Below are 144,179 nucleotides of genomic sequence, written 5' to 3'. Positions count from 1 at the left end.
GGATAGATGAATACATTGCAGTTCACAATACTATTAGTTTGTGCCAGCATGGTTTTATGATCTTGCCAGACTAATTTAGTCGCCTTTTATGAGGAGGTGAGCAGGAACCTTGATGCTGGAATGGCAGTTGATGTCATCTACTTAGATTTTGCTAAAGCGTTTGATACAGTACCTCACAGAAGGTTAATGATCAAATTGAGGAATATTGGCCTAGAACATAATATTTGTAATTGGATAGAAAACTGGCTGAAGGATAGAGTACAAAGAGTGGTGGTAAATGGAACATTTTCTAATTGGGCCAGTGTGGTTAGTGGAGTACCGCAGGGGTCAGTCCTTGGTCCTTTGCTTTTTAACTTGTTTATTAATGACCTGGAGGTGGGCATAGAGAATACTGTTTCTATTTTTGCTGATGACACTAAATTGTGCAAAACTATAAGTTCCATGCAGGATGCTGCCGCTTTGCAGAGCAATTTGACAAAATTGGAAAACTGGGCAGCAAACTGGAAAATGAGGTTCAATGTTGACAAGTGCAAAGTTATGCACTTTGGTAGGTATAATATAAACGCGAACTATCTACTGAATGGTAGTGTGTTGGGGGTTTCCTTAATGGAGAAGGATCTAGGGGTTTTTGTAGATCACAAGTTGTCCAATTCCAGGCAGTGTCATTCTGTGGCTACTACAGCAAATAAAGTGCTGTCTTGTATAAAAAAGGGCATTGACTCAAGGGATGAGAACATATTTTTGCCGCTTTATAGGTCCCTGGTAAGGCCTCACCTTGAGTATGCAGTGCAGTTTTGGGCTCCAGTCCTTAAGAAGGATATTAATGAGCTGGAGAGAGTGCAGAGACGTGCAACTAAACGGGTAAAGGGGATGGAAGATTTAAGCTATGAGGTTAGACTGTCGAGGTTGGGGTTGTTTTCTCTGGAAAAGAGGCGCTTGCGAGGGGACATGATTACTCTGTACAAGTACATTAGAGGGGATTATAGGCAGTTGGGGGATGTTCTTTTTTCCCATAAAAACAATCAGCGCACCAGAGGTCACCCCTATAGATTAGAGGAACAGAGCTTCCATTTGAAGCAGCGTAGGTGGTTTTTCACGGTGAGGGCAGTGAGGCTGTGGAATGCCCTTCCTAGTGATGTGGTAATGGCAGACTCTGTTAATGCCTTTAAGAGGGGCCTGGATGAGTTTTTGAACAAGCAGAATATCCAAGGCTATTGTGATACTAATATCTACAGTTAGTATTACTGGTTGTATATATATATAGTTTATGTATGTGAGTGTATAGATTGGTTAGTATAGGTTGTGTGCTGGGTTTACTCGGATGGGTTGAACTTGATGGACAATGGTCTTTTTTCAACCCTATGTAACTATGTAACTATAGCAGTATGATCACATTTTTTTCCAATTTACTGCCTGACCCATGTGAACCTCTTATCTTATGTTGACTATTCTTATGTTGACTATTCATTAAGGCAATTCAGCATGCCCATACAGAAAATCCAGTTTGCTTAAGCTTTCCATGGGTGCATGAGGAGGAACTGTCAGAAGGCTACGAGTTCTTTTATTTTGAGTTGGTATACACTAGGCATACCCAGACTTTGTCCCCTGTTTTATACTCTTGGCACCTGGCCTCAGTCATGAGATCTACCTTAATAAAAACAGTGTAACGTCTTTCATTTGGTGCAAGCCACAAGAAAAAGTATCACTCTTGATGTTTAATGCCCAAATACAAATAGCAATATATAAATACTGTGCCAAATTCACATTTAATGCCCACATTGCATTATACAAGTGCCTGCATAGAAGTATAGATGATTTCAAAAGCCCTGGTATGTTGGAGAAAAAATAAAAGTGGCGGGATGGCAATCCGCTGCATCCCACCTCATGGTATACCAGAAAATTTGAAGTGATCTACTGGTAGACTGCTATCTACCCCTTGGGCACCCCTGGAATACTCCATACACTATAATCATTCATTCCATAAGCTAAACAAAAAGAGCAATATTTTGCCCACTACGTGTGTAGCCAACTCAAGTGAGATCCAAGTGACTGGCCTGAGGACCTATGTGTTATAATATTCTGAAGACTGGCACATATTAGTCTTTGCAATATTAGTATTTTGTTCACTTTTTTAATGTTATTCTGATCATCATTATTTATTATTACTGTGTGGTCTAAAGAGAAAAATGCTCTACACTTTTTTATTTATACATATACAGGTATGGGAACCATATATCCAGAATACTGGGGACCTGGGGTTTTCCAGATAAGGGTTTTTTTTTGTAATTCGGATCTCCATTCTCTGTTTGCTTCATATATCTGAATTCTCAGTAAGGTAATGGAATGCACTGCAAGAACAAGAGTCAAAATCAAACTGCAATTCAGCTATTTCTTTTTTTAATGTTAATTTAAGAAATCATGCTTTATAAACCAAATTCAGATTTTTTATTTCTTTAAGACCACTGACATTCTAGTCACCAATGTTAAAAGTTTTGAGGAAAATACATGTGTGAGTAGGTTGAAGAACCAGTACATTCTAAAAGGAGTTTTCTGTACTTCCCTGAATTCCCTCATTGGGTGCCAGGCATCTTCACAGCCATTTCCTTTATACAATGCTTCAGCTGGTTTATAATATAGGCACACACACTGTTACTAATTTACTCTGTGCCTGCTATACAGTACTTTTCTAAATTGCTTGGCAGTCATGAGAACCTTCCCACCATGCTTTTGTTATAACTATTACAGCATTTTGCTCATTATTTGAAATTACTTCCAGTTCATCAATTTTGTCAGCTATCAGCATTTGTAAAACAAAAACGTCCGGTCTCTGCCCTTTGTTTTAATTCTGAAATTTTCGCTACAGTTCAGGTCTATGTCCATGTTTTACTGTGAATTAATTTCTGATTTTGTGTTTTATCTAAACGGCTCCCAAATTTTTTTTTCTGTTTCTTAAAACTGGATTATAGAAACTCCAAAGTATTTAAATAATAGAAATGTTTTAAAGTAATAGATGCAGCCATACAGGGCTGCAGCTTTCACCTTACATAGCACATAAGCTCTTTAGAAGGAGAACTAAGCTCAACAAAGAAGTAGTCTATAAATGTTGTACTATATGTTATGGGTTTCTTTTTAAGCCTAAGGCAACTACAGCGCTTTTGCAATGAAGATCCATCCGTGCCCTCAAAGATGCCCTCAGTAGCTCCCCATCTTCTTTTCTGCTGATTCACTGCACATGCTCTGTGCTGCTGTCAGTTACCTAAGCTTACTTATAATGTATATATAGATATAATAGTTAAGACTGATTAGTAATTAGTTTAGATTCTCATTACATGGCAGCTTAGAAACAAGTACACTTAGTACCAGAGTTCTATAATTATCCTTTTAGTATCAAACCTCTTTTTCTGCTTGATAATTTGCGACTACCCCTAAGCTTAGCTTCTTTACAGATGCCAGAGGCACTAGGGGTAGGCAGAAGAGGCAGCTACTAGGACGCAATGCTGGAAGAGTGCCAGGCTGCTACCTCTTCTGCTGAGCTCCCTTGCCTCTGCTGCTTCTGTCATTGCGTGGCATATTCCCCCCAACTGCAGGGGCAAGGAGGCCGGCCAGGTTGCATAGGGCACCCAGTCAGCTTGGCCCACCCCTGTGTAAGTGTCACTGATACTCCTAATTAAAATCCAAGATGGGGAGCTCCTGTGCCTGAAGGCCAGGATCATTCCTGTTATAGAGATGCTGAACCTTTAGGCTGGTGTAGTAATGACCACATCAACGAGCCATTATGGTCACTGATCCGACAGAAAATCAAACCTGCCTGATCGAGATCTGCCCAATTTTAGGCCAGAGATTGGTAAGGTAGGCACATCGGGGGTGCCCATACATAGGCAAATAGGCCTGTGTATGGCCACCTTAAGCTCACAATATAATGCAACCCCTCCCTCTCCTTGTTCCATTTGGGAAGTGATTAATTCTACAACTTGCAGTCCTTTTGTGTTTAATAATGGGTTGTGCACAGATTCTCTGGAAAGTTCCAGAATACATTGCTTTACAATGGAACAAAGTAGAACTACACAGTGTACAATTTTATTGAACAGAAAGTGCTCCAAATCTGTGGAAATGTGCATGTTTGTGTATAGAAGGGGTATATTTACTTGGAAGTTCAGATAGTTTTAAAGCTTTAAAGTTTTTTACATAAGCACAACTGAATGAGGAAGTGTAATTTCTTATTAAGTATTAACAATGGCATTAAGAACCTTGTTTCAGTACCACTTACTACTAAAGCTGGTGATACACATAACGTTAAAATTGTACGAAATCTAGTTTCATGCGATTTTCGGCCTTGTTTGGGCTCAGAATTATCGTCCCGATAATTTTCGTACTATGACTTGTGTATCTGATGATATACTTGGGGGACTTGCAATGGAAGTCACTTTCGTATGATTGGCGCTTGCCAACAATTTCATTATTGAGAACATCTTCAGAACATATTTATTTGGCTTTATCCTAAATTTCAGTCTGAATGTTAGTGTTAGATCGTTGCATTTAAACGTACAACCAATATTCGAACATTCTTCAAAAGTAGAAACCCTATGTCCCCAGTTTCATATTTTGACTGAAGTCTATATTTTTGCTAACATTAAGCTGAAATTTTACACTTTACCCAGGACAGATGCAGGTATTCATCTACCACTCATCAAAATTTTGAACCCTGTTATTATTATTATTTTTTTCTGCCACCATTCCCATATTATAAGATTAGTGGTCAAAGGAACCCCAAGGTAGGGGAGATTTGCAAGGGACCCCAGTAAACTGTTCTTTTCCTACTAATAAAATCTGTAATACCAGGACCTTATGAGTGGCTGCATCATGTAGCTAGCCACAAGAAGGAGTTAGCTAAAACAGAAGTGCCGCAATTGGTAACTGGGGGGAGGGTTGACAAGTCAATCAATAAAGTTTCTTTTATTATTATTGGCAACACAATTATTGTTGAGTTATTTATTTAACACCAAGTTATTTGGCAGAGCTTTACAGATATTATAGATCATTCACATCAGTCCCTGCCCCAGTGGAGCTTACAGCTGAAGGTCCTTAATACATTTACACGGTAGGGTCAAAGTTATGAGGAGTGTGGGAGGATATTGGAAACCCACACAATCACAGGAAGAACATACAAACTCCATGCTTAACTTGATGGTGCCAGGCCCCCCCCCATGAAAAAGTCTTCTGAAAGGCCCGGCACATATTGATTCCTACCAACAGCTCCCCTAACACCATCCCCCTGCCCTCTGCCAGTGTACTCCTGCCTGTCTGCTTTCCCCGGTCCCTGGCCACAGATGGAAGAGTGGCTAAAGAGGGACTATTTCTATTGCCGTACACAGGTATAGAAGAACCAAACCCCACGGACCCCTGTCCCTAGCCCCCCTCCCCATAATTCTGCTTCCTCTATAGTTATGCCAATGGTTCCTGGTAGCTCACGGTGATTGGCTGAACAGCAAAAAAGTAACAGTGCCTTCTCCTATTTGTCAGTATGTGCAACACTAGCAATAGACCATTTTTTACTGTACTTTTTGCTACACACTGTGAGAACTTGTCTGGCTCTAGCCTTAGGTGCCCATATACGCACCAATATTATTGCACAAAAGTTTTGATTAGGTGACCCATATTGGCAAAAGCCTTGGATATTAGTCATCTTGCCGGGTCAGGGTGAAAAATGTTATCGGCAGCAGGTTAATGCTGCATTGCCAGATACGGGTAGAATTCTATTGTTTCTACCTGCATATCTGACAATACATCAACGTTAGCGGAGTGGACAAATGATCTTTCCTGCAACCAATGGTCACAGGAAAGTTAGTTATTGTAACACATATGGCCACCTTAAGCATGTTCTCTTTCACTTTAATTCCAATACTGTCTGCATGAAAAAGGCGTACAAAACAAAAGATGCTAGCCACTTTTTAAATGACAATTCAAGTAACAAGGGCTAAACAGTAGGGTGGGACTTTGTCTACATATCAAAGAGAGCACATTGCTTTTCTATTGTGAGTTGATGATCATTGGAATGCATCTCTAAGATAGTTAGATATTGCAACTGCTTTTAAAGTGGACCTGTCACCCAGACATAAAAAGCTGTATAATAAAAGCCCTTTTCAAATGAAACATGTAACCCAAAGTCATTTGTTTATTAACACATCTATACCCATTATATAAGAATTTAAAATTCCCAGCTGTCAATCATATATTGCCTGCCCTGCCTCTATGCCTTAGGCTTAGGGGTGGGGCAGTCACGTACTTTCACTTTCAATTCAGGACTTCTTAGATGTCACTGCCCTCCTCTCATTCCCCCTCCCTCCTTGCCATCTAATTGTGTAGCCAGTGCATGGACATGGGTATCAGGTCCCCCCATACTGGCACAGAAACAAGATTTTGGCAGGATGCACAGCTTGCCTTAATAACAGTGTCCACAAAATGGAGCCTGCCTGTTTTCTGCAATGGTGAATTCCAGTGCTGAAGGAAATAAGTTTAAAAAAAATGTATATAGTGTAAGTGAAGTTTATTTTGCTTGACAAACACAATAGAAAACAATTTGTAATTATTTCTTAGGGTGACAGGTCCCCTTTAAGCTTTCTAAACCTTGTCATTGAGTGTTACTGAACTATTGAAAGCAAAGACACATTTCAGTGGTTCAATAATGGCTGCAGTTCTAGCAGCAACAAATGTAGCTTTCTTAATACTTTAGGTTACAGATTGGAGTGCAGATTCAACTGTAAGATCTATGGGACCAGGACCTCCTTCCTCCTGTGTCACTTAGCACTAGAATAGAAGAATTGCTAAAGTTATACATATATTTTTTTTCTCTATTATTGTATTTTTTCCCATCTGTTCTATAAATTTATTAGTGCTAAGGTCAATACAAATCTACATACAAAGAGGAACTGGTTAGAATATATGAATCCAGCAATATAATTACTTTCGTTTACAAAAAGTGCTATAAAAGCAGATTATATTTCATTACATATAAACTGATTGTTAAGTTTATTTTATTTTGTTTGTATATGGCATAGGACTGTTGAACTGCTTCACATGAAAAGTAGCCCTATACAGCTTATCTCATTATACTCCACTTACTAAATATGTTCCTCCACACTGCAGTATAGGTAGAGTAGCTGTACTATACTTGTGTGATATTTGGAGGGAAATGATAGGCTTGGAAGTGACAAGCAAGCTATATACATGAGAGATAAATATCACTTATTGCAATACCATTGTAACAGTAATCATATTCTAGGGTCACTACATCATATACTAGGGTCACTACATTATACCACAGCATATATTATATAATATATAATGTTCCATGATATATCAGGGTCCCTGTGCCAGAGCATACTGTCAATATTTATAAAATGATATACTGGAACTACTTTGGCTTGAGTGCTGGGGTCCTTCCAGTTTGCTGTGGGCTGATTTTATATATGCATGCACATAAATATATGAGCTCTGTGCCTCTCATAGCCTTAGGCCAGGCCCTTATGAACATAACTCACCAAGTGGCAGCTGATTGAGTCTAAGTTAGAAGACAGAAGACCCCTACTGACAATGTATTAGATCTAATTTATGTTGCGCTGATGATCTAATTAATTTAGGCAGATTTGTTGAGTACTCTAATAAAATTAATTTAAATATAAAGCTTAGAAGTGAAACAGGTGATAGTATTAACTTGTTGAATATTTCATTTGAGGGGAACTTACAGGGTTGTCCTAAAATGGTTAAAATAGAGGAAAAGTAAAAATAGAACAAACAAAAACACACCTGTATAGAAGTAGAATGCACTTCAATGCAAGTTCCAGATGCTAGCAAAGCACATTACACAAACTGCCAAAAATGAAAGCCTTTGCAGGACAAAAGATTACAAAAAAGCTACACAAAATAGTTCAAAATACAGTTCAAAATACATAATTAAAAAAAACTCTTGATCCGATATGAACTTTCAACAGCCCCAGTTAATTGTTATTAAACATCTCTGTCTATCTCTCTTATTTAGACAAGGCTATCTTTTAGGAGGCCTGATGATGAGGGGAGATATCATTAAGTTGGCCATAAGCAGCACTGGAGAACCAAAAACGGGGGTTAATGTCCCGGAAGTTGAAGAAAACCTGCTAAATCAAAAATAACAGGACACATCAAACGAAGATTTCATATACCATAGACCTTAAAACAGTTGAGGTCACCTTGGATGCATAAAAATATATATATTTTCAAAATCATAGATATGCTCCAAAATACTTTATTCTAGTTTACAAGATGTCTGTCCAACATGTTGCATATTACATTCAGTAAATGTAATTGTCTAAAAGTATGAAAGCCAGGTAGGTATTCCTGATTGCTGACTGGTGACCATCCTTGTAGAAGTATTGTTTCTCAGAGGAGTTGTTCACTTTTAAATTAACTTTTAGTTTTAGACAATTTGCAATTGGTCTTCATTTTTTATGGTTTTTCAGTTATTTAGCATTTTGTTCAACAGGTCTCCTGTATGCAGTATTCAGCAAATATCTTGTTACTAGGGTCTAATTTTCCCCAGCAACCAGGCAGTGGTTTTAATAAGAGACAAAAAGTATTGGAGAGACTAAATAGTTATATAACTCACAGACCACTGTCAGTGACCCCCCGTTTAAAAGCTGGAGAGAGGTAGAACAGGAAGGCAAATTACTCAAAAACTATACAAAATAAATAATAAATACTAATTGCAAAATTCTGAGGAAAAGGCCATTCTATAACATGCTAGATGTTAACTTGAAGATGAACCACATATTTAAGGTATGATATTTTTCTAGCTACAAACTTACAGCCTGATCTCAAGATAGTGTCAAGTTTGTGTTCTGTATACAGTATAGACCTGATGAAACTGGGGGTATAGATTGTATAAGCTCTCTATCTCCCCAAGTAAGTTCAAAACTGCAATGTCACAATTGATTAGGAGTGAGTTAGATAAAAACCTTTCTTAAAACTGATAAAACCCATACCACTTAGAACAACAAACCATGATCTCGCCAACCCAGTTGCCTGGCAACTAACATATTATATACTTTTGCATTTAAGTAAGCTGGTGGAACCTGCAACTGATGAAGCTTGCTTTGCTCAAACCAGCAATTCAGTGAAAAAGCAAAAGAAAGACATTAGGGCAGATGTGAGCAGCTTTGCTTACCTGGTGTGACCTTTCTTTTGTATCCAACAGTGTAACTGATACATGCATGTTTTACTATAGAAAAGAAGGTGGAAAACTAATTATAAGAGTACAAAGCTTTTCTGTCATTATAAGAATTGCATCAGATGACTCAGATAACGCCCCAATCATTTAACCAGCATGGAACCGAATGTCATTTCTTAGTTGTAGGAAGGCACACGCTGTGTGTTTTACTGCAGTGATTCACCTGCTCTTACAAAACATAGTAATTAATAAAAACATATTTGTTGTGTGAAAGTGCTATTCTGACAGGCTTTCTGATATATTGAAGGTAATGTCACTTTGCCCAAAAAATTAATTAAAGGACAGTATACACCATAAACACATTTGCTAAAGATTAACTCAGCAAATAGGACTTGCATTGAAATTACACTATACCTATTGGTTTTAATTAAAAACAATATATTTTCTTATTTTTTGCCACTATAAAGCAAAAATTTGAAGGTTGGGCTATTTTTACTGAACTTAACCATCTTCCTTTGTAAACAGACCAATTTGTTCAGAACTCCCTTACTACCTTTGAACAAACAAACCCCTCCCTTTTCTAAGCAACAGCTTTCAGAAGGAGCCAGCGCTACACATTAGAACTGCTTTCAAGTAACCTATTGTTTCTCCTACTCCCATGTAACTGGAGGAGTCCCAAGCCGGACTTGGATTTCTTACTATTGAGTGCTATTCTGATATCTACTAGGAGCTGCTATCTTGCTCCCTTCCCATTGTTCTGCTGATCGGCTGCTGGGAGGGTTTATATCACTCCAATTTGCATTGCTACAGTAAAATGTAACTATAAGATGGTAAAGTTTATCAGAGCATAAGTCACATGGCGGGTTCCCTGGGAAATGAAGAATATGGCTAGTCCCATGTGACATTTCAACATTAAATATAAAAAATCTGTTTGTGTTTTTGAAAACGGATTTCAATGCAGGATTCTGCATTCTGCGAGAAGCTCTATTAATTGATGTGTTTTGATAAAAAACATGTTTTTGCATGACAGTATTCCTTTAAGGTGGTCATGCACTGGCTGATAAAAGATGCCAACTTTGCCTTTCAGAACGAGTTGGCTAGTTATTGGCATATGTAGGGGCCTTCCCGACATCCTGCCTGATCCATATTTGGATAATATCCCTACATTATGTATGCATTTATACCAAAGCATACAGATCTTACAGCACAAAGGCCTTGTTATACTATAGAAAAACTCCTGGCGCATAAAGTGCATCTATTAAGGGGAACTCTACCCAAAAAATGTATTCTGTAAGCTGTAACTACAGGATTTATCAATTCTTATGCAGACTGCACTGGTTTCTGGTCATGTGCTGTGAATTTGAATTCACTGCTAAGCTGCCTTGTATCTTACATTTTAATTTGTATTCATACCATATATTGTCGGTCCCTATGATCTGGTAACTGACAGCAGCACAGAGGATTTGCTGTGAATCAACAGAAAAGAAGATGGGGTGCTACTGAGGGCATCTTTAGAGGCACAGTGCAAAAGCACAACCCTCAGTGTTCATTCAGAAAGAATGTCTGCCCCTGGTCTACCTGTGCTCTACACCTAAAGATTATTACTTACAGGGCAAGCAGTAAGTACAGGTCACTGTGGCAGTCTGTATCTGCTGGAGCTCACTAACTTGCATGCCTGAACAATGTGCAAGTTAGGGGATAGTATAATATGTCTAGACTAATTCTTTGTTGAATTTTAGATCTCTTTTAATAACACTAAATATTTAATGTATATTGGAAAATTGCTTAAATATAAATATATTTTCATTATGAAGAAAACAATGACAATGCTTGTGCCATTAGTAGGATTTTCCTTTGTGCTCTAGTTTAATATTCGGGGCTTCTGTGTATTACCTGCTCCACTATGGTAAAGCCTCTGTATAATAGACTTTCACTGCATGAGATCTTAGCGGATAGTGGAAAGTTTACCTGAAAGGTACCTGAAATACTAAATGCATTTTCAAAATTTGAAATTAATTAATTTTTCCATTCTGCAATCAGTTTAAAGATTCTGATTCATTTTGCACAGAGGCAAATGTTGCAGTTCCAATTCAGGGAGCCCTGAGTAAAAAATTTACTGACTAGGAATCATGCCCTAAGTATGATGATTGGGGGCCTGTTGTAACTAACGTTATACTGCCATTTTTTTTTTTAAACTCTTTATTTGCATTTTTTAACAAAAGGAAATACATTGACATTTTACAATGAGCATTTTTAAAAAAAATTTCAGATTTCCTTTATAAAGTGATTTGCCTGATAAAAAGGGTAGATTATCATAGGGAAATTGGTGCATAACTGCCTATTAAAACCGGGGAACGTTTTTTCTTTTAGGATATTTTTAGGCTGCCATTAGATAGCTAAATTGTGAACATATTCACAATTCAGAGATCTAGTGGCCCATTCACGAAACCAAGATTTTTTTTTTCGCAGAAAAAAACATATTTTTCTAATTTTTAGAACTTTTCATTATGACCACGATAATATTGTTAATATTACACGCCTTTTCGTTGTTTGTGTTAATTTCTACGAAAAAGTTCTATTTTTCGCAATGACTATGAACATTTTGGAATTCATTCAAGCTTTGGTATCGTGACTATCTTTGGCCAGGTTGGAGCTGTAGAGTGCCATTGAGTCATTGAGTCCTATGGAAGTCAGAAAGGTTTTTGCGCCGTTTACGATCGCTTGGATCAGAAAATTTTGTGACTCTTGGATCGCAACCACAATATTTTTGTACGACCAAAAAAAGAATTTTCGCGCAAATTTTGTACATCAGAAATTATTGTGGAATTTTCTCCAGTCGTGCTTTTAAGTAGTGAAAATGCATGCTTTAATGAATGGGCAAACCTAACAGCTTTTAATTAAAGTGGACCTGTCACCCAGGCATAAAAAGCTGTATAATAAAAGTCCTTTTCAAATTAAATATGAAACCCATACTCATTTTTTTATTAACACATCCATACCCATTATAAAAGCATTTAAAAATCCCAGCTGTCAATCATATATTGCCTGCTCCGCCTCTATGCCTATTTGCTGCACTCCTCACATTCCCCCTCCCTCCTCACCATCTAATTTTGTAACCAGTGCATGGGCATGATCATCAGGTCCCCCCATACTGGTACAGAAACAAGATTTTGGCAAGGTACAAAGCTTGCCTTACTAACAGTGTCCACAAAATGACGACTGTCTTCTTGGTGCAATTGTGCATTCCAAGGCTAAAGAAAATAAGATTAAAATAATTTTTATAGTGTAAGTGAATGTTATTTTACTTGACAAACACAATAGAAAACAATTTGGAATTATTTCTTAGGGTGACAGGTCCCCTTTAAACTCTTCAAATAAATACCATGTTGGTAGCATTTTAATTAAAGCTTGGCTTTAATTAGATAACTTTTTTTTAGATAACTAATTTTTAATAACTCTATGGATGTGTATGTCTTTAACCTTTAACAACTACAAACTCCAGTTATATTACATATGGACTACAGTTAAGGTTCTCTAGAGATGATTAAGAAAGCATGCACTGTAATTGTAAATCTAATTATAGAATATTGTTAAAAAAATAGTCACTATTTACTGTTTTTTTAAGCAGCATAGCATATAGAACTTTATGTACTACGACTGCCACAGCTACTATGTAACCTAACTGGAATGTTAAACAGATTCCTTAGCCAAAACATACAGAGCATGCTTTATAAGTATTTATTAGTATTAAAGCTGGCCATACATTATAAGATCCTCGTGAAACGAGTGGGTCCCCAGTATGCCCTCTTATGGTGGGTGATATTGGGCTGATCCAATTGTGTGGAACAAATGGTTGTATCACTATGATGGGAATACAGGCCATTGGGGTGAGGGCTGCATCTGCGAGCCGATGTGGTCCTCAATCCAACAAACAAACCAAACCTGCCTGATTTTTGGACAGATATCGTCAGGTAGGCCTATCCAAGTACCCTTTACATGGGCAGATAAGCTGCCAAATTGCTGTGAAGGGGTTCAAATTGGCATCTTAAATTGGCCTGTGTATGAGCACTTTAACTCTGCCAAAATCCCTACAGAAGATGTTTAATGCACATATTATTACATTATTAAGGGAAACTGCAAATTCTGCATGAAAATTAAGAGAATGTATTTCTTTATGTTGCATACTCATTCATCCTAGAATGTTAATGTAACTCAAATGCTTTTAACTCAAAGCACTGATTCTACAACCCATTCTAGGTTTTCCCAACAACCCACACTTGGAGATCAAATGGAGATCATCAGTGCCCCAGATTTTCAATGTATGTATGTATGTATGTATGTAAGAACAAATAAATCTGCTATGAATACGGCAACAGACAGGATATGGTCCTAAAGAGTTTGTGCAAACCTTTCATATGAAATTAGCATTATTATGAAAGATATAACTCAGACAATAGAACACCATAGATAGGCACAATATAAACATACCTGTTCAGAGAAGAAAAAAATGTTATTTACAGCTTATACATGAAGAGCCTGTACACGCAATATATCTATATATCTCAGGTAAACAAGTATATTTATAAGCATAACAAGTATGCAAAGTCAGGACTGAATAAAGGGCATAGTCTGGATTTAAATTTATACACATAAAAAAATGTAAAATTTTGGGTGAAGGGATGGTGTTTAAACTGTTACTGAGCTACCCCTTTGCCATACATTTCATATGTAAATGCTCTGGTAGTGCTATTTATGAAAAAGGGCCTAAGAAAGCATTACACTGGAATTCAGTTGAAAAACACTTCAATACAAATTTTCTACTCTAGTGCTGATTTCTTCTCACTTTTCAGCTTGCAGCTTAGCAGCTGCTTCACAGCCTGCTTGAGATGGTGATGATATATGTATAAAACAGAAAAGTGTATGTGTTTATGAATATACCCAAAAGTGAGAATGGAAAAGGCATAATACTGTCCTGATATTTAAGGCTTCCTCTACAATTTTGTCCACTAGATGGAGCCAATTCTGGCACTGCAGTTTCATCATCCAGGAAAAGATTGTTTGACATAGTAAAACACTGGAATTACACATTTTGTACAGTTTACTAGACAACATTTTAAAATCTGAAATGTGAAGTAGCACTCCTCCAAGGAATAACAGTCCATGTGACACTAGACTAGACACATGAATAGTTATAACTAGAAGCTTTTTCCTTTGGAGTCTCATCTCCCTTGTTAATTAAAGTACCCTTTCCCTGATCTCACTGGATATAAAAAGGATTCTCAAAAATGTGTGCACTGTTCCAGTGAGGAACTGAAATAATTACACACCACATAGCTTGCTATCTCTTGGTTTGATTAATAAACTGTTCCTAGACTTTCCACATTAGGGCAAAGGCATACAGTGCAATTAATCTTTTAAAAATTCATGGTGACTAATTGGCCACCCACAAATAGCACGTGAATAGTTGTGGCAGCACGTATATTAATATGGGACAGCTATTTTAAACAATTTTAAAGTTGCGGAGACTAATCGCCCTGTGTGTCTTCGCCCTTAGAAATGTTGCCTTAAAAAATGCCAACACACATGACAAATCAAAGAATAGTATTGATCTGCAGGACTTACAATGTGATACTCTGACAAAAAGGAGTCTGTGAAGAGCCCAGTCTGGTTCTCTCACTGACCAAAAACATGAGCCTCTACTGGTGCACCACAGCATCTGTCAGCCTGGTGATATACTGGCAGCCTGCCTGACAATTGCCTTCTGCTCTGACCTCTGAAATGGATGCCAACTACACTACCCCTTGGCCATATGCAACCTTGAACTGAATGGATCTTGCAAATAACACTTGAGGTATGACCATGTTTACACAGTTACTGAGAAGAAGAAGCTGTTACCCACTGACTGAGCCAGGATTGCACACAAGAATGCAGCTATATACCCAGGCCACCCCCAGCCATACTCACCTTGCCTTGTGGCAAGAGTGGCCAGGTACTAGGTGCCTCTGGTAACTTTAAAGGAAATGTAACACTAAATTGTTGCACTATCTGCAGTAGCACAGACAAATTTTCATTAAAAAAAAAAAAATTGGAAACTTGGCTCTTAAAGAAAAAGTAACACTAAATTTTTTTAAGTAAAAAAGCTATTCTATCCTGCACCAATAACTGCCCTATCCTGAAAACCACTTAGTATTTTAAATGCTTTAATAGAAAATACCTGCTAAAACTTGGCTTTCTGTCAATTGAAGTACGGCGATACAGTGAAGGAAGGAGCTGCATCCACTATGCGACAATCGATTGATCGAGCCTAGCCTGACTCCTTCCTATACAGAAAGAAGGCTAGGCTCGATCAATCGATCATCGCATAGTGGATGCAGCTCCTTCCTTCGCCTTATCGCCATAGTTTAATTGACAGGAAGCCAAGTTTTAGCAGGTATTTTCTATTAAAGCATTTAAAATACTAAGTGGTTTGCAGGATAGGGCAGTTATTGGTGCAGGGTAGAATAGCTTTTTTACTTAAAAACATTTAGTGTTACTTTTTCTTTAAGAGCCAAGTTTCCATTTTTTTTTTAAATGAAAATTTGTCTGTGCTACTGCAGATAGTGCAACAGTGTTTACTGCAGTAGCGATGCTGCCTCCTCTGTACCCGCTCTGACACTAAAGTTGCTCAGACAGCAGCAGCCCCAGAATCGGTGCTGTATATACCTCAACACTTAAAGGCTCGTTTATGTCCGCTAGTGCAGTGAGCAAACTGCAATATAGGGGCACATTTACTTACCCACGAATGGGCCGAATGCGTCTGATTGCGTTTTTTTCATAATGATCGGTATTTGGCGATTTTTCGGAAAATTATCGCGACTTTTTCGTTGCCATTCCGAATGTTGTGCAAAATCTGGCAATTTTTTCATAGCGTTAAAACTTGCGCGAAAAGTCGCGCCTTTTTCGTAGCCATTCCGAAAGTTGCGCAAAATGTTGCGATTTTTTCGTAGCGTTCGGATTCATTCAAGCTTCAGTATGGTGACGTTTCTTGGGCCAGGTTGAAGCTGCAGGGTGCCAGAGTCCTATGGGAGGCTTCCAAAATCATGCTAAGTCTGAAAGTTTCGCCCACCGCTTACGAGCGCTCAATACGAAAAAGTCGCGACAAGATACGAGCGAATCGTAATGGCTACGAAAAACTCGCGTTTTTTCGCGAAAATCGTATTGGTAACGAAAAAGTCGCGACAATTTCCGAAAAGTCGTAAAGGCGCGGAAAAAATCGCAAAAAAATAATTTCCAATCGGAATTTTTCCAATTCGGATTCGAATTCGTGTCTTAGTAAATCAGCCCCTTAGAGTGCAATTAACATTTTTTTCCAACAATGCACCTTTTATCCACACAATTCTGGAGCCATTGCAGATGCCTACCTCAGCTGCATTTGTTGTGCATTAAAAATTCACTTTAATGTTTTCAAAAACTGTCAGACATAATTTTTGGTGTTTGCTGGGACCATTTCCAGGGATCTGCATGCAAGTGATGTGTGCGCCTTTTTGTTTTAGTGCAAGTGTGCTGTACCTATTGACATAGGGCCCTTAGGGAACCCTAAATCTACTGCCTGGTCCAGCAGTGACTGTAGTGCCAGGGTTCCCATGTGTCATTAGGTGCAGCAACACCTATGCAACTATAGGAAGGAGCAGGGAGTGCATTCTGATACAAGTACCTAAATGAAAGTGCTTTTTACACACAACTCATTGCAGGAAAAGCGTATGTTGGCCACTGCACTGTGGATGTAAATGAGCCTTGTATTCCTTATGTTATCCTGAAGATCTAGTGAACAGATAATTTCACTGTAAGCCCCAATCAAAATATTTTTGCCCTTACAATTTAAGCTCATATGATACAAAACAAAATACTGTTTAAAAATAATTCTACAAAATACACATAACAGCAGCCTCCCATTGAAGAGTTATACCTGAATCCAGTTGCTTTAACATTCACAAAGAGTACATAGGCAATAATTTCTTTGGAACAAACAGTAAAAATAGCTTGTAAAATTACAGAAGACAAATATGTCTTGTTATTTATCTCTGCTTGGGTGTATGTATGCCTTATGTTACACAAAGCAGAGAATAACATTGCAGAGAAGGACTCATTTATAAGTGATAAAGGGAAGGTCAGTACCCATCTGAAAATCCCAAGGAGATTGTTGCATCAACACTATTCTCTGTTCTAATACGGAACTGTAATTCTACCCTGACCTTGTGTTTTCAGTGCGTCTGTCAACTGCTGACTCATTACTGGTCTCATCTTCTACTTTAAACAATAAAGTCTGATCTAATTGCTAGTGTAGTTTTATTGGATGGCTACATTCCACCTGAAGCTTGTGAAACCCATTGTCAATGGACCTTGAGCTGCAAATTGCTAAAGCTTTCTTAGTCCTGGCAGGTCCTGACAAATGAATTTCAGGGAAAAATGGTAGAAAAATAAAGTAGAAACCATCCATATTAAAGCACGTGTAACCTCAAGCACCAAAATTGTCATTGGATACATTCACTGAACTTTTCCGGTATCAATAGAAACAGTAATAAGAACAAGACCTTATTACCACCAAACTGTCAAGAACACTTAAATTACTGATTAAAGCTTTACCCTTTTCAAGTAGTATTTAAACAAAATAAGAAACAAGGCTATTTCAGATAAGACATACAATTCACAAAGGCATAATGTGGCTTCCAAGGTTAAACGATTATTCAAATTAGGTTTTCATGTTTTTGTTTTTTTCAATTTTCAATAATGTCTTACAATTTGCTTTTTTTAATTTAAGATGGAATACAATGCACTGAATGATAAGCCCTACTTAGTAATGTATTCCCTTTAAAGGACAGAGTAAAAATGTACATTACCCTATGCAAAGGCTCCTTTAAAATACTTCCTGAGCACTTACTAGGAATCCTCATTTTTCTCTCTGCTGTGCTGAAACTTGCAAGAATTCCTTAAAGGAGAACTACACCCCCGGGCTATAAAAAGCCCCCTTAACTAGCACTGCCTTGACCCCCCTCACCTCTCCCTTATTGCATAGTTTCTGACTTTACAAACTGTCCTTATCACTAACCCCAAGCTAGAAGAGAAGAGTAGCACTGCTGCATACCATGCAGACATCTTCACTGCTAGTAAACAGTCTTCGGGTCTAACCACAGACAGACTTCATGCTGGACTTGTCATAGGAATGTGGTGAAAAGATGCCTGGAAAAAATTTCCTATGGTCTTCTGAAATGTCTGACTGCATTTTGTTTTTTGCGGGGGTGTGTGTGATTTGATTACCAAGACAAGAGTATATCTGATAGACTTTAAGTCTTCTTTAAGGCCACCTAAAACACATTTTTCTTTATTTGTTTCATGGACCTATGAAACATTGGCTAACTTGTCTCAGCACCTAATGCAGTGCTGTATATATAAATGCAGACCACATTTCATGCTCATTAATATTGCATTTTTAGAGAGATCCTCATCAGTATTGTTCATCCAGTACAACAGCAGAATTATTCATAACCTGAATAAATGGACACCTTCAAATCGAAATAACTTTTCCAGGGAAGGCTGGTTCCTTCGTCAGAGCCTTAAGAGCTAATAGTTGTTGCTGTGCATATTCCAAATACAGTAATGGACATCTGCAGGAAATTGTTCTAAGGGCATGTAAGGCCAACGTCATATTGAGTGAACAGAGGGCTTAATGGTTCTCCCTGTCCTATTTGTGCTATAGAGTTGAGCATTTTCTGCATTGGCCTCATTGCCACTATTCATATGCAGTTCACTCCTATACTCCTCTTAAAATGCCATCATCTTCTTTCCCCAATTTCATATTCTGTTTCAAATTTACGAGCTCGAAAAATTAGAGTTTGAGAATATGACTTGACTTTACCTATAATAACTCCCACCGGCTTCTATAGAAACTTGCAAGGTTTTAGATGGCAATTTTTTACATTCGAGTTTTGGGGTTTTTTTGCACTTAATTACCAGACATTTGTGTTTTTGAACCATAACTTAAATTTGAGTTTTCTAAGCGCAAAAAAAAAAACCTCAAATCAAGAAAAAAAATCAAACTTGACTGTTGATAAATCACCTCCTTAGTATACCATAGCTCGCAGTTAAAGGAGAACTAATGTTTAACAAAGGAGTAAGCTTTTGTGATAGCCTAAAGGTCCCCATACACGGGCTGATAGTAGCTGCCGATATCGGTCCCTTGAAACGATTCGGCAACTAATAGGCCCGTATAGGGCACTCCCGACGGGCCTGCCTTACCCCAGGGCCAAACGATCAAATTACCCTGGATTCTCCCGATATCGGCCACCTGTGTATGGGGAACTTAAGGCTAACAATTCACAGAGCAGTTCATCCCCAGCGACTAGCCACTCTGGCTTTCCACCAACAACATAAGGAGTCGCCAGTGGAAAGCACTTTGTATCGCTTCAGTATTTCGAAGTCGCGCAAACTTTCCTCCTGCAGGCAACTTCACGCATCTTCGGAAAACCCAAGCGATGCAAACAGGGGCGGGCCAAGCCGACCTGGCGCCCTAGGCAACCCGGTCGGCCTCCTCGCCCCTGCACCTTTCCCCCCCTTGCGTTTCAGCGCGCATGCGCAATTCCGGGGGGGGGGGGGGGTCGGCGGCGGCTACGCGATACTTCATTGCCCCCACCGCGTAATGACAAGCGGCGGGGGCAATGAAAAAGGAGCTAGGGGTAGGCAGGAGAGGCACCTGTCTGGCGCCCCCCAGTCGTTACGCCCTAGGCAGCTGCCTCTTCTGCCTACACCTAGTTCCAGCCCTGGATGCAAAGGGCTTTGGTGACTCGTACTGTTGCCGGTGGAAAGCCATTTTGGAGCGGTTAGTCACCTTCATTAAGAATTAATTCTTCTCTATAGTATGCTATTGTGATCATTCACACTTGCCTGTGACTTACTGTTTATCAGTGAAGAGCCGTTACTATCCGTTACTAAGATGCTCCCAGCAGCTCCCCATTTTCTTTTCTGCTGGCTGTTTTGCGCATGCTCTGTGCTACTGTCAGACACCTGAGCTTAGGGTCTGTCTCACAATATACTGTACAGTATATGTACATAATATAGAGTCCACAATATTTCCTGATATTAAAGTATTATCTAATGCCTTCCAGTCTTGTTTACACTAGAATAGTAGAATAACCAAACCCATAGTACTTTAAATATCAATTACTGCATGAAAACAGAATTATTTAGAACAAAGAAAACTATACACCTCTATATACAGTATAGAACCAGTAGAATGACCAAATTAAAAGATTTTTTGCACTTGACATACCAGTTATTTATATTAAGGACAAATTAAAGTATTTTCTTTGACATGCCCATCTTGTTTAGATGCTGTGAGTTTGCTTATCTGCTTTCAAGTTTGCAGGCAGTTATAACTTATTGGATAAATAAAAATCTCAGGTCCATCTTCTCAGATGAGCTTTAGGGCTTGTGACATGAGTAGTTATTTATGTTTTTGCCATGTAGTGCATGTGATTTCTAGTGTCATTCTTTTTGTATGTCTGCACCCAAATGCATGAAGATCAAAGAAGAGAAAAATACATTTATTCTGCATTCATTGTTGGTTTCCATCCATGTGGGCACAGACTAGAATAGAAAAATAAGCTCAATTTTTTGAAAAGAGCCTTTGTGCCATGGACTGTGGATAAGTCTGTAAATGTGTTAGGGAGTCATCTTTGAAAGATCAGAATAGGGATGATATGCATGTACGCTACTGGACATTGTTTTCAATTTTATTGGATTGTAGAATGTAATTGTACATTGGTCCTTATTATGTGTACATGCTTACAGGGTATCTTCATTTTTTTGTTATTAGTACAAAAGGAAAACTATATTTAGCTATTTATATCTTTTAAGCAATCTTTTAAACAGAAATCTCTGACCATGACTTAAGGGTAACATCACATGGTTATTCTGAGTGCTGTTTAGCATGGACAAGACAGAAATGTCTGCAAGGGCCTGATGCTGTCAAGTGATAGGTGCTTATCGCTTGCAAATGTGCACTGTCACATTTTCATTTATTGGACTATAAATAGACAGTAAAAGATGTTCACATAAGTTATCCTGCTAGGACGTAGTCAAAATGCATGTGAGCTACCATACTCTTGTCAGAGCAGCAATTTGAATGCCATCCATAGAATCAAGAAGGACATTAAACATATCTTACTTTTGAATGTAGCATTTCTTGTTTTACTGTCGGATATAAAAAAAAACCTACTAAAAATGACAATGCTTTGATGACACATTACTGTTACCCCCTTATTTTAAGCCATTTTAGACACCACTAAGAAGACTCCCATTTCGGAGCTTGCTGCACCGGTAATATTTATTCATGTTCAATGTTAAAATAAATTATTAATATTTATGATTATTTATCCCATGATGGATGTTGATTAGTTTAGGACTTCCAGTATCTGGTATTACAGAACATCCTTCTTCTGTAGAACATTATGTTCTCTGCAATATCCAGTGCAGGATCAGTAATGTAAAAAAGTGAAAATGTTGTTTTTTACATTACAAGTTTGTATTTTTTGATCCACAACCTTTTTTTTTTTAACAACAAAAATCATATTTTATGTTTAGGTTTTCATTTTATAGTCCTGCAGTGAGCCATGAAAAAAATTCCTCCCTTGTTTATCCTTCTGTGTAAGAACTAAATCCTTTGTATTTAAAGGAGAAGGATAGGCTAATAAAGAGTTAATCTGAAGCTGCAGGCATACCTTCAGTTGTCTCAATAGTGCCCTTAAAGTCTCCCCATACTTCACCTGTTCAGAAGATCAGAAGCCAAACAGGAAAAAAAAACGCTGAGCAGGGTAGAGAAGATTCCCATAATGCAACGCTCCTGCACTGACAATTTGGCCAGATCCATAGCGTGGAAGAGCATCTGGTTGCCATGGCGACAGCGCCGACAGGAGAGCGAGTGTAGGAGGATGAGTGACAGGTGGGCGGCGGCCGCGGCTATACAAGACTCTGCTAAAGTACAAAACTGGCCTGTGAGCGGTGAACGGGGGGGGGGGGGGGGGATGGCTATACAAGACTCTGCTAAACTCTAAAACTGGCCAGTGAGTGGTGAACGATGGGGGGGGGGGGGTGGCGCGGGCTATGCAAAACTGTGTGACATACTCTGGGGGGTAGCGGGGGGGGTTGTGGCCGGTTGAGCGGTGAACCGGGGGGCGGCTATGCAAAACTCGGGGGGGTTTGTGGCAGGTGAGCTGTGAATGGGGGGGTGGCGGAGGATGTGTAATGTGTCATGTGTATGTGTAAACTCTGTGGCATGCAGACCCGGCAAGTGCGAGGCAAACACGAAGGGAGGGGTTTGTGAACAGGTGCGGGGATCGGAGGGGGGGCTGGCTTGTGCTTTTCAGCAATAGCCCATACAGACATGCTGGACAAGATGGCGGTGCTGTTCACTGAAAAAAGTATGTAGTTTGTAGTAAGTGTGTCTCTGTTAATCTTTCATTAGGCAAGCCAGAAATATAGCATTTTTACACAGCAATAGTAGTACTATTTAATAGTGTGCTTAATAGATTTTGCCTTTCCTTGTCCTTTAACACAGTTTATCTGTTATCTGCTGTGTAACTTGTTTATATAAACTACAGTAATCATTCTAAAACAAACAGTTTTTACCAATGTATGACAAAAGTAAAGTATATTTTAATTACGTTAAACCACTTTAATTTTTGGTTTTGCTGTTTATTTAAAAAATGGATCACAGTGGATAGATGCTGTAAGGCTGATGCCACATGGGGCTGATTCTCAGCCTTTAGAAAAATGCAGGCAGAGAATCAGCCCCTCTGCCTGCACCAGCCACCTACCTTGCCTGCACCAGGAACCATTGTGAATAGAAGAATAATAGTTCTTGTGTAGGTCTGTCAAGGGTCGGACTGTCCAAGCTGGACTCCGGGAAAAAACACTGCCAGCAACTTATTCCTCCAGCCTCACGACACAGCTTATGACGCAATGTGACATGCACGCACGGGGGCCAGGGTGAAGGAGAGCCTGTGGCCTAGGCAGTGTGTGACTGGGTGCTCCAGTGGGTCCCGGACACCAACCCCAGTTATTGGACTAGCTCATCATGAACAATTTGTTTGTTAATTCCATGGGCTAGAAAATCAAATTGCAAGAGAATCTGCCAACATGAGGCCAGTTTACCTCTTGCTTGCCATACCTATGCCATTTAATGTGTTTCCCAAATATTATATATCTTTCAAAGCCGCCCTCAAACTGAAGCATGACTTTCCTTGGAGCCATGGTGTGGCATCATTTGATGCACAGGTTAGATGTCATTGGTAGTGTAACAAGCCAAAAGCAACTGAAAATGATATTGAGGGAAAAGAACAACCCCATTATATCTTTTAAAGTACTGACAAGATTAGCATATATATGCTCTTGTATCAAGCACAGCATAAGCAAGGATGCTATGTTTGGTCACCAATTTCATTTACCAAGACGGAATTCACCTAATTCTCATCTTTCCAGTTTTTGGACAGAAAGACACATCACAGACACAGGCCAGCTTTCAGGTAGGGCAGAAAAGGCAAATGACAAAGGTAATATAGGTTTGGGATCTTTTTTCTAGAATGCTCAGGACCTGTGGTTTTCCATATAAGGGATCTTTCTGTAATTTGGATCTCCATACTTCATTTAAACATAAAGTAAACCCAAAAGGATTGTTTTGCCTCCAATAAGGATTTATTATATCTTAGTTAGGATCAAGTACAGGGTATTGTTTTATTATTATAGAGAAAAGAAACACCATTTCAACAACGGTTTAATTATTTGATTACAATGGAGTCTATGGGAGATGGCCTTCCTGTTATTTGGAGCTTTCTGGATAATGGGTTTCCAGATAACAGATCCCATACCAGGGTATGTTTTATAACTGTAAGATATTGTAATCAGAGCTCCAATCTGGGGATACAGGGGTAAAAAAGTGCTATTCATAGATATGGGTAGGATTTGGGTGAATTATGGCTGGAGTGTGGCATAATGGGTTGTGGTTGAGCTGATCTGGCATAACTATGCATGCGAAAGCCTTTTTTCCCCCCCATTTTATTTACAGGTAGGACCCACTGCCCAGGGGCCCAAATGTGGCCAGTGAGCTAGTAACTTGACTCCACTAATTTAGTAGTATAGGGCCCCAATTGTAATAATGTTATTTAGGAATGCATATGCCACAGCCCTGTAGCTGTTGTTTAAAGGAATTCTATCATAATTTTTAAAGTGTACTATTTATTTCTAAATTACACTGTTTATATAGCAAATAACTCTACTCTCCACTCCAACATTTAAAATTTTATTCTTGAACCAACAAATGTATTTTATTTTAATTGTAATATTGGTGTGTAGGCAGTTGTACCTGAGTCTGAGCTTTCAGAAAAAGCCAGCGCTACTCAATAGAACTGCTTTCAGATAACCTATTGTTTCTCCTATTTCCATGTAACTGGAGGAGTCCCAAGCCAGACTTGGATTTCTTACTATTGAGTGCTATTCTGATATCTACTGGGAGCTGCTATCTTGCCACCTTCCCATTGTTCTGCCAATTGGCTGCTGGGGGGGAAATTTCACTCCAACTTGCAACTCAGCAGTAAAGTGTGACTGATGTTTATCAGGAAACAGGTCACATGGCTGTGACACCCTGGGAAATGAAGAATATGTATAGCCCCTTGTGAAATTTCAAAATGAAATATAAAAAGAGTTTGCGTTTTTAAAAATATATTTTTTATTGATGGTTTTTGCGCCACTTGCAGCTCAGCAAGTGGCACTTGCTGAACTTTAACAAAAAAGCCAGTCTTTCACTCTAATGCACATGTGCTGGCCCCTGGATTCCGGAGATACACGAGAGACAGAAGATTATTGCTTGCAGCTAACCTGAACTGGTTTGGTTTTTCTAATAGGGGCGCCAACTTGGGTATAAGGTAAGCTATTACAATCAATGGGGGTGCCTAACATTTTTCTCCTTTAATCACTTGCTATCACCTGACCACTTCACTGCCCTGTATGGGGATATTACCCAAAACATACCAGCCATATGTATCAGCAATGGTCATTTTTCAAGTAGTTGGAAAATATCCAGTTGTTGCTCAAAATAGCACTTTAAAGCACATGTATGAGGAGCAAGTTTGCCCCAGGAAACAGACTGACTGCTTGCTTTGTTCAAGTTGTCAAAGAGTGGCACATCCTGTACTAAGGAATAACTATTTGACCTTTGTAGGCTGCAGCACACTGAAATTTGCAAGTCTAAGATAACTGGCAGGATTTCTAAAGACTGAAGGTGGCCATACACGCACCGATAATATTGTACGAAACCTCGTTTCGTACGATATTCGGTGCGTGTTTGGTATGTCGACGAGTCGACCGATATCGCAGGAAGCTGCCGATATCGGCCGACTCGCCGATTGGACCAGTTTGAAAATTTTGATCGGGCGCCATAGAAGGCGCCTGACCAAAATCTCCCTTCAGCGCTGAATCGGCAGAAGGAGGTAGAAATCCTATTGTTTCTACCTCCTTACCTGCCGATTCAGCCCTGAATGGTGTGTGGTGGATCTGACGATGTTTCGTGCGACCAAACATCGTCAGATCGTCACGTGTATGGCCAGCTTGAGTGTGAGCTGAGAATGCCATATCCCCTGTTTACCCAGTCATGCTTTCACAATATGATACTGGTTATAGGAAAGCACTCTGTATGCCAGTGTTTGTTTTTTTTTCGTTATCACTTTTTAGGTGCGTGATTTTAAAATTAAAATAATTTCACTTAAAGAAGGCAAAGTCACTTGGGGGTGCCAAAACGTTAGGCACCCCCAAGTGACTTTAATCGCTTACCTTTTACCCCGGGCTGGTGCCCCTGCTCGGAGAGAACAGCACCAGCCGGGGTAGAAGCAATCGCTTCCTCCTTCCTGGTTCCCTGCGCGCGCATGCGCAGTAGAGTGAAAAGCCGAACTTTGACAGAGAAGTCGGCTTTTCACTCTACTGCGCATGCGCCAACCGCTGGCATTTTCGGAAAGGGAAGCCGGAAGGAGGAAGCGCTGCGCTACAGGTACCCCGGGCTGGTGCAGTTTTCTCCGAACAGGGGCACCAGCCTGGGGTACAAGGTAAGCGATTAAAGTCACTTGGGGGTGCCTAACATTTTGGCACCCCCAAGTGACTTTGCCTTTCCTTCTCCTTTGAGACTTTTAATATTTATTATATAACACCAACATATTTCACAGCACTTTACAGACAGCTTATACATCATTTACATTAGTCCCTGTCCCAGTAGAGCCAGTTTAACTTGCCTTTATGTTTTTGGAAGGAAACTGGAGCACCTGTAGGACACCCACAGATGGCTGGCATTATGGCTAGCAATCTAGAGTAGCAAGACAGCATTGCTAACTATTTCACCCAACATCTAGGAAGGATAAAACATATATTTTAATTTCTTTCATAGCAACCAGTAACAAATGAGAAACAAGTGTAGATCAGAAACTATTATGTTAGAGAAATGTAAATTGAAGGGGAACCTATTAAACAAGTTCAGGACATCAATAGTGACTTGGATGGTATATTTACAGTTAATGTGCAAATGCCAAGATCACTTAAAGGAATTTGCATGCAAAAAGTGGTTTCAGCAGCTAAAAGAAAGACAAAATTTGCATCAGTACAATACAATAGAAAAGTGCAGTGAGTTTCAGCTGACCAGCAAGAAAGACATAGTCAGACTGAAGAACTGCTGAGCACTAGTTATTAAATATGGAGCATCAATATATGAAAAATATAAATGTGTGCTTACTTACCAATTAATACTTATCTTGTTATACATTTGAAGCTAAAAGCTTAAATTTTGTGACAAAGCCCCCAGGGCTAAAGAAAGGAATTTTTCATTTAACAACAACAGACAGTCCTTGCCCTGTAGAGGTTGTAATCAAATGCAAGTCTAAAACTGCCACCATAGTTGCAGAGACATTTGGGGAAACACTATACATTCAAGGTATAGTGTAATTAAAAAAAAAAACATGCAAAATCCATATTTAATTTCATTAAAATCTGATTATACTCTTTTTCCATTGTAAATCGAGACCCTAAAATTTTGTATTCCAATAGTCCTGGCAATACATGAAATTTGTTACAAATTAATTAAGCCAAACACTTTGCTTCTAAAAGCATATAACATATAATTTTGACAGTTATTAATGGCATCTCAATGTTTAGATTATAGATACAACGGGTACTTGAGGAGTTAAAGGGATTCTGTCACAGGAAAATGTTTTGTTATTTTTAAACAAAAGAATCCGTTAATAGTGCTCCTCCAACACAATCCTGCATTGAAATCTATTTTTCAAAATAACAGATTTTTTTATATTTTATTTTGAGATTTGACATGGGGCTAGCCATATTTAGTTTCCCAGGTGCCCTCAGTCATGTGACATGCTCTGATAAACCTTAGTCACTCTTTATTTCCGCACTGCAAGTTATATCACCCCTCCCCCCCACCAGCCGAACATTGGAAAGCTAGCAACCTGACACCTGTATTGCTAAAAATGCTCCCATGTCTCACCTAGTGGTAGATATGAGAATGGCACTAAACAATTAATATCCAAGTCTGTCTCACCTAGTGGTAGATATGAGAATGGCACTAAACAGTTAATATCCAAGTCTGTCTCACCTAGTGGTAGATATGAGAATGGAACTCAACAGTAAATATCCAAGTCTGGCTCAACCAATTGAAGATTCAATAGCTTATCTGAAAGCAGTTCCATTGTAAAGTGCTGGATCTTTTAGAAAGCTCAGGATCAGGCAGAAAGACCCAAGATGGCTGCCTACACACCAATATTACATTACACCAATACTTCAAAGATAATAACATTTTAAAGGAGAAGGAAAGGCTAAGTCACTTGGGGGTGCTAAAATGTTAAGCACCCCCAAGTGACTTTAATCTCTTACCTCGTACCTGGTGCCCCTGTTAGGAGAAAACAGCACCAGCCCGGGGTACCTGGAGCGATGCGCTTCCTCCTTCCGCCTGCGTTTCGCTAAGACTAACACAATAGGCGCATGCGCAGTAGAGTGAAAAGCCGACTTCTCTGTTAAAGTTCGGCTTTTCACTCTTCATTCTCCTTTAAATGGTAGAATAATTTATTTGCAATGTACACAGTATAATTTAGCAATAAATAAAAACTATACCATGAACATCAGGACAGAATCCCTTTAAGATGGTTCTAAGTGTTCTGTGTTGCTGTGGAACAGACAGCTATCTACTGATGGACTGGGATGTCACACTGTTTGTAGAAAGACGAGGAGAGGCTTTAGCTGCTGTCACTAAAGTCACTTAAGTTATTGAGCAGCTCTTCCATCAAGACAGGAAGGTACAACATGTGCCTGGAGTCCAAGAACATACAGTTCAGTTTTGAGTCTGGCAAAGTGGTGTTTTTAGAAATTGTACTAGCATCTGTATAACAATTAATTTTCCTAATAAGTCCAAGTGCAATTAGTGCTGGGCGGTATACCGGTAAAAACCGATCACCGGTTTTTTTTTTGAAACCGATATGAATTTTCTACATACCGGTGTGCTGAATACTTCCGGGTGCGCGCGTGACGTCAGCGCGCACGTGACGTCAGCGCGCACGTGACGTCAGCGCGCACACTCTACAAAAGCGCCATCGCTAGGACGCATTCAGAGTCGGATACCAATGTGAGCTGTTGGGGGGTGCCTGGCCAGTAATTATATTTTATGTGAAGGGGATGGGGTTGTGTGTGGGGGGGGGGTTATATTTATGTGAAGGGGATGGGGGGGTGTTTGGGGTGGGGGTGGGTTATACTTATGTGAAGGGGATGGGGTTGTGTTTGGGGTGGGGTGGGGGGTTATATTTATGTGAAGGGGATGGGGGGGTGTTTGGGGTGGGGTGGGGGGTGTGTGGCGGATGGGGGGGTGTTTGGGGTGGGGGGGGTGTGCGGATGGGGGGGTGTTTGGGGTGGGGGGGTGCGTGCGGATGGGGGGGTGTTTGGGGTGGGGGGGTGCGTGCGGATGGGGGGGTGTTTGGGGTGGGGGGGTGCGTGCGGATGGGGGGGTTGCGTGCGGATGGGGGGTGCGTGCGGATGGGGGGGTGCGTGTGGCGGGTGTTTGGGGTGGTCACCTAATCATGCATGGGGAAAAAAAAATACCGTCAAATACCGTGATACCGATATAATTTTGAAAAATACCGTGATATAAATTTTTGGTCATACCGCCCAGCACTAAGTGCAATTACTTGCCCTTCACTGCAATATCTTTGCTTCAGTCTAACTTAACATACATAACTTGCGTGGCCCTCCACAGCAGTCTGCACTATTCCTAGCCAATAAGGATTAAGTAGCATGAACTCCTGCTGAAAAAGACTTAAAGGAACATTAACACCAAAAAAATTAAGTGTTTTAAAGTAATTAATATATTTTGTACTGTTGCCCTGCGCTGGTAAAAGTTGTGTGTTTTCTATAGAAATTAGGATAGTTTATATAAATAAGCTGCTGTGTAACCATGGGGGCAGCCATGCAAAAGAGAAAAGGCATAGGGTACATTGCAGATAACAGATAAGTTTTGTAGAATACAATAGGAATCTACATAACTTATATGTTATCTGCTAAGTAACTTGTGTCTTTTCTCTTTTGTATGGCTGCCCCCATGGCTACAGAGCAAGGTATTCATATAAACTATAGTAGGGTTTCTGTAGCAAACAGTACATTATATTTTATTTTCTTTGATACACTTTAATTTTTTGGTGTTACTGTTCCTTTAAGACCAGTCCTCACCAATACAATACAGTACTAGGTAACTTGTCACTAGTTTACTGGTGCTAAACCTAGTTAGCATTAATGGCTTACGGTGGCCATACACAGGCTGATTTCAGCTGCCCATACAGTCCTTTAAACCGATTAGGCAGCCCGTGTATGTGCACCAAAGATGAGCCTGCTTGACCAACATCTGGCCTGAAATTGGGCAGATCTTGATCGGGCAGGTTTGCTTTTTCTGTCGAATTGGGGACCACATCAACACATTGATGTGGTCCCCGATCCGATGGCGCCTATTGTAATTATCAGCCTTTATAAACCTGCTCCTGGCAACTCCCGGTGCTTGATCATCGTTGCTGCTGAGCCTGATCTAGCCTGCCATCCTGTAATTTGTGATTCCTGGTTCCCTAGCTCCCTCGCTTCCATTCTCCTGGTACACTCTTCTGTGGATTCCCTGGTTTGACCTTCGGCCTGTATACTCGACCCTGTTTGCCTGCTACTGACCTCGGCCTGCCTTATGGACCTTGCCAGTCTTCTGCCAGCTCTGACTATCTTGCCTGTTGACTCTTATTTTTTGTTCTACTTTTGATCCGTTTTGTTACTTCCGCTATTGGTCCATTAAATCGGTCTGCTTCATCTCACTTGGCCTTCGCTCACTATTCAGCCTTTAAAGTGTGTTTCTGGGGTTATTCGGCACATAGGCTCCAACCTGCTGGTTACTCACCAGTGGCCAGTCCTGACAAAACCACCATTGACAGGTGCAGGGTCAAACTGAATTTTCATCACAATGATCCAACATTTTGCATGACAATAGAGGCCAAGAGTGAGAATAGGATAATGAGTAAAAAATAGTTTTTTGGCTTTAGGAATCATGGCCACAGTGTTTGTTGATACCCATGTCTGAGGCATAAGATAGTAAAGGAAGCTTCACTTTGCATTGTTTGCAGAATACAATAGAAATAATGAAAGGTGATATATGGAGTACGGCACATAATAGGCCATAATTGAGCATTTTCCCATTCTTAAGTAAGGAAATAACAGTTTATCTGCAAATCAAAAGAAGCAGATTTCAAAGACGACAAGATATAAAGGGAAGGAATTAAAACTTTAGCATCAGGTATTCTGTTTAGTGGTTTCATTGTGAAGTTTACAAGCGAACAATCAGTAAGCAGTATAAAAATCAAGTCATGTTCTGGTATTGTGTCAACAATCAGATAGTTTAAATACCTAACTATTATGGTTTCAACTGACTAAACATTTTACCCTCTGTGGATTAGTCCCACCGCTGCTGGAAAGAAAAAAAAATACAATTTACCATAAAAAAGCTTTTCAAATGTATGTCCAAATTCCTTTTGCTGGTATTGCAGATGGAATGAAACAGACAAGGTAGGGACAAAAGGCATTCACTGTGCAATCTCTTGGTCCGTGCAAAAGGCTAGACGTAGCGCTTTATAAATAAAGATATACATACATACGTCTTGAGAGGAAATTTCTGTGATTTCGGGGAAATCGCGGCGCAGCGTATGGCATCCCACCGGCGGTTTACATACTCGCCGGTGGGAGCGGCATGCCGCTCTTATATTTGTGCCACCCTAGGCCCGGACCTTTGTGGCCTCTCCACAAATCTGGGCCTGGCTGCACTTTTCCTGCGACCATTGGCCACAGGAACGATCATTCGTTCCCTCCACTGACTGAAATGGGCCCTACATCAGGAGCACCATACTGTGCCTCAGGAGACTGCCTGTGCCAGAAACATGGTCCATGGGATGATAGCTCTAAAGTCAGGCTAAAAGCAAGACTTTTTCCAGTAGGTTAAGTGCAGTTGTATGGGAAAACACTGGATATTTAACACTTGCCCTACTGATATTTTATCTTAGGGACATTTGCCAAACTGCTACATTAGTTGATACATGGAGTGCAGCCATTGGTAGTTGTGAGGTTGGTGATGCACTGTTGAGACACAGTGACAGAAGAAATACAGCACTCATAAATGAAGCTCAGTTGTTCATTTTTCATTTCCTACTTTATATTAACATTTATAATTTTTAACTTAACAGAAAGCAAGCAATAATAATAGTGGATAGGCATTGGTATAAAGAAAATAGAAGTTATCCTGCTACTATAAAGGACCCCGGTAAGATCTAACGGCTCATTTTATAGAAATGCAGTCATTGCACAAAGAAATCCCATTAATTACTCACTTCAAAAGAAACTTGCATTTTTACATAGTTGCACTACATCAACTGTTCTGTCCCAACGCCTCTTAAGAACTGCAATACCTGCAACTGATCAATAGCAACACCTCCTTACAACTGCTACTACACTGGGGTTAAAAAAACAACCAAATAGCTGGTAAGAAAATGGCTAAATTTAATTTTTCACACTGCAGTGAGCCCTCTGTTCTTAAATACACTGTTTTGGAGAACCTGTTAGTTTCAAATAAAACATTGGCAGCTTAGAACAGAAAAGGGACAAATATAGTAAGAAATAAACATTTCAGTATAATAAGGAAATTAAAAGAGATAAGGAGGGAAGTGTTTTCTAGTGCAATAATGCTAGGATCAGGTGATGGAGGAAAATGTGCATTAAAGTAATTGTAACTATTATCTTCTGTCCTCTCATCATCCTCTTCCAGCGTGCCCACAATATCTCTTGTAGGAAAACTGACTGCTAACATAAAAAAGCACCCAGTGCCATTTTGGCCATGAGGCAATGTCAGAACCTTGTCAGGGGTGGAAAAAAAATGACCCTGATAAAGTTTTGCATTGCTAGCAATGTGCTAAAATAGCAGCCACCATGAAGCAACCCTGGAAGCAGTTGTTTACAAAAAGAGTGATGAATGCTTGCAATAGCCATCAAACAGCTAACCTGCAAAATGCTGAAGGTACCTTGCATGAAGAAAGAGCAGAAACACAAGTGGTAAGTGCATTGGGCACAGATATTAGTCTCTTAATGCTCCAGCTCTTAATGTCTCTGCTCATTATGTTGGTTTGAAAAAACAAACATACTGTTCTTCGACTTCAGCTTATTCTTCCACTTTTTCTTCTTCTTAATGTTGGCGCCCCCCATTTTCTAAACGCTACTCCTCCTGCAATATTAGGGGTACAAACTCTCCACACTTTTCTAATCAATCCCGCCCCCTCTCTTTTTGTGGCACCGCTCCAAACACACCAGGTAGGACATGCGCATAAATAATACTCGTGAGCTCGCTATGTACTTCGGGAGGAGCGCTCACAAGCACTGGCCCCTGCAAAGCCCTGCCTTCAGCAAGTGCACACCAATCGCAACACCCTGACAAGGTTGCCATGGTGATGTGCAAATCAACACAGGGGAAACGCGCACATGGGCAGATCTTTCAGCACGGCCATCTAAGTGATGTCAGTTGAAGGAACATGGCCGATGCGACAGGCGATTATTAGAAAATAGTATTGTAGGGTACAGCAGAAGAAAACCGCATTTAAACATATTACTTTAGCAATCTGGTACAACTTGAGGGACACTATTTCATACTGCAGACTTGGGGGTCCAGCCTTTCCTTGTTCTTTAAAGGAGAACGAAACCCTAAAAATGAATATGGCTAGACATGCCATATTTTATATAATTAACTTATTGAACCAGCCAGTTCAATATCTCTATAGTAGTAATATTTTGTCACAGGGGGTGACCATACTGGACACTTACTGCAGCTGTGATGGTAGTTTTCCAAAAAAAACTTTTTTTTTATACTTTCTCCCTAGCTTTTAGGATCTACTGCTTCTTCTATGTATGCATTTTTTATGAGCTGCCCTCTCTTAAAAAATGCATACATGTTGTAACACTAGTGATAGTATGGCAAGCGATTATACTTTCCTAGCTTGCATCTGCAAAATATGTGTCTGTAAAGGAAAAATGACTAATAATAGCTATCCTAAATAGGTCTGTGTCTGCCTGCACCGTGATTTCAGCAGCTATAAGGCAGTCTAATTGCAATTGCTGATGCCTTTTTTAGCGTGTTGAACACACATTGATTAATCTTGTGTTATGTAACTTTGGTGCCCAAGGGTAAGAATTATCTAACAAGGCAGTGGTTAGATTCACACAGAATCAGTTCTACAGAATGCGCTTTTCAGTTAAGCACTAAAGCAACAGGAATAGATCAAGATCCAGTATCTGAATAAGAATCTCTGATATATGAGTAGAACAAGCATACTGGTTCACAAACTTGCAAATAAAAGTTAAAAAAACGTACTCAATGTACTAACCATATCTCCACGTGAGGTTTGATGGAGCAATATAAATTCAATCCATAATGTCCACTGGCTACTGACCCAAGAACACTTAGTCCCAATCATTCAAAGCACATTACATTTTGTAAGAGAATACAATTTGAAGCATGTTACTAGTACTATATGATATGTATGTGTTACCTTTTAGTATGTTATAGAATGGCCAATTTGAAGCATCTTTTCAATTGGTCTTCATTGTCTATTTGTTATAGTTTTTGAATTATATGCCTTCTTCTTCCAGCTCTTTGCAGTTTTTAAATGGGAGTAATGACCCCAGCATAAAAAAAAAATATTGCTTTGTGAGAATACAGTTTTATTGTTATTCTTACTTTTTGTAACTTTCTTTTTTGTTTAGTCCCTCTCCTATTCATATACCAATCTCTCATCCAAACCACTCCCATGTTGCTAAAGTAACTTGGACCCTAGCAACCAAATAGCTGCTGAAACTCCAAACTGGAAAGCTCCTAAATTGAAAATGAAATACAGTAACCAAAAAATTACAAATAAAAAATGAGGACCAATTCTCTGAATATCACTCTTTAGATCATACTAAAAGCTAACTAAAAGGTAAACAACCCCTTTTTTTTTCACTATTTTTTTTTAAATAAAAATGTGGTAAAACATATTTGTGAAAAAGAAATACAAAATATTCACAATTTGGCTACATGTTTAAATCTATAACAGAACCCTTTAAATGCATACAATGCCCTTTTATTTTTGTTGCTAAAATTTGGGCTTGTGATTGCTACACTTGGATCACTACTGGATCCCTTCAGTTGGGTGTAACCATGTATAGTACAGCTTTTCCTTTGTGTATTCGCTAATGCAGCTGTAATCTATTAGTTTTCAGTCACACTGTGAAGATAAAATGTAAATGGCAAATTATGTTTTCTGGCATGAATAATATTGCTTTTAACTGAAGCTGCTCAGATGAGTAGAAAATTATATATTCAGGATGTTCCATCTAAAATGCTCATCAGTACAACCAGACAGAATATAATGGAAGCACCTAGTGATGCATTCAGGTGCGCTCAAACCTACAGCTCAAGCTGTGTGTTAAAGCCATTACTCCTCAAATCCAGTTCTTTTAGATTTACCACATGATATTGTATATCAAGACCATGATAAATGAAAACTTTCATAGACACTATTGCTCTCTCTTTTCAGGCAGGGTTTGTATCAGTGCTCCTGGCAATGGCGCCTTTTGTTAGTCAATAGGTAGTGCACAAGCCTCAGTTTGCCTTTATCACATTTAATGTTAGAATTATGCTATAACGTAGTGGTAAAGTTGTAAGGGATTTTAAACCATAACAGAAATAATTTCTGCAGAATAATTTGAGCAGGTTTAGAAATCCCAACAGACAAGGAGTGCATTCAAATGTTGATGTGGTCCTTGTTCGACAGAACTCTGTTGGCCAATGAGAGAATCACCTCAATTTGGCCCAGAATATGGGTGCCAAACTTCGTAAAGAGGAAGAGCTGCATACCTGAATGTTTTCCCACCATTATTGGCAGAGGGACAGCATTTTGTGGCAATTAGTCGCCAGCAGTAGTGATTGATCACACTAAGATTTATATCATAAATATGGGCTGTTTGTTAAGACTTGCAACAGTCAGGACATAGTTTTCATTTTAGTTTTTTGATACAGTTTCCCACTACCAGGTTTTTCTTTCAGCAGGTTCCTCTGAAGACTTCTCTAATTTGTATAAGTGCAGTACACTAGTCAGCGGTCAAACCAAGGCAACAGATTTAAGTGCAAGGGCACACATGCTTTCTTCCCCAGGCATTTTTGTATAGCAGCAGGTTAAAGCGGATCTGCTCTTACATGCACACCCCCAGGTACATTGACAGGCCCAGTGTGCAACTACATATATCAGTGTGAAAACGCAAATGTATGCATTTCCCAACAATATCCACTCCGTGGACATCACATAAGAGGATCCACTTACCTCTGCCTTTAAAAAACAAAAACACACCACCTCTGGTCGCAGTTTAGGCTGCGGGGAAGGACAAGTGCCTCCCAAACTTTACAAAAAAGATTTTTCTTTTCATTAAACTTATCATTTCCCTGCAGAAACACACAGGTTCTGTTTATCTTTACCAGACCAAGGAGAACTGGAATAAAAAAAATCACTTCCCCGCAAACAGCTGAAGTACCATAAACTTAGGTGAGAGTTACAACCTAGAACTGCGACGGATTTAAATACAAAATTAACCGGTGGCAGTGAAATGTGGGACGCTGAAAACGAGTCACCACAGCCTTAACAACCATCCCTCGACTACTGGACCCGGCACCTTACCGCTCCTGCACCAGGATATAATTAGAAAAAGACCAAGCAAACTGCACTTAGTCATACAATTGGCGGAACTACTAAGACTGGCGCTACAGGCGCTCTCTAATGACGTCACCCTCACATAGCAAACCAGCAGGTTCTACTCTCCGGTATTTGCAGGGAACTGCCTTGTGGGCGCGGCTTGGGGGCAGTAACAAAATACAAAATGAGCTGAAACGGGCTGTTGCTGCTGCTCAGGCTACTGAATTGTACTTACGTTTACAGACAATAGATCACTAGAACAATATGCTATCTGAAAGCAAAAGGAATGATTTAGCAGTAAGCTTAACAGGAGAATGAAAACAGCAGGCAAAAGTTTACATTTACAGCAATGTTCTGCCTCCCTACATCAGCTGTTTCTTGGTCACATGCATTCAAGGTCCACCAATGATGGCCAAGTATGCTTCTTTCAAACATGGGGGTTGCTTATTTGCTGCTGCATGTCAGGTGTATCTTGCAATTGCTGCAACTGTGGGGGTGCCACTTTGTTGGCCCCCCCAAATGAATAGATGAATAGAATCTTAATTTACCCTATGCTGGTCCTCCCCTTTAAAAAAAAACATACTGAACTGAAATATTTTTTCGTTGAATCTCACACTGCTATCTTTATTAACTTCCCACTAATGCCTTTTAGCTCTCTTTTTACATAAGAGGAAGAGTGTTGTCCCCAATGTTATCTACTATTTGGGATGCCTAGTGAATACTGCTTTTCTTGTCTTTTAATAAAATTATGTTTTGGTTGAGCAGTGATATGTCTGTATTGGCACTGCATTTTGATGGGTAGCACATCTGCCTTGCAGCACAGGGGTCCTAAGTACAATCTCAACCAGGGCACTCTCTGCAAGGAGTTTGCATTTTCTCCCCATGTCTGTGGGTTTATTGGCTTTTGACTAAAACAGGTTAATTGGCTTCTGACTAAAATTAATGTGACCTAAGATTGTAAGCTCCTCTGGGACTGATCTGAATGATGCATAATCTTGTTTAAAGCATTGAGAAAATGTGCCAGCCCTATAAAAATAAAGTGGTAGAACTTTGCAAAGGAAGAACTTTACCCATTATAATCAGTTTTAAAAAAATGCCTCCTTTATTAATTAAAACACAACGCTTACTCAATTTGGGAATTTGGGATCAGTGCAATAGCAGAGATTGGCAGGAAGGACAGAGAGTGTGCATTGGTTACCCAAAGTGGAGTTAAGAGCTTTTGTGCATGTGCAATTTATTTTCCTTCCTCTACAGATCAATCCGATTGGCTGATGTGTTGTGGAAGAAATTGCACATGTCCAGGAAGTCATAACAGGATTCTGGGAACAAATTCCTTAAGGCTCTTAGAAAAGTCCCATTTACATGGGTTTATCCTATAGACAAATGCTTACCCACTGGGTTGTCAATGCAAAAGCCAGCATAATAGCTGATCAGATTCCCAACTACAGACCGGTTTCGCCCTTCTTGGGGCACATCAGTGTAGTGCAGGGTTTTCTGATCAGTTTAGGTAGAGCCAGGAGTGGGGATTCACGAACAAGCTAAAAGGGTTGAAGAGACCAGGAACAAACTCTATACCTTCTCTCCTCCCTGCTGCCGATCTCTGTGTGTGGGAAGTAAATGAGGGCAGTCAGTGACCCCCTCCTCCAGGGGGATGGTGTGTCTTTGAGGATCCAGTAAGTGGCAATTTTAACCACATAAATAATATAAAGGAGGCATTTGTAATGCATAAAGTTCTTTTTTTGCAAAGTACTGGGACTCTTGTAGGACTTTGCAAAAGGTGAACATCCTCTTTAGCTCTAGGCATGGATAGAGGAGATATGGCATCATAACAGTCAGTTGTACAGATATGCCTGGCTTGGCAGTGCATTATGACATCATTATAATTAGCTTCCAGGTGGCGAAGGGAAGAAGCACACATTTGTCTAATATGTATAAGGCAAATGCATTTAAATAATTTATAGTGGCAGAATCTTAGCATAAGCTTTTGGGGTAAACTCACTTCTTCAAGTGCAACAGTCATGCAGTGAAAAATATTTATTATATACCCTCCATAACATGTGAAACACCCATGTGACCTCATTAACCCCACCATTATTCAGTATTACAATTGCATCTGGTTTATGGCACAGTACAAGCATAATTGCATTAATTTTGATGAATCAGCAGCACAAAAAAGCACAAAAGCTGTGGAATTGTAGAAAACACAGTGCATTATGGGAAAAACATGGGTAGTGCGCTCCAAATTGCACTTTGCTTGCTGTGGGTCGTCAATTACCCATATTATGAATTCAGATTAGTCAGGGCATGTTAGTTGTGCTGATATGTCTGGCTAGACAATGCATTATGACATCATACAATTTGGATCATGCATTAAATTTTACTTTTAAAGGATTCTGTCATGATAACAGTCAGACAGACAGTTGGATTTTCATGTGTTACTAGGCAATGCATTGTGACCAGGCTCAGATTTATGGTAAGGCCACAAGGGCCCAGGTCTAGGTTAGCAAGTTGTTAGTGCACTGCGGATGGAACTGCTAGTATTAAAAACAATTCAGCCACCCTGGGGATTGTTTGAACCTTCTGACCAACCAGTCGTCACTGCAGATCCATTTTTGCCCTATTAGGGCTGTGGCAGACGGTGAGACTTATCTCCCCAAAATACCATCCCACAGTGAGTATGTAAATCTCAAGGCAACTTCCGTGATTTTGGGGTAATTGTGGCGCCGTGTATGCCATCCCACCGGCGATTTACATACTCGCCGGTGGGATGGTATTTCGGGGAGATTAGTCGCCCCCGTGACAAGGGAGATTTGTTGCGGCTGACTAGTCTCTCCGTCTGCCACAGCCCTTAGGGCAGTGGCACACGGGAGATTAGTTGCCCACAATAAATCACAAGGAAACCAGCCGATTTCAGGAAACCAAAGCGACACATATGCAGCGCCCTGTTTGCGGGCGACTAATCTCCCCGAGTTGCCGCCAGTTGCCATCCCACCGGCGACAATGTAAGTCGCCGGTGGGATGGCACACGCGGTGGTGCGATTTCGGGAAATCGCCGAAAAAGCCTTGCGAGGGTGAAGACACATGGAGCTACTAATAGCAGCTACTTGTCAGGGCTACAAAAATAGACAATACTGATCATTTACTGATAATCATCTTTACATGGTTTAGCAGAGGCAAATCTCAGTATTGTCTATGGCAGGGTATTTTCTGGTGTTTAGCAGCAGTGACAAGTAGCTGCTAGTAAGTTGCTCCATGTGTCTTCACCCATAAGCTTGAATGGCTGACCCCCTAGCTAAACAACAGTTGATTTATATAAACTATAGTAGTGTTTCTATGCTATATAAAACTTTGATTTATTTTGCTTTTACTATTCTTTTAAATGAGCAATAACATACTATACTGTGTGTGCTTTGGGAATAAAATGAGTTAAATATCCTGTCACAGAAATTTTGGCTTGATCATTATACTTTGTAGTTCAGCAGCACACTAGTTCCCCCATGTTACGTTATTATTGTCCCCTCGGTTGTCTGAAGCAAGTGACTGTGAACTGGGACCCGGCAGCATTGAAGAGTCCCACCCACCTAGCACCAAACCCCGCCCACTAAGAAGCGCCACTACACAGAGCCCTTGAGCAGACAGCGAGCGGCCTAAACACAGGGTAAGCCAGTAGGCGGCGCAGGCAGTAGGAAGGAGAAGGAGGAGGTGGAGCAGGAATTAGTGGGAGAGAAGGTGGCTCATTTCTGTGCAAGGCAGGGGGCCGAGCGGACTGGAATGGTATTGTGTCTCACCTGCTTGCTTGTCTCATGCTGCTCCCCCACCGCTGGGCTGTTTAGGAGAAGTGCTTATTGCTGAGCTCTGGACTGGGCACAGGGGCATCGAAAGCCGGCAGGTTGGATGAAAGTTTGCACGGGTGTTGGTGCAGGGTAAGGCCCCTTTCCTTCCACTGTGTCTTCTTTGCTTTTGCTTCGTTTATTGTTGAGGATTTTTCTTCTGTAGGATCAGGTTTGTCTATCTTCGGTTGCACTACAATTCCCATCATCCTCCGACGGCCAGATCTGGCATACCCCCACAGCTGTACTTTCGAGCAGACTCAGACAGTCTAAGGCTTTGATGAAGCGATGCCAAATCTGTTTCCACAAACCCAAGCTACATGAGTGTTAGGTTATCAACAGCTGGAGGGCTCACAAGCTGGACATCCCTTCTGTAATGGGAGAACCTATGTCTGTAGGATGTTTAGGTTACTGCAGTGTTGTAACTATGCAATTCTTACTGTGATTTGTAGAATATGTCTCATTTGCTTTCCTGTCTGGCACCCTTCTTGTGCCAGTGCTTGCCTCTCCTTCTTATTTGCTAGCTGGCACCTGACACCTCTTCTCTCTGTTATTGTCATACCATCTCCTTGGGTCCCTTCTTGCAGCACAGTGAGAACAGCCCATTGGTGTTTATCCGTGTGTGTGGGTAAAATCCCTTTGTTTTCAGGAAGTATTTTCTTTGCCTGTACTGATGATACCTTTATTTTGTAGCCGTGCAGTGACAGTCAGTTATTAGACTATTATATTCACAATTAATGGAAAAGTAAAAGTTTAAATACTGAACTGTGTGTAATAGCTATTAATCCATTTTTATTTTGGGTTATTATTGATACAGCTCACAAAAAGTATTAGAATGTATTTCACATGGTCATTTGTTCTAAAGCATAGCTTTCCAGGCTGAATCTCCCCAACTTTTGGTAAATTGCATCCCACACAATGCTGAGAGTTGTAGCCCTACAACAGTAGAGGGTTGCTGGATGGACATCCCTGTCCTCAGGAATAAGAACCATTCCTATATGCAATCATTCTCTGTGGCCTGCATTTGGGATGTGATCATGCCACAGAGGTACAAATCCTTCTGCCATTTTTAAGGTAATACTCTTGTCACATGGGAACATATGGCAGTGACAGAGCCACAAATGGAGAGTTTATAAGGGTAAAGGTGGCATTGTTTGAATGATTAATGACAATATACAAATAAACATACAAATATATACATACAAAAATATACAAATAAATAAAGATATACAAATACAATATGGTGACACTGTCACTAGGATGGCATCATCCCATCAGGATCAGGTAACTGCCCAGTGAATCACAGAATGCTTTGCTTGCATATAAGCCAGTAGTGGGAGACACTCTAGTGACAGATACTATAGTTTTTCTGTTTTCTTAAACCTATTAGAAAAAGTAATGAGGGATAATTTATAATCTGGCTTTATTGCAGAAATCACATAAGAAGTAGAGTAAAGGAAGAATGGCTCTTGTGTAACCTTATTTCCATGAAGTACGTGGAGTGTCTAATGTCATTAATTTCCAAAGGTGTTGGCAATTGTTTGAAGTTGTTGCAGTTGAGAGAAACTGAAAGCTATGAGGTTTTAACTATGAAGTCTGTAAATAAGATTTTCCATGAACGTATATTTAGCCAACTGTGGGTCTTTCCTGGTTTGATTTTAGTGACAGCTTTTAAATGAATTATAAAGCTAATCATCAAGGGTTTGTTTTAGTTATTTATTGACAGGGGTAAGTGCTTGTAGATTTGGGTCCCTAGATATAACTAGACTACATCTTTCAATGTGCTGTTCCTAAAAAACAAAAAAAAAAAAAGCAACTTTCCCACATGCATTAAACATTTTTAATAGTTTGAAAGTCTGTCTCTGACTCAATGAAAACAATGTTGCAAGCCAGCTGATTTGAAAGGCCTAAATAACTGTCTCCTGTTACATTGTTTGGTCATACCTTGTTAAATCGTTTTGAGTCATACCCAGAGCAAAAAAGGGACAAGCAAGTGCTGCTTTTAATAGCATAACATTTGTATTTTCAAGTAACTTTAACACTATCTTTAATAATTGTCTGTTGTAAAGTTGCTTATAATTATATTTTATTTCATCACAAAAAATCAATTTTGGTTGGTATTCCTGTTTAAGAAACTCATTGCTTACAGTCACATCCTGTTTAACAGTCTGAGCCAGATGTTTTAAATGGAAAGTGCTGTCAGTTTAAAATTGTTAACCTTTATTAGAAAATAATATGTAATGTAGCATATGGTAGGAGGAAATATTCTACTGGAAAGTTATTGCCATTTGCTTGTATGGGGTGGAATCTATTTCCTGGTGGTTGCTGTCCTTTTGTCACACCACAGGTCTTTCACCTTGCTTTATAGCAGGGATTATAGTTATACATTCAGCACCAGAGCTACTTCCCACAGTATAAAGCAGGATCTATTACCGTTTATCTGAATGCCTCATTAGCATTAGCACATTGCTGCTTGTAATGTCTGTGGTTACTTTTAAGGTACAGTATATACCTTTGTTCATAATGAGTGCACTAAATAGAACTTGTGTTGAAAAGGTATTCTGCCTGTTATGGTTTTTATTTAAACAAAAAAAAAATTGGTGTGATCTTCTCACATGCGCAGGCTTTTTGGGGCATTTGCATGCTCAAATAGGCAGCAGCCATAATACATGATCAGTATGCCTCTTTATGCATCCATTTTGGGTCATGCACATAGCCAATGTCTTTACTGGCTCTGAGGCATTTGTAGGAAATATTCATGTATGAACCCCAAGATGGTTGCATGCATTAGAAGTTTGTACCAGACAGGGACCATCCTGCTCTGTGGGAGAGATCAATGGGTCAAAATTACATTTGTGGCTTTCCTGTGGCATATCTGTATCAGGAAAACCTCTCTTGTAAAGCAGGTCTTTTGCTTTCAAAATTTGGCTACAGGTGCTGGAGAAACATAGAGTTTAAATATAAATACAATGTTTTCACTTAATGGACTTTTTATGCAATTTGAGAGTTTAGGAAATAGGCCAGTAGCCCCTTGTGAAAGCCGAAACTGTGATAGTATGGACTTGCATTTTGTAATCTTTATGCAGAATCACCAAATCAAACCACTGTATAAAAATGCATGTTAAACCGGGCACATAGCAGCATTAAAATGAATGATTTTACATACTTTCAGTCCCACAGATTTTGAGGTGGCAACTACATATACAGATAAATGCCAAGTTCTACTTGTTTGATGATGTTTTTGAAGCAGACCTTTTATGGAAGAAAGAAAGGCTAATAATGAGTTCATCTCAAGCTGCAGGCATACCTTCAGTTGTCTCAATAGTGCCCTTAAGTCTCCCATATTTCACCTGTTCAGATGATCAGAAGCCAAACAGGAAGAAAAAACGCTGAGCTGTGTAAAGAAAGTTCCCATAATGCCTCACTCCTGCACCGTGACCAAGTGAATATGCTCACTTTGTAAGACTATGGGGCACATTTACTGATCCACGAACGTCCGAAAAGCGTCCGAATGCGTTTTTTTCGTAATGATCGGTATTTTGCGTTTTTTTCGTAAATTGTCGCGACTTTTTCGTAGCCGTTACGACTTTTTCGTAGTGTTACGACTTGCGCGAATTGTCGCGACTTTTTCGTAGCCATCATGCCGAGTACGAAAGTTTCGGATTCATTCAAGCTTCAGTATCGTGACTTTCCTTGTGCCAGGTTGGAGCTGCAGAGTGCCATTGAGTCCTATGGGAGGCTTCCAAAATCATGCAAAGTCTGAAAGTTTTGCCCGCCGTTTACGAGCGCTCAATACGAAAAAGTCGCGACAATATACGAGCAAATCATAACGGCTACGAAAAAGTTGCGACAATTCGCGCAAGTCGTAACGGCTACGAAAAAGTTGCGACAATTCGCGCAAGTCGTAACGGCTACGAAAAAGTTGTGACAATTTACGAAAAAGTCGCTAAATTTTCGTTTCCAATCCAAATTTTTCCCATTCGGATTCATGGATTAGTAAATGTGCCCCTATGAGTCAGCTTCCTGCTGATTGGCTTAGATCCACATTCCTAAGGAGGGGTGAGTTCTTAGCATTCTTGAGGGAGGGGGGAGCAGGAGAGGGGAGAAAGCTGAGAGCTGTGTGTCTCTGGAACATAAATTACAGACACAAGAAATCTTTTGACAGAGAAGTCAGTGCAGCATTTCTGTGAGTGCTTATGGCTGTATTTACATAGACCTTTCTGATAAAGCTTACTTAGTTTTTACCTTTCTTTCTCCTTTAGGTGTAGAGTAGACCATATCAGGATGACTGAGTGTTTGCTACCTTGACTGAATGAATCATATCATAGGCCTGTGCAGAGCGGTCAGGAGAGAACGACATCCACGCTCTGATGCTGTCACTTGTCCAGTGGAATTTTCCATCTAGCTTGATAGTTTTCTGGCCAAGCGCCAAACACAGATCAGTTGGGAAGCTAGTTGTTTTCTGCCAAAAATTATGATGCTGCTGATGATCCCCTTCAATAGTCAGTAGCATAGTCTAGACCAGGACTATCCAACTGGAGGCCTGCAGGCTGGATGTGGCCCTCCAAAGGGTTATTATCCTTTGAAATCATCGTGTTAATTTAAAGGAGAACTAAACCCCCCAGACAAAAGCTCTCATCCACTGCTTTCCAATGAGCCTCCTCCCTACTCCCTCCCCACTCCCCATATTTCAGTGGAAAGTGTCTCTGATAAGTAAAGCTGACCTATACAAGCAGAATAGTGCAGCAGAGCTAGCAGGCGCCATCTTCTGAATCTTCATGTTGTCTTAGGATCAGTTCAGTGACACGGAGCATGCGCCAGCAGGGAAGGAGCTCATTAGATGGTAGTGGATGAGGACTTTTGTCTGAGCGGGGGTTAGTTCTCCTTTAATCTGGCTCTCTGACATGCTGTTTGTGGTATAACTGACCCACTACATGTCATAAGTTGAACAGCACTAGTCTAGACTGTCTGGCTTCTCCCCTTTAGAAAGCTCACCCCTGACCAGGGTACTCTGCAGAGATAGATTTTTGTCTCAAAACAACCACAGGTATTTTTAAAGCAATCTCAAGATGACTTTTCAGATGATGCAATTTCATTTAATGAGTGTTGCAGCTTTAATTTCTGAATGAAAAGCCAAAGCAATATTTTGTATTTAAGGCTTTGTACTTACATAAGTCTATTGCCAGATACAGCAGACCTTTGCAAGTACAGTTCGTTACTATTCACCAAATCACACCATGTACACCTGGTGAACTATAGTGCGAGGTTACCTTTTGTACTTGTATTTCTTCACTATTGTCACATTGCTTGAGGCTGACTGCTTGCTACTTATGCACCACTGCTCATCTGGAAACACATGTCAGGGAAGTTATGGTTGGTAAAGAACTGTACACAGGAGAGTGTGGGAGGCTGTACAGCTACTATGTATAGCAACATGTACAGCCACTATGCACAGTTAGCCAAACCTACAACCAAATATATGTTTGGGCTTTTAGGTGGCATTTAAGTGTTCCATGGGGTTTTACCTACTAATCAGTGGAACTGGGTAATTTAAAAGGTGTCAGAGTCACCAAAGCAGCAGTACTAGCCACCGTAGTTCAATATGAGTTGTGTTGTCCTGTACAAAATTGTACAACTTTCATAAAGGGGAAAATATTTTTGAAAATATTTGTTTTGGAGGAACAGAGTATAAAGGTGGCTGTACATAAGCTGATTTTGATCTAATCTGTACACGATTGTTTGACGATCGGTTTGCCATATGATATGCCATCCACGAACAATGATTATTTGAAAAGATGTCATTGTATTGTTGACGTAAAATACAGAAAGATCATACATGTGCGATCCGATATCATTCGTTAACTTCCACTGGCATTCAAGACATGAGCAGGGAACAATTGTTTGTACGTTATCAACTATATGATGTGTTGATGATGAAGTTAACAAAGTTATCGGATCGTTCTGGAATCGGTCGTTTTAAAGTAAAAAATCGGCTCGTGCATGGCCATCTTAACTCTGACCATACACAGCCAGATCCGCTAATTTAGCATTGGTGCCCAATTTGACTGCCCACAGGGATCATACAGTGAGGACTAAGCAGGCTCTGATGCAGTCCTTGCCTGGTGTTTTTTTAAACCTGACTGATAGATATCTGAATGATTTTCACCTCAGATATCTGCTGGGAAAAGGGCTCATACATGATCAGATAAGCTGCAGATTTGGCAGCTTACATTTGCCCATGTATGGCCTGCTTTACATATAGCTTGTAACTATATCCATTTAACTAAATACTGAGTAGTTGTGTGGAATGTGTGATGGCCACAGTATTTTTGGCTGTGTTCCCTAAAGAAGCATTTGGGCTGTTCTGTGGTGTAACAAGGAAATGTTTAATGCATATGCGTCGTACCTTGCTCAGACCAGCAACCGGAAAGTGGCAAGAATCTCTGTACTAAAATCCATCTACCCTTCAAATTGTGTGTTTCCTGCATTGGTGATTTCTTGGGCATTTCTTGGAACAATACTGTGTAACCACTACAATCACTGTTCATCTAGAAATAAGTGAAAAAATATAATTTGATAGCTTTTGTGATATGCTTTACATAAGAAATGGACTTTGGTGTCTACACTGGGTTGTGAGCTTTTGAGTGTGTTCTTTAGAATAGCATTTTTTTTTTAAAGGCAAATTCGTATGAAAGTTATTTTAGTGTTACATAGAAATCAACTTTTTAACATCTCGCCAACCGGGATTTTAAGGAGCAGATTTATCAAAAATCACATTAAAATGTTTCCATGCTAGTACAATATGAAACATTTAAATTACACCAACTGAAACCTTTTAAGATACTTTAGCAGTTATTAAGGAGCATATCTAAAACCAAAAAAAAAAAAAAGAAGCCCTACAGAAACATTACATTTTATTTTAATGTAAATGCCCCTGTAATGGGAAATAAGGATAAAATATAATGCTTAAACTCTACCTTTTCCGCCTCTTCAGAGAGACTGGTTCAGAGGCTACAGTTTTATTGTTGGCTAGTCGCTGGACCCTAACAACATGATAGCTGCTGAAATTCCAAACTGCAGAGCTAAATAAAAGAAAAGCTAAAACATATTTTGAAAACAGTGACAGAATATCAGTCAATTTCATACTGAAAGTTAATTTAAAAGTGAACAATGCATTTGAGCAAGTTCTGTATTTATAACTAAAAGCTTATTTTCTTTTTTTGTTTGTTTGAAGGTTGCACCATTGCTAGCATTACTACCTTGAGGTGCTGTGCTCTTTGGTTCAGTTTTCAAGCAGGTCCCTAAGTTTGTGAAGTGTTTGTCATTTTCTGTTCAGTTCAGGTTATTCCTGCAGTCCAAAAGGAAACTGGTAGGTTAATCTGTATCTTGTGATACTGTATCTAGCTTGGGTTTGTTAGCATCCAAGCAAGTTTAGCAGTTCAACCATTCAGCCACAAGACCACAATGAGTTTTGGTACTGTTGTTGGATGACCATGCCTGGTTTACATTTGGCATTCCAGTTCATCCCACATATGGGTTGAAATCGGGGCCTCTTAATGCCCATACTGTTCTGTTACCCCCATCTCGGCAAAACACTGTAATTTAGCTCTGTAGTGTTAAAATGTGCTTTCTCTTAAAGTCATGGAAGACCGCACATGTCATTATATCTCCACCACCAAATTGTGCAGGTGCATTACAGAATGAGTCAGTAAACGTTCTTTTGGCATCTGCCAAACCCAGACATTTGAAGTGAACTGTTGGTTGGTGAAATGCAATCCTTCACACCAAAGAACAGCTGCTGCTCCAGTGCCTAGTGACTAGAACATTTACATCACTTGTCTACTTTCCATTGCACATTAGGGATTGTACAACATACATTGGCATGTGCCCATTTAAAAAAGAAAAAAAAAACCAAACATTCTTGGAATGAAAATTGTTTTTTTTTTGCTGATTTTGAACTTGGTATTGAGTGTTCCAGCTGGGGACATTAGATTTTAGAAATAGTGTGTTTACATAGATGTTGTATGTACATCGATAGATGTTAAAAATGACACACCACCAATTATCCATTACATTTTTCTGTTGACTAAGGACACAACATGGGTACTGTCCCATATGTAAAGGATCTGAGGGGTGATAAAAAGAAATGAAAAGAAAAAACAATCTTTCAATAAAGTTTCCTACAATCTAAGGATGAAGACACCAGGCAGGATATAGCAATGACAGAGTTCACAACCGTATCACATGAAATGTGATGAACCACAGTGATGATAAAGTGAGATGAGTAATATTAAAATGTCCTTCTGCTGCACAAAACTAAGGGTTTGTAGGTGCTGTTGCTACTAGGGAAACGCTGAACCTTTAATGAAATCCACTGATTGATCTTAAGATACTGATGCTGACATAGGTTATTAAACCTGAAGTAAAAGCAGTAAGGCAACTGCAGCTTATTTGTATAGATGAAAAAATATAGATGTGCAAAGTAAGAATATTCTGTGCACTACAAGGCCTCTTGCACATTTCTTAACCTATACTAAAAAAAAAGTTACGGCCCTTGTTTTTTCTGATCGTTTTACCTCTACACTTTTTATAGGCTAGTGGTAAATGTAGCAGAAGCTCAGCAGCTTAGAATTGAAAGGGGACCTGACCATAAGAAATAGTTCCAAATCCTTTTCTATTTTGTTTGACAATCAAAATAAACTTTATTTACACTATATACATTTTTTAAATATTGTTTCTTTTAGTCTTGGAATTTACAATCACAAACACAATGGACACTGTTTTTAAGGCAAGCATTGTATCACCCCAAAATGTTGTTCATGTGCCCGAATGGGGGACCTAATGCCATATACTGGCTACACCATTTTAGGTGGTGAGAAGGGAAGGGGGAATGTGAGAAGTGCAGTGACACCTAGGAAGTGCTGAATGGAAAATAAAGGTATTTACCTGCCTCACCTATATGCCCGAGGGATAGTGGTGGAGCAGGCAATATATGATTGACAGCTGATTAAATACTTTTATAAGGTTTAAAAAAAGTTTCATGTTTAATTTGGAAATTACGTTTATCATACAGCTTTTTGTGTGTGGGTGACATAGGTCATGTTGATAATTTTTGCTGATAGTGCTGCTCTTGTAAATAATTATAACTTGATATTCCTAAACCTGGATGCTTTGCATCTTGTCAGTTATATTTTCTAATGCTAACTGACTGCTGCTGCACAAATATGGCAGCCCCCTCTTAGAGGAACATGGGGGATCAGATAGGCTATGTAAAAGCATTAGGCAAAATTATAAATAGCTTGCAAAGGCAATGTTATGATGTAAAACAATGTTTAATTTCTGGTGTCAGTATCTCTTTTGTCATGTGAAATAAATAATAATGCATTGTTTCTAGTTTTATTTTTTTAGCCTCCGTGATGTCAGTGTTGGCAAGTCCTAATTTTTACAGTGTATTGGTAATGAGCACAGCCATATTTACAGCTCCCTATTCATATGCAGTAAGTCAGAAATAGGAAGCTGCCTGGAGAGCTGAAAATAATAGCCTTAATAATTTTCTACCATGTGGAGAAAATACTGCATTATGCTTCCTGTTTTAACAAGACCAGGTAAAGTGGAAAATGAAACCTTTCCCATTGCTATCCCCTACTGAACAAATGGTGCGTACAGCAGTTCACATATAAATATATAATTCTACATGTATTAGGGGTTATGTTACTAAGCAAAGTGTATGTTTTTCATCCTGCTGTATATGGCTTAACATGAGCCCAAGTATAAACTGCTTCCATTTGTCTTTTTCATGCTTCCCCTTGTCTCTCCAGCAGCAACACCAGTTTTAAAGGGCTGCACATTAGAGGGGGGAATACTGTACATGCAAGTACTGATAAAGGAGGTAAAAAGCTTGCTTCATTGTTGCCCATAAGCCCATCAATACTGACACCAGAAATAAAACCTTTTTTACATCTATCATAACGTTGTGTTTGAATGTTATTTATAATTTTGCCATAAAAATATTCTTTGATGCTTTTATATTACCTATCCCCAATTTTCCTTTATGAGGGGGCTGCCATATTTGTGCAGCAGGAGTCCGTTAGCATTAGAAGGTATGACTGACAGGTTGAAAGGGGACAATCAGGTTTAGAAACTTCAATTAGCAATTACGTGCAAAAGCAAACTTTATCAGTGAAAAATGATCAACTTGACCTATAAATAACTTTTAATGAACACTCATATTTGAAGAGTAGTTTTTTAGTCAGTATCAGGGTAACAAACTGATCAATGTTTGCTGTAACTTTCCTTCCTGCTACCCTCTGCATACCTTTGTCTGCCCAAGTCACCAAGAACCAGTAACTGATAGAAGAGGGAGCATTGCTATTGGTTGAGCTGTACTGCCAAGCCAGCCCAATTCACCAGTCATGACCGATCACATGTAGGCAGGAGAAGTACTGGAGGGCAGAAGTCCAGAAGTGGAGTTTTCTGGCTTAGGGCAGAGGACAAACCCATGGATCTTTTTAGCAAGAGAGAAAAATGTAGTTGAGCAATGCATTACACTATTACACTAGATACTCCTAGCCAGGGTAGTAGAATGAAATGCTGAATGCTGTGAAAACATAGTGATTTAATTCACTGGATGGTTTTTAATTTTGGCAGACCAATGATCCCATATTTCCTTGTCCTTTAACAAGTTACAAAAACCCACACCCTAATATGAGTATGTGGTCTCTTATCTGGAATATCACAATATCCAGAAAACTCTTGAGTTACAGGAAAGTCATCTCCCATAGAGTCCATTTTAACCAATAATTCTAATTTATAAAAAGGATTTTTCTTTTCTCTTCAATAATAAAACAGTGACTTGTACTTGATGGTAACAAAGCTGCATGAATCCATATTGCGTTCAGTGGAAACACTGAACTTGGGCAAACCATAAAAAAAACAAGCAATCGTTGTGCACTAATTATTATGATCTAGAGTACACATTCAGGTAGGTATCTTCTTTCTGGCATCTGCCATCCCAGTCTTACCTGTCAAACTGCCATGACTCCAGAGAACACTCTTCCTCTGTACCATGACCTTTACACAAATCTAGCTAGTGGTTTGTATTTTGATTGTTGGTGTTAGACTTGTGCAATGGTGTTTTCCCACTGCATAAAAAAAAACAATGGCCACTGCAGCTCATTTTTACTTATATGCCAGATCATAAGATAGTCTGTCAAAATGTAACCACTGAACTAATCAGGGAGTATGGTTAAAATCAGCCCAACTATCCTTCCAAACCCTTCAATATATGAAAAGCTTTATACCGTGGAGAGTTTCGTCCAGAGCAGATTGAGATCCAGATAGAAACATAGCTTTTGAAACTTACTTAGCAGTTTGCTCACACTTTGGTATGCATTGTTAAATCCAGATGTCACTGTTATGGGCAATTTCAGAAACATTTTGGTTGTCATTATAATTATGTATAGTGTGATCGGGACCCAAATGAGCATTTATAAATGGCTGCCATTCATGGAAAATAATTTATTCATGGTTTCAAAAAAAATCTAAAACCACGAAAATCCAAATGTTAATAAATCCGCCCCTAAGAATCTCTAAATGAACAGCTCCCTGTTTTGCTTCCAATGGATTTTTTCCTCATGAGGGGAACACTATGAAATGTTTGGCTATTTATTTATTAATATTTGCTGATTGTTTCTCTTTAACTTTCTCTGACAGCACATGGTACATATCTAGCCTAGGCATCCTGAACATCTGCTACTGTTTATCTTTTTGCTCATGTCTATTGACAGGAATGGGCCCACGCAGTCTGCAATAATTTCATTCTACCTCTTGGACAAAGAGGGTTTCACAGTCCGAAGGATTTTCATAGTATTCTTATCTTCTGTTTTTTTGTATGTTTGACATGTATACAATTTTGTTGTACAGTACTATAAAATATATTGGATAATAATTATTATTTTATTAATATCAATTAATACCACAAAGGTAAGGTCAGATTTAATCTTTATTATGAAGTGTTAGAATAAAACAATACTGAAATGCAAGTTCTTGAATGGAAGAGTGCCTGCTTTCAGTATTCGGGAAAAATTTGGGTATTTTACTGTACAGTACTAGCACAATTAGCATTTTGTGCTGGCGACTCCTTGGGAAAAATAAATAAAATGGCAACCCTATGCTACTTTTTTCCTAGGGCTGGTGCATTGTTTTCCTTAAAGGAGCACTAGCCTCTGTAAACGGAATACATCTATCGCAGTCAATTCCTACTCCCCAAAACAGATGAGCCCTAAATTAGATATAACTAAGGTTAGAAAGCTTATTCTCTGCTCGAATAGACTGACACTTTTGCGCTTATTTATCAATTTTCGAATTTGTGAATTCTAGTTTATTTTTCTAAATCGATTAAACTCGCATATAGAATGCTTGCTTATTTACTAAAGTGGTAATCTCGTGCCAATAAAAAAACTCATACTGGAATTTTTAAGTTTCAAACTCAAAACAAACTTGAATAAAACTTGTAAACTTGAATTGAACATATGGTTTGACTTTGCATAGGACAGCGCCCAATAACTTTTATAGAAACTTGCAAGCTTTTAGATGGTGAAGTTTTACATTGGAGTCCTCAGGTTTTTTGCACTTATAAATACCAGACATTTGAGTTTTCGAACCATAACTTGAATTTGAGTTTTTTAAGTAAATCAAGAAAAAAAAATCATACTCGACCCCTGGTAAATTACCCCCCAAGTTTACTGCTAGCAAGCTATATATCGATCACAGGCTGACAAAATAATTATTGACATGTTAATTGGTTAAATTTTCTTTACAAGATATGCTGCTCAGATAGGGTCACTCAAAGTAGGAAGGCTATTTAAAACAGACTTAGCAGCATGCACATTACACTGTTATTTCTGAACATCATTATTTAATAAACTTAAACCTTGGTAAAATTAGCATTACATTTTGTGAACGTTGTATAGTATAATGCTGGCATGCCATGGATTTTAGTCTTTGCTTCAGAGACAGAACATCTAGTATAGATGTGTTCTATTATTAGCTCTGTGTTAGACAGGCTATAACTAGATGGATAAGTAATCAATATGATGTTCAGATAGGCTGTCACTTTCAGACTTATGGCAGGTGAGTGGATGTAAAATTACTAAGCACAGAAGCAACAACGTTTGTGTTAAAAGGCTTAACAGCAGCCTGTCTATCACTAAAAAGTTCTAAATCATGTGTTGGGTATCTATGGGTCACATTTGGCCATAAGCTTTTGTGTGGCTGATGTGACCTTTTTGCTGATCAGAGGTTATTTTTATTTGTCTCCAGGACAGCTCAAACCAATACTACATGTTTATGTATCAGTTCATATTGAAAATTCATCAAGAAAGATATTAAGTTATTAATAGATACTAAGAGATAAAGGTGATATTTTCAGGGTGCTACAGCGCCCCATAGCAATTAAGTAATGTCCTGACAAAAATTGGATTTCTCTGTGTGTCTGCTCCAAATAATGAATCGGAAAACTGTTGGAAAGGGTTTCTGTTAATAACTAACCCAAGCTTTACAATAGAAATAGGAGTGTTTTGGTAGAAAGTCATTTTGGTATTAAATGCAAAAAAGAATGCATTATTAACATGTAAACATGTAGTTGAAGGGAAAAAAAGCATAGATGAATAATCTGCATAGTCATGAGCTTTTTAAATTGGTTGCACACAAGCTAATTTTTGCGATAACTTGACCTATTGGCCCTTAGACTTATCAGAATGATATTGTGCACTTATAGATTCAGTACATATGCGATTGTTGGTCAGTGTCCAACAGTTCTTGTGCAATTGGACCATAGATTAATCAGCCAAATTTCATTACAGGTACCCTATGCATGGGCCAGTGATTATATTGTTGTGTTTAATGCATGTATACAAATGATGAAAATATCATAAAAGAATAAAAAACAGCAGCCATGCACAATAATCCCCAAACTATAATATTCATTCATTTGTTTTGCTTGTCAAATCCTCTTGAACTGTACTCTATATTCTGAGTGTTTAAAATTACTGTTGGATTGTTTCACCATGACTGTAATGCTGCGATTTCTCCTGCAAAATGAATGAACAATGCAAATTTGTCATTATGCTTATATATATATATATAGATATATAGATATATAAAATATATAGATTTGGGGTAAACCACATTTTTCTCACTAATTAAACATTGTTCAACTAAATTAAAAACGTCTATGGTGTAGTAATACTTAAACCACATTTCTACATAAGGTACAATAGACCTTAAAAAAAAAAAAGTAAAGAAAATTGCTTTTGGGTGTATGAAGTAATTAAAATGTAAAGGCTCCCCCTTAGAAATGGAGCAGCTTTTAATGCAAGTGCTGTGGTAAACGTTTCTGACTTGCAACAACAAAGCCTTGAGTTCATTTCTAATCATATCACTATCCGTGAGTAAAAAGTACAAACTTTACACAAAGTCCAAATATAATATGACAGAAAATCCAAATAAAATATAGACAAAATACTACCAAGCCCGTTTTGGCTGATTCTGTCGATATCCCTCCTATTTATTAGTAAGAGATAATTTCCTAACACCCTCAGAGTAATGGGACTAGTTTTGTGTGCAAAAAATATTTCACCTAGCAATCTCATAGTATCTGCTAGCCTTTCTGTGTTCTACTTAATTTATTCCCTTAGGTCTGGCATGGGCCAACACTTAGGTAGGGATTCCCATAAACTCTTCATTTTGTCAGGCAGGCACTCTCAGTATAGGCATAATTAGATTAAAGTCTAATTAATTACACTGGCCAATCAAGAAGCCTGAAAGCCTGGCTAGTGAGTCTACAGGAGAGCTCTGACTGAGAGACATAGGTGTCTGTGAACCCAACATACAGGAATCTATGTGACTGTACACAAACAGTTCCCTGTGCAAAGGTCTGTAATATTGCTGCAATTGATGTGTCACTATCACTGGTATGAAGGAAGTCTCTTTTATACAGTCATGGCCAAAATTGTTGGCATCCCAGAAATTCTTCCAGAAAATCAAGTATTTCTCACAGAAAAGTATTGCAGTAACACATGTTTTGCTATACACATGTTTATTCCTTTTGTGTGTATTGGAACAGAACAAAAAAGGGAGGAAAAAAAGTAAATTGGACATAATGTCACACAAAACTCCAAAAATGGGCTGGACAAAATTATTGGCACCCTTTCAACCTTGTGGATAAATAAGATTGTTTCAAACATGTGATGTACCTTTAAACTCACCTGGGGCAAGTAACCGGTGTGGGCAATATAAAAATCACACCTGAAAGCAGATAAGAAGAAGTTCACTTAGTCTTTGCATTGTGTGTCTGTGTGTTCCACACTAAGCATGGACAACAGAAAGAGGAGAAGAGAACTGTCTGAGGAACCAAAATTGTGGAAAAATATCAACAATCTCAAGGTTACAAGTCCATCTCCAGAGATCTACATTCACCTTTGTCCACAGTGCTCAACATTATCAAGAAGTTTGCAACCCATGGCACTGTAGCTAATCTTCCTGGGCGTGGACGGAACAGAAAAATTCATGAAAGGTTGCAAGGCAGGATAGTCCGGATGGTGGATAAGCAGCCCCAAACAAGTTCCAAAGAAATTCAAGCTGTCCTGCAGGTTTAGGGAGCATCAGTGTCAGTGTGAACTATCCGTCGACATTTAAATGAAATGAAACTCTTTGACAGGAGACCCAGGAGGACCCCACTGCTGACAAAGAGACATAAAAAAGCAAGACTACAGTTTGCCAAAATGTACTTGAGTAAGCCACAATCCTTCTGGGAAAACGTCTTGTGGACAGATGAGACCAAGATAGAGCTTTTTGGTAAAGCACATCATACTGCTGTTTCCTGGAAATGGAATGAGGCGTACAAAGAAAAGAACACAGTACCTACAGTGAAATATGGTGGAGGTTCAATGATGTTTTGGGGTTGTTTTGCTGCCTCTGGCACTGGGTGCCTTGAATGTGTGCAATGCATCATGAAATCTGAGGATTACCAAAGGATTTTGGGTCGCACTGTACAGCCCAGTGTCAGAAAGCTGGGTTTGCATCCAAGATATTGGGTCTTCCAGCAGGACAATGACCCCAAACATACGTCAAAAAGCACCCAGAAATGGATGGCAACAAAGTGCAGGACAGTTCTGAAGTGGCCAGCAGTGAGTCCAGATCTAAATCCCATTGAACATCTGTGGATAGATCTTAAAATTGCTGTTGGGAAAAGGCGCCCTTCCAATAAGAGAGACCTGGAGCAGTTTGCAAAGGAAGAGTGGTCGAAAATTCCCGGTGAGAGGTGTAAGAAGCTTATTGATGATTATAGGAAGCCATTGATTTCAGTTATTTTTTCCAAAGGGTGTGCAACCAAATATTAAGTTAAGGGTGCCAATAATTTTGTCCAGCCCATTTTTGGAGTTTTGTGTGACATTATGTCCAATTTGCTTTTTTTCTTCCCTTTTTTGTTCTGTTCCAATACACACAAAGGGAATAGACGTGTATAGCAAAACATGTGTTACTGCAATACTTTTCTGTGAGAAATACAGGGAATTAAACATATGTGCAGTATGAAGCAAGGAGGGAAAGGAGGGGAGAATACCTTTTTAGAGATGGCTGCCTGTTCTAGAAAATGTGAAGTAAGTGTGACTGAGTAAATATTTGATTAGGTGAGCCAAAAGTGTGGCGTTTTTACTAAACAATAGGAGGACTATTGGGCAGTATGCTTTTTAAATTTTGACTTGCATTCTTCTTTAAGGGCAAAGGCACACAAAGCATATCCAATGATTCTCTCTGCCTGATGATTTTAATTATGTAGAGAGAAGCTCTAATCAGTGGCTTCATGTATCTGCACTAAATGGAACAGCTTCCTTCTAAGTGCAGCTACTAGAAGCTGAGATTGGCCTGAAAAACGTGAAAGCAGGCATTTTCAGGCAAATCTCTGCTCTGAGAAAAACTCGACTTGCACCCAACACTAACCCGCCTGCTCACAACCCCAACCCTACCCAATCGGCTTCTGTCCTGTAAAGAGGCTGCCGGCAGTGTTAGGTCGCAGGGGCTGGAGAGCCAGCGGAAGAGTTCAACCCGACCTGCCCGCAAATGATGTGCTGAGGTTGGCCCGAATCTGTTCAACCCGGGGGTACCGGGTAGCCCACACATCACTACTATGTAGCCACACACACTTTTCAATGCAGGTACAGAAGGAGGATCTGCTTCTCTCCATCTGATTCAAATCTGCTGGCGGAGAGAAGTGTTTGATAGTCTTCATGTGCCTTTGCCCTAAGAATACTAACTAATTACTTGTGAGATATTACGTCAGACTGTTCTGTCACGTTATTCTAACAACTCGGAAATGCAAAACCCAAACCAAAGGTTACTGGGGGCTATTAGGGCACTTGACCCCAAATATCTATTTAGATATTTTCAGTTGAGACATGCTTTTAACACCCAATTTTCTTTTTGAGACCAGACATCATTCTCCTCAATTATAGAAGGAATATGTTATACTAAAAAGCCCCTGGTTAATACCACATGCTGATCTCCAAAGGCCCAAAATCATTTGAAACCTTCAAAAACCTGTTGGGCAGTTTACCAGAGCTGACTCCAGATGACTCGAAGGAAGAAAATGAAAACTCTTTAAATCTTCTCATCTCAACGATGCTCATTCCATACAAAATCATGCAACTTTACAATAGTACAATAATTCAAATTCTTTATATTATGAGTAGACAGTCTGCTGATGCATGTCTCTGCTGCAATACTCTGGCCACTAACTTTTGCTGCATGATGTGATAAAAGTTTTTTTCACCTTTAATATGTCTCCTGGATGTCATAGACAAGCTTATTATGACACTATAACATATTTTGTTCTATACTGTTTTGAACTGGAAACAAGTTTGAACCCCATCCAGTGCATGGCCATGTTAAGTAAAACATTTAGCTTTATGGACTGGACTTTATCTGCCTGAAGGTCAGCTTATTTCAATTGCTTAGGAAGACTTGCAGTAGTAGAAAAAAAGAGAATACTAACTAATAGATTTGTGATATGCAAGCTTTGTTTTTTTACTTTTAATTTAACTTCTTGGGATTTTAAATGTCTCACTCTGTCTTTTATAAAAGCTTTTATTACACTTCAGTACTGGCAACATGTGGAAGTAGTGTGGCATATGCTTTGTTTTTTAGCTTTACATTTCCAGATTCCAATGTAAATATTGACTATATCAAGATTTTAGAAATGGTCAGTAGGGGTCTGAATATAAATTAGTGGTTATCCTCTTGGATTATGCCAGAAAAATCTCTAAAAATACAACTATATTGAAGCCATGGTATAAGGCCTAAGTAAATGTATTATTTCTGGTGGACTTGAACTAAGGTTGTACACTTTTTAATTTATAGTTATAATGTGAGTTTTCCATTGTACATGTTCATTTAAGATAGGCTTCCTATGTGGCCCAGCTGAATTTTGATGACAAATTTATGACCATTTGCCTGTAGAGAGTAAAGGTGGCCATACATGGGCCAGTTGTATCTGCCGATATCGGTCCCTTGGACCAATTCAGCAGCTTATCGCCCTTGTAGGGGCAGGAAAGATGGGCATGCCTGACCAATATCTGTCCTGAAAGTGGCCAGATATCGATTGGGCAGGTTAAAAGATTTAGGCTCGTTGATGCGGTCCCCGAGCCGACTGCAGCCATTGCCCCTGTTATAGTTCAATCGTTTGGCCCTGGAATTAGCCTACATTTGCCCGATATCGCCCACCCGTACATCATGTATGTATGTCATAGTAGGGTGGAGGCAATCTGATCATCTTTTGTTTTTCTTTTTTCTATGTTTTTGCTGTTTAAACAAGCTAATTCTTTATTGGCTTTCTTTTCTGGGCTTTGTATTACTACGTGGCGGTATTATATTTTTTGTGCACGTATACTTTTTAAAATCGATTTTTGAATTAATTTATAGTAGTATGTCATATTTTACAAAATTTTTGTTTCTGTAATGGTATAGTATTGAAAATAAGTAAAACATATTTTAAGACTAAAATATAATGTAAAAAAATAAAGCTTTAATAAATAATCCTTTCAGTTTAAAAATGTATAGAACTGTACAATCTTTTATAATATATTTGCCTCCCCCAGACATATATCCTCTGCTTTTAATGCTGTTCATTTAATTGTTTGATAAATATAGCAATTCCACCCAATCACTACTGGAAGAAGGCAGTTTGAGATATGGATTCATACATCAGAATCTACTGCATGTCTTGGCGTGGCCACACCAGTTAAACACAGTCTTAAAGGAACAGTAACACCAAAAAATGAAAGTGTATAAAAGTAACTAAAATATAATGTGCTGCTGCCCTGCACTGGTAAAAGTTGTGTGTTTACTTCAGAAAGTCTACTATAATTTATATAAATAAGCTACTATGTAGCCATGGAGGCAGCCATTCAAAGGAGAAAAGGCACAGGCACATAGCAGATAACAGATAAAACACTATTGTATTCTACAGAACTTGTCTGTTTGCTATATAACCTGTGCCTTTTCTCCTTTCTTCCAGCTTGAATGGCTGCCCCCGTGGCTACACAGCAGCTTATTATATAAATTATAGTAGTGCTACTGTAGCAAACACACCAGTTTTACCAGCGCAGGGCAACAGTGCATTATATTTTTATTACTTGAAAGCTCTTTAATTTTTTGGTGTTACTGTTCCTTTAAGGGTCTGTTGCTAGTGCTGCATTGTTGCTGCACTAGCAACAGACATCCATTTTGTGTATGAATGTGTACTATTTCTAGGAATGGACTGATTGCAGTTTAGCTGATAAATTTCTGTTTACAAATCCTATATCATTATTGTGGGGGACAGCTTTATTATAACTTGACTCAATTGTCAGGTTATGTAGCTGCATTTTTCTGCCTATAAGGAGTTCAGAATTCAAATGCAAAATAGTTTGGTTTCAAGCCCACAGATTAAGAATGCCTGTAATAAAATGGTTGTGTTATTTGTTTATGCAGAATACATTTGTAACTAAATGCAGAAATCCCAGTAATACCAAAGGGTTCACAAACAATTCAGACAAATAACACAAACAATACTTCTTCTTGATTGTTCACAATGTTTAAACGTTTAGGGCGAAGACCGTTCAGGCTTGAAAAGTATGTGAACCTATATTTAGTTACTGGTACAAACTGCTTTAGCAGCAGTAACCTCTACTAAACATTTCCTTAAGCTGTAGATCCGATTTGAACAAAGGCTGGAATTTATGCAACATTCCTCCACACAAAATAATGAACAGTTCTTCAGATTAGTTTCCATCACCTTGGTCATTTTAGTACTGTATAGATAGATTGATAGATTACATTTCTTTCTTGTAATATATACCTGTTTGACTGTATAACATCTGGGGCAACATCCAGTATATTGGGTTGTATTTATTTCACATCAGATTAATGCCTAAAATTATAATAGATTTATACTGTATTTCTCATGCGACGTGAACAGGGCAAATTCAAGTGACAATGGATTTTCTTGTTTGAAAAATCATGTTCTTTTTAAAGCTACCTAATATCTTTTAACAGAACGTTACACATTAACTTTAAACAAAATCATAGCACTTTTGAATTAATATGCCTGATTTTAGATTTAGACATTACTGGGTTAGTGTTAACCTAATATAAATGGTATTTGATTTTTTGGTATGTACCTTATTTTGTGTTTGGAACTTGCAAATGTGCAGAATATAACTGCTCAGTTAGTTTGCATTTGAATCTGACCTGCATGCTCACAAACTAACTGACAGTTAAGTCCCATGTGACCCCCCTAAAGTCACTGACTAACTAAGAGCTTAGAAAGCCTTTATTTTTGCCTATTAAAAGAAAACACAATTCTAAGCAGCTTTACAATATTTTTATTAAATTTGTAAAAAATTGTAGCACTTTAAAAGTTATTTGTATATATAATTGCTATTAAAAGCAGCAGTCTTTGCCTGTCCTTTTCTATTCTCTGCCCTGGTGGCTCTGACTGTTGAAACAATGTAACACAAAGCAGCAGATTGACAGACTTGACTTGCTGGAAGAGACTGACATTTGCAACATTGTTTAAAATGTAACCAATAGAAGTTCAGCAAATGCTGCTTTCAATAGCAATGTACACATAACTTTTAAAGTGCTACAATTTTTTTAATTATTTTATATTGGAAAATTGCTTAGAATTATGTTTTCTTTTATTATGCAAAACATTATTTTTGGGGTTGACGTGTCCTTTAAGCTTTTTTCCATTAAAAAAAAAAAAAAAATTAAGATTCTTCCATTTCTACCCATATTTACTCACCCAATGTTCTCCCCAGAAAAAAGTATCATGCATGGAAAAAATGTCTTAGAAGTGGAAATTCAACAACTGAAGAGCTACTTGGCTGCAGAAACCTGCCTTAAAGGAACAGTAACACCAAAAAATGAAAGTGTATAAAAGTAACTAAAATATAATATGCTGCTGCCCTGCACTGGTAAAAGTTGTGTGTTTACTTCAGAAAGTCTACTATAATTTATATAAATAAGCTGCTATGTAGCCATGGAGGCAGCCATTCAAAGGAGAAAAGGCACAGGCACATAGCAGATAACAGATAAAACACTATTGTATTCTACAGAACTTCTCTGTTATCTGCTATGTAACCTGTGCCTTTTCTCCTTTTTTCCAGCTTGAATGGCTGCCCCCGTGGCTACACAGCAGCTTATTATATCAATTATAGTAGGGTTACACACCAGTTTTACCAGTGTAGGGCAACAGTGCATTATATTTTTATTACTTTAAAGTTCTTTCATTTTTTGGTGTTACTGTTCCTTTAAAGCTACACATTTGCTTAACTGAAATGAGCTGCTGCTGCTGCCAGTTAAACTTTTTGTTACTTTTCTCAAGTGTGCTGCATAACAGAAAACCTATATGGGCTAGTAAATCTTGGTCGATAGATAAGTGTTTAAGTGTTTCGTTTGATGTATGAAAAGCTAATGCTAGAATCCAAGATTATTGTTCTGCAGAACATTTGGAAAAAAACAACATGTTTTGCAGACATCACACATATTTCTCGTTACTTAGAAGCATTTTCTAAGGGAAATGGCAATTGTTATTGTTAAGATCTCCCCTTTGTTAGTATTTCGTGAGAAATGGCCCTATTTCTTCTTTTTCCTGTTTCACAATGTCCTTCAGTGAAAATGTACCAAAGTTCATGTGGATTTGAGAAGTTTCTGTAATGCAGAATGGAATGTTACAGACGGTATTTGTGAAGCCTTTATACTAATCTTTAAATAAACCATTAGGAATAAATAACCCAATTCTCCATTTACTTAATTTAAATACTTGCTGTGTCATTCACAACATTTAGCTACTAATCAGACTCCCTATTTATTTTCTGTTCTCTCTTCAGTCCATTTAAAATGCTGCTGCCCAATTTCTGTCAGTCTTTTGAACTGGCTAAGTTACTACCAAGATCTAATTTACCCAATGCTAATTTATAAACATCTTACATATTGGCCATCTTCACTATCCCTTCTGTCCTCACAAAACCATCATATCTCCACACCAACTTTGCCCAAAATGTTATGGCATACTGGACAAAGCACATTATATTACAGAAGGCATGCATTTCTTCAAAATAAACTTCTGAGAGCAGGATAAATTACACTCCTACAAGTTACCCTCCACTTCTGTTCATGCCTGTTGTTTAGCATTACAGAAAAAGCTCACTACTTTCAAACAACGATATGACTGGGGTTATTTCTGAGCAAACCACAATATCACCAGGGTTATTTCTGAGCGCACAACAATATCACGGGGTTATTTCTGAGCACTTTGATAAATTACTCTCCTACAAGTTACCCTAGCCGCCACTTCTGTTCATGCCTGTGGTTGAGCATTACAGAAAAAGCTTACTACTTTTAAACAACAATATCACCGGGGTTATTTCTGAGCACTTTGTCTTTATCTAATATGGAGGTAGAAACAATAGGGATTCTACCTCTACCTGCCAATTCAGCTGTAAACGCAGATTTTGCTTGGGCACCTTCAACAGCGGCCGATCAGAATATTTTGTCCCGGCAAGACAACAGATATCCGAAACTTTTGCGACACCAGTTATTACGTCGCTCCGCCATACACGCACCGAATATTGTATGAAACAAGGTTTCCTATAATAGTATCGGTACTTGCGTGGCCAGCTTTAGCCTGAGACATGGACGGCTCATCATTTATATTTTAACAAACTTACAGAAGTAAAAGGTGTATTTTTCAACACAAGACCTATTTGTTGTGCTTATGTTGGACAAAGTTTAATTTATGTGTATGCTGCCCCTTAAATTTATAATAAAGTTATCAGTTTGGTAAGTAATTTATCAATTTTTTATTACTGCTGAAAGTGAGAATTTTAGATTTTCGGTTCAATAAATTCTAATTGAAAGTACATATCTCACAGCTGGTCCTTGCATTAAGTACTACATCACTCAACTGCTGACAGTGTTGGATTACCTAAGATAAACTCATAGTACTTTTGTAGACTTAGTGATTTGTTGTGACTGTAAAAAAAACATGACTTAACAGTTCATTTTACTATAAAGGAGTCAGCTTGCAAGGACCTTTTTCCCTGTACTGTGGAAACATAGTTAGTATGCCAATCGAATTGCTTTTGATTATGTTGCTAGAATGTGACCGTAGCTGCAGTAAGTTTGATTCTAGCCCTTTGTTCAAGAAAGGCCCTTACGGTATGCTATGACATTACCCTAATAGGAGCCACAATGTTAGTTTTCTTTCACATAATAATGTATCTTAAAGTAAACATTAACAATTTCTCAAAATGACTGTCAGTAACTGTTTAAGAACTATAACGGTTTTTAAAAGGGAAGTTAACCCTCAGGTAAAAAATATGACTTGATCGATTGCATGCTATTTTTTATTATTTACAGTTTTTCTTAAATATAAGTTTCAAAAATGAATGTTTTACTTTTTACCCCCGCTCATGTTTCTTTTAGCAGCTAAGTATGCCAGATAATCTACCTTCTATATAATTTGATATGTTTTGCAGCAACATCAAAAATATGGCAGAAACTAATGTATCAATTGATGTATCAAATAACAGTTTAGAAGGATAGCAGCCTAGTTTGCAGAGCTTGTAGGAAAGGGAAGAATATTACATGTAAATATAAAAAGCAACTGAACTTTGTGAAGGTATTCTGACCCATTAAAGGAACAGTAACACCAAAAAATGAAAGTGTATAAAAGTAACTAAAATATAATGTGCTGCTGCCCTGCTCTGGTAAAAGTTGTGTGTTTACTTCAGAAAGTCTACTATAATTTATATAAATAAGCTGCTATGTAGCCATGGAGGCAGCCATTCAAAGGAGAAAAGGCACAGGCACATAGCAGATAACAGATAAAACACTATTGTATTCTACAGAGCTTATCTGTTATTTGCTATGTAACCTGTGCCTTTTCTCCTTTTTTCCAGCTTGAATGGCTGCCCCCGTGGCTACACAGCAGCTTATTATATAAATTATATTAGTGTTACTGTAGCAAACACACCAGTTTTACCAGTGCAGGGCAACAGTGCATTATATTTTTATTACTTTAAAGCTGTTTCATTTTTTGGTGTTACTGTTCCTTTAAAGGAACAGTAACACCACAAAAAAAAGTGTATCAAAGCAATTCATACATATAATTCATACTGCTGTGTAGCCATGGGGTCAGCTATTCAAACTGAAAAAAGGAGAAAAAGCTCAGGTTGCATAACAGATAAGATTTGTAGAGTACAATGAGAATCTACACAGCTTATCTATTATGTGCTATGTAACCTGTGCCTTTTCTTCTTTTTCCAGCTTGAATTGCTATCCCCATGGCTACACAGCAACTTGTTTAAAGGAACAGTAACACCAAAAAATGAAATTGTATAAAAATAATTACGATATTAGGTACTGTTGCCCTGTGCTGGTACAGCTTGTGTGTTTGCCTCAGAAAGACTACTATAGTTTATATAAACAAGGCTGCTGTGTAGCCATGGGGGCAGCCATTCAAAGGAAAAAAGGCACAGGCACATAACAGATAACAGATAAAGCCCCATTATATTCTACAGAGCTTATCTGTTATCTGCTATGTAACCTGTGCCTTTTCTCCTTTTTTCCAGGTTGAATGGCTGCCCCCATGGCTACACAGCAGCTTATTTATATAAGCTATAGTACTGTTACTTTAGCAAATACACAACTTTACCTGTGCAGGGTAACAGTGCATTATATTTTAAATACTTTAATACACTTTCATTTTTGGTGTTACTGTTCCTTTAAAGGAAAAGTAACACTAAATCAACTGTAGTAGAGATTCTGATTACCAGATCAGTCCAATCCTACAGCATGCATAGAGGTGTTCCTGATGTAATCTAGTAAACCTATTATACATATTTTTCTGTTGAAACATTATCTATATGTTGGTGTGAGATTTCTCTTTAAAATTAAGTCACTGCTATAAGGAGGTTATTTATGATGCAGCTACATTTGCCTTTAGTTTAGGCACTTTGGTAACTGTTCTGTTTTCCATTAACATATCAGGAATCATCAGGAATACTGGAAGATTTGCCCTAATTTTGGAATAAGGTGTTATTTAAGGAATCAAGTTTGCAGCCCTGTTACATGGTATGGAGCATTGTATTTTGCTGCACATGTATTGTTTGATAGGTTTCTAAATATACCTCTTTTCTACACCTTGCAGGGAAATCAGTCATGTTAAAGTAAAACACAAAGGTGTGCTGCTTAACATGCTAAAAAGGCTGGACAAGATAAGGTTCAGAGGTCAGAAGCGAGACGAGTTTCTTGATTTAGCAGAGTCTCCAAATGCTTCCGACACAGAATGTGGAGATGAAAACCCCGTGAAAATACCTCGAACATCACTAAAAGATACTGAGGAGCTGAAGGACCCTGTGAGTTTTTTTACCAAATAGTAATCCAATATATTATTGGCTTTTTAAAAAAATCTTTATTTTTAATTGGGCCTTTGTGGGCTTTTGCAAACTTGGGGGATCACATGCCAAATTTGAAAAGATACTGTGCTGTGAGGGATGCAGATATGCAACTATTTACAAAAAAAAAAAGACCAAATCATTCAAAAATTAGGGAAAAAAGCAAAGTACGTGTTTATAAACTACATGAATGCATAACAGATGTTGGCTACATAAAATCCTGGAAAACTGATCTAGGCAGAAAGATATCAGAAAAAGAATAGTCACATATATGAGATAATCTTAGAAAAGGGCTCCATAAATACAATCTTATTGGAAGTGGGCTGCAAGGTCTTATCTCACTGGTACCCAACCCCAGCCCCAATAGCAAAAATGTATCCTGGCACTGAGTGGAAGTGTTTTAGCGACCAGTATTATCATACGAAATGAGGTTGCAGGAAAGATCAATATTGTAATGTGTATGGCCACTTTTACTTGTCACTGCTACAAAAATAGACAATGCTCATAATTATCTCTACATGTGTTTTAGCTGAAGCAAGTCTCATTGTCAATGGCAGGGTATTTTTGGGCGTTTTGTATCTGTGACAAGTAGCTGCCAATAAGTAGTTACAAAGCTATTCGGGCTGGGGTTAGGTACCAGCAAAATAATACTTTGCAGCCCATTTCCAGTAAGACTGTAGTAACTCTGTGTGTGTTTGCCCTTACAAAGGTGCTCTGGCATCTAGAGAAGTAACAGTTTGTTGTAACTTTTCTTTACTTTTGTTCACATTTTTTATTAATTTTTAGGTTTGTTTTTATTGATTTATTTGTTTTTCTTCCATTTTCTTTTTCTTTTTTCTGTGTAAAACAGCAAATCATGTAAGAAATAATATAAGATGTACAAAATTGGAATCAATGTCTGTCATAAACTTGTAATAACCAGTGAACATTCTCAAACAGCTATATTTATTCTACTTGTAAATATATTTGTAAAGGTGTGGGAAACATAACTATGTTGACCGGAAAATGCTTATTTGTGGAAAAACAATTAGAAATGAAAACTAGTGAAAATTGGCTAGTAATAGGACATTTTATAACCTAATTAAATTTAACTTAAAAATGGAGCTACCCCTTTAATGGGGTCATCTTTAGTTTTTGCAGATTCTGAGCTTTAGTATTGCTTAAAGGAAACATATGAGCTCTTTCAGCTGGGTTTATGGAGAAATCTAAACTTCCACAAATAAATATAAATGCATCTGCAAACATACCTGATTATACAGACTGAAAAAAACATTGAACTTGTTGGAGCAACTTCCAACATCCCCTAGGTAATGGCACATGGGGCGAATTGTCAGCCTGCGGAAAAGCCTCTACACTTCTAAAACCTTCTAGTTATGCCTGCACCCGGAAGCATTGAATCCATCCAGGTGCAGGCACATGCAGCCGGGATCCACCAACATACGCCAATTCTTCGTTGAGACTAAAAAGAGAGAGTTATCATGGTTTCCTTACTGTAGAATCAGGTATGTCTGTGTAGAAAAAATAATTAGAATGCATTTCTAATTATATCTAAAAGTTCAGATGTTTACCCACCATTTCTACATAAGCCCAGCTGAATGAGCTCATGTCAAAAAGGAGTATATTTTCTCTTTTTAGAGACAGTGTCCCCTTTTTCTCTCTCTTTTTTTTTTTTTTGTAAAGCAAAAAAGTATAGCTGTCTGTTATTCCAACTTATAACAGTGTTTGCTGAAATCCACTCTGCATCCGAGCCGATGCAATGGCTCTGGGTACAAGCATATCAAAAAGCTTCTAAAAGCGTAAGGGCAGACTCTTGTCCTCCTTTTATCCGCAGGCTGAGAATCTGCCACACGAGGCAGTATTCTAAGAAGTTATAACCAGCAAGGCAGTATATAAACAGCCAAACAAACATCTTTAAACTGCAAATTATCTTTAAGAATAACTTCCACCAAATCGTACAGTGGCCTCAATTGTTTCATTTTACCCCTCCCAGGACCTGGGCTTGACCATGAGCATATACTGCTTAACTTTATTTGTAGATGCTAAATTATAGACTTAATCGTTGTAGTGATGATTCACGGGTCCTGTGCAAGCCTGAGCAACACCACTAACACATAGGGCTAGGGCACACAGAGTATTGGCTCCGCTGCTCTCAACCTGCGTTTTTTCTTTCAGGCTACAAGAAGAGAATTTGTGCCCTTGCCCAGCTTTGTTGATCTGCACTTAAAAGTATAGCAGTTCCCTCTAGCAGGTCTCCATAGTCCCCAAATGAGTAGATCTTATGGAGCATGGACAATCATTTTAATAAAAAAATAGAATAAATATACAGAATATAAATATACACTTATACATTCACTTATATATTCACATATACAAGAGATGTGATAAGAGACACAGTAGGAAGATCTAAGAAATTGTAGATAGCTAGAGGAGAAATTTAGGAATTTAGGAATTGCAGAATGGAAAGTCAAAGTAACTGCCTGTCCCTCCTCTATGCCTGAGGCAGGAAAAGCTATTTGATTGACAGCTGAGCTTTCTGAACACCTTTAAAGCAGGTATGGATGTTATAATAAAAAAAATTGGGTACCTGAGTGACAGGCCCTTTTTAATTTAATGATGTAACTTGCAAGGACAAATTATGGAGTAGCCTCAGTTTTAAAAGACCTTTGTTGTATAACTCAAGACTATATTACCTTGTGTGCACAATTTTTAACTTAAAGTCATAGATTAAACTTCCACAGAGACGAACAGCTGATTTTTTTAACCACTCAATTGTTTCAAATCCTTTATGTGCAAGTGGGAGGAATGCACTATTGCAAAAATAACAAACCACAATTTAAAAGTGTGGAGCAGATCAATATACTTCTAAAATGTTAATTGTTTGCTTTATAAAAGTGAGTTTGTTATGATATGCATTCAGTAAATGCAGCACTCTTATGTGAGGGTTGGTGACTATTTGGCTATTCAGCTTCCAGAGGATGCTGGGATTTGTTGTTCATCTTCTGGAGGGACAGGTTTGTTATGTCTAGCGTCAAAGCAGTTGCTCATTTTTGCAGCAGAGATCCCATTCAATTTGTATGAGCAGTGAAGGTATGAATGAGACTTAATTAGGCCAGGAGTGATTTCTGTAGCCCTGCAGCGTTTTTCACTTGGACCCCTCCCTATGATGAAGACTTCAGTGACGTTGAAATTTCTTATACGGTAGCAGGATAACTGACAGTATATCTGCCTTTCTGCAGCAGAACTATTTCCCTGAGATTCCAATGCATGTAAAAGGCTTTATGTCTCTTCTGAAGCATATGCAAAATGTTACCGTTCTGCTCATTCAGACTTTTGCTTTAACTACCAACACCAAGAAATCAGGTAAAGTTATTTTAATTTTCAGGTCTGTGTCTGTGCTTTAGCTTTTGCTAGTAGATAATTTTCATGTGTTCTGAAAAATAGGATTTGTTAAAAGAGGAAATTATATATTCTTGCTCTGCCTTGTTCCTATATACACACATCTATGGCTAGGTCTCCATAGCACCGTTTCTAGAAAGTGTGATAATTGTATTTGGAATTACCTGTTTTTATGGTACGGCTTTTTGAGGCAGTTCTTGAAAATATCCAAATCTCCAAAGGCTTAACCAACACAACAGAAATGGCAAGGCTTTTATTAGACGGTAAAAAAAAGAGGTGGCTGAAGAAATCATCGGTGTAATAATTTTTGTTTTTAGTGTTCTTTGTCCTTTAACATTGCACACTGTTTCAATTTGTCTTCAGGCTGGTTCAGGGACCATCGTCATGGCTTCTGGAGTGGCAGAATACAGCAGGACAGAGTCTGATCGACTGAATGAGGTTAAAGGGCATCTAGAAATCGCCTTGCTGGAAAAACACTTTCTTCGTAAGTAGAATAAAACGTGCAAATAAGATTATTATGCAGATTAGAAATGTCTGGTACAGTTCTCAGTTGTGCAGGCTATTTTTTTTTTTACTTTTTCTTATGTCCTCTTTGCATATACTTGTCTTACCTCATTTCAAATGATTGTGGCAGATTCAGCAGATGTTTTTTTTTAATGCAGGTGAAACAGTGTTAGAAGCACAGTGGATGTACTGTCTACAGATAAATGTACTAAACCAATTCCTAGTCACAAGTTATGCCTGCTTTCCTCTGTGTCTGCAGCTATATTTTTATTATTGCTTTATATTTGGTGCAATGTTTTACTCAAAGCCTTGCTATTTAATGTGGTTTAAAATTGCCTGTTTTTTTTCTAGTCCTTTTCCTGCCAAATAACATACCTAAAACTTGCTGCTAGCTTGTGCTTACCTTGTAATTGAAATTGTAAATTTGGTAGTTGAATTAGAAGTATATTTGATTTGTTGAGGTATTGTTAAATGTAATTTTTGAAGGTCTAGAGCTGTAGTAACCCATAGCAACCAATCAGCAGGTAGCATTTATTGGTTAGCTGTTCATTTCTGTGGTTAACTGTGACAAAAGCATAGGTCAAACATGCATATACGTTAATTTGGCCATCCACACCAATGGCCAAATAGCAATAGAATGAGTGGAAAAACAATCGGTGTTTTTATACCTCAAATCCTGTCCTTGTTGGTCTCAGTGAAGCGAAGTGCATAAACTGAATTTCCACCCAGATTGCAAATTGAATGCAGTGTTAAACTGGCTCTTGTGATGCTGTGTGGTTTGGCTGTATATGGGCATTACATACAAATGCAATTGTTGCTGGAAGCAGAAGTATCTGTTTATAGTTGCTATTAAGTAGAAGGTGGTTTATCAATTTACCTTTCTCAGTTAACCCCTTATGTAAATTGCTCATCCTTATATGCAAACCAGAGACAAAGCCTGCTACTTTTTGTTTAAGCTGTGGATTTAGAAAATACCATCAAAAAGAAGTGTTGTTGTAGGAGTTGTAACTTTGCTGTAAAACCTAGCGCATTCATGTGGTATAGATCCTGGTAACTTGCAGTCATTATGATCATGTTGAACTATATCTCCTAAATTCAGCATTTAGCTTTTATTTTGGTAGTGGGGGAGTGTAAGGCAGTTACACATGAGCAGTAATTTCCCCTTACCTGCCTTAGAGATTGCACCATGTTTTATTTGAATATGCACACCAAAATGTATGGTATTTGTATTAAGTTTTTTTTTCCATTTCTTTCATAGAGGAAGAGCTGAGGAAGCTAAGGGAAGAGACAAACATAGAAACATTAAAGCAAGAGTTAGAAAAGGAGAGACAAAGAAGAACAGAACTGGAACAAAAAATTACCGAAATAGCCAAGACAAGGTATAATTGGTGACTTGTGTCCTTCAGCTGAGAATCATTTTCTTAGGGAAATGTAATTTTGTCACCCGCACAATAGTGCAGGTGACAAAACATCCAAAATACTCTTGCATTTGTATACTGCCTGATGCACAAAGAGTGGTGGCACTGCATGGCTCTTTGTAGGCACTGGGCAAAGGACATATCTTCATTGCTGAAATAGCTGACTCATTACTATGGAGAACACTGCTTGTTCTAAAATAGGGAAATGGAACATGCTGCAGCTCAGACTGGGTTAGTAATGGCTAAAATATTTTACATACATTTTCATTATCCTTTAAAAGAAAACTAAAACCACAGAATGAATACTTAACCAACAGATAGTTTATTTTATGTTAAAGGAAAACTATTCCCCCCCCCCCAGGCTATAAAAGCCTAGGCAGTGCTTGTTAAAGGAAAAGCTAAGTCACTTGGGGGTGCCAAAATGTTAGGCACCCCCAAGTGACTTGAATCGCTTACCTTCTACCCCGGCTGGTGCCCCTGTATGGGTTTTTCACTCTACTGCGCATGCGCCGGACTCGGAGTCGCAACGAAACAAGGGCGGAAGGGGGAAGCGCATCACTGCAGGTGCCCCGGCCTGGTGCGGTTTTCTCCTAACAGGGGCACCAGCCCGGGGTACGACATTTTAGCACCCCCAAGTGACTTGGCCTTTCCTTCCCCTTTAAGGGGGCTTTTATAGCCCGGGGGATATAATTCTCCTTTAAGTGACCTATTAAAGAATCTTGCCAAACTGGAATATATATATATATTTATATTTCAGCATTCCATCTACGCGTTTCGATCACCCCAGGATCGTCATCAGGATGATGACGATCCTGTGGTGATCGAAACGCGTAGATGGTATGCTGAAATAAATCACTGACCTGATTGATGCTATAGCTGTGAGTGCTTTCTACTGTTGAGTTTGATGCATTATTTTTGTCAGCACCCAGCCTTTGCCCCGATACTGGTGAGTGCCGATTCTTTACAAGACTATATATATATATATATATATATCAGTAAATATTTACATCCTTTCCCTTGATCCACCATTTAGTGATGGGCTGTGTGCATGACCAGAAATAATGCAGTGCTAACTGTAACAGGAAGTAGTGTGGAAGCAAAAGACAGAACTCTGTCCATTAAGTGGCTGATGGGGCCTAGCATGTATGTGTGCCTTGGCTTGTTTGTGTGCACTGTCAATCCTATGATTTTTTGAATCCTATATTTTTATGAAAATGGTTTATTTACAGCAGGGTTTTACATATGAGCTTGTTTATGCAATATATTTTTATATAGCTGTACATTGATTGGGGGTATAATTACTTTAATATTCATATTAGCTGTTTGGTTGAATGTCATTGCACCCCTTTTACTAGCTCACATTTTAGTGTTATTTTCCTTAAGAGTTCACCATTACCTGTGTGTTATTGTATCTTCATCCTGAACAAGTTGCCATAATGTGAAGTGATTGTGTGGCATTGAAATAAGGTTCAGGGAATGAAAAACAACATGATGAACATTCTTATCACAGTCAACATAACCTCCTCCTGCCAGACATCAGCTTTAAAAATAGATCTGCTTGCTAACATCTTGGTGGCTCTGTGCTCTGTTTTCCACTGGGGCAGACAACAGCGAGAGTGAGGCACTACAAATTACCTTACTTCAAAGCATCAGAATTACAATATGTTCTTCTAAACTGCCACCTGCCTAGGGTTGAGAAATACACATTTACAGTTGCAGTTACCCTTAACACAATTCCATTTTACCCCCAAAATACAAGCTATGTCAGTTACAGTGCATCTGACAGTTTGGTTATCTGATACTTTTATCTTGCAATCTGTTTGGAATTGGGGATAAAATGGTAAATATGATAATTTGATCAGTCTCCTAAAAATCATCATCATTGTTTAGTTACATTGTACCAGCAAGAATGTGCATGCTTGTTTCAGTGTCAGTAAGACAATCGCAGATTAGATTTCTGGATGTTTTGTACAGGCATTTGGATATTTGAAGTGATTTATTTTGGTGGATACAAGAAATTGACATTTATGTCAAGATATTTACATGTCTGGAGACATTAAGAAGGTCTGCAAGGGTGAAGTATCTCGTAAAATTTTGAATGTAGTGCACCAGTGCTCTTCCATGACATCAGCATTCCACTTTGGGATGCACATCCACCTGTCTTACCAATAAAATAATCATAGGTTTGGTTTATTTGGGCATATTGGTCAAGTAAAGGCTATACTGACTGTACAGTGCACTTTTACTGATGAACTGGAGATGCCCAACTTGTGGCCCTTTAATATGTGCTTTAATGGCATTGTGTAATTAATAATAATTGTGTAATGCTTGACAAAGGGGCTGTCTCAGCCTCGAAACGTTGCATTTCCGCAATAAAGGATTTTTTAAGGGCAAGTCCCGTATGTAGCTCTTGAGTGCCGTTGCTGTTTGTTGGTTTGGAGTCTGTGAGGAGGGTGCCGATCCCTCACTAGCAGTGTGCACCGAGGGGTGAATTTCCATTGGAGAGCTGAGGGAGTGCGGGTTTAGGTTCGTTGTGTACATTGTGTAATTATTTCATGTGCTATACTAGGGCACTGCATATGCTTAGTAATGCAAAATTAATGGGGTTGCTATGTGGCTTTTGTGATGGACATTTTTGGGTCACTGTGTTTCATGCCTTGCATTCTGTTGAGTAGGTTATGTCATATAGTCTATTACTGACTTATTAATGGAAGCAATACATATGACAAATGAGGCACACTCATTTTTTTGGTGTAGAGTGGGTTATAATTCAGGCAAGACCTACCGCTTCTAGTTAAAGATGAACTGTAAGACCAATAAAATGAGTAACCCTCTAATTTCCACATGTTGGACATGGCTTATGAGGGTTGTAGATTGGTTCTCATTAAAAGATAAATAAAGCTTAGAAAAAGAAGTAGGCTAGAAATGTTGCACATTAAGTTTTTTGGTTTTATACTAGTCTATGGTGACCACAGCCACTTAGCAGTGGAGATCTGTGCTTCCAGTAGCTCCCCATCTTCTTTTCTGCTAATTTACTGCACATGCTCTGTGCTGCTGTCAGTTACCAGATCGAACCACAATATACATTCTTTCTGATAGCTCCCAACAATGGTTGATCACCTTGGTTGGCGAGTTTAGCCATGTTTTAATTACACCCAAATGCCAGATTTGTATAATAAAAAATGGGGGAATGTAGTGTAAGTTGGTAATGGTAAAATTATTCTTAATGCGAAAACGTATGCCTCTGTGTGAACAAATTTGCCTTTGTGCAGATTTATGTAGGAATAAAGTGCTTGATAACAGCTTAAGTCTTTCAGAGTTAGTTTATTTTGTCCTGTTATAATGCTGTATCTTCTTTCAAAGGGCTTATATTGTAACAGTCTCTTACCTTTTTCAGGACAGATGAATCTGCCACACAGCAACTTTCAAAACAACCGTCTCAGACAAATGGAGCAGGTGCTGAATGAATGATAAACGGATAAATTATAACATTTTAATATATGTGCATGCAATATTAATCTTACCTATAGACTTAGCATTATATAGCCACCTGATGCTTACAAAATATAACCTGTGTAATGTTTAGGGGATAAAGCATCGCCCATGCACTAAAGCCACACCACAGCAGTTGAATAAATGTCCATTTATTACTGGATTACACTCAAATAAGCTTTATCTTCAGCAGAAATAACAACAACTTAAACACAGTCTTTCTTCAGAACAAAGTAACAGCAGCTTCAGGTATAACAACACAGTAAATGAATTTGTTTTCCCACTCAGGGTTTCAGCTCACCTAGAGTAGCCAGCTTTTTGATCCTTCAACAGGAGAGAGGTTTTCACACTCTTTTAGTGTAGTCCTCACATGTACATACCAACCCCCATACTGAACTCCCAGTGCTATCTTATTTCCTGCTGCAGTAATTAGCCCTGCTGTGCACCTTAAAGGTACCTGAATAAAGGGGAAATATACCTGTCATCCAGGACTTACCCCTGGACTCCTGTGCATATCCCCCCCCCCCCCCCCCCGCCCCCAGCCTCAACCCAGAGGAGGTGGAGGCATCACAGGTTAGTAAACAATGTACCCGGGACAGTGCATCTGAATTTTTGTGTAGTTTTGCGGGTTTGTGTTCTACAGTAAAACAGAGATCTTGGAGTGCTATATCAATATGTCACCCTGGCTCCCTATTGTTTCCTCATCCAGGTCAGGGGTGCATGCTCTGAGACCAAACGGAATTTCCTTCCAAGAAGATAGTAGCGTAAGGAGTCCAGGGCCCACTTTATGGCTAGGAACTCCCTTTCAACTATTGCATACTTTTTCTCAGCAGGGGTCAACTTCCTACTGAGGAAGGCTATTGTGTGTTCTTCCCCATTGATATTCTGTGACAACACAGCCCCAAGGCCAACATCGGATGCGTCAGTCTGCACTACAAACTCTCGACTAAAATCGGGGGCTACCAAAACGGGGTGTTGGCACAATGCAGACTTAAGTTCTTTAAAGACCTCTTCTGCATTGTCATTCCACTTAATCATGACAGACTTCTGGCCCTTAGTCAAGTCTGTCAAAGGAGCAGCCAAGGTAGCAAAATTGGCACAAACAGTCTGTAATAGCCAACTATGCCCAAGAAGGCCCTTACCTGTCTCTTAGTTAGTGGTTGAGGCCAATTCCGAATTGCCTCCACTTTGTTTAAGTGGGGTTTTACCATTCCCCTTCCTACAATGTAGTATTGGGCTTCCTCCATCGCTATGGCACATTTTTCTGGATTTACAGTGAACCCACCTTTTTAAAGGAGTCTAGTACTGCTTGGACTTTTGGCAGGTGGGATTCCCAATCAGTACTGAAAATTACAATGTCATCTAAGTAAACTGATGTGAACTTAAAGTGGGGGCACAATAATTTGTCCATTGCCCGTTGAAAGGTAGCCGGGGCAGTCTGAAGCCCAAAAGGCATCCTTTTATCCTAAAAATGCCCTTCTGGGGCGGAGAAGGCGGTTTTCTCCCTAGCTTCTCGGGTTAGAGGTATTTGCCAATACCCTTTAGTAAGATCAAGGGTGGTGATAAACCTGGCTGTTCCTAACCTCTCAATAAGTTTGTCAACCTGGGGCATAGGGTAGGCATCGAATTTGGATAGTGTAAGCGAGATCAGACATACAGACAGTCCTTTAGGTGAATACAGTCCATTTTATTGTGTACAGTGACTGACTCTGGTATCCAGCAGGAGCATAAGCAAAACAAAAGTAAACAAAACCTTTGCCACACTGGGCTCTAACTAATACACAGGGTGCTTTCCCTCTCTATTACCGGTCCCCTACTGGGATTACCAGCTAAACCAAAAACACAACTCCCCAGAGTCACAGTACCTTTTGAGAGTCCTTCTGTTTGGGAGAAAATGCTCCAAGCTGCTTCAGGCAGGCACAGACCCTCACACAGCAAGTTCAGTCCACAGTCTCAGCCCCAGCCCCTTACTCTCTGACTGTAGGCATATCTAGCCTGCTAATTATTCCCCAGGTGTGACTCCCTTGGGGAATTAACCCACTCAGCACCGCTATACATGAGGGAGTAGGAGATGAACCTAGGGGAAATATATCTCCCTTCCACCTGTTTACCTGGTACCGGTTCACAATAGGTAATCATTACAAAACCTTCTAGTCCCATTGGGCTTGGGGACTAGGACAGTTGGACTTGACCAGTCACTCTGTGACTCCTCTATGGCCCCAAGTTCCAACATTTTTTTTTTATTTCATCCAAGACTGCTCGTCTGCGAGCTTCATGGATGCGATATGGTTTTACACAGACCTTTACATTGGGCTCAGTGATAAGGTCATGCTCTATGACATTGGTAAGCCCGGGTATGTCAGAGAAAATATCTTTATTCCTCTGCAAATACTCCTTAACTTGTTGAGTCTGACAAGGCAGAAGCGACTTTTATGCTATTTGCCTTATCTTGAGCCTCATAGCTCGCAGTAGCCCCAGCAGACACTGGTTCCCTTTTTCTCCAGGGTTTTAACAAATTAACATGGTAGATCTGGTAAGGTTTCCTTTTCCCGGGTTGGTGTACCCTGTAATCCACCGCCCCTACTTTTTCAACAATTTCAAATGGCCCTTGCCACTTAGCTAGAAACTTACTCTCTACCACTTAGCTAGAAACTTACTCTCTTACTCTCAGCTACTCTATCTTCAACCTGGAAATGTCGTATTTTGGCTGAATGATTATACACTCTACTTTGTGTTTCTTGGGCCTTCTGGAGATGCTCTTTGACCATTGGCATTACATTAGCAATTCTTTCCCTCATTTGGGGAATGTGCTCTAGTACACTTTTATAGGGAGTGGTCTCACTTTCCCATGTTTCTGTTACCAAATCAAGTAACCCCCGGGGTCGATGCCCATACAGCGATTCAAAGGGTGAGAATCCCGTAGATGCTTAGGGTACTTCTCGAATGGCCAAAAGCCAAGCAGGAAGCAGGCAATCCCAATCCTTCCCATCCTTCTGTATTACCCTATTTAGCATTGTTTTCAGGGTTTTATTAAACCTCTTGACCAAGCCATCTGTTTGAGGGTGATAGACAGATGTCCTTAGCTGTTTAATTTGGAATAGCTTACATAAGTCTGCCATCACCTTTGACATAAAGGGCGAGCCTTGGTCAGTTAGAATCTCTTTGGGAAACCCTGTCCTTGTGGACATATGAAACAGCTCACAAACAATTAGTTTGGATGAGGTATTCCTTAAAGTGTTAACCTCAGGATATCTTGTAGCATAATCAAGTATAACCAAAATGTATTTGTGTCCCTGGGCTGACTTCACCAAGGGACCTACCAAGTCCATAGCAATCTGGTCAAATGGCACTTCAGTTATTGGGAGTGGTACCAAAGGACTTCGAAAGTCAGGGGCAGTTAACTGGCATGTGGGGCACTATACGTGCCTCTGTTTTCTCCGATCCCAAATGCCCTCCTAGTGCATCATTATGTGCTAAATCCAGCACCATCCTTCTATATGGCTGGGGAACTAGTAACTGCTCAACAATCTCATTTCGTGTCTTGGTGACACGATACAGGAGGTCACCGTTAACCGCAAAATGAGGAATCAAGCTCAGGTTCATGTGGGACCCTATTTACCACCACTACTTGTTCTCTAGCATGTACCAGTGGGATCTCGCATCTGGGAAGTGCCAAACGCTCCCCTAGAGACATCTAGGTCTGGAAGCACAGGATGGGAGGATGATTCCTCATCATCCTCTCCAACCATAACCTGTAATGGGGAAAATTCCCCCCCCCCCTCCAGAGGTTAGCTCAGTCTCCTGGCTTGATTCCTCAGACACAACCTTTTCATCATGCACACTTTTTGACATTTCATGATTCAAAACATTTTGTTTTGACAGTTCCACATGATCCCCTTCTGGTAAGGGTGCAGTGAAAGTGTCATTTTTACCTGTAACCTGTATTGGTTCAGACTCTTTCATTTGTAACTTTTCCCACAGTTCCCAGAATAATGGAAAATCTCGCCCAAGGATAACTTGGTGCACCAGCTTTTTTACCACCCTCACAACATGAGTGACGGTGCCGCAAGCAGTGGCAATTATCACTGGCAATAGTGGATATGTCCAAGTGTCCCCATGTATGCAAATTACACTAAGGGGGACATTTACTAATCCACGAACGCTCCGAGCATATTTTCTGCGACTTTTTCGTACCTTACGCAACCTTTTCGTTCTTTGCTACAAAATTTGTGTGACAAAATCGGATTGTCACGCAGAGTATGAAAGTTTTGGATTAATTCAAGCTTCAGTATCGTGACTTTCCTTGGGCCAGGTTGGAGCTGCAGAGTGCCATTGATTCCTATGGGAGGCTTCCAAAATCATGCACAGAAGGATCAAAGTTGGAAAGGTTTTCCTGCTGTTTACAATCGTTCGGTACGAAAACTTTGTGATAGTTGTGATCTGCAGAAATTATCGTATCCAAACCGAATTTGTCCCATTCGGGATTCGAACTCATGTTTTCATGAATGTGCCCCTAAGAGTTTTTGCACCCTGACACATCTTCATGGACACGCCTCCTTGCACAAGTGTAACCATACTCCCTGAGTCTAACAGGGCTTTATCAGAAACATTGTTCACATACACTTGACGTTCAAAACATCTGGGTGTGCAATGCAAACCTGTTGAGCATAAAAAGATACTCTCCGTAGGGCACCACTCTGCATTGGTTTCTCCTGTAAGGGACACTGAGCCCGCATGTGTCCTCCAGCCTGGCACCGCCAACACTGTATACCCCCAGACCTCTGGGGTGTTGTGGGGCCTGGCTGTGATACCGGAGTAGCTGCTAAAGATACCCTTTCGCTGTCCTTTATGCTGGTTCCAGGGTTCCGCAGAGGCCCTCTTCTTGAGGTTATAGGTGATCTCATCCCACATGAAGCAGACTCCCAGCGACTGGCAGGTGCAAGTAGCTCCTCGGCGACAGTTTATCTCACCACCATCTCAACTAGTTGCTCTGCTGTTTTTGGGTCTCCGTGGCTCACCCACCTCTAGAGGTCAAAGGGAAGAGACCACAAATACCAGTCCAACACAACCCGTTCCACAATTTGGGGGCCTGACAGGGATTCAGGCTGCAGCCATTTGGTCACTAGCTGTACCAGATCATGCATCTGAGAACGAGGGGAAAGCTTTGCTTGAAAAGTCCAGTTGTGCACCCACTGGGCTCTAACTGCTGTAGTTACCCCAAGGTGAGCCAGAATCTCCCCTTTAAGCCGTTTATAATCCATGGCATCCTGAGGGGAAAGGTCATAGTAAGCCTTTTGAGGTACACCGGACAGGAAAGGAGCAATGAGGCCAGCCCATTTATCCTGGGGCCACTCCTCTTTCTGCTGTTCTCTCAAAAGTAGTTAGAAACGCTTCAACATCATCGCTGGGGGTTAATTTCTTGACTGCCTGGGCTGATGGCTGCTTGCTCCCTCCCATGAGTTAGCTGTTGCACTGCCTCAGTCAGTAGCTTTAACTGAGCACCTGAAGTTTCCTGTTGAACTGCAACACTTTGCTGAAGTTGGATTGTGGCACTTGCCAACAGCTGCAACAACTCCTCCATAGCAACAGAGTTATAGTTTTTCAAAGGTCACAGGTAATTAAGTGGCTTTTCCTATTTGGCCTTTTCTGTCGTGCATATGCCCACATCCTCCACCAGTTGTAAAGTTCAGGGGATAAGGGATCGCCCATGTACTAAGGCCACACCACAGCAGGTAAATAAATGTCCATTTATTACTGGATTACACTCAAATAAGCTTTATCTTCAGCAGGAATAACAACAACAACTTAAACACAGTCTTTTTTCAGAACAAAGTAACAGCAGCTTCAGGTATAACAACACAGTAAATGAATTTGTTTTCCCACTCATGGTTTCAGCCCACCTAGAGTAGCCAGCTTTTTGATCCTCCAAACAAAATCAGCACTCCTTGGCGTATAGCTAATTGACCCGGGTGCTACCACTAAAAAATAACTTTTATTGATTAAATTAATACATGGTAGAACAGGTAACCAAGGAAACAGTTTGTACACAAGTGAAGTGGGAAAACATAATAAAAAGGTACATAGAAATCATTCCCATTTAAATGAATGAAATAAAGTATTTAGTTTTTAATTTTTCAAAGGTTCCTGGTGTGCTTTTTTTTTTTTTAGATTTGTTTATAAATATGTTAAGACCTTTCTATCAGTTTCTGAATGTGAATGTTTCATAGAAATATATGCTTAAATATATGTAGAAGCAAAAGAGCTAAGGAATAAATGGTTAAATAAGATGAACTGTTGTGAAACACATGGTTATTGAAATGTGTTGCAGGAGAGTTTTTTCCCAGATAATGTTCTTGACCTTTAATGAGTATTGTTGGTTTTTCTCAGCATGATTTAAAATTGAAGCCTATTGAACAAAGGTTGCTTAATATGACTCATCACTAGGGTCTTTAATTATTTTTTTTTTTGTTATTAATCTCATAAGACAAGCAAAGAAGTAAAACAATGTGCTATAGAGTCCAAAAGTGGTTTTACGACAAATTTGGGGAGTACATTGAGGATTTTCGATTTCAGCCAGAAGAGTGCACTGTGGAAACAGAGGAACCACTAAGCGCTAGAAGGTAATGCTTCTTATAACATATTTTATGATTATGTATATTTTGCTTAGTTTTGGCATTTACATTTGCAATTTATGTGCATCCATATGTGTACTTACTGTCAAAGAACTGTGGCAATTTGCATTCAACATTGGTTGCAGGCCAAAAATATTTTTTTTGGCAAATGTTACATTTTAATATATATATTTCTGTTCTGTTTTTTACTTTTTTTAGACTGACGGAAAATATGAGAAGGCTAAGTAAGTATCGATCTGATTTTATTGGCTTAGTTTAAAACCCTCTGTTTAGAGAACAGGGACTATGAATGTCTTTGGTAAATGATCTGTCTTGCAAATGAGAAACGTGTGTGTGAGTGGTTCTTTGGCTGGATCTTTGGGAATCTAATTAGGAGGTCATATAACATTTATAACTGGGGCACAACCCTCCCATTTTTGCACTTTTAAATTGCCTTTTCTATTGCAATATAAGAGTTCTTGATAATGTGAGGCATTTAATAAGTATAGCTGAGGAACAAAACACCAGTTTGTCACTAAGAGAATCATGTATGTTCCCTGTTGAGTGTCTGCAACTAATATTTATAATTATTATTTATACTACTATGGTTGTGGATGCAGGTTTCTTCCAAATACTGCTTTCCACTTGCAATACAAAAACATATACTGTCAGACTAATTCGCTCCTGAAGAAAAAGATCTTAGTGTTTGTTTTGTGATAGGGTAATTGTAATGGTAATCTGCACTTGGACTGGGAGTGATGTGAATCATGAAGTACTTGGTAAAGTGCCGAGTAACATGTCGTCCAGTAAAGTTTTAGTAGAGTCCTTAAATCTAGAGCCCACTTTTACAGCAAAAAGATGTGCAGTAGATAGTGCTAAATGGTATAGATATTATATATGCCTAAGGTAGCAATTGGGAAGGGCTAATGGGAATTACTCAAGGTTGGTGGGGGAGGTAGGGAGCTAGAGAAAGGAGGTTGGTGACTGTAATGCTACTGTTGAGAATATATATTAAAACTATATTTATACAAAAATAATAATCAAAAATCCCCTGTTTTTATCTCATGCTCTAATATTTTTTTTTCTTTCAGTGCTGTATCTTATGGCACTGGTACATTGAGTACTTTATTTCTGGCATTCAATTGGAGTTAATGCTCAGTGAATCTAAAAATTTTAAGTGTTTGCATAACAGGTGTCAACTAAAATGGTGCTCACAGGGAGAATTGCAGCAATCATTGCCTGCTGCTACTTTCCATTCATAGATATGGGAAAAGTCCTTCCTATGGCAGACACTGGAAATCCTCATTTGGGATAACTTTAGTGTCACAGTGTGCATTCTGGAGTGACCTCAGAATGAAAGCACCAACATCTAACATAGGCAACCTGTTTCCTATTTAACTAAAAAGGGCTCTACTGACCACTGTTTTGAATATGTGAGTACACTTGTTTTCCATGGACACTGCTGATTTGGCCCAATTGCACTTATATGGTAAAAGCACACGTCAGTGGGCCCTGCGAACCTGCTGGCATCAGTGCGTTATTCTTTAACTCTATATGGCAGTGCTGTCCAACTTCTGTGGTACCGAGGGCCTACATGGTGGAGGGCCAATAATGGAAGCCAGTTTTGACCACTCCCCTTTTTTAAACCACACCCACTTCAAACTACACCCATGCTATCACAAGAGCTTTTAAGACCATCCCCACATTAATGGTGGCAACACAGCAAAAACCCAATGGTTGGTGCTCACTGAAGGGATATCACCCTTCATTTATATATGAAAGAATTATATTATGTCATACACTTAAATCGATATGAAACAAAACAATTTTTCAATGTGAATGAAATGTATAACCCACTCCAGATACCTTGTGCTTCGGTTTAAACAAAAAAAATATACTTAACTCTGGAGCGCCCTCCTCTGTCCAGACTTCTCAGATGAGGTCTTATGGGGTAAAGTAAAATAAAAAAAAAAAAAAAAAATAGCGTAATACAGTAATGAGATATTAATAATCACCCCTCTAAAACGTGTTTATATCTAAAACAAATCTAATATGTTTTAGAATAAAGTTTTAGGATTTTACACATGTCCGTTGTATATTTGTCCAGCACCAGGAGAAAGTGGAAAAAGAGAAGCTGGGAGTTATAGTTCAATCACGAGGGAATTTGTTACAAGCTCCAAGACCACAGTGTTGGTCTGTAAGTATATGCACAATTGGCTAAGGATAAAAAGAAGTCACGGAAGAGTGTGAAATACGGAAATTCACTTATTTAAATAGACACGAACTTTAAACATTTCGCGGTGGATTGTATTTATGTGTTTTCACAGAAAAGTGAAGTAAATTTAGTAGTGGTGTTCACTAGATTTGTTTTAGATATAAACACGTTTTAGAGGGGTGATTATTAATATCTCATTACTGTATTACGCTATTTTTTTTTTTTTTATTTTACTTTACCCCATAAGACCTCATCTGAGAAGTCTGGACAGAGGAGGGCGCTCCAGAGTTAAGTATACTTAAATCGATATGCCTCCTCCTCTTCTGTGGATAGCACAGCAACCCCCCAGCATATAATTACACCCCTTGGGGACCTTATAATGACTATTTCCAAATGCCAAACTCCAGGAACAAACCCCTGCCAGGTTCACCTTCCACAGGCAGCATAGGGCAGGGAGAGTATGGCACACACAGGCAGCATAGGAAAGGCAGAGTATGGCACACACAGGCAGCATAGGGAAGGCAGAGTATGGCACACACAGGCAGCATAGGGGAGGCATAGAGCAGGCAGAGTACTGCTTGCCCTACCCCTCCTGTGTGTGCCATGCTCTTCCTGCCCTCCCCTGCCTATGTGTGCCATACTATGCTTGCCCTCCCCTTCCTATGTGTGCCATACTATGCTTGCCCTCCCCTGCCTATGTGTGCCATACTATGCTTGCCCTCCCCTGCCTATGTGTGCCATACTATGCTTGCCCTCCCCTGCCTATGTGTGCCATACTATGCTTGCCCTCCCCTTCCTATGTGTGACATACTATGCTTGCCCTCCCCTGCCTATGTGTGCCATACTATTCCTGCCCACCCCTGCCTATGTGTGCCATACTATTCCTGCCCCCCCTGCCTATGTGTGCCATACTATGCCTGCCCCCCCCTGCCTATGTGTGCCATACTATTCCTGCCCACCCCTGCCTATGTGTGCCATACTATGCCTGCCCTCCCCTGCCTATGTGTGCCATACTATACCTGCCCACCCCTGCCTATGTGTTCCATACTATGCCTGCCCTATTGCACACACAGGCAGCATACAGTGACACAATGCTGGATGTGTCAGAGGGAATATGTCTGAGGTGTGAACAGGGGAACAATGTGAGTGATTACAGCCAGAGCCTGAGGTGTGAACACTGCAGGGGGAAAACAATGAAGGCATTAAAAGGTGTGAACAGTACAGGGGATTACATGATTAAACAATACAGGGGGATTACAGCCTGAATCTGAGGTGTGAGCAATGCAGGGGGGCAGTTAATCTCAGTACTGATACCATTTAAAGGTAATACAGAAAGGTAAGCCATCAAAGCAGCCAGACAGGTGGGGGGCCACACAGAGGGGGGTCTGCGGCCCGCGGGCCGCCAGTTGGACAGCCCTGCTATATGGTATACTCCAAAACAGTGTTTCAGCCTTTTAAAGATATACTGTCAATCCTATATAGATAAGATACAGAAACCAAATAAAATAAATGTGAAAAAGATTTTAGTAGTTTACTGAACATAAATTTTTTTTTATTTGAATTTCCAGAGAGAGGTGCCAAACCTGTTACAAATTTTATAAAGAACCTTTCTGCCTTATCAGACTGGCATTCTGTCTACACTTCTGCCATTGCCTTTATTGTAAGTATCTGTGTTAAACTATAAAAGAAAGTCCAGTAGATTATAACTGTAGATTTTGCTGGTTCCAGTTCTTTGCTGTATAGAAGAGCAGTGCTCATAAATGATGCATGGCATGAGCAGAGCTAGGCTCCATGTGACCACCTCCTTGCATTTCTCATGCTAGTGTGTGCTAAGTTGTGCCTGCAATCTAAAGATGAGCCAGTTTAGTTCTCAGCTAGGAGGTATTACATAGAAACCATTCTTAAATAAATAGGAAACATTTTAAACAATTTATATTCTACCTACAATAATTTTTAAAATATCTGAAAGCAGATGATCATTTGGGTGCAATGGTACACAGGTTATTTTGGGCTTTTTGCTTGCCGTGCTGCAAATATCCATACTACAGCCCAATAATAGCCAGGGCAGTGGCACATTGGGTGATTTCAGATCTTTGCCTGCCTTGTTTTTTAGACCATAGACACTAATTACATAAAATCACTTGTTTGAGCTTTGCAGGTGCCCCTGAAAACACAGCAGTGCTGCTGTAATTGTATATGTTAATCCCTTTTAGGGTGAAGACACACGGAGCTACGTAGTAGTAGCTACTGGTCACAGTTACTAAGCACCAGAAAATACCCTGCCATAGACAATACTGAGAATTGATTCTGCTAAAACACATGTAGAGACAATTATCAGTAAATGATCAGCATTGTCTATTTTTGTAGCCGTGACAAGTAGCTGCTACTAGTAGCTTTGTGTGTCTTCACCCTAAGGTATCAGTTTCAATAGATAAATAGGCTTTATAGTATGGCATGTTAGGCATGTTTACAGTAAGCTCAATGAGCAATTTTGAGAAAAGATCATGGGCATATTTGGGGGGGACCTTCCCCCTCCAAATCAAATAAAAGTATTAAAAGTGGTTTTGGAGTCCCTTAAATATTGCAACACATTCTCTTACGCCAACCTGTAAATTAAATCAAAATGACAGAACCAGACAGAGGATGAGTGAATGTGGGTGTCCTGCCAGCTCCTAACTTCTCAATATGCCCATTGAAAACATGCTGCAAACTTTCACTGATCTTGTGTTAGTAGAAGACAACATGGATCCACTGCCACATACTCAAAAGTATGACTTCTTCTTATAATTTTGAGCTAAGTCATTTCATGACTTGCTACAGTAATATATAATGGTGATGCCAAAGGAAGGAGTAATAATCCATAGAAAGAGAGAATTTTGGCATGCAGGTTGAGCAGCCACACTCTTTATCTCATTAAAATTAAATCCATTTGAAATTGTGTTGTTGATCTAATGATCTTTTACAAAATAGCATTTTTACAAAAATGGTTTATATATTGCATAGAAGACCAGCATCTTCCTTGATTTGACTTCAAGTTTTAGAGATAGGGTGACACTTTATTTCTCTATCCCACTACTGGAGAATTGTTCTGTGCATCCTGTTTAACTAAATTGTATTTTTCTTCTTTTGCAGATTTACATGAATGCTGTTTGGCATGGCTGGGCCATACCTATGTTTTTATTTTTAGCTATTTTGAGGTTATCACTAAATTACCTCATAGCCAGGTAAATGATTTTAAATTTACAAGATGACCTGTTTATATGTGGTTGCAAAGCATACTGTACCCGTAACTCTATAACAAACGGTTTTAAGACGTCAGACAAAAATTTTCAGCCAAAATCTGCAGCATGTGAGCTGCTGACAGGATCCCGCCATTCCTTTCAGTGCACATAGACCACAGGGTGTGTCAGAGCATACTCAGGTTTTCTGTAAAGGCTATGTTACATTAGGTGATTAGCTGCCTTCTGCCCCCGACTATAGTGTGCACTAACAGGCACAGTATCCACCTGTCTGTGCACATTTGGCAAAAGTATGATTTTTTGCATAAAAGTGTACTCTCTTTGTTCACTCACAGGCGGATTAAGCAAAGCCAAGAAAATATGACAGGGAAAATGCAGCCTTTGGGGGGGGGGGGGGGGGGTTCTTTTGCCTAGAAGATGTATTAGAGCTCACTCTTAAAATCGCCAGAAATCCTCTACATGCAGGATTTGTGCTAAAGTTTCTACGCGCTGAAATCAGTTATTTAAATGGCATCTGCTAAGAAATGCCCCCCCACCAAAAAAAAAGATATATTGGATTGAACTTGACTATTTTGGACAATGGTCGGAATATTTAATTGATTGTTTTGTTGAAAACGCTTATATTAAATTTTCATTTTTACCATAGTCCCCCCCCTCACCCCTAAGGATCTGCCCCCATTAATCTGTCAAAGTTGCTAGAACTTCTAAATAGAAAATGCCCCATCTGATGTATGTTGCAATGACAGGGGGGCCTCTGTTACAAAGTACTCTCTTCAGCTCTTGGGCATTATGGTCTGCCTGACACCTTTCTTTGGGTATTCTGTAGGGCTCTGTTTAGGCAATATTATTAGGAGCAATAACAAGTAGACTGGTGTTTTGTACATTGCATTTTTCCACCAGATGGCAGCAGCAGACATAGCACCCTTTGTGCCAAAGCCTTTAAGAATGCTCCTTTAAAAATAGACATTCAGTTTCATAATTTTGTCCTGAAATGACTAATGACATGTTGGGGATTTTCTAGTAGTTAGTGACCACTGAGGGATAAAGTTCAATAGAGCTAATCACACATGCATTTGTCACCCACTATTGGCAAACTCTGCTTGCTGGATATTTATAGCATCACTTGCCTTAGGCTTGAAAGCCATTTGGCAGGCCAAGTGATTACTTAGTTGGTGTTGATAATGATCTCTGTGTACTTTGTAAGGTTACCCCATGCCCCACAAAAATGCACAATTTAAAGCCTTAGGTTATTACACTGTGAATATTAATTGTACATTGCAAATTTTAACATGTGCTTGAAGGTGTAATTTTGTATGCGCAGAACAGACAATCTCGCTATAAGATTTTATTACAAATAGTGTCCACTGGCGCAAACAACAAAGTGACAGTCACTTTTTTTTTTTTTTTGCTAATGTGATTTAATAAATACCGTGAATAGTTTATTTCAGGCTTCATTGTATATTGTTTTTTCAAAAACACTTCTATAGTTATATAAATAACCTGCTGTATAGTCACAGGCCAAGCCATCCAAGTTGAATTGAGCTAAAAGATACATTTTACATTTTTTTTTAATCAGCATATAACATAATTATCTACCCATGTATGTACGAAAACCACTGTATTCTAAGGAGCTTATCCTTTATCTGCTGTGTAAACATTTGCTTTTTTTCCTGTTCCGCTTAGGCTAATGTCCCATGGGGAAATTAGTTGATGCTTAGAAATGACATTCAGTGCAATGGGGAAATCGCAGCGACTTCCCGCTCAGTGGGTTTTACTTTTAGCAATTCCAATAGTTTTCAATGACGATGCTTTCTTTGTAAAATCACTCGAAAAAGGAGTGATAAGCGATATGAAGTAGTATTGTCGGTTTATGTACTGGTGATTTATATTCTTTATGTAGAGACAAAACAAGTGACTTGTTGCTGGAACCCGTTTTTTCAAAATCTCAGTAACTAAATCTCCCCATGGGAAATTAACCTGAAAAGCATGTTGCATTCACAACATTTAATATTTTTGAAGCGTTGTGGTGGCTTCTCAGCCTGCAGCTTCTACCCCATGTAGCATGGGCCTTTTTCCTGCAGAACCTCTCTATATAGCATTTAAGGTATAGCAATATTTGCCTGTGATTATATTATTATAACTATATACAAAGAGGAAATAATCAGTGTGTTTCATTCTAATTGATATTCTGGGAAGCATTGGCCTTGTACAGATGGCTCCTTGTTTTGTAGTTCTAAATGACAGAAGTGTGTTGGTTTAATAACAAGACCATGTTTCACTTTACCGAACAACAATATTAGTGAACTTTGCGATTTGTTACCAATCAGTTTGACAGTGCCATCTTTAACTCGCATAATATTTTCCCTTGAATTAATTGGGGTCCTTATGATGATAGCTTTTTGTTTCAACTAATAGCCAGTCTGCATTTTCTGGTCACTTGTTCAGCTACATGTACTCTGATTGGGAGCCATGGGTTGTCAAATATTTTTCCACCTGTGTATTTAATAAATATCTCAAGCACCCCAGCACTCCAAAGTGTCACCAAAACCAATTAGAAAATAAAAAAGCATTGGTAATGTCAAAAAAATAAATAAAAAATCAACAGTCTTTTTAATGTTTAATCTGCTGAAGAAATATGTTATATTTTCTCATTTCCTGCTGTAAATAGGGGGTGGAGAATACAGTGGAGCATCGTGCCTCAAGTTTCAGAAACAATAGTAAGTGTTTGTTTCTACAGATTCCTGAATGAATATATGCTAAATTTAATTGTATTTTGGGGGAATAACTAACAAACCTACCCTTCCAAGTGTAAAGACAGCATTAGAAATAGAAGTGCTAAAATGCAATTTTCCTCTCAAAAATTCACCTTCAAAAGGAATTAAAAACTCTTAATGTTTGGGTGGGGGAGAGTGGCAAGTAGGAAGTCTTACAGCACCATACCCGACCTGGCCTCATTTAGCAACACTGGGAAGATTTGCATCTGAGCAGTGACTCATAACAACCAATCGGTAATTAGCTAGGTATGAGACCTGTTATCCAGAATGCTCGGGGCCTGGGGTTTTCTGGATAAGGGATCTTTCTGTAATTTGAATCTCCATAACTTAAGTCATCTAAAAAATCATTTAAATATTGGATAAACCCAATAGGCTTGTTTTGCCTCCAATAAGGATTAATTATATCTTAGTTAGGATCTAGTATAAGGTACTGTTTTATTATTATTATTATTATTATTTTTTTGAAAATTAGAATTATTTGCTTATAATGGAGTCTATGGGAGATGGCCTTTCCGTAATTTGGAACTTCTGGATAACGGGTTTCCGGATAAGGGATCCCATACCTGTACGGTGAAAGCAAAAATTTGATTGGTTGTTATGTGTTACAGTTGCCTTGTATTCCTGCCCTGGTCCTAGCTGGTGATTTACCCACTGGGTTGGTCAAATACCAGCCGGGTTGTAACCCTAGTTACAGCACTAATGCAGATTTGCCACTTGCTAGTAAATGAGCCCGGCAGTAGTGAAATGTAACATCGCTGTTGCTGACTGAATAAAGTGCACAATTTTGTTGTTTGTTGGTTCAGTAGCAACTAATAATTAATAATAAGTAATTGCTGTTTGCTGTGAGAAATGTTATCATTATCCTATATCAGAGCTGTCCAACTTATTACATCCAGTGGACTAATTATTTTTCATACAAGCATGTTTGAGGGCCGGTTTATTAATGATATCAAACAGTGAAGCCTGTGGAGCCATTGAGCACACTAGGGGCCATAAAAATCCTGTTGAGGGCCACATCCGGCCCACGGGCTTCCAGTTGGACAGTCGTGTCCTATATTATATGACACTGAAAGGGCTTGGCAGCGATATCATCACTCCTTGTCCCACTGGAGCTTACAATTTAAGGTCCCTATTACAGTTTCCCACACTATGGGTAATTTTATCAGGAGCCAGTTAACCTGCCTGTATGTCACTGAGTACTGAAAAAACGGAGTACCCAGTTTAAACCCAGGCAAGAATGAAGAGAGCATATGATCCAATTTAACCAATTTCTGACAGATTAGCCACCCATGCACTGAGCGCTGAGCATGAGCTGATCCATTAATAATATACAGCAGGCATAGAGAGACCCTTAGGACCAGGGCTGCATCACAGTGCTGATTGTTTTGATTTGCAGGCAGGTCCTTCCATGGGCCTCATAGGGCCAATAGGCTGCTGAAGATGAATTAGAATAATTTACTATTTTATCTCTCCTAATCAAATACATGTTTCAACAAAAGGCATAGATTTGTGTATTTATACTTACGCTACTGCCACATAGTGCTTGTAGGTGGTATTATGTTGTATTAAATTATAAAGTATGTGTGGCAGTGAAATTACAAAAGCATGTTTAACAGCTTTATGGTTCCTGTGTTTAACATACCTATTTAACCTTATAATATTTTTATCTTTAAATACTATAACCCACTGACTTGTCATGTTCATCCAGTTTTGCACCCCTCCTTTTAGGATATGCATGAATTGTTTATTTTAATTCATGAAAATAAAAAGGATGTCTTGCTCTTAAAACAATACAGTTGTAAAACTGAATTTTACAGAACTGTTTCTGGGAGATGGAGGTGAAATTGAACAAAAGTAATTTAGAAGAATTCTGCTTGCAGTATCACTAGCTTTTAGCATATTTGAAATATAGCTAGTTTATCCCATAGAGACCGAACATTCATTCTTATTTCCCTAAACTTGGAAAAGCTCTCTATTCTTAAATGTTAAAAACAGTGCTGGGTAAAACACAGGTAAATTATTCAAAATGCGTAATCACCTGAAAATACCCTCTGAGGCATTTTAGCGTCATTTAAATTATTTACCCAAGTTAATTTACATTGCTGGCAGTGGCACAGCATTTCGGTTGCTTGGTCGCCAGCACTTTAACACAGGTGACACAACATCCCAGCTGCCCTAATAGACTGCACTCTGAAACATTTTTCTTTCTTTGGCATTGTAACTGCTATTCCTTTTCATAAATGTACTTTTTTTCTTTTCTACTTGTTTTTCCATAATTTGACTTTCTTTTTCCTTAGGAACTTCCAAAAGAAGATCTGACGGTATCTGAGAAGTTTCAGCTAGTCCTCGATGTAGCACAGAAAGCACAGGTACAGAATTCTATTTCCACAGACCAAAAGCTGCATAGTTCAGATTCATGGTGGACAGAACAACTCAATAAACACATAAATAAAATTCAACAACCTTTACCATTTACTGTAGGCAGCTTTGGTAGCTAATAATGTTTTTTACACAGCCTTTCATATTATAGATGAAAAATGGTGCATAGAGTTTACTAAAAAATTATACCTTACAGCAGGGATCTCCAACCTTGTTTACCTGTGAGCCACACTCAAATGTAAAAAGAGTTGGGGGGCAACACAAGCATGAAAAATGCTAATGAAGTTGCCAAATAAGGGCTGTGATTGTCTATTTGGTAGCTCATATGTGGACTGGCAGCCTAAATGAGGCTCTGTTTGGCAGTACAACTGTTTTTTATGCAACCAAAAATAAGCACCTATTTTGAGGCCCCTGAGAGCAACATCCAAGGGGTTGGGGAGCAACAGGTTGCTCTCAAGCCACTGGTTGGGGATCTCTGCCAGTAAAACATGCAACATGCAAATAATGAACCATATTTAGATCATGGATGGCTATACAGTGGTGTGATTTCTTATTCTTTTGCATGTTTGTCACACTTAAATGTTTCTGCTCATCAAAAACCGTTAACTATTAGTCAAAGATAACATAATTGAACACAAAATGCAGTTTTTAAATGAAGGTTTACGTTATTAACGGAGAAAAAAAACTCCAAATCTACATGGCCCTGTGTGAAAAAGTGATTGCCCCCCTTGTTAAAAAATAACTTAACTGTGGTTTATCACACCTAAGTTCAATTTCTGTAGTCAGCCCCAGGCCTGATTACTGCTACACCTGTTTCAATCAAGAAATCACTTAAATAGGAGCTACCTGACACAGAGAAGTAGACCAAAAGCACCTCAAAAGCTAGACATCATGCCAAGATCCAAAGAAATTCAGGAACAAATGAGAACAAAAGTAATTGAGATCTATCAGTCTGGTAAAGGTTATAAAGCCATTTCTAAAGCTTTGGGACTCCAGCAAACCACAGTGAGAGCCATTATCCACAAATGGCAAAAACATGGAACAGTGGTGAACCTTCCCAGGAGTGGCCGGCCGACCAAAATTACCCCAAAAGACCCCAGGTCAACATCTAAAGAACTGCAGGCCTCACTTGCCTCAATTAAGGTCAGTGTTCACGACTCCACCATAAGAAAGAGACTGGGCAAAAATAGCTTGCATGGCAGATTTCCAAGGCGCAAACCACTTTTAAGCAAAAAGAACATTAAGGCTTGTCTCAATTTTGCTAAAAAGCATCTCAATGATTGCCAAGACTTTTGGGAAAATACCTTGTGGGCCGACGAGACAAAAGTTGAACTTTTTGGAAGGTGCGTGTCCCGTTACATCTGGCGTAAAAGTAACACAGCATTTCAGAAAAAGAACACCATACCAACAGTAAAATATGGTGGTGGTAGTGTGATGGTCTGGGGTTGTTTTGCTGCTTCAGGACCTGGAAGGCTTGCTGTGATAGATGGAACCATGAATTCTACTGTCTACCAAAAAATCCTGAAGGAGAATGTCCGGCCATCTGTTCGTCAACTCAAGCTGAAGCGAACTTGGGTGCTGCAGCAGGACAATGACCCAAAACACACCAGCAAATCCACCTCTGAATGGCTGAAGAAAAACAAAATGAAGACTTTGGAGTGGGCTAGTCAAAGTCCTGACCTGAATCCTATTGAGATGTTGTGGCATGACCTTAAAAAGGCGGTTCATGCTAGAAAACCCTCAAATAAAGCTGAATTACAACAATTCTGCAAAGATGAGTGGGCCAAAATTCCTCCAGAGCGCTGTAAAAGACTCGTTGCAAGTTATCGCAAACGCTTGATTGCAGTTATTGCTGCTAAGGGTGGCCCAACCAGTTATTAGGTTCAGGGGGCAATTACTTTTTCACACAGGGCCATGTAGGTTTGGATTTTGTTTCTCCCTAAATAATAAAAACCCTCATTTAAAAACTGCATTTTGTGTTTACTTGTGTTATCTTTGACTAATAGTTAAATGTGTTTGATGATCAGAAACATTTTGTGTGACAAACATGCAAAAGAATAAGAAATCAGGAAGGGGGCAAATAGTTTTTCACACCACTGTATAGTATAGATATGCTCAATTACTGAAAAACCTTTCTGAAGTGAATGGAAGTTTCACTACCAAACCAACCTTGTAACACATGCTGAGAAGAAACATTGGTGGTTTGGATTTCTGTCTGAACAGACTGATTGTGGTCCACTTGAAAGAAAAGGCTGTCTGCATATTTTGGTTTCCTACATGCCCTTGCCTAAATTTACATACCATATCACTGTAGGAATGAGCAGCAGTAGCTTTGGCCTTTCTATTAAGCTATTTAATTAGCTGGATGCAGGGTAAATTGAACCTGTTCAGGCCCTGGGAGCTTGACTGCGCCCAAGCTAAGCCTACATATTGCCATGGATCATACAGTGTGTGTTTTCAATAGCATCTTGGGGCTTAACAAACATTCTGTGGAATATGTTGGTGCTTTTTAAATATATGATAAAAATAGTATAATGTGTGATGGTAGGATGCAATTGGGGACAAGATTAAGAGAACAGGGTTTGACATAGGGTTTTGACAGGGATGCGGCTATCAAAATAGAATGTTTAAATCCATATGGTTTGAGGAGATAAATAATTAGTTATGTTTTGTGCTGACTTGGAAATATGCTGAATTTCTGGTTTGCTTTATGGGTATAATCTATTTTGTGAATGTTCCATAACCAATACTGGTAGAGTTTACAAATTTTGGCTAAATTCACTGGTTCATTGCACCGTGGATTGGATTCTTCAAATCTTAAAATATAATTTATGGAATGCGAAGTAACTTACATATTCATTTGAGTAAGAGGAATGATGAGCTGTTTGTGAGGGGACTTATATTTAAATAACTTAATATTCAACATCTTCTGATTTTGAATTTTATGCTGAATAAGCTGAAAAATATTTATATCTGATTATATCTGGTATAGGAAATATTAAAAATACCTATTTTACTTTTAATGCAGAACCTGTTTGGGAAGATGGCAGACATACTGGAAAAAATTAAGAAGTATGATTTCTTATATTATATACCTATAACATTATTTAAATGCAACTGAAGCTAAAAGTAATTCATTTTTTTGTGTCTGTTATTTTCTTCCAAATTTACAGCCTCTTTATGTGGGTTCAACCAGAAATAACCCAGAAGTTGTATATCTGTCTCTGGGCAGCGTTCGTTGCATCCTGCTTTTTTCCCTACAAAACAATTGGCCTTTGTATGGGTAGGTATAAAGCTTCTGCTCTGTGCTGCTCAAGAATACAGCTAAAAAGTATTTTTGCATAGAAGGGGTACTACTGCATTATAAAAATGCACTTAGGTGCATGCATAGAACTCTAGTGAGAACAAGGTCCATAGATGTGAAAACAATAATCCTGCATCTCAAAATAATCTAAAAGTACAAATGATAATACAATGTATTCATTTCATAATATAAAAACATACCCCACAAACTTGTGGTGAAGGATTATTTGTTCTCAAGTATATGGTTTCTCAAGTGCAGAATTTTTCTGCGTTTCTAGCTCTCTGGAATAGGCATGAAGCTAGGCTGTCATGCAATGTTGTAATATAGTACAGGTATGGGAGCTGATATCTGGAAACCCGTTATCCAGAAAGATCCAAATTACGGATCTTTCTGGATCTTTGGTCCCAAGCATTCTGGATAATGCGTCCTATATCTGTACACACATGTATATAAAATAGGTTGAAAATTAGCATATTGAATTAGTCTACTAAATATAATATAACTATAATATTACCTTAGTTTTATAATTGTATGGTGCTGAAATATTGAATAGTAAAATAGCAAACGGTGCTGTTAATAATTACTCGAACTTAGAAGGTAAACTGTTGAATATTTGTTAAATCTAAACATGTTATTGGCAAGGGAAGTAATATTATTGCAAGTATACAATACTATATGGCTACTGAAATATCCTTTTCCATTTTTGAATGCAAAGCAAAAAAAAATCATTGTTTTTTAAAATTCATTGCCTCTTTTAGTCGTGTGTAACAAATAGACTTTTTGAAAAAAAATATCCTTGCATATATCCGTTCGATTGTGTGCGTTTAATGATGATGCAACCATTGTTAATTCTTGCTACTATATTACACCAGTGGAATTTATGTAGCCTTATGATTTTAAAGGTGAACTAAACTCCCCAGTCAAAAACCCCCATCCACTGCGATAAAATGAGCTCCCTCCCCACAATCTATTTCAGTGAACAGTGTCTCTGATAGTAAAGTTGACCTATACAAGCAGAATAGTGCAGCTGGGCTACCAGGCTCCATCTTCTGAATCTTCATGTTCTGTTCGGGGCAGTTCTGTGACACAGAGCTTGTTGACGCATGCTTAGTTGAAGGTAGTCCAAGAAAATCTTTACCTGTGCATGCACCAGGCAGGCTGTGTGGCCAAACTGATCCAAAGAAAACATAAAGATTCAGAAGATGGCACATGCTAGTTCCGCTGCGCTTTTCTGCTTGTATAGGTCAGCTTTACTATCGGAGACACTTCATTGAATTGACTCTGCACGGAGGGGATTATTAGATGGCAGTGGAGGGGGGCTTTTGTCTAGGGCGGTTTTAGTTCTCCTTTAAAGTTTCTTTAATATAGGGTAGAATTTAAAGGGGTGGTTCAACATTTATTTAAGTTTTAGTATGATGTAGACATTCATATTCTGAGACAAGTAGTAGTTTTTATTTTTTACTTTTTGTGGTTTTTTAAGTAAGCTTGTTGTTCAGCAGCACTCCAGTGTTAAATTTTAGCAGCTATCTAGTTGCTAGGGTCCAGTTTACCCTAGAAATCAGGCAGTATGTTCAATAACATACTAACCCCCATATGTAATAAAGGCATTATGTTTGCCCAGTAGCAGTAAACTATAGCAAGCTGTAAGATGTTCTCTTTTAAACAGGTTGCAATGGGTTATTGCTCCTGGGCAAACATAGTGCCCTTTATTCCATAACCCCCTAAAAGAGGAACAACCACTTTAAAGGAATTGAGGAGAGCATCATCATGGATATAATCTATTGATGGAAAAAATGGTCCCTTCTTAAGTTATCCAGTACAATAATTTACTGCAACTTTGAAATTACATTCATGTGTGCCCCCTGTATTTTTTCTTTTTCTATAAAGGCTATACTCATAATTTTCTGTAAATAAAAGAAAAATATTTCAGTGTCCTGAAATACTGTGTTACTGTGTGTACCCTGCAGGACTGTACGCTGGAATCAAGTTTTTTCTCATTGACTTTATCTTTAAACGCTGTCCGAGGCTTCGAGCAAAGTATGACACCCCTTATATTATCTGGACAAGCCTGCCAACAGACCCCCAGCTAAAAGAGCGGACAAATGCAACATCATCAAGAAGGGTATGTATCTTGCTTCCAATCCATTCCAAGGGCAAAAACGTCTTTGAAGCATTCCTCTGTGTGAGACAGCATCACAGCAGCTCCAAAGGGGATGTTTTGATTGTTGCTTATTTGCCAGTCAGATATGTAGTGATCATAAGGCCACCTGGCCAGCACTTTTCAGGAATTGATTGGGGGGTCCTGCCTATGGCACACCTCCACAAACCACCGAATGAGTAACATGAAGCAACACTCTTCCTGTAGTTTATAATGAGGAGAGGCTTCCAGCAGTTGAAGGAATACCAAGTGATTAAAATTGCAGCTATCAAAACATCTTGGGGCAGATTTATCAAAATGTGAATTTAGAGCTAAATACGTAAAAACTCACCCACGTTCTATTCATTCTTATGGGATTTTTAGAAGAGTATTTATTAATGGGTGAAAGTTAGAAGTCACCATTTGATAAATATGCTTATAAAAAATCCCCTAGGAATGAATAGAACATGGGCGAGTTTTTATGTATTAAGCTCTAAACTCACGTTTTGATAAATCTGCCCCCTTGTGTGCCATAGCCAAATATTGCAAAAAAGGGGCAATATTTGTGCATTACCATCAGATGCTGAAGTATGCCGCTATATTTGCTGAGATTGGAATTTTGACATTTCTAATTTTGAAGTTGGAGCACTAAAGGATACTCAATATATGACTTCATATACACTGCCAAAAGAAACTGCTTTGTTGTAGCTAGCGAGAACAAACTCTCTTTAATCTGAGGTTATACAGGGAAAGAACAATCCACAGCAGTTTATTTCACAGCAATACATAAAAATGGACTATACCTATGATACATATTTTTTAGTTTAACAGTTTTGTCTCTGTATCTAATGCAACATTCTTTGTAATTGTGTAAAGTTATGAGGTATGATGCTGTTCATATATCTTCCCTTTTGTTTTGGGTTTTTTGCTTCAAAGACTGATGCTTTGGCTTGAGGATACACAATCTATCCTTCGTTCATTTTATTTCCAGCAGCTTTCTGCTTCGAGGTCATCAGTGTTATTTTCACTTGCAAAGTCAAGCATGCAAATTCTAACTAGCAAAACAAGCACTTAATCTCACATGGCTTCATGTACCTGTTCCAACATCTAAATTGCTTACTTAACCATGTGACAATATTGGGTTCGGTCAAAGTGAAAAAATAGATACTAGGTTCGTTCCTACAATAACCGCAAATTTCCAATTCTTATACCAGTTGTAGATTTTTCAATAAAAGGGTAATCTCACCATAGCGTGTTAACCTTTACATACCGTTCAAGCCAATATTACAAGGATCACAGCAATGTTTCAGACTATGCAAGTACTTTTGTAAGCTGACAAATTATATGTTGTCCCAAACATTTATGAAATTCTTCTATATGTAAAATAAACTAGATTCACCCTACTCATTTTTGTACTTTGCAGTACCCCTCCAGAATTGCTGTTTAAAAGAAAAAAAACTGCTTTGCTGTTCTGCCATTTTTTTTTCATTTATACAACACCAACATACAGTAATCTTGTGTCAACCTTTTTGTCTCTCCTTGTGGAGACCACTCACTGTGATTGTGCATATTTTTATGTCTACAACCTCTCGCTTGGTTTGTGTTGTAATGTGTATATAACGTGAACAAGACGTCACTTTTTCTTTTGTCACTGTCACATTTGTGTTTGTTTTTTTCCTGCTAGCTGTCAGGGCATGACAAGGTATGGAACATAGAGTGAAATTTTGTTTCTTTTTGGCATCTTGTCTACATAACAGTTTAGAAGTTTGTTTTAAACCTCTCTGATTATGTCTTGTTAATTAGTTCTACACTAAAGCCATGTGAGCTAGCAAGACTAATACGTGCATAACAGTCATGTGCAAATCAGTTGGCAATATGATTATATAATGCAGTTTATAGATAGGATTGATTTACATATATGAGGCTATAATCTCATTATGTACACAGAAGTGTTTTTCGTGGGTTACGTTATGCCTTCTTAATTAGCCTTTCATTTAAGGGGAGTAGTAGAAAGATTATGAATATATTTTTGAGTGTAGTGACTGTTATTGGTGGTAATTGAAAGCAGGCTATTCTCTAAATCAGCGGGTTTCAACCACTGTTCCGCGGCACACTAGTGTGCCGCGAGATGTTGCCTGGTGTGCCGTAGGCAGGGCACCAATGTACTAGGGGGGCACTGCTCTTGGCACCAATGTACTAGGGGGGCACTGCTGCTGGGCACCAATGTACTAGGGGGGCACTGCTGCTGGGCACCAGTGTACTAGGGGGGCACTGCTCTTGGCACCAATGTACTAGGGGGGCACTGCTGCTGGGCACAGAGTTAAATTTTTTAACATTTTCTAATGGTGGTGTGCCTCGTGATTTTTTTCATGAAACAAGTGTGCCTTTGCCCAAAAAAGGTTGAAAAACACTGCTCTAAATCTCTTTTGGGAGAAAGGATTTGGATTTTTTCCACATTGGAACAAATCTTTCCAGCACAAAAAACAGATTAAGTAGTAGATAGATTGTTATATTTTTGTAAATCGGTTAGTGATAAATTGGCAAAGTGACCGTTAGCAGTCCTGGTTGTATACAGGATCCAGGAAACAAATGTTTTTTTAAGGGCACCTATCATGTGAAAATTGAACCCCCTTCCCATCAGAAGTGGAGGGTTAATAAAGCCCATAGTCTGGAATAGGGAGAGAATAGTTACTTTTGCAAGGAAAAAAAAAACCTCAAGTGTTTTGCCCCCCTGCTCTGTTAGCCAGTGTGGGGTGAAACAATTTGTAAACAATGCGTGCCCTTTAAGTTCTGAGAAGACATGAACTTTAATTAAAATGTACTTACACACTGGAGGACCAAGGAATTCCTCAGTCTTTTACCATTATGTGTTGCAAAAATATGGTCCCATCTGACATGAACACTTAACCAGCATGGTTTCCATATTTCCTTATGATAAAATTGAATAAAATATTCAAATAATAAATAAATAATTAAAATATAAAATATTTTTGCATTAATTCTAAAATGCCACTTTGTCCTTTAATAAAACATGTGCTGTGTAAGCGTGTCACTTAATTTTATGTTTTCAACTAATTCTACTACCAGTTAACTTAAAACCCATAATGGCATAAATTTCTGCCTAAAGCAGCAGTCCATGATGCCCAAAGCCATTTGCACATAAATACTTCTTACAATATGTGGGCAAGTATTTCAGTATATGGATGATCTGTGATGGCCAGATTGCTCTTATATGCTTCTTTGACCCTCTTGCTTTATGTGGTATCATGTGATAGTGGAAACTGCAGGTCCCCTAGGTGAGTAATGATCAGGGCATTTCTGTTTAACATTATGGAAACATACCAACTCATACTTAAACTCTGCTCTTCACAGTTATAAAGGTACCACATCACTGAGACTGCATTTATCTAGTTATGAATGTTTTGAATACCTGTAAAAAAAAAAAGTGCAACAGACAGCAATTTTGACTGGAAAATAAGAAGTCGAAGGCTACTTGCACAATTTGTGTTTTCTCTTCCAGCATATTTCTTATTGGGCTCCCCTCCACTCCATATATGTGTGCATTGATGGTACTGTGATCTGCCTGTCATTGCCCCCATGTAGCAGATTTCATCCAGAAAATTACAGCTTTGTGATTCGGCCACTCTGTGTGCAGTAGCTTTTTAATAAAATAATAAAGACCAGTCGAAAATATGCTTAGAAAAAGTACATAACATGCCATATTTTTTACAATGTTTAACGGACAACACCCAATTACAACTGTACACACATATCTGGGTATATCCTTCAGACTAATGCATTTTTCACCCAAATATGTTCCATGTGTTCGCTCACAGGCTAACTCACAGACCTGTCAGTGCACCCAATGAGCCTTGTGTGACACAAGTCTTATACAGATCAACCTGAGTGCTATAGAGAGGTTTTCCTTGCTGTGGAGGACATAGAGAAAGAAACTGAATTTTCCGGTGGATACTCTTTTACTTGCAGATTGTCAATTGCTATTATTGCCAGTTCACTAAATATAGCTCACTGATGAACACTAATTGTGCCTTTAGCTCAATGGCTAAACAGATTATGAAGAATAATAGAAAGGAAATGTTTTGTGCACCTCTCATCATGGCCTGCGGCTTTTAATTATTTTATTCCATGCAATAGAACAGTTTTTTCCATTTCTGCTTCACAGACTTATAGATCAATATACTCCCTGTGTTTCTTTGTAGATCCAGACTGTTTACTCTAGAGGTAATTTGGCCTCCAGTGCTCCACAGGGAGTCAATAGAGATGAAGAAACTGGCCGCTTCCATAGTACCAAAAAGAGTAGTTTTCAGGAGATCTTCAGTTTGGCTGAAGCTGAGCGCCCTCTGCCAGGTAACTACTTTTTCCTCTACTTTTATTGGATGCCCACTCATTGCAAAATGCTATGAAAGAGCGAGAGAGATCTAAATACATTGTGATGGTGGTTTGCTTCTATAGTGCCCTGTATTTCGGTTCTCAGGAGGAAATTAACAGGGAATCTTCTGATCATAGAAATAGTATTATACATTATATATAGTTACGATAAATATCTTTAATGGGCTCTGCTACAAGACCATTATAAATTTAGCCTGGCACCCACCCAACTTTTCAGCTCCTGACAGTTAAAGGGCATCTAACCCTCCAAAAAATGATGTAAACTCTATGATCACTTTTGCAATATGCATTTATTTCTATATTCTATATGCAGTACAGACTTACCCCTGTACAACTTATGAGGGCAGATTCACTAAAGTGCGTTAAAATGTGCGCTATTTATAGCATGCGGTAAAATTTTTAGTGCGTCTAATTTTTCGTGACTTAACGCACGATTCACTAAAAGCATACTTGCGTTAATTTACGCGCGATACTGCATGAGTTATTTTAGTCGCGAAGACTATTTTCGTGCGGTACTTGATGGTACATGCGCTAATCAACGCCCCACGTATAAATAGTAGCCGCGTATAAATAGTAGCCGCATATAAATAGTAGCCGCATATAAATAGTAGCATATAAATAGTTGTGCGAATAAACGCACGCCATATTAGCCATACATGCAAATACTTGCGGAAAATTAGTGTACTGAAAATGCCCATTTCCCTGCAATCTGGAGGCTGCATCACTCTAGGTCCAACACATACTTGAATAAATAACACTGCAAAGTACATATTGTGTTGCCAAAAGGTCATGAACTGTACTTTTCTATAATTACCGCCTGGCCCAAGTAGGTGTTAATTTTCGCATAGACTAATGCGATATTTAAAAAATGTATGTACATTTTTATTTATTTATGTAGTGCTAATTATATATCTGTATAAATCAGAGCCCAGTGTTCTACATTCGCCGTCAGCCTTGTGTTTTGTTTAGTTACAGCATTCCTCGGTAGCTGCTATGTTATATATTATAATGTTGGCAAACCTTAGATTACACTAAACATGTCATATTGTATAGCTTCTTTTTCCTAAAACCATATTTAATTTTTTTACTCACTTGTCTAGCCTGTGAAACTGGCTGGCGTTGCTGCTTGATTAACAGAGATCGGAAGATGCCGACTGACTATATCCGCAATGGCATCCTGTATGTTACAGAAAAGTAAGTGCTTCTTTTCTTTAGTGTTTATTTTGTAATATATGCTGTATGTACAATGGCTTGGCATTTACAAGACTTGTATGTAAGAAAGGTATAGGGGATTAATGAACCTGTTCTAATTCCATAATTTGCCATTTTTATTAAAATACCAGAATAAAATATTCTTGTACTAACATTTCAGTGCTATAGCATAATTATTCATACTGCTAGTTCCCAAGCAAAAATTAATACTAACCCCAGATTTACATAAGGTTGTTCAGCAGGATTAGTGTTTGTATAAGCTTCTTTCTACAATGTTATAAAAATATCTTTTATCCATCTATTATTTTAGTCCATATGTGTACATTATTTCTTAGTATGAGGGGAAACCATGTATGTGGGAAAGGATTTCCTCTGACTCAAAGAATCTATCTCCACACCCTGACACGGTGGCAGAATCATTCAACTCCTCCCTTGCTAAACAGTGAATGTTTCTCCCTTTTCTTGTCTCACTGAGCAACATTTATGAATCTGTCAGGTATATATGTACCTGGCTTGTGTGCATTTTTTCTTTGTTCTTACCACAGTGGCAGCAGGATTATTTATTTCCCTGTTCTATAGCAGAGAGGGAAGCACAGAGACAGAGAAAGACACAGTGAATGAAGGAAACCAGGACCTGCTGCCAAAATGATAAGGAAAAGTGGTTGAAAAATGTCCAGTATATATTGTAGCCCTGGCAGATATAAAATTGCATTGTATTGCTCCTTCGGCAACTTCTTGTGACTATAGAATCCACAAGGGCAAAAATTTACAGCAATATTTATAATTAGTTAAGTTATATAGGTATAAGGGATTTTGTATCTGGAAATTTGTTATCCAGTAAGCTCTGGATTAGGAATGCTATCTCCCATAGACTCCATATTAAGCACATGATTCTAATCTTTAAAAATCATTTCCTTTTTCTCTGTAATAATAAAACAGTACCTTGTACATCATGGTAACTAAGCTGCATGAATCCACATTGGGTTTATTTAATATTTAAGTGTTTTTAGCACACTTTAAGATATGAAGGCCCTTTATCTGGAAAACCCCAGGTTCCAAGCAGGCTGGATAATAGATCCCCTATCTGTATAATTACAAATAGTTGTCCTAACAAAAGTTTAGTAAAATTGACAGCATAGTAACAACAATCTTGCAAAGTCTCCTAAGAATATTAGTTCCATATTACAACCATTAAATTAAACGAACATATTTCCCCGGCATTGCTTTGGGCTTGCACAAGAGCAAAGTTTTATAGTGCAATCAGCTACCTGTATTCAGTGAGTGCTGTTTTCTCTGCCCCTCTAACAGCGATGGCCATGTGGAATATATAGTCCATAGCAAGTCATAGGATTCCATGTTTTTTTTTTAATTTGCATACTCTGCTGGGAATAATAAAAGTATATTTTATTAATGTAATTCCATCAATTTGATGTGTTTGACCAAAGACCATAAACTTTAAATGTACATTAGAGAAAATCTAAAACTGACCCGTGCAAACATCCTAATTATGTCATTGATCATTTTATTATTTATAGCTATTTATGCTTTGAAAGTTCGAGGTCGGGTTCCTCTAAAAGAAATAAAGTCATAAAGCTTACAGACATTACAGACATTCAGAAGGTAAGTTAGTTCTTTGTTGTTGAGTTTTTATTTCTTATGCACAGTAGTATTAACGCTTGGTCTGTGCTCCAAGGGATGCAAAAACTGTACTGATAACATAAAGCCAAATCCTTCCTTCTGTAACGCACTGTGATATGCCTGCCATTCTGGGGAGAGAGTAGTGAACTCCTTGCTTCCAGCAGTATTTTCAGCTTCCTTAAAAATTCTGATTCTGACACTGCATTCTGATTGCCTAGGCAGACTGTTTTAGGTAAAGCAGTTATATTTATGGTGGCATACACGGTGCCGCGATTTGCCGGAGTCGCCTTGAGAGTGACTTCGGCAAATTGCGGCGTCGCATATGCCATCCCACCGCCGATTTACATTATAGCTGGTGGGATGGCATTGTGGGAAGATTAGTCACCAGCGACAACAGAGATTTGTCATGGTGCGACTTATCTCCTTGTGTGTCACAGCCCTTAGCAATGATATTTGAAATGGATGAGACATAGGGGCTGATTGTGTGAAGCAGCATGGGAGGCCTTGTGGAAATTTTTAGGACCTCTGTTATAATTTCTCAGAAGAGAAGACTTAGCTGTTTACTTATATTTACTGCCCCCAACATGTACACACAAACACCACTAATTTCTTAGGTGAGCTCAGCACATGTTGTAACTGACAGGCACGACTTTACATGAATTTAAAAGTCGTCCCTGTCCCCAAGACCAGTTAGGATAAACTATTGGTACTGTCCTGCATACTCTTTTATATAGCTGAATATCTTATTATATCTTATTATAGCTGAATATCTGATGCAAAAATAGCTTCCTTTCATTCTTAAATAGCAAATAATTATGGTGTAACCTACATTTTATATTTATTGATCTACATTGTTTGTAAGAATGATGTTCTTGGTCTGTTTTATTACATGTGATATTTCATTCACTTTGTTTTGTTCCCTCAGTATAAAGTGTTATCAGTACTGCCAGGGTCTGGGATGGGTATTGCAGTGTCAACACCATCTACACAAAAGGTATGTCATGCAGTGCAATCATAATCTATTTTTCATGAGCTGTAATATTGGGTGGCTATGGGTTAAGGGATTTGTTTACAGTAACTGGAATGCTTTGACATTCTGCCTTAAAGGGGACCTGTCACCCTAAGAAATAATTCCAAATTCTTTTCTATTGTGTTTGTTAAGCAAAATAAACATCAATTACATTATTTAAATAATAAAAATCTTGTTTTCTTCAGTCTAGGAATTACACAATCACAGCAAGCTAGAAGGCACCATTTTGTGGGCTCTGTTATTAAGGCAAGCTTTGTATCGCCAAAAAATCTTGTTTATGTGCAAGATAGAGGGGACCTAATGCACATTCCCATGCAGAGGCTACACAATTAGATAGTGAGGAGGGAGGGGGGAACGTGAGTGCTGAATGGAAAGTGAAAGAAATTGTCTGCCCCGCCTCTATGCCTAATGCATAGAGGCGGGGAAGGTAATATATGATTGGCATCTGGAATTTTTAAATGCCCTTATAATGGGTATGGATGAGTTGAGATTCATGTTTAATGCCTGGGTGACAGGTCCCATTTAAAGGACTTGAGAAAATACAGAAGAATATTCTAGTGCACAGATTCTACATTTTCCAATTTTGTTTAACACAAGAGGCCAAATATAAAACTATTTACAGACTCTCCAGTGTAGAGGAAACAGGTGCTGAAATGGGCTATACATGTACAGACTTGGTTGGGAAGTTTGGCCAATATTGACCTTGCTACCTGATTATCTGGACATGTATCATTTTTGTCAGGACACAGTTCCTCCACACTAACTGCAGTTCCAAACCTGCAGTCAGCCAGAACAAACAGAACAGTAGAAAAGTAGTTATACCCAATACAACAAAAGAAACCATGAAAATATTTACTTATATCAGTTGCCATCAGCCATGTCACATGTAATGCATTACTATTCACTCTTCTAACTCCAAACCATGTGTGGTCATAATAAGCAATTAGGATAGATGGTTTATCTAGATTTGCATATATGCAGGCCAATAAACAGCCCCATGTGACATTAACCAGAACATTCCAAAGGGTAGAATTCGTGTACCTGGGGTTACAGATCGCTTGCTATTACGCTATACCTCCTAACATCCTTTAGAGCAGGAAGCATATAGGCTCAAAAAGAATGAAAGCCTTCATACCCATACCACTAATTCTGAAAATTGTCTCTCTTAGTGTACCTTATTAAAGTTGTGCAGAGTTGTGTAGCAGGGTTGGCAGGCGCCATCTCATGCCGCTTGGAGTCCTCTTCTGTTGGAAATCACTACAGCAGCATGTACAGTTGAAGCTGATCTGGACTTGCCTTAAACTGTGCATGCTCCATGTTGCTGATCAAACACAAGAGGTGATTGGCAGGCACAAGATGATGCCTGCCACCCCCAATGTGTATTTTTAAGGAGGTACACTAAGAGAAAAACTGTTCAGACTAACTATGGTACAGGGAGGAAGCCATTGGATGGAACTTGGAGTGGAAGGGAGGCTTTTATTCTTTTTTAATTGAGAACTTTCAATCATCTGGTAACTAGCATCAAAGTAGAAGTCAGAAACTGGTCTTGGAGTTTGATAATGTCTCCTCTTTTACTTTTCCTTTCAGCCACTAGTTTTTGGTGCCATGGTTCACAGAGACGAAGCATTTGAAACAATCTTCAGCCAGTATGTCAAAATCACATCTGCAGTAACAAACAGCGACACCTAGGACTCACCTGCCACCCTGACATTATAGCTGTCCTCTTTGCCTTCCACCTCTTTATTCTATTTTGCAATAATTTTACTGAGTAGAGGGTTATATATTTCTCTTACAGTAAATGAGTATTGTTTATTTTCCCGTGTCCATCTTTCTATGTATGTACACTTTTTTTTTTTTTTTTTTACAGTGTCAGACCTCCCATTATTTTTAACAGAATGCAAAATGGGACCTACAGATATAAGCACTCATGATCTTTCATTTACATCTAAGCTCTTAATCCTAATAGATTTTAATATACATCCACCCAAAATCTTTAAGCCCTAATATTATACACTGAACACTCCATATAATGTTGTCTTTTACTGCAGTGGCTTTGGAATGAGGGCTGAAATCACTGCAACTTTTTGTTTTATCATGGGGTTATTTTAGATGAAATGGTAGGTTGGGAAAAGTGCCATCTTGTGAGTCACGTGCTTTGTAAAATTTGTGACTGGCCACAGTTTTGGGCCCTGTCATGACAGAGAATAATCTCAGTGAGTTATGTGAACAGTTAGAAAGAAGAATATGCGACTTGTGGCATAATCAGACCATCACCTTATTCTTGAAAGCATGTCTGCTTTCAAGAATACATGTACACATATTTATTAGGGCACACCTGCACTGCTAATCTAATGAAACCTTTGATTTTCCTGGTTGGAATTCTGGGAATCAGAGCTAAATTATAGGGTGATAAACCATCCTGCTGCTGTTCATGGAATATCTGTATGCATGCAGTTTTTGCTTTCCCTCTGCTGCATGGGCTAATTTTCCATGGCAAGGCATCTTTAGTTCTTAAGCATTTACCCTTTAATTTGAATAATCATGGTTGACTACTTTAGTTGCTGTGCAAAACTAAACCCTTAAATTGAGGAACAGGTGCAAAATAATATTGTAAGAGAACAGAAACTACAGCTTTCTTGCAGCGTACGATCTGATTTATTGTTGGGAAAGTAGTGTGAAATGTATTAGGTATGGTTTAAGGTTAATCCAAATACAGCAGTGTGAGCGAGATGTAGCAAAATGTACTCATTTTGGTGCAGATTTATTTAAAACATGTTAATATGTGCTATCCAACCACTTTGTATGAAACTTACCCCCAAATACGCATAATAAAAACTGCCCCATGTTCTCACCCAGGAGATTGATTTCATGGATCATTGTAAAGCCTGCTCTTAAAGCTATAGTTTCCTTGCAAGTTAGCAGAATGGACAGTACATACTAACTAGTCTTTTCCTGAGTTTAATGAATGTCCCAAAGGGCTTGAATCCTTGGGAAAGATAATCTGTATACTTGTAATTTGTATACTTGTAAAATCATGTCTCAAAATAACAGTACTTGTCATTGTTTATATTATGGTTTTAAGTATGATTTTTCTTCTCATTTTATTTTATTGTCATTCACTTTATTAAATGAAGAGCGTTTTACATTTGTCAGCACTGCTGCTTATGGACTAAAATATCCGCTGACCCCTACAATGTTCAGCAGGAGTTGAAGTATAGGTCAGTAGCGGGTGGAAGATAGTTGATTGGAGATACCCAGTTCAATAATTTTTTAAAATCTCATTTTAGGGGAATGGTAATAAGAAAAAGTAGTTGGATCTTAGGCTGGTGGCATGTTTCTTTTTCAAGTGAATTGGAGTTGGCAATGGACATTTACAATATACCCCCATGTGCTAAATGATACCACTTAGCTCAAAGTCTTTAGTAAAAGTAAGAAATAAGAAAACCCAGAAGTTTACTTAATCTCTAGCTGGATATACTCATTCCAGTTCTTATTGAACTAGTCCCGTAACGGCTTGCCTGTTGGCCTTGGCCTGGCAATGAAATGAATTCCTATTGAACCTGTTGGTGATATTATTGTCATTACAGTCATAGTTTTCACTTGACTATCCGACCTAATTTATACGTATATAACTGACTTGAATAAGTGCATACTTTCCTGAGGCAGGAATGAGTGTATTGTCACAAGGGGTGTTTTGACCAGTGCTACCATCATGCAGAAAACTGCAGTGGTTTAAACTACAATCTCAGCCTGCTTTTCATAGTAATCTATGGGAAATGTAGTGCCTGAAGCACACAAAGCAGTGACTGGGATAGAGGAGGCATTCCTAAACCCTGTAGTGCGTGCCATAGATTGCTATGTGATGCACAGACAGTGAAGGGAATTTTTACAGCTGATTTTCTGCCCCTAATGGCAGCATGCTATGTCAGTATAATGTCCTTTTAGGACAATGAAAAACTGTAATGCTTGCACATCTATATTTATGCTTTCTTATCTGGAGATTAATTTAGCAAGCACACATTTGCAGTAAGGCGTGTTCTTCTTTTAGAAACAATAGTTAGCAGTTATAAAGCAACATGGCAAAACACATGGTGACTGAAGGCTTTTCAATTGCTGAATCTGTCCCGAAGTGCCTCTAGTAAGAAAAAAAGAAACATACCATCCTTTGTATTGCTTGGGGTTTTTTATTATGGATAATGGGGGAACTGAACTTTCGGTTATGTTTAAGAGCAATGTAATAGCTTGATTTGCCTTGACACCTTTGCAAAACAAAAACAAATGTTTGGTTTGTTCAAATCAGATTAACTTCTAAATTTACTTTGATGAAGACAGGGATATTCTGAGACACTTATCAATTTGTCATTGCTTTTCTGTGGTTTTTGAACTATTTCGCTTTTTCTTCAGCTCTTCTCCAGTTTGAAGTTTCAGCAGCAGTTTGAAAATGAGTAGGAGAGCGTCTGAATAGAATCCTAAGTAACAATAACAATCAAGTTATAGCTTTACAGAACAATCATTTTTTGGCTGCCAGGGTCAGTGACCCCCCTTTTAATTATGAACAGAGGCAGCAAAGGAAGGCAAATTGTTAAAAAAAAAAAAAAAAAAAAAAAAAAAAAAAACTATTCAATAAAAAGTGAAGACAAAATTCAAAAGTTGATAACAAAAGGACATTCTGTGACACTCCAACTTAAAGTTGAAAAACCCATTAAACATCCCAAGGCAGACATAAAAAGCAGTGTGTGTGTGGGTTCATTTGATATAGAACCTTAATTAGCATTCAGGAAATGGATAGGGTTATAGAGTTCCTTCTTTTACATTGTTCAACTCTTTCTGGCAAATCCCCGCCCCACCCAACATCAGTTTGTTCTAGAACTAGCTGGCATTATTACCCAGCCTACCCATAATTAATTAAATTTTTAAACTCATGGCATGCTTTTCTCTATTGAAGTTTTCTCTCTGATTTTGCACAGGAAAAGATACAGAGAAAACCCAATAATAGTACACATTTCTTTGGCACATATGGTACACTTAAATGAAATGGTACTATTTTCATTGTGGCAGAGGTAGGCACGCTGAATATGAGTATGTGCCTAACTTTGATGTCAATGTTACATAACCTGGTTGTAAGAAGGAGACATTTAAGATACTGAAATCACTTTAATTTTGAGTATATGGAAAACAGAACAAATTCTTTTTGCAGTGCTGAATTTTAATTGTGACATTTGTTTTCTTTTATTTGTACTCCATTTGTTTTCTCTAAAGCAGATATATTTAGTAATATAGTAATATATTTTTGTTCAACTTTTTTTTCATGTTTGTCACTGTGGTCGGTTTGAGTTCCTGTTCATGTTGAAGGGACAATGAAAACAACCCTGTCTTAAAAAAGAAAACAAATGTGTGTGTTCAGTTAAATGTATAAATATATATACTGTATAATTTAAGGAACTCATTTCATTTTTTATCAGAGTTGGGTAAAAGCTGTTGGACTGATGTCCCCTAGGTAAGTGTAGTATTTAAACGTTACTGACTTTTATACAGTATCTCTACTCTTAGTTAATATTGCACATGGACCGTTTACATTACATCTGGGGATGGCAGATTGAGAAATGGACTTCTCACATTTCTTTTTAAGTTGTAACAATAAAGAAGTAAAAGAAATCACCTCTCAGTAAGAATTCCTATTGAGTTAGTCTGTGACAACATAGGCTGCCAAATGACATCACTTACATTTTAATAATATCACTATTCTGGACCCCACTGGTTTATATTGCAAATATGTTTTAGTTCTTACTGCTTTGGAAACCTAAAAAGGTTTATCTATGGATTTAATTTTTGCATTTAGGCTTTCCATATTAGTTATTTGTTGAAGATCATAATAGGAAAAAGCTTTCAGCACATATTCACAGAGATTATTAGTTGGAAGTGTTATTTTTAATGATTATGTTATCAGCTGTTACTGCTAGAACATTGTCTTAACAAATGAAATTGGTCATATAATATGGTGCCTATGAGAGACCAAGGGATGTCCTGGTTATATGTTCCATAACTAGGTTTCCAGGGTATATTACTGGTAGTAGCCAATGAGAGAGTATTTTGAAATGAGATTTTTCTTCTCAAGTCAAATGATCCAAAATGCGAAAGACTAAATTCACAACATGCTTGGTAAAACTGTGGATTTATCCCCCCTTGTTGTGCTGTTTTGAAACAACTGCTGTGATGAATCCTTGCAAAAATTCCTCAAACTTCATTAAAGAAAATGTAAATACAAATGAATGTAAAATTGCTCAGAGTGGGTCTGCCATGCTAAGCAGACTAAACATAACTCAAATTGTGCATTTTGCGCCATTCCCAGGAGATCGGTTAGCTGATTCAGTAAAACCATTCACTGTTACAATACTTTGCAGTTTTATCCTAGAGGAAAAAATATTAATGGGACTTTAATGCGTTTGTATAAAATGTAACACTATGATCTACCACAATAAAAATTCAGATATCTTTTCCCCTTCCATACAACAACTTACAGCTCAAGTTATATGTTTAACACACACTTGCTTGTTTCACAGCCAAATGACAAACTGCACATGCTGGCGCTTCTTACCATAACTCCCTCACTCACTGTGGCAAAAATGTAACATGGCATGGGACATATTTCCCTATTCACTTGTATACGATTTTTTTGGAGCATGTTTATCAATGTGTAGAAATATTGTGCCCTGTCTTTACCCTTAAATAAATATGCCCCAACAATTTGTACAAAAGAGATTATTGAATAAAGAACTGTGTTAAGTTCTGTTTTTTACCCTTTGATAAATATCCCCCATGTGCCATAATTATACTGCAGTGCATGCAGTTGGCCTTTACTTATTCCCAGTTAGATCTGCATTCCTGATCCTTCTATGAGCTAATATGTCTTGCTGCATGAGGCATTTGCTATAAACTTTGCCTGTGATCACACCCTGATGTAGAGAAAGTACTTTAAGATTGTTGTACAAAGGGCTGGGAGGATTAATAAATGCTCACAAAGCCCTCAGAGTCATGGAATTTTTTTTTTTAAACCTTAAGCCACACCAGGCCTCCGACTAGTTTTGGACATAGCCGCCCCTCACACACTAAAATTATGGTTATGGATTAAGCACACACAAGCACATAAATCATATACATGCGTATTAAGATAATTTAAATGGCACTTTTTTTTCAGTATTTTCAAAACGTTAATAAATAGATAAAATGTGCACAATGTTCACAAGTAACAGGCTCTAGAATAAGGGTCCCCAACAGTTTTTACACAATCAAATGTAAAAAGTGCTTGGAAAACACGCAAGTATGAAAATGTTCCTTGAGGTTGCCAAATAAGCACTGCCATTAACTATTTGTTATCCCCATGTGAACTGGCGGCCTATAGGATGCTCTGTTTGTAGTAAATTTGTTCTGTATGCCTCCAAAACTTGGATGGGTGTGGAGGGCAACATGTTACTTGAGAGCCACTGCTTGGGGGACACTAGAATAACATACCACATTGTACACATCACTTTCCATGCTCTGCCTGGGAGCTTTGTCTGTTGTAGTATTGCACAGCTTGACACACAGTGAATCAAACAAGAAGTGTTCATGTTAAAAGTGGTGGCTCATTTTCTCTAAAAATTCTTATTTCCTGCAGATTGCAATATGATGTTGTATCATCACTACACATTTTTACTGCAAAAAGTTAGTTTGGACAGGTTAATATTTAGGCAAGTGGTCAGCACTAGAGTTGGTGCTGAAATTGATATGAAATCAATTTATGTAAACCATTAAGGTCCCTTTTAAGTGATTGCTGCTAAATTGTATAATGTTTACCTACACTGCCACAATATTCAGATTTGCTAGCCCATTACACACAAATAAATGAGAAAAAAAGTATTTGTAGTCAAAATGTTGACAGAAGGAAATTTCTGTCAGAAGTTCCACATATGTATATATATTTTTGACATTTTCAACTGTATAGATTAAGATGTTAGTTTTTACTGAACTCTGTAAATTTAGAAGGCTATTTCTTGTATTAAGACTGCATTAGAAGGATATGTTACAGTTTTTATGTCTGTCAGAGTCTATTTTTTTTTTTAGTTGTGAATAATTTTAGCTGATAAAAAATGAAATAATGACTAACTTGCCCTGTACATTTTTTTTAAAGAAAAAAACTTTTATTGCATAACAAAAAAATGACATACTTCTTGTATAAAATAAAACTTCATTTGAATAAACATTGGGAAAATTTGTTTTTTTTTCACCTATTATTTACTCAGCAAAGCCAAGTACCCCACAGACAAACCAATGGATGTCCCAAAAAGGCTTAATGCAAAATGCTGCACTGCCAGCATTCGTGTGCCCTAAGTTTGGTGATACACCTACATTTACATTGATTTTACCAAATGTTTCTAGGGGCAAGCGGCCTGCAGGGATCACTAGTAGCTACTTCAGCTGACAAAGGGTCCCTCTGAGGTTGCTGACGCAGTATAATGGTATATATTATAAAGGTATGGAATCCATTATCCGGAAACCCGTTATCCAGAAAGCTTCCAATTACGGAAAGCCCGTCTACCATAGACTCCATTTTAATAAAATGGTTCAGAATTTTAAAACTGATTTGTTTTTCTCTGTAGTAATAAAACAGTATCTTGTAATTGATCCCAACTAAGATATAATTTATCCTTTTTGGATGCAAACCCGTCCTATTATGTTTAATGTTTTATTGATTTTTTAGTAGACATAAGGTACGGAGATCCAAATTAAGGAAAGACCCATTATCCAGAATAGCCTTGGTCCTAAGCATTCTGGATAATGGGACCTATACCTGTACAACCAAAGATTCTAGACAAATTAAATTAAATGTACATTTCAGAACATGTCAAGTTTACACCTGCAGTACCATTTGTTCTATGCCGGGTGTCTTTGGTTATACCATTTGTTCTATGCCGGGTGTTTTTGGTTACTGCATTTCAATACAAACATTTTGGCAGCCCTTGCCATATTACATATTTAGTTATTGTTTTAGGTGGTAAACAACTACTGCAGGAATTAGTGTGTTTTAAAAAAAACATCAGCAAATTTTAATACACAGTTACATTTTAATTCAGCTTGTAGGAACAAACAAAATAGTATCTGTGGCATGTTCAAAAGTCTGGACACCATAGTAAGTCAGTATTTAGTACAGCTGGGGTGTTTGCTACAGAAACCCTACTATAGTTTATATAAATACCCCGCTGTGTAGCCCCGGGGGCAGCCATTCCTGCACTGGTACAGCTGGGGTGTTTGCTACAGAAACCCTACTATAGTTTATATAAATACCCCGCTGTGTAGCCCCGGGGGCAGCCATTCCTGCACTGGTACAGCTGGGGTGTTTGCTACAGAAACCCTACTATAGTTTATATAAATAAGCTGCTATGTAGCCATGGGGGCAGCCATTTAAAGGAGAAAAGGCACAGGCACATAGCAGATAACAGATAAAACACTATTGTATTATACAGAACTTATCTGTTATCTGCTATGTAACCTGTGCCTTTTCTCCTTTTTTCCAGCTTAAATGGCTGCCCCCGTGGCTACACAGCAGCTTATTATATAAATGATAGTAGTTTTACCAGTGCAGGGCAACAGTGCATTATATTTTTATTACTTTAAAGCTCTTTTATTTTTTGGTGTTACTGTTCCTTTAAGACTGAAGCTTTAAAACATTTGAAAAACTGCTGTAATTCAGCTGTAATGTTAGCTTAAACTTTAAACATGACTATGGGATTCTAGGGAAATCATTAGGAGTAGGAGTATAGATAAAATTGTCTTTTGGTTTATTATCAGTTCAGTTGTGTTTTAAGTGATCCTTCCCCTTCCTGGATGTATAAAATACATTAGCATATTTAAAACAGAGGAGTCGGAGTCAGAAGTATCAGAAACTGAGGAGTCGGAGTCGGGGAATTTATCTACCGACTCCACAGCCTTGTTTAGAATGTGCTGATATGTAATAGAATCCATCCCTTCCTCTTTACGTACAGCAATGCTTTGCACTGGCTGCCACACCATCTCAAAGGAAAATTGAGACATCTTCATGTTTAACAAGTGGCAAAGTGTTTCATCAAATGCCTTTTTTTTCTCCAAACAAACCTCAGGCTTTCCTAGGCACTGTTTGAATACTGCAGATGCAGATGTTTGTGATGAGGTTGCAGTTAAGGCTTCCTACTGATTCTGGTCAGCATACAAGCAGTTTTCTTGATCTTATAGATCTTGCCTTAACTTCCACAGTTCCCCTTAACTGCTATTTCTTGATAACATTACAGAAAGTGGAAATTGCAAGCTTTGTAGACATCAATTGGTGACTTTTTCAGGTCTGCTTAGAGGAGCCCATAGTTGTTGAGTGACAGCCCAAAGTTTAGGGTGTCAGAGATTTTATTAAGGTCTGCAATAGTCAACAGGTGGCTACCTCAGTAGGCCATATTAGTCTTTAGGAATTATTAGTGCCAGGGGTCTTGCAAAAACAGTACTGTGAATTATAATTTGCAAACTTTTATTTAACACACTGATTCCTGCAGTAATTTTTAGAGGGGATATATAGTCCTCCTATTACGTTAAGGGATTCTGTTAGGATTCCTAAAAACAAGTAAGTTTCCAATATAGATGTATTGGGTCTTTTTTTTGTACTATTATAAAGATAAAAATCCATTTTCCTCTTCTGCGGCAGACAGCCTCAGCCAGCTGCTGCTTCGGTTCTGAAGTAATCTGATTGGTCTTTTACTGAAAAGTCCTCCGATTGCAGTATGAGTCAATGGGAAGCAAGGATGTTCATTGCTGGAAGATTATTCTCTGTTCTGATAGGGTCCAGAGAGAACAAGATGACTGGTGGCCCAAGGTTCTGAACAGCTTAGGTAGGGCTTGCTATGGCTGTCTGTGTGCGGAAACCAGAACATTTACTTTTACAATGGTAATAAAAAACAATTATGCATGAATATTGGAAACTTGGTTGTTTTTATGGATTCTAACAGAATCACTAAATATAATGGAATGACATCCCCTTTAACACCTTTCACTTACAAAATTAACTGTATATGTAATATGGAAATGGGTAACTGTATGTAGGTTACCCATCATTGCCTGGAGCTTGGTCTACCTTGATCTGCAGGCTGAAGTGTTTGCCAGAATTCTACCTCATGCTGTTTGCAGCATTTACAGACTAGTTTGGGAAGCCTCAGGCTTTTTGAAATCATGACTAAACTCATTTCCACTAAACCAGAGATATCTAGTAATTTATTAAAAGATCCGAGTTAAAAAGGAAGAATGAACAACACCCAAAACTAGATCACACATTATAATTATTATCTAATATTCTATCTTGTTGTGGAAGTGTTGAAAAGAACAAAGTACTCAAACATAATAACCCTTTGCTTATTATTAGAATGGATATCCCATTAATTCATATCATATTATTTACTCTCAAGAAAGGAAATTGAGAATAATAGGCAAAAAGGGATTTTCTTTTTTTTTCCAAAGTACCAACCCGTGAGAGGAGCAGCTTGGGGTGACTGGGCTGCAAAGAGTAATAACATTCTTACTCACCAACAGCTCTCTTGCTAAAACCTATATCAGATGATGTTTCTTTCAAATAATTCTATCCTTTCAAACAAATCTTCTTTAGGAGAAGATTAAAGAGATTGTGCAGAATCCAAGCTGAATAGGCAATCTCTGGAAAAGCAAGTTATACACACATGGTATTTATTGCCTTTGATCCAGTTTGTGACAGTAGAACACTTATATTTATAAAGTGCTGCTTGGACCACATGCCATCTTCTTGTCTTGTATAGCTATGCTATAGACATTTTCTTGCCAGATGTGGCATGACTACCTTGGCTGACGTGATCAGTGCAGTTACAGCTCATTTCTCTGTTTATACCATAAAGCTATAACTCCTTGACGTTTGTAAAGAATCAACATCATCACTTTTGCTCTGTCTAAGTAATAGTAGTTTGCCACCCTGAATCTGACAAAATTTCTGATGTTGAAATATCACTCTCGATAAACTGGCTACATTTTTGTTAGTGACGAAAATGGTAGGTAAGGGAAAGGTAAAGAGCAAAGATGTAGAGAGTCACACGTAGAGGAGAAACAATGCAATAAGAGATAAATGGGGGAATGTAATAAAAGTTGTAAATGGAAAAAAATGTGCACAAATAAGAATAAAAATTTGCATTTCACAATGTAATATTGTTCATTAGACTGTTATTGAATTGCGAATTGTAATTGCGCATTGTGAACTTTTTAAGGCAAACTTGAAGGTGGCATAATCTTTAGGAGCAAATGTAACCACTTTTTTATTAAAGGAACAGTAACACCAAAAAATGAAAAAGCTTTAAAGTAATGAAAATATAATGCACTGTTGCCCTGAACTGGTAAAACTGGTGTGTTTGCTACAGTAACACTACTATAATTGATATAATAAGCTGCTGTGTAGCCATGGGGGCAGCCATTCAAGCTGGAAAAAAGGAGAAAAGGCACAGGTTACATAGCAGATAACAGATAAGTTCTGTAGAATACAATAGTGTTTTATCTGTTATCTGCTATGTGCCTGTGCCTTTTCTCCTTTAGGGCTCTGGCACACGGGGAGATTAGTCGCCCGCGGCAAAACTCCCTGTTCGCGGGCGACTAATCTCCCCGAGTTGCCTACCTCTGCCATCCCACCGGCGAACATATAAGTCGCTGGCGGGATGGCAGACGCGGCGGCGCGATTTTGCGCAAATCGCCGGAAAAGACTCGCAAGTCTTTTTCGCCGGTTTTTTTTTTGCCCCGATTTGCGCGGAATCGCGCCGCCGCGTCTGCCATCCCGCCGGTGACTTACATGTTCGCCGGTGGGATGGCAGGGGTAGGCAACTCGGGGAGATTAGTCGCCCGCAAACAGGGAGTTTTGCCGCAGGCGACTAATCTCCCCGTGTGCCAGAGCCCTTAAATGGCTGCCTCCATGGCTACATAGCAGCTTATTTATATAAATTATAGTAGACTTTCTGAAGTAAACACACAACTTTTACCAGTGCAGGGCAGCAGCACATTATATTTTAGCTACTTTTATACACTTTCATTTTTTGGTGTTACTGTTCCTTTAAAGGAAAAGTAACGCTAAAAATTTTTAACTAAAAAATCTATTCTACCCTCCCCCAATAATTGCCCTATCCTGAAAACTATTTGTTATTTATAATGCTGTAAAAAAACTATTTTTTATAATACCTGTAAAAAACTTTGCTTCCGGTCATTTCAACAAAGGCGATATGGCGACGCAGGGAAAGTTTCAGGGGAAGCGTTCACTATGCGGCGATCGACTGATCGAGTCTAGCCTTCCTTCTGTATAGGAAGGAGTCAGGCTAGACTCGATCAATCGATCACCGCATAGTTAAACTTCACCCGATACTTTCTCCTGCATGGCCATATAGGCTTTGTTGAAATTACCGGAAGCCAAGTTTTTACAGGTATTTTCTTCTAAAGCATTAGAAATAACAAATAGTTTTCAGGATAGGGCAATTATTGGGGGAGGGTAGAATAGATTTTTTAGTTAAAAAATGTTAGCGTTACTTTTCCTTTAAGAAATTTTATTACATACGCTGTGCACTGTCGCAAACAATAACAATCGCAAACTTTCTTCCACTGTTGGAAGTGGTCGCTAAACAGTTTCCGTGTTCGCAAAGCCCAAATAAAATTTGCGCAAAGGCAAATTTTCTTTGCATAAAATTTTGCATTGTAAATAATTTTTCCATTACTGACTTTTATTACATTCCCCCCTTTAAAGAGGAGACAAGAAAATAATACAGAAGGGAAGGTATCATGGTAAGTTAAAAAACAGAATGAAATGTTTAATATATTTTGCTCTACGTTTCTGCTGGAGCATATGGGACTTTGCTTTTTCACAGCTGGGATGTATTTTTACTGTGAACCTGAACTACCTAGATAAATAAATTCCCAACTGTATTGCTGGAATAAAATGTATGTGACTCTAAAGTTGTACTGCTGAGATGTACAGTATATGCGCAGGCATGCCATTTCAAGAGCAATTGTAAGCAAAGGCAATTGTGAAGCCCTAATACATAATGCAGTCATTTCTTGTACTTCAGCATCTAATAAATGCATTCATTTGCATACTAAATCAAATTCAAATATCTCAGTATCTCAACGCATTTCGTGTGGTACTACCACGCTTCCTCAGGAGCAAGGATCACATTGGACTTCAAACTGATTGCTTACATTCCTGCACTGGGATTTTTTTTTATGGACTTTAACCCACTTCTGGTCTGGGGCATTTATAGACAAAAGGCAAATTTGCACATGGGGAATTACCTATAGCAACCACTCAGTGACTAGCTTTTTCCAACCATCTGCTGGTTGAAAAATGAAATCAAACATTTAATTGGTTGCCATCCAGGTGCAAATTTGCCAAGTGTTTATAAATGATGCACATTTGTAACCGGTGGTGGTGTTTTTCATTGATTTGTATTAGGCAATTCTTTTAAGCCGAAGTGTCCTGTTTATTGAGATACACACAAACACGGTGTACATTGTTTTGCAGATATATCACACTATATTTTGTTCTTGTGCACTTCCTTATAGTTCTAGCACAATTTTCCAGCGCTCATTCAGAGGGAGGGAAGAAGAAAGGGATCTGCAACTAATCACCACTTTGATGACAACGTAGAGTGCTGATCACATTCAGTTTAGGACAGGTCAACTGTGCATATTGCAATGCAGTTCCATTTTTTTCCTAATACTTGTAGATCTATCAGTGGTGCATGTGCTTGCCACCCAAAGTATAGGAGTGGTTTGTTGATCCAACAAGTTGCCAATCTAAGCTCAGGCTTTTGTAGCCTCCACAGTAAATCTGCAGTCTGCCATGAATATCCAGTGTACAGTCGTGGGCAAAAGTTTTGAGAATGACACAAGTATTAGCTTTCACAAAGTTTGCTGCTAAACTGCTTTTAGATCTTTGTTTCAGTTGTTTCTGTGATGTACTGAAATATAATTACAAGCACTTCATACTTTTTAAAGGCTTTTATCGACAATTACATGACATTTATGCAAAGAGTCAGTATTTGCAGTGTTGGCCCTTCTTTTTCAGGACCTCTGCAATTCGACTGGGCATGCTCTCAATCAACTTCTGGGCCAAATCCTGACTGATAGCAACACATTCTTTCATAATCACTTCTTGGAGTTTGTCAGAATGAGTGGGTTTTTGTTTGTCCACCGCCTTTTGAGGATTGACCACAAGTTCAACATTTTGGTCCCCGAGCCACTTAGTTATCACTTTTGCCTTATGGCACAGTGCTCCATCATGCTGGAAAATGCATTGTTCTTCACCAAACTGTTGTTGGATTGTTGGAAGAAGTTGCTGTTGGAGGGTGTTTTGGTACCATTCTTTATTCATGGCTGTGTTTTTGGGCAAAATTGTGAGTGAGCCCACTCCCTTGGATGAGAAGCAACCCCACACATGAATGGTCTCAGGATGCTTTACTGTTGGCATGACACAGGACTGATGGTAGCACTCACCTTTTCTTCTCCGGACAAGCCTTTTTCCAGATGCCCCAAACAATCGCAAAGCGGCTTCATCTGAGAATATGACTTTGCCCCAGTCCTCAGCAGTCCATTCACCATACTTTCTGCAGAAGATCAATCTGTCCCTGATGTTTTTTTTGGAGAGAAGTGGCTTCTTTGCTGCCCTTCTTGACACCAGGCCATCTTCCAAAAGTCTTCGCGTCACTGTGCGTGCAGATGCGCTCACACCTGCCTGCTGCCATTCCTGAGGAAGCTCTGCACTGGTGGCACTCCGATCCCGCAGCTGAATCCTCTTTAGGAGACGATCCTGGCACTTGCTGGACTTTCTTGGACGCCCTGAAGCCTTCTTAACAAGAATTGAACCTCTTTCCTTGAAGTTTTTGATGATCCTATAAATTGTTGATTTAGGTGCAATCTTAGTAGCCACAATATCCTTGCCTGTGAAGCCATTTTTATGCAACGCAATGATGGCTGCACGCGTTTCTTTGCAGGTCACCATGGTTAACAGTGGAAGAACAATGATTTCAAGCATCACCCACCTTTTAACATGTCAAGTCTGCCATTCTAACCCAATAAGCCTGACATAATGATCTCCAGCCTTGGGCTCGTCAACATTCTCACCTGAGTTAACAAGACGATTACTGAAATGATCTCAGCAGGTCCTTTAATGACAGCAATGAAATGCAGTGGAAAGGTTTTTTTGGGATTAAGTTAATTTTCATGGCAAAGAAGGACTATGCAATTCATCTGATCACTCTTCATAACATTCTGGAGTATATGCAAATTGCTATTATAAAAACTTAAGCAGCAACTTTTCCAATTTCCAATATTTATGTAATTCTCAAAACTTTTGGCCACGACTGTAGTAAGCGAAGTAACTTCTCGTTTTTTTTTCAATACATTTACAAATTGATTCCTTTTTAAGAGCTATTGTTACCCAAGAAGTTAGCAGGAAGTGGAACAGATGGAGACATTTTTAAAAAATCAGCTTAACACATCTTTTATTAACAGTTTCCTTCGATATTTAAGAGTGTATAATGTACTGGTAAATTATTGTTTTCTACAGAACATATCTCCCTTAAGAATACAACAGCCTTGGAACCACAAAGTACAGAGATCGTAAATGCACCAATTTGCTATATCTAGTAAACTCTGTTTTACTAGATATAGACAGGTTTGACTATTTGGAGACAAAATTCCAGAATCCTTTGCAAACCAAAAGGTTAGCTGGGAATTGTAGTCTGAACTGCCAGAGTCTGGACAGACATGCTATAACTTAATTTAAAATTATGGACAACTTTAGCTGTTTGTTTGGCATGGCTTTAACCATTATTCTTAATATAATATATTTCACATCCGAAAATCAACAAATATAGTGAATTTATAACAGGAGCAACTTTCAGCTTATGTATAATATGAAATGATAAGATATTAAAATGATATCCAGTTATAAATTCACTATATTTGTTGATTTTCGGATGTGAAATATATTATATAACTCCCCAGATAGCCTTGTTCAGTGGGTTTGCTGATTTGTGTGTATATGAATTTGTTTAAAGTTATTAACTATGTATTTTCATACCCTATTAGAGCTTCACCTCTGCAATCCATCACTATAATAACCAGCAAAAAATGATTTGTTATGAGTTGCAAAGAGATCACTAGATGGCAGTGTTTACTAAAGTAAGCAGAAGGCATGGTTTGGTAAATAGCATCCTGAAAACAAGAAGGCATTTCCCGAATTAGCTAGGTTACATTACCGTCATCTAATTTTATCTTTCCTTTCAAACATGTAGCATTTGTTAACATAGAGCATAAAACTATTTACAGAGCTGGAACAAATATTGTATGACAGGTACAGAGAAAGCTGAGGGCATCTGAAGTTTAATTGTGCTATCGTCTCAGCTGGCTCCTGCTGAATGCTGCTTATATGCTTGCTACTGACACGTTCCTCTAACTCACTGAATCCTGTCTGTATTACTAGCAACAATGGCAACTAGCAGATGTTTTTTTTTGTTTTTTTTTTAAATCCCCCCCAACTTAGTAGTTCTGGCATTCATGCTGGGCTTGGGGCAGCATGATCCCTTTATTGGTGGGGTGTGAAACTCCATATCACTGCTAAGGACCTACAGCTGGCAGGGGGGCACTATTCACCTATGCAGCGTTGATGATGTCTATTTAAGAGTCATCAATAAGTCTAGATATGTATCTCAAATGTATGAGGCTTTTTTTGTAGCACATAAACTTCAGGTTGACCTTGACAGGCCGTTTTTGGCTTATTGCTTTGTACTCCATTAGGGAACAGGACCAAAGGCAGGCAGAGAAGCAGCAACAGGATGTTCTAAATGTTCTTTTGATTCCTGCTAGGATTATTTAGCTTCAGGGGGGGCACTACTTCCATTGACGAGCTGCATGATGGTGAGGTGGTTAAGATGTACTGCCTGAAATGGGCCACCATTATCCAGGTCTATGGTCTCATTAGATGGGACCAGGAACCAGTGATGGCATAGTCTGAAAGCTACTTGCAGTCCTGCATTTCATGGGTACTTTCCAGCAGGTCTCTTCATAGCACATCAGCATGAGCCAGCCCACCTTCAGAAGGATACTAACGCAAGCACGCATCACTCATTCCCTTTCTCTCAGTCAAGGTAGAGTGGAGAAAATTAAAGCTGATCTTTTTCCTCATTGGTGTTTTCCAAATTGCCTGGGAGCCATTGATTGCACTCATGTTTCTCTCACATCACTTCAACATAAGCAGGAGTACTTCCACAATGGAAAGTGCTCCCATTCCTTAAGGGCTCTGGCACACAGGGGGAGATTAGTCGCCCGCGATTAACTCCCTGTTCGCGGGCGACTAATCTCCCCGAGTTGCCTACCCCTGCCATCCCACCGGCGAACATGTAAGTCGCCGGCGGGATGGCAGACGCGGCGGCGCGATTTCGCGCAAATCGCCGAAAAAGACTCGCGACTCGGGGAGATTAGTCGCCCGCGAACAGGGAGTTTTATCGCGGGCGACTAATCTCCCCCGTGTGCCAGAGCCCTAAATGTCCAGGTGGTGTGTGATCAGGGTTTCCCAGAAGTATCCATGATGCTACTATCCTGCATCAGCTTTCCACAACATTGTCACCCATGGAGAGATTCCAGAGGGCTGGTTTGTGCTTAAGTAAATTTGCCTTTTTTCATATCTGCTACAATGACTCCCTTAAAGGAATACTGTCATGGGAAACCATGTTTTTTTTCCAAAATGCATCAGTTAATAGACCTTCTCCAGCAGAATCCTGCATTTTGAAAATTCCACATGGGGCTAGCCATATTCATTTCCCAGGGTGCCACAACAGTGTGACCTGTGCTCTGATAAACTTTACTACTGTGCTGCAAGTTGGAGTGATATTGCCCCCCTCATAACAGCCAATCAGCAGAACAATGGGAAGGGAGCAAGACAGCAGCTCCCAGTAGATATCAGAATAGCACTCAGTAGTAAGAAAAGCAAGTCCGGCTTTGGACTCCTCCAGTTACATGGGAGTAGGAGAAACAATAGTGTATCTGAAAGCAGTTCTAATGTGTAGCGCTGGCTCCTTCTGAAAGCTCAGACTCGGGCACAATGCACTGAGATGGCTGCCTACACACCAATATTACAACAAGAATAAAATTTTAAATGGTAGAGTGTATTATTTGCTATGTAAACAGTGTAATTTAGAAATAAAATGTACACCATAAAAATTATGACAGTATTTTAAAGGGATATGATGCCATGAAGGCAATATTTATTATGACTAGGAGTCTATTGACAACTAACACATTTAATAATTATGTGTCCATTAATTTTGCCGAAATAATTTTTACTTTAGCATAACTTCCCCTTTAAAGATCTGTGATACCTTCATATTCCCTGGCATTATGGCAGAGATAGAAAATTATTTTTAAAATTGCTATTTTCTAGTTGCAAATCCTTAAATAATCAATGAAGAACAATTGCAATAGTTCTTACGTTAATACTGTCTCAAAAGGTCATTGTCAAGGGAAGCAATGCTGCTAAGTACTTGAGAACGCCAGCCACGAGTCTCTTGTCCTCACTGAGCCCCAGAATTTCTATCCAGCGCTCAGTGCAGTGCAGAGATGATTGGAGAATGCAAGTGCTTCCCAAATGAGCACTAATGGTTGTGCTCTTGTGCTCCTTAATGCTATTGCACTTGTGTCCCAGGGTCATAAATTACCCCTTTTATCTTTTAAAAATCTTGTGCAGTTATAAAGGGTGATTTCAAAAAGGGTACCAATATTTATATCAAATATAAAGAGAGTGCTGGTAATGTTCTGGTGTGCCTCTAGCAGCTAATATACAATACTGAAATTGCTGTTTGATTCGAGGATTAGACACTTGCAGAGCATCTGTGAAATAAATTTGCCAAAATGCTTTGGAGTCAATAGGAAGGCAAAAATACATTGCTGCTAAGGGGTTTATTGCTCTGCAACAGCATGTTCATTGCACTACCTTGTTAGATAAACTCCTTTCCACTATTCTACATCTGTTCTTCATAAAAAATATGGCTCCCATGTTGCCAATCCCTTCCAAACACAAACAGCTCCTTAGATGGATGTAGTAGGACTGGGGAGGTCTCCAATGTCATTGGTTGATGTGGAAGGCAAGGGGCAGATAATAATGAGATGGGCATTTTTTTACTAGCTAAACAAAATGCATGACAACATTCTAGCTAGGAGTCACAGAAATCTTTGCTACATCTGAAATCACTACAAAACTGTACCAGGAAAAAAAAATTGCTCATCCCATTCTAGATGGAATTTTGGGAAATAGCAGCAAAACTGGGAAGAAGAACATGGAAGCAGAAATGGCCACTATATTTGTTTCATGTTTATCTGAGGTTGTGGATAAATAGTAGACACAACTAATAAATGCTACTATAAACTCAGTTAAGTATATATTATAAATAACTCCCCAAACACAACATGGAAAGCAATTCTATATAGTTGCACATATACTGGCATCAAACAAGTTTGTTTTCTGTGGCATTTGAATAATGTGTCTAGCTATTTCTAACACAGAGAGTCTGCATGCTGGCCAGGCTCTGTTTATGTGTGATTCTAGGTAAGTATTAATTAACAAAGTGCCTTTATGCTGCTGCCTTGGGTAAATGTTCCAATCTTTCATTGAGCTGTTACAGGGACTATGATAAAACTCAGCATCTGGGTTTCTTTTCCCACCAGTCCCTGTATAACCATGATAAATCTGTTGTTTATAGGAAAAGAAGGTTTGCTGTAGAGGCAACACTTGACTGGTTTTCATGATGCTACTCTGACTAATGACCACTATTTTATTTTACTGGTATGGTGCCTGAACAAAGACAACTTTAGTTAAGTCTGCTGTGCAGTGGCACGTGGAATACTCCCAAAGAACTAATCCAGGTAGGATATGTATGGCTTCTGCAGAAAGTAGCAGGAATGGCTGCATTTAACTTCATTCTATCATTAAGATGCAGTGCTGTTGTGCTCTCCTATTCACACTGGGCCATTCCTGTTGGTAAATCATTAAAGCTGATAGATTTTTCTAAAGACGCATCATTGGAGAGTTTTTATCTAATATATAATGTTTAAGCTGACATTAGGGTTTAGAAAGGAAGACAAATAATTGCTTGTCCTCAGTCCCTTCTAAGCACAATGTATTATTCATTTTAAAAAAGGGAATATCCCACTCTAATCTTATCTACCCTCTCCATTCTATCCTGTAGCAAAGATTGTGCCAATCAATCTTTTTTTAGCTAGTGATTTCTTTTCCCAGGGTACCACAGTTCCATCATGACCTCTTCATTAGCTGCGATGGAGAGGGCATTTCCTTGCTCTGTAATTACAGGCCTCCTAATAAAAGCCAGGAAAGATATTCAGGTTAGATCACTGCAGTATAAATACAGGAACAGTGAGAGTCAAATACATCTGTTATTGTATTTGATGATCATGCCTGTCTCCCCATTATTTATTTAAAGTACAAGAGCAATAAGGGGTGCAAGCACATTCACGCAGCACTTCTTCCTGGGCTATGGCTGAACTCTGCACCTTGCAGTGGGTTTAAAATGCAAAATGCAGCACAGAGATCTGCGGCAGTTCAGACAGTGTGGAAGGCAGGGTGCAACGTGGAATGTGCATTATGTCTTCCATGTTATAAAAAAAGCCCTATTCTCTTCTCTCCTTGTACAGGAAACATTATTCATTTTAGGGAATAAGAAATAGCATCCCGCTTGTAATATGTCATTTCTGAATTGTAAACCACAACTCTTAAATTGCAAATTATACAGATACTTACAAATCTGTTCAATTTGAACACATATTTTTCTACACACCATGGAAATGATGGGATTAATTAAGGCTGACAAAATGGATACTGCAAGTGATGCCACCTTTTTCACTTTGTCCTGACATGGTGACACTGAAGTAACTACATTTAGCACTTTCAGTGTTTAATGGGGACTGATAATGGCATATTCAAACAACTTTCAAAAACTAAAGTAGATAATATTATTTTTAGCCTTTACTCAACTAAAATGGATGTGACTTTTATATGTAATTACTTATTTCTATGGCATTTTTAATGAATACACACACACACATTAATCCTAATGATATAGGACATCCTTACTGAAACTGGACATCGTTTCTTGTAGAATTAATATGCAGTCTTATTCCCTTACACTTAGTAAATCATACTGTAAAATGGGCAGTACTTCTAGAGAAACAAATGTGATAATCAATGTCCTGGGATAACTCCAATGTATTCTTGCTTATCTATTGCAAACATTCTCTGTTGTCTATCTTGTCATTAGCGGTTTTTAGTGTACTTTAACTACAGTAACTCTCTGTACTAAAGATGGCCATACATGGGCAGATTTCAGCTGCCGGTTCTGGTCCTTCAGTGTATAGGAAACCCCAACGGGCCTACCCGACTAATATCTGGCCTAAAATTGACCAGATCTCGATCTGGCAGGTTTGATTTCCCATCGGATCGGAGACTGCATCGCTTATGCCTGCCTTTGTAATTCGATTATTTGGCCCTAGGGCCAAACGATCGACGTAGCCCGATATCTCCCGGTGGAAGATCCACTCTCTTGGGGACCTCACCAAATGAGCAAAATTTCCAGTGTATGGCCAACTTCAGAGAGAGTAACAACCAACCAATGTCACTGACACAATCCGCTTGGAGGGCAGAACATTATTGGTGAGTAGTGATGGGCAAAATTTTTTGCCAGGCATGGATTCACAGTGAATTTGTGGATTTCACCATTGGCAGGTTTTTTGTGCAAAATGGATGGCAAAATTAACTGTGGAAAAATTCGCCCTAAAATGATTTTGCAGAGGGGCCTGGACTGGCAAAGTTATACCACTATGGCCTACTATATCTGTAAATGTGATTGATAGGGACCTTAGAGTGTAAGCTCCGCTGGAATATTAAACAGTATTTCTGTGTGTAATGCAAGTACTAAATCAATAAGGCTATATGATAACAATAACTACTGGAGTTGAAAACGTAGATACTTCCTTTGTTAACCTGGAGAAATCATTGTTAAAAATTAGAATTATTTGCTTAAAATGGCCTTTATGGGAGATGGCCTTCCTATAATTCAGAGCTTTCCAGATAATCGATCCCATACATGTACTTGTTCCCTGCACTAAAAGTGTTGTTAGTATTTGCACTAGACCAGTTTTTCATTGTTCTCTTGTAAGCAATCTGTGTTTATAGTCTTGCCTATTGCTTTTTTGGCTTTATATCTTTGTGCTGAGCTTTTTCTCTGCAACATTTAACCTCTGCACTAATAGAGGGGCCTAAAACAAATCTCAGTTATTTTAGTCTACCCTTCCCTGAAAAGAGAGTTTTTTTTATCTAATACCCAGATGCACAGTTCCGTAGCAACAACTTCACCTATAACAATTCAACAAATATCTAGACAAAAGCACAGCAAGCAACTGAAAATAAGGGCTTTAACATTATTTGTTTATAACTGAGAAAGAAACAGTTGCTGTTTAAAGCTTAAGGGCTCTGGCACACGGGGAGATTAGTCGCTCGCAACAAATCTCCCTTGTCACGGGCGACTAATCTCCCCGAACTACCATCCCACCGGTGAAAATGTAAGTCGCCGGTGGGATGGCACACGCTGCGCAGGCGATTTTGGCAAATCGGTGAAAATGCCTCGCGAGGCAACTCACCGTGTGCCATCCCACCGGCGACTTACATTTTCGCCGGTGGGATGGTAGTTCGAGGAGATTAGTCGCCCGTGACAAGGGAGATTTGTCGCGGACGACTAATCTCCCCATGTGCTAGAGCCCATATACTGTAAACTGAAAACTGATCTTTTCAAATATATATATGTAAATGTTAGGGAGTATGCTTCCTAGTGTTTGGGATTGGGGTTTGAATATGCTCTGTGTAAGTATTGATCGGAACAATGGGGAGTGTACTGCACTGTACCTAAGTAAATTTTGCAGACTGAACAACCCAAGTACCAGTGATCTTGCATATTTTCTATAACTTTCTTATGTGAAAGGAAAGAGACAGTCTTGGTTTTAGACCCCAAAAGGTGCCATATGTACCTACTGATGTTATAATTACCTGTTCAGATATGGTGTAGCTGTCCCAAACTTATTCCATTCTGGACCCAGGTCTTTGACCTAATAAACAAGATCATAGACACTTAAAAATCTTGATGCTTTAAAGTTTCATCGAAAAAGATTGGTAGCACACATATTAGAAATAGCGAGACTACTTATAACCCAAAAGTGGAAGTCTGACACAATCACGACTTTTTCAGAATTGGTGAACTTCATAAATCTAACAGAAAAATTTGAGTATCTCCATGCAAGGAACAATAATGTTCTCAGCAGCCACCACAGTAAATGGACAGTATGGCAAAACCACCAACAAAACTCAGGGGAATATGTGTAATACATGTACTGTAAAGTGATTCTCCCCTGTGCACCTCTATCTTCCCGTTGATCCTTCTCTTCGGGCCGATAATCGGTCCTTACTCCTTACCTTCCCCTTTCCCTCTTTTTTCTATTTGTAAATAGTTTCCACCTCCCTGCTTTTTTTCACCTCTTTTTTTCCTTCCTTTCTTTTCTCATAGCTGTTGAAGTAAAGGATGATGGGTTAAACAGGGTGAATAATTGCATAAACTCAATTATGTATAATGCTCAAAACCAATTGTGTTCTTTCTTTTCTGTTTATTTATCAATTAAAAAAAAAAAATTAATAAAAGTACTAATAAAAAAAAAAAAAATTACCTGTTGAGGTATTGCTAAACAACTTCCAGCAGGTGTATTTTATCAGACACAGAGGCATCACAGGCCTTATAGCCTCCAAAATATAACCAGAGCTTACACAATGTTGGATCTAGGGGCCAAATGGTAGGAAATGGTTGTGTAAAGAAGCATGTTGCCAGAGTCAGAATATTTGAAATGAGGTTGTCATAGTGGCACTTAGATAAGCAGTGTTGTGTCTTTTGGATTCTAATTTCAGATAGGACGTTAAATGTGGGTTTCCTCTGAAAATAGCACCCATTATCTAATAGTGACCAAACAGTGCCATTCTGGCCGTTGCTAGATACCAACCAGGAACCTCTAGCTGCCAATAGATATTGTATGCTACAAGATCCCCATCACTGATCTACACTGAAGTGCTGAGCACTGGCTTTGCATTGCTCTCTTTGCATGTTTAAATTGGTACTATTCATCATGTGTGCCACTGTGGAAACAAGCAATAAATTACAATAAAATAATGAACTAAAGTGTGTATGCTTGTTCAATGTGATGAGTAGGACTTATCAGGCAGTGAGATTGAGATGTATTTTACAAAACAATCTTTATTTTCAATCTATATTTCCATGAAGAGAACAATCTGCCATTCAAGGGAAAGCAAAAAGCTTTTCAGAGTGGTACATTACATTCTGAAAGGTAATTATCTTTCCAGAGATCAAGGATTTATTGACACAATATGATGCACAAACAATGAAGCATTATTCTGCAAATGAAGAAGAAAGTATTTCTTATTGCCATCTGAAACTAAAAGCTGTCCAGCAGAAAAACATTTTTATTTAGGCAATTTTTAGTACTTTTTTTTTTTTATAAAAATTTTTTTTTTAAAAGAATTTGTCATTTATATATTACTAGACATTTTTAACGTGATCAATATGTTCAGCATTGCTTTGTATAGATGTATGTTGCAGCATTTCATAGTTGGCAACGGTATGGTGAACTGATTTTCTAATTGAGAGTTGTGAGTTGTTATTTGGTTCTGTTATATATTCTTATGTAACTCCTCCCAGGGGCCAAGCTGACCAGTGGGTTAATAATTGGGGCCCCTGGGGGGAGGGCCCTGCTATGGGGCCCATGATTCCAGATGGCGGCCCTCTACAGAAACTCTTTAATAAATTACTCTTGACAGATTCCAGTTCGACTAACGTACAAAATCATTCATGTTTCTATATAAGTTTGCAAATGTGCAGGAAACCTTAGCGAACAATACGATTTCTGGCTTTAAACAAGTGACCAGTAAATACTACCTCCTGATTGGTTGTTACAGGTTACTGCATGTGGGCAAAAATATATATTATTTTATTATATTTGATTATAATTTCATTGTTTTTTTACACTAGACACACACTGCTGCCTTGTTTAGTATTGGGGCATTTAAGTAAAATAAGTTGCCTACATGTAGAGTACACATCCAACCAGATGTCACCCAGAGTGGCATCCTTGGCAGGATTTAATGATTTAAATGGATTTGTTTAGATCTTTAGCAAATTAAATGCACTTTCCTCCTTGACACATGCATTTACTGTATGTGCTTAATAGTTTTCACTGCCAACCTGTTTTATTCCAACAACTTCATCATAGCAAAGGGATTAGAAAAAATGAAAGTTTACCTTGAAATCCAAATGTAACAGTGAGGAGATTTTTTAGACCGAATTTCTACAAAATGTTTATTTTTCAGCCAATATGAATTGATATGGGTTGAAAATGTTCATGCATATACCATCCCTGTACTTGTCCCTATGTACTTATAATACTTTTCTACACATAAAAATATTCCACTTTTTGTCACTCAGTCATGTCAGGGAAAGACAAATATGTATATATTTATATATAAATAAGAATATATTTCACTTATGTTCCTCCTCACAAAAATCCTTGCATAGGAAACCTATAGCAATCAAAAGACACCATGCACCACAGCCCTATATAGTTCATGTATGTATGTATAACTTTATTTATAAAGCGCCACAAGGGTACGCAGCGCTGTACAGTCTTACAATATACAAAATTACACACAGGGAGGACAAGTGTTATAATAAATACAATAAATAAGTATAAATACATAGGGAGTAAGTGCCAAGTGGTATGAGACACAGTAGGAAGGAGGTCCCTGCCCCATAGAGCTTACAATCTAAGTGGTTAGGTAACATACAGGCACAAATTGGAAGGTAAGAGTGCACTAGGTATGGGCATTTGCCCTTAAGCGCAGCACTGGGCAAGATAATGTTTAATGCTCCAGAAGGTAACAGCTGAGCTTTTTTTTAAAGAGAGTTAGTGAGTGTTCCATACGGAGGGATTCAGGGATAGAGTTCCAGAGGTAAGGAGCAGCGAGATAGAAAGGTTTAAGACGAGAGAGCGCAGTGGGTGTGGATGGTGTAAAAAGACGGAGGCTCTGAGAGGAGCGGAGGAGGCAACCAGGAACGTGCAGAGAGACCAGTGAAGAAATGTAGTGAGGAGCAGAGGAGTGAAGGGCTTTGAATGTTAGCAGAAGGATTTTGTATGCTATCCTTTGCTTAACAGGCAGCCATGCTAGAGAGCTTAATTGAGGCTGAGCAGGTTCCCTCTTAGGAGAGAGCAGGAGGATCCTGCCAGCAGAGTTTAAGATTGATTGCAGGGGAGAGAGGTGGGAGTCTGGGAGGCCGGTTAATAGGAGATTGCAGTAATCTAAGCGAGAAAGGAAAAGGGTATGGATTAGTGTTTTAGCTGTTACTTGTGAAAGAAAAGGGCGTATCTTGGCAATATTGCGGAGGAAAAAGCGGCAGGTTTTGGCAGTGTTATTAATATGGTTAGAGAAGGAGAGGGGCTGCTCAAAGATGACCCCAAGGCAGCGTACTGAATTAAAGGGTTAATGGACATGCCGTAATGGTGAAAGGAGGAGAAGGGCTAGGTTTGGGTTAGGTTTTCTATACATAAGTGATATTTAAGACCAAAAGAAGAAATAAAGTCTCCTAAAGAGAGAATGTACAGGGAGAACAGAAAAGGACCAAGCACAGAGCCCTGAGGCAGCCCCACACTAAACGGAACCGGGGTAGAGGATTTGTTAGCAAGAGCAACAGAGAAGGAGCAGTTAGAAAGGTAGGGAGAGAACCAGGATGCAACCTTATCCCAGATACCCAGAGAATAGAGAATTTGCATAAGGATAGAATGGTCGACAGTATCAAAAGCAGAGGAAAGGTCTAGGAGAATGAGACGTGAGTAGCGTCCATTGGTCTTGGCAGTTCATAAATTATAGTACAAGAAGGATAAATTTGCACTTAATGTGAACTGAGTTCTTCATTTGAAAAAGTTATAGCAACAAGCAAAGCCTCATAGAGTAATGTTACATGGTTGCAAGGTTTTACATTAATTGATGATGAACAGGGGGTCTTACAATAAATTAACAAACAAGGGTAACACAGTAAAAATTGGATTATAGGGCCATACTCGCAAGAGCTTGCAATTTACAGTCCAGGCCTGTCCTTATCTCTACTGTTAAAATGCAGCATAGTGCAGCTTCCCATTATAGCAGTATTTTAATAGCAGTGAATTACACAGAGGAAGAGTTTATGGTCTTATTTACAATAAGTGGAAGCAGTGCTAGGTGCCCATTTGTAATTTAGATTGCCATTCATAAAGCACTTACCCTTATGTTGTTTTCTGGCATATAGCATAAATGTACCCTTGGTATCCATCACAGTAACTAAGGTATAAGGTGCAGAGCACATCACTACAAGGAAACCCTATACTTTATAGCTGCCATTGATGGTTAACACGGGGATTAATTTGGATATTTCAATAATGATGTCAGTGCAGCTTTCATGTAATTTCCATGTTTTAAACCTGTGTTGCTGCATAGATTGTAACATTGACAAGTGCCTTTGCATATAATTCTGGGAAGAAAGCTACATTGTGGATAGAAATAGTTCATTGCACATCTTTCTAGTATTTAGCACTGTGCATATTCATTTTAGATGAACTTAAGTGACCCAGGAGAGGTAAACTACAGAAATGTGCAGTAGCAGCCCCCATCAGCACACTTACTTTGTCTTAGTGGTTACATCCCTTTTCATTGAATTTGTTGAGCAAGTGTACAATTAAAGTATGTCTTGAAAAAATTATGTGCCATTAAATAAATAATAAAAAATAAACTACTATTACATTTGGTGTGCATGTGGTTTAATAAACATATTCTAACTACATCAACTTTTGTTATATTGGGAGTTTTCATGAAGCAAGTGAATAAAAATATCACTTTGTGCTTATCCATTCTCATACTTGGATTAATGCTTGCTGTGCAGCTATTAAACACTTTGGTGCATACAGTGCAAACTAAGGTGTCAGCTGGTGCTTATTGCTTTACACTGCATTATTGCCTAAATATGATCTCACTGCACACAGTACAAAAGGTGAATGGGACACCCAGTACTGTACTCCATGGGAGCTGTTACAAGCTACTGTATATTACAAAATACACTATTAACCTCTTCAAAGTCTTGTCACAGGCATTGCTATGACAGTTTGGGTGTATAGACTTAGGAGACGTTTTACATGAACTGTAGTATATACATGGTTAATTATTTCTGACTTGGTGGCATGTCTTTGTGATGAATGTTGAAGTACCAAGTATCTTGGTTGCTTAGCAACCCCAGCATCTCTTTATTTATCTGTCTTACTTAGGATGGGAGGATTTAAAATGAGCACTTATAAGTCTGTGCACAGTCAGGCAGATACCAGAATAGTTGCTTGCAAGAATCTGTTTGGTTATAATGCTCATGTCATGCAGCTGCTTACATACCCAGTGCCAACTTATAATACAAAAGCCTGATTCCCAGTGACATCTTAAATTCTACAGACAATCTTTTGTTTCATCCTAAGTAATGGGTTATCTGTCACTCTTTATGGCAGCAAAATTGGTATTATGTTTGAGGTGAGAATAGGCACCATACTTATTTTTTGAACCTCTCTGATAAAGGTCAGTTGAACTAATAAATATATATACCATGCAAATTATGTGGTTTATCTAAGTTTCAGTGGGCCTTTAAAATATGCTGACCTCTAATATAACTGTACCTGTTGTATCAGTGGTACCACACCCTTGCAAGTCACAGGGGCACAATCAGACATAAAAGAAGTATGACTAAAAATGAAGACTAGCCATGCCATGGCAGTATGAGTAACAAGTAAATCTAACTTAGACCTTGTTAACTAAATACTAATTGTACTGTAATGTTGGCCAGAATTAATGCTTTATGGTTTATGTGTTCAGTGTCAACTATCCCAGCATTCATATTTATGCCTTAAAGGAGCAGTTGTAGTATATTATAGAGTGTCATGTTCTTAGAATTATTTCATTTTGTCTTCATTTTTATTTTTTTTTTAGTTTTGAAATTTAGTTTTAGAAGTGTTTGCTTTCCTGTTTTCAGCTTTCAAACAGAATTCACTGATCCCGGCAGCAAAAAACGATCTTTCCGTGAGGCTACAATTTTATTGTTATTGTTACTTTTTATTACTCAGCTTTCTATTCAGGCCTTCAACTATTTATCTTCCAGCCACTACAGGCCCTACCAACCATATAGCAGCTGCACAAATAAAAAAACACAAAATATTAAAGATGTAGACCAGTTGCAAATCATCTCGGAATATCACTGTCATTTTAAACATACACATTAAAGGTAAACTATCCCTTTAACAAAAGAAATGTGGACAGTAACCCATGGCAACCAATTACTGATTGGTTTCTATGTTGCTGCCCATGTACAAAGGTGCCCAGTGTTGATAAATGAGCCCCAAAACTGATAGCAGTGGTTAACCTGATACATTGATACACAGTAGGCCACAATAAATGGGGTAAATTCCAATCCCTGCCTCCGTGTTATACAGAGTATGTGTAGCTATTTTAACATTTTGTGTCACTAGTAGTTACACAGCAAAATCACTTTAGGGCCCCAGTGATAACTTCTATACTCTATGTCCTTGGCCCTAGAAACAAAGAAACTATTAGGAGGTTTAAAGATTGTGAATAGACTGAGATATTGCGGATAAGCTGTAACAGTATTAGAAAAGTACTTTATTTGCTTCTGTGATACAAATGGGCAATACAGCTTTTTTGTAGCATTTAAACGAACCTGTTTGCCAGTATATATTGGTACCTTTACACACAGACTTCAGTCTGTATCCTCTGATCACTGGGATTACGTCCATCTTCGCGATCATTACAAATGTTAGGTTTTATCCTAAAATGGGATTTTTCAAAGATGCTTAACCTGTCATCTTTAATACATAAGCCATTGAAAGCAGCATGAAAGGAAAGATAATCACTACTAGTCTTTGATCCCCTATGAGCAGAAATTATAATTAAATACAGGATAGAGGGAAATTATTGAGCAAGTTTTGATTATAAATGGCAATAATTTTCATCTGATTAATTTAGTCCGCTGGGAATTCTCCTAGACTTTCACATGCTGGAATACAGTATAATTTCCTAATGAAAATCTTTCAAAGACTTTTATTTTCTCATATGAGTAACTGCTATTTCATTTCATTAATTTCATTAATATTGTGTCTAAATATTTGATACTGAGGTAGAATTTCCTTATGGATTTAAGATTCCAGCCGTCGATTGAATGTTAGAACTAGGATACCTGTATACTTGAATCTATTAAAAAATAGTTGAATTCTTTTTGGTAGACCAGAAATATTCCACCTATGTCCTTTGGCTGTGTGGGGATGATGGGGCTTATATGTTAAAAAGAAAACAAAAAAAAAACCCAAATATAAAACTGTTGATTGAGAAAATCTTAATTAGTTTTGCAATTAATCTTTAGTAATGATCATCTTAAATCAAATATAATTCCAGAACAATTAATTCCCATTGTCTTTCTGCTAAAGTGTATTTTGTGCCTGGTTCAAATTGCATAGCTTAACTACAAAATGCTGTTGAGTGAATGACCTTTAGCCGGTCCAAGAAACTGTCAGCTAAGCTGTCATATCCCAATGCTCTGCAGTACTGCATTAAGCAAATTCTGTAATTTTAACAGTAATTAGAGAAAAGAGCCCAGGCGGACCAACGTATAAACATGTGCAGTGAATAAGAGCAAAGTTGGTGCATGAACTGAATTTCTATTGGTGCCCCTTTTGAAGTACTGTATGTAGAATAGTCAGTCTAAAAATTCTTTTACAAGAGACCTCTCCACTCCTTTATATCAGAGTAATTGTTCACAAAATGCATTGTCTGGCGCTTGGCTATTTAAGAAGTGATTGCATACTATTTCTCATTTCCTTCACAGTCTGGCAAACACAAGATAAATTCTTGGCATGCAGGGGAAAAGCGCTCACCTTTTTTTCATCAGGATCCCAAGAATCAAATTCCCCTTCAGAGATTGTCTTATCCCTATAAGTAATGGTCTGGCTTCTTCTCACCTGGCTCCCAAATTCCTTGACAGGACTGAATTGTAAATTTAGGAGTAAAAACTCCCATGGTAGTAAAAAGAGAAAAAGATGCTATTTTATTTTTAAATACGACACTTTATAGGAAATGCATGCATAACCTCACACAGTGTAAATCAGAAACATCAAACCTGCTCCCCAGCTGTTGTTAGACTGCAGCTCCCTGCACCTGAGAGTTGCACAGCTCTAGTTCAGCAGCAGATGGAGGCACAGGATGGACATCCCTTTGTGTAAAGCATAGCTTTGTACATAATGGCTGTATGTTTTGATGCCTGTGAGTTAAATGAACCCTGTAGACCAGAGATTGCCAGCTTGTGGCTCTCCAGCTGTTATGAGCTACAATTCCCACACAGATAATTTCTGTATGGCACAGATTGGTTACCCCGGCTGCACACCTCTGGGATATCTAGTACAGCACACAGGATAGAAAGTGCATGGTCTGTATCACAGAAATATGTGACAGACGCCAGATTAATTTTATTCCTGTTTCTTATTTGCTGTATGTATGTTTTGTTATGCTTGTGGTAAGAGACCATCTAAAATGAACATTTGACTCTTAAAACTTGGAATATATTTTGGATAGACAATTAGAAACCATTTGTGTTAGAATGGAAAAATACTCAACGCAAAAGATGTATTCCTTTTCCCCTACCTTTCAGAATGGAAAGCAATAATACAAATAATAAAATAATACAATAAAATAGTGCAATAAAACAAAACCAAACTAAAAAACCCTCAGTGTGTAAGAAATAAAGATCAGATACTAAAACTGAAAGAAGCTGTCTCCTTAACTAAAAAAGCATAGGAACTGTATTACAGGAAATATGCAGAAATAACACAATATATACTCCCAATATATTTTTATATGCACTGTACCAAAAAGTACCTAAAATAGCCCTGTAGAACAGGACAACAGCTGTATCAGTTCTAATGGTAGATGCCAAAACATGCTCCTATGAGTCAAGGCTTTTTCTGGGGCAAACTCAAGCTAGACTATTGACCCTCACATTTAAAGCAGTCCATAACTCTGCCCCACCCTACATCTCTGAACTCATCTCTAGGTACCATCCAACCCGCTTGTTACGCTCCTCTACTGACCTGCTCCTCAACTCCTCTCTCATTCCCTCCTCACATGCTCGCATTCAAGACTTTGCAAGGGCTGCCCCCCTTCTCTGGAATTCACTCCCACAAACTGTCAGACTTTCTCCCAATCTCTCTGCCTTCAAGAGATCTCTAAAAACACGTTTATTTAGAGAGGCTTACCCTAATCTAGTTTAGCAATACCCTGTGCCCCACCTCTCACAACTCTGGTCATGCGCATTCCCACACCTTGTGTCTCAACCCTTTCTCCTTGTAGATTGTAAGCTCTTTTGGGCAGGGCCCTCTTCACCTCTTGTATCGGTTATTGATTGCTTTATATGTTACTCTGTATGTCCAATGTATGAAACCCACATATTGTACAGCGCTGCGGAATATGTTGGCGCTTTATAAATAAATGTTAATGTAATGTAATGTAGGGGTGCCACTTTTTCCGAAAAAAAATACCAGCCTTCCTTAATATTTACCTTCCTTCCTTATTAATAACATGCAGTAGGTATTAAGCATTATTTGTACTGGCCAGGCCAGTAAAATGCTGGCCAGGTGGCAACCCTACCTCAAGCCCACAGTGACATAGCTCCTTATAATTGCAAATTCACCAGGTCTGATTACTGTATGTTTGATTGAAATACATTTCTTAGTAGGGACATGGTTAATATGTATCTACGTATATGGATAGAGATTACCAACTCATGCTTTTATGTAGGTTGATTCTGGCTGTGTGTAGGGATCAGGGTCTGTCATCATGTTTTGTGCCAGCAGCATTGATGTAAACTTGCACATATTTTAACTTTTAATACTTTTTTAATAACTTTTTGTATCCAATTTTATATTTAGATTCATTGCACTGATAAAGAATAAATTCTGTGTAGGCAGATTCCCTATTCCCCCCCTTTAGTGTTCCATGAAAAACATTATGAAGCAATTCATGTTGCCCTTCATTCCGGTACCAATTGTGTTAAAGCTGTAAAGCAGGTCTTATCACCTGTGTACTGTGTTATTGTTTAGAGCCCAGCTGCAAGCACCACCCCTACTCCATTAATACAGTTTGGCCAGGTGCCCACAGGTATGGGCTAATGTTGGTCATCTATGATATAAATAAAATCCCCACAACAGTGACCTTTAAACACGTTTTTAGTGTCACTGTAGGAACTTTAAAGGGGTGTTTAACTTTTCGTATGTCATAGAATGGCCAATTCTAAGCAATTTTTCAACTGGTTTTCATTTTTCTTTTTTATAGTTTTTACATTTTTTGCATTCTGAATATTTCCAGCTTTAAAATGGGGGTCACTGACCCCATCTAAAAAACAAATGCTTTGTAAGGCTACAAATGTATCATTATTGCTACTTTTTGTTACTAATCTTTCTATTCAGGCCCTCGCCTATTTGTATTCCAGTCTTTCATTCAAATCAGTGCATGGTTGCTAACAAATAACAAAAAAATAACTTAAAAACTACAAATAATTCAAAGTGAAGACCAAATGCAAATTGTCTTAGAATATCACTCTCTACATCATACTAAAGATTTATTTAAAGGTGAATAACTCCTTTAAAGACAGGTGTATTTTCTAATACAATCAATACAGCTTGTTGGCTTATGAAAGGTGCCCTAAGCCACACCCATGTCACTATATATATAAGCAGTTTTAGGTCCACTATATATAGGATTTTATTCGTACATCCAGCTTTCCAAAAGTTAGCACTGCTGTTACTAACCCTACTAACATACGGAATGCCAGCTTTTCCCACTGCTCTCACTCCTACAATATTATTAAATGTCTGCCTGGAAGCTTTTGTGCTTACTTGTTATCAGGCTTTTACCCATTCTTTTTTTTTGCTAGTGCAGCCAGCTCTGCTTTCCATGAGAAAGCTCTTGTCTTAACTGATGCACGTACTCCATCACCACCTTATTGCAGTTATTCTATATCATATGTTAACTGGTCATTCAAGAATATATTGAAAAATAAATGGAATGGGATATTTTTAAACAGTGCAAGGTCATAAAGAGAAGCTATTGCGCCCCACAGCAAAATCTTTTTAAGATAATGAACTTGAACATCAATCAAGCCATGGCTGAGGGGTTTATCCCTTGTGGAGGAATGTGACTATTACCCTCCTTCCAGCAGAAACCAAAGAGCTGTGGTTAATTTCTGCACTGCAACACTGAGACGTAAGTGCGTAAATCACCTAATGCTGTATGTTTAATTATGGCAGTGATGGTAAAACATAAATACATAGAATGGGAGACCAGCAATACAGCTTAAACACTTCTACATTCATCAAACATTCCCTGACAATGACCCACTTTTCACCTCTTACTGCCGTGAAAGGCAATTTCACTTGTAACCCACTTCTGCACAGCCAGACTTGTTGGCAATTCTTTGCCCATAGCAATGTTAACAAAGATAGAACAGGGAATTGGATGAGTGACCTTAAATTTGTGTTTATGTAGAGAAAGATCTTCAACCTGGTGCTTACCAGCTGCCATGGCAGTACAAATCATAGCAGCCCCAGGCAGATATTGCCAGCCTTGCCATTTTTTTTTGCAGTCTGAACATATGTAATGTGTAATGTTTATTTCAGGGCATGTCTTGGCATTCTAAACTGTCAGAATTCTGCTCTTAAACTTATTGGCTATGTATTATAGTTGGCTAGACAGCAGGGGGCAGCAGAGATCCATATTTCTTTCCCCACTACACCTTTTTTTCCACATTTTCATAGATGACTGCTTTCAAGCATGGAAAATGTTTGCATTGCAGTACAGCATACAGAGCCTTAGCAGCACAGAAATGGAAAGTGACCTGAAAGGAAAATGGAAGTAAAATACATTTGCGTGACTTCATGTGATAGCCAAATGTCAAAAAATTATTTCGCTAATCCATTTGTTTTACAAGCTGCTGTTCTGTATTTTCCAGCATTTTTATTAGGATATCCCAATTTTAAATGTTTCATATCACATACAAGCCTGAAGAGGGCAGCAGAGATTCACTGGCTTCATACATTTTCAGTTTAAACGACATTTGTTTCAGCATAAGATATGGCAATATTCGCTATTTAATGCAGCAAAAAGGTGGCTGAGGAAGAAACTGACCTGTACCATCAGATCAAAGTGAAACTGCTCATCTGAATGAATACATGTTCATGACCAAGGTCAGAAAATAATTTAGGAAATACTATTGACCTATAAGGCAGCATTAGCTTAAAGGTCACATACCCTACTATAAGATAGAAATATAGTGGTCCTTGAATCCTATCATGGAAGGTGACTCAGATGAATGTGCACATTTCAGTAACTACGTTATTTAATTGTCACTGTCAAAGTGGCCTTTCTGTACTTCTGACATCAGCTGCATCACCTATTGAAGGTCCAATCTCCTCCTGAAGGTGGTACATCTTTCACACATGCTCAGAACCTATTTATGATCTCTGCTTGGGATCACCCTTTCATTGCACTGGGCAGCTATACATCACATTAGCACATCACTTACATAGCTGCACACTGTATGGAAATGTGACATTCAGTCCCTAACAAAGGAAATGGCTAAAAACAACATTTCTTCTTTCCATTGCTTGTAAATGTGTAAGAGAGAATGGCCCTGCCATAAAAACCTGTTAAAGCAGTGACTAAGTCAGGGTAGTCATTTACTAAGTGGCAATGGAGCTTGAAGGATCAAAAAAATGACCTGCCTTGACTGACTTCAAATCAGCCACCATAATACCAATACAGTTATCAGTGATGTACAGCACTACGTGTGTCAGTGAGATGCAGCCATGGAGCTATCTCTAAAGGATCTGCACTAGCTAATTGTACTAATAGGCAAATTCTGGGCCAGATGTGCTTACATGACCAGTGAGCTGGCCATTTAACCTCCCCGAACTCACTCATCCTTGCCCAATTAAAAAAATGTAACAGATGGTAACCCATCTGTTAGTAGTGAAATGTTAATACCTTCCATTGCATTCCTTAAGTAACAGAAAAAATCAAAATAAACAATGGTATAAAATCACTATGAAAAATGAAAAGTGAACCACTGCAGTGTATAAGGCATAACCCTGCTGTAATAATGAGGCACTAACAGTGGGAGAAGATATGACAATAAATTACATGGAAAGAAGAGCTGGCACTCTTTTTTTTGAGATTGGAAGAAGACAATAGAGGCAGAACAGAAGGAAAGGTATGTGGAGATGTATATATTTAGCAGGTATGTATTTTGTTCTGCCACAGCAGAATAAATAATTTTATTGTGTGCTAGTTTTGATACAGGCAAGTGTGCACTGCTTCAGTTAATTTATGTAAACCCAAAAATAACATTTACCCTAATAAAATAACATATCATTCTAAAATATTTTCCAATATACAGTTATTACATTTTTTCAATGGTTATTTGGAAATGTAATTGTAACTAAAGCAGTGTATCTCTGTAGCGCTATTTTCTGCACTACTGCACTGTTGAAAGATTATAGCAGAAGCCAGCAGGTTGACAGATCAACAGACCTGAGAAGAAGCATGCAAGACATTGTGACAAATGAGTGCACAAGTGCTGGTGCAACGGAGAGCACAAATTGATGCAGTTTATTCAGGTATTTGAGTCCAAATGCGCTTCTGCACTCCCACATTGTTGCCAGTGCTTCAGTCCTGCCTTTCTGATAAATGGCGCACAACTGTGCT

At 38.6% G+C, this 144,179-nt stretch overlaps 1 protein-coding gene across 4 annotated transcripts; it reads left to right on the top strand.

Moving 5' to 3' along the window:
• Positions 1 to 40,182: 40,182 nt before the first annotated feature.
• gramd4 (GRAM domain containing 4) lies at positions 40,183 to 114,367 on the top strand. Of its 4 annotated transcripts, XM_002932190.5 has the most exons (20): positions 40,214 to 40,472; positions 65,970 to 66,053; positions 66,130 to 66,337; positions 70,136 to 70,256; positions 71,535 to 71,655; positions 75,092 to 75,150; positions 81,671 to 81,806; positions 82,017 to 82,042; positions 85,581 to 85,672; positions 87,145 to 87,236; positions 89,920 to 89,968; positions 92,323 to 92,394; positions 95,433 to 95,476; positions 95,578 to 95,687; positions 97,676 to 97,830; positions 102,066 to 102,213; positions 103,356 to 103,449; positions 105,003 to 105,087; positions 106,031 to 106,099; positions 107,723 to 114,367. In XM_002932190.5, exons 1-20 carry the CDS (start codon positions 40,444 to 40,446, stop codon positions 107,822 to 107,824), a joined length of 1,896 nt encoding a protein of 631 aa, XP_002932236.3. In that variant the 5' UTR covers positions 40,214 to 40,443; the 3' UTR covers positions 107,825 to 114,367. The 4 variants fall into 4 exon arrangements, with proteins under 4 accessions (XP_031754859.1, XP_002932236.3, XP_031754858.1 ...); XM_031898999.1 differs by lacking the exons at positions 40,214 to 40,472; positions 65,970 to 66,053 and adding an exon at positions 40,183 to 40,207; XM_031898998.1 differs by lacking the exon at positions 65,970 to 66,053.
• Positions 114,368 to 144,179: the final 29,812 nt, after the last annotated feature.

This window comes from Xenopus tropicalis, chromosome 3 (assembly GCF_000004195.4).
Source record: "Xenopus tropicalis strain Nigerian chromosome 3, UCB_Xtro_10.0, whole genome shotgun sequence".
Classification (NCBI taxonomy): Eukaryota; Metazoa; Chordata; class Amphibia; order Anura; family Pipidae; genus Xenopus; species Xenopus tropicalis.
The sequence above is the reverse complement of the archived record's forward strand: the minus strand, read 5'-3'. Positions and strand labels throughout refer to the sequence as shown.

What these genes read in the sequence shown, in the direction of transcription:
- gramd4 (XM_002932190.5), top strand. Translation starts at nt 40,444, where the DNA reads ATGAAAGTTTGCACGGGTGTTGGTGCAGG. An exon ending in ACCGAAATAGCCAAGACAAG is followed by an intron (nt 71,656 to 75,091) that starts GTATAATTGGTG and finishes TACCTTTTTCAG; the next exon opens with GACAGATGAATCTGCCACAC. An exon ending in ATCCTGTATGTTACAGAAAA is followed by an intron (nt 103,450 to 105,002) that starts GTAAGTGCTTCT and finishes TATTATTTATAG; the next exon opens with CTATTTATGCTTTGAAAGTT.